General features: G+C 35.8%; 1 protein-coding gene across 1 annotated transcript; it reads left to right on the top strand.

The window, feature by feature from the left end:
• The first annotated feature begins 36,463 nt into the window (after positions 1 to 36,463).
• Positions 36,464 to 117,938, top strand: LOC138703379 (uncharacterized). The gene is made up of 3 exons (XM_069831204.1): positions 36,464 to 36,601; positions 104,567 to 104,936; positions 115,470 to 117,938. Exons 1-3 carry the CDS (start codon positions 36,583 to 36,585, stop codon positions 117,448 to 117,450), a joined length of 2,370 nt encoding a protein of 789 aa, XP_069687305.1. The 5' UTR covers positions 36,464 to 36,582; the 3' UTR covers positions 117,451 to 117,938.
• Positions 117,939 to 144,179: the final 26,241 nt, after the last annotated feature.

Genomic DNA, 144,179 nt, shown 5'->3' with positions numbered 1-144,179 from the left:
ATTGCGAGCAGACATATCTAAGTGCAATGCCTTTTGTCTCCAGCTTGATGAACCAACGGATATTAGTCATACCGCTCGAATTATTGCTTTTATACGAATGGATTTTAGTAATGTTACCTCAAAAGAAGAAATTCTTGGTATGATTCCTCTGAAAGAGAAAATGACAGGTCTGGATATATTCAACTCCTTCAAAAACTTTGTTGACTATTTCGTTTATATGACGTCATTTCATTTTCGACCAATGAGGTATAATGAAATTTTGAATTCCAACCAATCACAGTCAGACACCGCGATAATTTTTGCAGTTAGATTTATTGCTCTCAATTTATCGCATGGCCATTCTTTTGTTTAGTCCGTGTCGCCAACTGTTTACACGTAAATCTATGAGCATGAAATCATTAATATGCTTCTACACGGTTAAACTTTTCTTTCAACTTTACGCATTCAAGCAATGAAAGCTATATTGATATTTAACATTAATTAATATATTTACGCAGTGAAGACGACGTTTAAAACAGCGCACCATGTAGACACAAAATCTTCATGCATCTTAATTGAAGAAATATACCAATTAAAGATTCTGTTAAAATACATGGCATGTCCATACACACAGATATAAAGAAGATGATAGAACTAAATTGGAATCCATATTTAAACAGAATCCGTTACATGTTCTCGAAACAGCTCACTAGAAACTTAAACCTGATTCAAAAAATATGGAACATAAATTTATTTATACTCTCTAAAGTTTGGTACATCGCACAAATAATACCTCTGCCGGAAGATGTAGCTCAACGCATTTAATTGGGAATTACTTATTACCTGTGGACAGGACATATTTATAAAATTGCTAAATCTCAACTGTGGAAACGGACAGAACAAGGTGGATGCGGTCTCATTGTAGTTAATAATAAAAGCAAAGCTTTACTCATTAAAACACTACTGCAAAGGAAAATTAAATATAAAAATGCCATTACATCTGAATTAATAGATTTTACTTTGCAACATCCCATATTCCGAAGGATAAAAATGTGCCTGAATAAAATACTAGAGCGGCTTCTCAACGATCCTGAGTCTATGACCACAAAGGAAATATAGGCCTATAAGTCATTATTAGCTGTTAAAGAAACCATTCCCTCCATTATGACCAAATACCCGAATATGAAGTGGAAAAGAATATGGAAAATCTTCACACTACCAAATATTTCAACTGATTGGAAAACAAGTGCATATAAAGTAGTAAATGATATTGTTCCCACAGAAGCAAAAAAGTACCACCATAACATCACGCACTCACCTCTATGTCAACACTGTGGCAGTTTTGATACTCTTCACCATCGATTAACAACTTGCCGACCTGTAGTATGGTCGTGGTTGTGTCGAAAACTAACAAATGCCTCTCACACGGACAACCCGAACGACGTTCGAAGGATGGTACTTCAACTGGAAATGCCCACCCACAGCAATAACTTCGCACTAACATGGATAATTATGGGATACTTACACTACATGACCAGTGACAACAATCCAATGATAGCTGGACTACAAAAGCTACTAATGAAAGCTGAAAGGAAACTGAGAAGAAAAGGACGTAACAATTTGTTAATAATTGAAACTAAGAAAAACGTTCTCAGTATATGAAAATAAAACTCAGTAATTTGTATAAAAAGATATGGCGATTATGTGAATAATTTACGTTATTAATTGTACTCTGTTAATATATAGGCCTATGAATATACATATATAATTTAAATTGCTACCAAATTAACTGTAGGTATAGTTTCCAAAAGTTATTTTGTAAATAGTGATGGAAACCTCCAAAAATAATTTAAGATCGAATATACAGGGTGGCACACGAAATGTCACACCATTTAATTATCACATAAAATTTTTAATATTGTTGTTTCGATGTTTCTAACTGCGCTAGTGGATGCCAAAATTCATAGAAAATCCGATAGGTAGCATCACAGTTTGGATGTAACCATAGCTACGAGCACAAACATCAATTTGTGAAATGGCGGACAACGGGCAATTGACTGTTGAACACAAGGTGAAAGTTATTCTGTGTCGTGAGTAAACAAAACGTTCGATTATGGGCTAGGGAACCTCCTCGCATGCTGCATGAAAAAGAAATGTTTGGGGCAAAAGTTTCTGTATGGGCCACAATTTCGATTCACGGAATCATCGGTCCAATTGTCTTCGATGAAACTGTCAACCAAGTTCGATACAAAACCATGTTGGAAAGCAGTTTTATCCCCCATCTCATGGAAAAAGGTCTCACTATGGAAACTCAGTGGTTCATGCAGGATGGAGTCTGTCCACATACTGCAAACACCGTTGTGGATTACCTGCACGAAAAGTTTGATCTTCGTGTGATGTCATATCGACATGGATGCGGCAAAATGTGGTCGCCTCATAGGCCGGACATTAATCCGTGCGATTTCTTTTTATGGGGATCCCTAAAAGAGAAAGTGTACCAAACGAGGCCAGAAAATGTGGTGAAGCTCAGAGCCCTTCTAGTGGAGTTGTGCCGTGCGCTATCTGAAGACTTGTGTCGAAAAGTGGTGACGAATGTAAGGGTTCGTTTGCAAGAGGTTGTGAGGCAAAACGGCGGTCATATGGAACATGTTCTGCATTAGAGATACAATTCCAAATCCTAATTATTATTTCTGTGTAATTTTGTAAAGCTTTAACACAAATCAATAGGTGTTACGTGTAAAATAAATGGTATGACATTTCGTGTGCCAATCTGTATTTCAGTATTACAGTATTTTGTTTCATATGTTCATGTATTGTCAAAATAAATGTCATAGTTCGGCAGATTTAAAAAAAAAAAATTGAACGTACGTTTTAAACTTGATTCTTTCAATTTTTTCCTAGATTGAATGCATACGCCCATGGAAAATTGAACTGTGTAGATGTAGCTTTAGTTCATTTAAACTACAGCGAGAATGCGTTTGTCGAGCTATGGAAAATGCTTTTCTATAGCACGGAGTAACGGTCGAAATAAGACATAGTTGACTTGGTCCCACTCTCACAGGTAACTAACCAAATTTTAGTCTATCAAATTTGTATTACGTGACTGAAATTAAACAATTAATAGAAAGTCAGATGTTCAAATTTATGTAACATAAGCGCATATCAAAACCAAAGACCTTCTATATTATATACAATGTCTTTGATCAAACTGCCTTCACTATAGCGTAATATAATACGTGTTTTAATTACCTATACAGAGATGACTTCATTGTTTAGCAACGTATTATATCTCGCTGTAGTGTGAATACATAAGCATTGCTTTAAAGCTGTTTCCACACAATATTACATGGTTCTTAGTTCTCGGTGTAATTTGTAATGTAACGAAGAAGTACCAAATAAAGTGTGAAATTCTACTTCCACATCTTCATCTTCTAATACCATGTCCATTGTAGGCTATTTGAAAAAATTACATTCCGTCATTCAGATTTGATAACTGCGTTTTCAACAATTCTTCATTTAAGTAATGTATTAATCAGGTTATTTGTAATTATATTATAAAGTGTTTAAATTAAATTAAGATGTCAGCATATAATGAAAAAGTATTTGTTATAATAATATAACAAAAGTGCAGTACATATAATTAACATTGTTAAACTTGTATTTAGCTTTTCGCATTTAGTATTACTGAATAATATCGAATTTCTTTATTGCAGCAATCGATATTCTATCTATCTCAACTTCACAATGTCTAAATAGGTTAAGTATTCGTAAATATACAATTATTAACTATTCGTGAACGAATTTTAGGGATATATTATTTATATTTTATTCACGAAATAGTCCTAATAAATGTCACACGAGGTCTGAAATTACTACAGATAAAATTAAATTGCTTCTTTTTAAGTTAGTGTCCATTACAAAGGACGGAGCAAAATGTATGAATCGTCGTATTAAAGATTCCGATGCTTTATGCGGGAAAGATGATGACTTTCCAGATTATTAAGTTATCATTGTGTCATTCATCAACAGGTACTGGCAGCAAACGCTTAAACAGAAAGAGTGTGATGGAAATAACCTTCAAAATTGTTATTTTCATCCGATGATGGTCTCTTCAAAGGCGCCTGTTCAGGATGCAACTGGGTGAAAACAATACAGATTTAATATCACATACGGATGTAAGATAGCTCAGCCGGATTAAGTTCCTCCAAAGATTCCGTGACTTATTGAGTGAAATTGAGACATTGTTGGAAGAAATAGGAGATGATTACCGAAAGTTAGAGGTTGTGGCATGGCTTTGAGACTCGGCATTTCTGACAGATTATACAGGCAAACTAAGTACTCTGAATTTAGAAATCCAAGGAAGAGAGAAGACTGTGAGTGACATGATTGGTCTGATTTCTGCTTATCAAAACCAGTTTGAAATGATGATAACTGACCTTCAACAAAACAATTTCGAGCATTTCCAAAACTTGCAAGATCACAAAAACACATATTCTGATTTTGAAATTGAAAACAAGAAATTTGTTGATGAAATTGGTCAAGTTATTCAGGACTTTGAATCTAGATTCAGCGATTTCAAAAAAATCGAAGATATTATTCAATATGTTTTCTCCCCATTCAGAAAATACTTAGACAGAAAGAACATCGCAGTGAAAATCTATATGATCTTCTCCATGGTTAATGTTCTCTTGAAAATGTGATATGTTCTTAAAGACAAGGTCATCAGAAGAAGAATTTTGGAAAGATGTTTCCCGAGACAAATAGAGCAATATTAGAAAATGCAGTGAAATGTTACATTCTTGCTTCGGATCAACATATTTATGTGAATCTCCACTTTCATACTTGAAACAAATGAAGACAAAACATCGTTCCAGTTAAATGGATCTGCATCTGGAAAGTTCCTTGGGACTGGTCTTGTCACAGTATACGCCTGATTTTGAAAGCCTGGTACATGAAACCACAATTTTCTCTTTAACAAGGTAAAGTAACTTGAAAAAGTGTGTTATTTTGTATTGCCGGCAATATTTCGACATTGTATACAATTTTGTATTTGTGGTACTGAGATGGTGTGAATATATATAGTAGCTCGCGGCCTTAACGAGAGAACGTAGATCACACCATAAAACAAGCTGGCCACGCCTGAAATATACAGAATTAATAAAAAGGTTAAATTATGAACAAAATGATTATGGCATATATTTTTAGATGCTAAGTATGGCAAATGCCTGTTATTATTCGGTTGAGAAGCTTCTGTCATCTAGTCTGCTATCAAACATTCTGAAAGTTACAATTTATGAAACAGTTATATTACCGGTTGTTCTTTATGGTTGTGAAACTTGCACTCTCACTTTGAGAGAGGAAGAGAGATTAAGAGTGTTTGAGAATAAGGAACTTAGGAAAATATTTGGGGCTAAGAGGGATGAAGTTACGGGAGAATGACAAAGTTTACAACACAGAACTGCATGCATTGTATTCTTCACCTGTCATAATTGAGGAGTTAACTTTGAAAACGTGTTTTATCACATTTTTTTTTTAATTTGAGATATTGGTACCAATGGTTTCTTTGTCATCAATTACGTTTTGCTGAATATTATTTACTCAACAAAAAGCATTTTATCCCATTTAAAAACACTAAAAAATATGAGGGTTTCGAGCAAAACAGGTTTTGTCTTCTCCCTGTTTTTAGATCAAAGAGTGTTTTGTTCAACTGACCAATAAGAGCGCTTCTTTTCACAAACAAATGAGTATACGCCCCAGTCAAGTGGCGTGATCAGTGTTATCAGTATCTGATTGTTTGTGGTTAGCTCCGTAATGAAGAAGTGTTACTCAAGAATTTAATTAAATTCTAGTAATTAATAGTCAATTGATCACTGTGTTGTATTGTGATTTTGTGTGAAAATGGAAGAAGCAGGGGTAGTGTGAATGTTGGTGAAAGTAGCAGTGAGAGTAGGAAAAAAAAAAGTCAAAGTTCTTCAAAGTCCAAAGCAAGAGTATTAAGGTAGTCTTAGCATAGGGAAACTGTACTTTTTTATCCATGTACACAATAAGAAAAGGTTTCCTTGTATTAAATTTAAACCTACACATTTAAAACATTTCAGTGAACAGTATTATAAAAAAAACCTTATAAAACAAGACGGGATAACATCATCGGCAACTTGATGCAGACTTACTCAGTAAAAAGAGGTACGTATACCTAGGCCTGTTGATTTGAGTAAAAAGAAATGCCAGGCGCTCAGCACCTTTTTAATGTTTGTTAATAATCGTAAGGTTTCCATTTGTAAAATTTTTTTCTCTCAGTAACTAAGATCGGTAGATGAAAGATGTAAATGTCCGTACCTGTGGAGTAACGGTCACCGAGTCTGGCCACGAAACCAGGTGGTCCGGGTTCGAATCCCGGTCGGCACAAGTTACCTGATTGAGGTTTTTTCCGGGGTTTACCCTCAACCCAATACGAGCAAATGCTGAGTAACTTTCGGTGTTGGACCCCGGACTCATTTCACCGGCATTATCACCTTCGTATCATTCAGACGCTAAATAACCTAGATGTTGCGAATCAAGCTTTCAGGTGTAACTCCCTGTAAAGTTGATTTGAATAATTTCGAGGGAAAAATTGTTCCGGGGCGGGTATCGAGTTCCCGGATAGCTCAGTTGGTAGAGCGTTGGTAAGTTAAATCAATGGTCCCGGGTTCGATACCCGCCCCGGAACAATTTTTCCCTCGAAATTATTCAACCTAGATGTTGATACAGCGTCGTAAAATAGCCCAATAAAACAAAATAAAAAAGATGTAAATTGCACATTTAAGTCAAATTTATTTTGTAACATCTTCCCATGAAGACTACTTTTCACTTACAAACTTGATATCTTTTCAAGTTAATAACTTTTCATGAAGATGTCATTTAACATTTCAATATTAAACAATTTTGTGTTTGAGAAAAACACATTTTGCCCAGAGCCTTCCCATTCAAATCTCGTTTTGTACAAAACCTCTTCATTGAAACCATGTTTTGTCCTTTCAGTTCATTCAGAATACGTTTTTTCCAAATTCTAATTCAAAATTTAAGAGATTTGATTTAAAAAATATTTTTAAATTTGATGTTTAACATTTTATAAGTGTGTTCGTAAGATGGTTTAGTAATTTTTGTGAAAGTAGTTTGCAGAACAATGGAAATACGCGCTTTTTGCCTACTCTGAAAAATAGCATTAGCCTACTGTGACAAAACAAGTTTGAAAGTTACTTCTTCAAATTAGGAATATTAAATCCAGAAGTTTGATATGGAGAGGTCATGTGGCACGTATGGACGAACCCAGAAATGCACATAGTGTGTTAGTTGGGAAGCCGGAGCGAAAAAGACTTTGGAGAGGCCGAGACGTAGATGGCAGGATAGTATTAAAATGAATTTGATAGAGGTGGGATATGATGGTAGAGACTGGATTAATCGTGCACAAGATAGGACCGATAGCGATCTTATGTGATGGCGGCAATGAACCTCCCGGATTTCTTAAATTAATTAAAGTTGTAACAATAACAAACGAATAAAGAAAATTAAATATTACGGTTGAGAAATTGTTGCGGGTTGGAATTTGAACTCCTGTCTCGAATATTCAGTATCCATCCCTACAGATGGCTTCTCTATTAAGTATAAATTTTATTAATAATGAAGAAATACCAATCACAGTTTTTAAATGCGGACTGTAAGAGAGTAATACATTTTAAACTGCTCCTTTCTGGCATCTAGAGCAAGCTGTGTTCACATTTCCTTACAAGAATTTCCACAACTCTCTTCCTGGAACGAAATACCGTGATAAAATTCTAAGGTGAACTATAGTGACAGAACACACCATAAACCAATTAACACTAGGTAAAGTATAAATTAAGACAAAACTAATAAAATACTCCAAAAATAACAGACAGGAACTTCCAGTACTTGGAACATCTTTCTCACTAACTTGCGACTTCTTCTTTCTTGTTGTATACTCAAGACCACTATCTCTCAGCGACTTTCGTGACAGATCTTTCACTTATTAATATTAATTTGTCTGGATCACTTTTTTTTTTTTAGATTTATTTAGCCGGTCAATATCTACCGTAGAAACCGTCACTGTCTTGCAGTCGTCCATTTTATGTAATAGATCAACCGAAACTTGATACACAGAATTCAAGTACCCAGTATTCGTAAAGAGATCAAACTCCCGTGCAATAACTCCCGATACGATGTAAACAACTGGATACGCTAGAAGTGACTAGTGACATAGACCGTTGTTCTAACCAAGAAATTCATGGTTGTACCTCTTGTAGAAGCGCCTCTGGTACAGATATTGGAAAATAATTTTTGTGACAGCTGTGTAAGACTATGCAGAGCATTATTGTATTAAAAATTCGATTTTGAAAAATTGTAACATAGATCGATATTCAGCCCAACGCTTCAATTATTATTCAGTAATGGGTACAAGTTATATATTTTTGAAAACCGGAATAAATGAGCTTCCAGATGTGGTAAACACTTTATTTACTAAATTTTGAAAAAAAGTTTTGACATTTATAGATCGATGAATACATTAACCGATAGCCAAAACCAAATATACATTTTAATGCATTTGACATTATTCTACGTTTTCTCCGCTTGGCTTTCGACAGTACGCAGATACTTAACATCTCAGACGATTCAAAAGTAGGTCCTACTTTCTGGTATCATCGAAAGGGCCATGCTCCAAAAACTGAAGACTGCTTATTCTACAAACTCATCTGCCTATGCAAACAAATAGATACTAGCTAGCGAAACGCGAAAGACTTAGCACAATGGACAACCCTTCAAGTTACGAGAAAATGATTTTAAGAATGGAAAATATACAGAAATTAGTCCTTAAACGCTTGATAAATTATTTCTGATTACATGATTGGAAACTGGAATTTTTTTCGGAATTGTGAAGTACGTACCTGACTTGTTATCCTGAGGAGCAAAGGAGCAATTTTGAAGGGTTTGTTTTATCTTGTTGAGCTACCTTAATCATACTTCAATGTAATTTTTTCTAAACAAAATATGATTTTTTTATTCCCTTGCTTTGACGAGCCTGCTAATTAGTGTGTGTTCCTGCTTCTTTTAACTTTGTTACATTTTGTGAAGTTTAAACACTAAATTAAAAATTACGGTATTACTGAGATTTTATCTGCATGTAAAATGAGTAAAGTTTATAAAGAGTGAAAGCATTTCGCTGATAGTCATTTGAAAGACGAATCCTGAGCATAGCGTAACTGGAATAATTCTCTACCATATCATTCCCTTGGGCTTACATTTTTTTAGAAATAATTAATTTTTAGAAAGTGGTGACGACTTTTTGATTCTCATTTTAGTATCGAAATGTCATTGAATTCTACAGCCATAAATAAGCGTGCTAAAAAAATTCCGTGCCTAAAACTACTTTTATCCTTGACCATAACGAAAAACCTGCCTTTACTAAATACGTTTGCGTTTGTAATGTAGGCTTTTATTCAACATTACTTTATTCCACTAGTGAGATAAAGACTTTACCTCACAGTTTAAACTTTATCTCACAGTTCATTAGTATTTTCCTAGTACCCGGGCACACTTTTCTATTCAACTATTACTCAAGAAGTTAATATATTAGTTACTAGATGTAACTACCTCTACTTCTTTATTACCATTTCTTAAATATACATAAATAATTCGTAGTATAACTGAAGTATTGTAGCAAATTTAGATGTAAATGTAACGCATGCGCAGTAGCTACCAACCACTTCCAATGTAACTGTCGCTATCGGTCAAGATATACCGGGAGTATTATACCAGGTGGCCTATCTGCGTAGTTTTACTAACGATTATGGAAAACCCATTAAACGGAATTTTCTTAATTACAGGGACAATGCCTTCATGAAATCAATGTGATGGCGATTGTAGCTGGTTTAGATCCATGGCTAAATATACTGAAAGAAATTTGCACCTTGTAATTATTATTATTATTACTATTATTACTATTTTTATTAATGCTACTAATTAATATCACTTTCAAACCACTGTCGGTAAAGCCCACGAGCTGCAACTGCATTTTTCCGTGTTTCACCATAGAGCAGAACAATGTCGGTGTACTCCTCATTCGTAAACGCACCAGATACACCGCTGTTATCATAATTAGTAACAAAACAAGAACGGAGTAAATTGAGAGGGTTCATAATCCTGTTACTAGTTGTACTCGAAGTTGCAACCACTAGGTCACCGCGTACCCATTGCACATTTCAGCGAGTGCTGAGTCAAACGTTTGCATTTGTTTTGGTATCCGCACCCTAAGCCTCTGAACTAGGCATATGTTAGTATTTTCTGTAAGAAGGGAAGTCTAGTCCAACAAAAGACGGCCACCAGTTAGCTATACCACACTAGCGTTGTAATGAACAATGCTGTACATATGAAAATAGCCGAATTTTAAGTTAGGTGATCACTTAAACCAGTGGTCGTCAGCACTCGCTGAAATGTGCAAAGGGTACGCGGTGCTATCCCGTGTGCATTGTCGTGCAACAGGGAGAGATAGAGAGCATACCCGCTAGCAGCTACGGAGTGCACCCTAGTGCACTGCGTTTTCCGCGGGTAGGAGAGACTAGTCCCAGCGCGCTCTGTGCTGACGACCCCTGACTTAATACTTACACTGCAAGAAACTCCTTTCGAAGTCGCAAAAAAGTAGTAGATGCATAAGAATAACATGAAATGTCACTGATGGTTTTGCATGACGAAATCGTCGGAAATATCTCACAGTGGATAGCAATTCCGTCTTTTAATTTCAAGTAAGGATCTATTAATTCTTGATAAAATTATTATATGTCATGTACTGTATATCATTCAGGGGTAAATTCAGTAAGAAACAAAGCATTCAGCTGACGCTTCCATACGCTGGTATTCATGGTGTTGTGGAAGAGAAGGCCTGATGGCCCTAACTACACCAGAATAAATAAATAAATAAATAAATAAATAAATAAATAAATAAATAAATAAATAAATAAATAAATAGACGATTCTTTGTAATAATTATTTTAAGAAGCTCTTACTATTAAACTATTACAGAAAGGAAACGATACATTTTGTTGAAGATTTGAAATATTATTTACTGCACTTCAATGTAATTGTTGACAGTGAGATGAAATTTGGCGAGGTGAGGCGTCATATTCGTCATTTTATTACTTGACATTCGTCTTATATTTAGTATAAACCTCTGAACACTAGCAAACAGATAATCAACCCAACCGGTAATCGAACCCACCTTGAGCGCACCTCCGATTTTAAATTTAGTTCAACAAAATATTCAATTAACATGATGGAATTTCCGATACTTGCATAATCTTACTTCATGAGTTACGTAACATTGATATGAATAGGTCTATTTCACTACATGGAGAGACAATATGCCTGTTTTAATACAGTCAACGGGGGTAACATTGGCCCATTAAGAATAATTTTGGCCCAACAGAGATTACATTATTTTAATTGTTTTATCTTTCACAAAATACTACAGTGACTCTGTGAATATTCATAGTCACTGTAGGAAGCAGAGAACAAATGATGCGCTCTGGTGATCTGGCTCTGAAACCAAACATTTGAAAATTTGAGCGCGATATTGGTGGTTTTGTTGATCAAATTATGAAGATTGTTAAAGATGAATGTTATTATTATAGCGTGTTTATGTTATTTAATTAAGATAATAAGTAAACATTGTAACATATCAAATATAAATATAATATTAGTTGTTCTGATGAAATTTATACTTATTGCCTTAATTAAATAACATAAACATACAAACGACTCATAAAATAGTCATCACTCATTAGGCTCTCATCTAGTTTGTTGTTCTGTGTGGCTTTCTGCTGCCTACCGGATGTATCTCGTATACAATGGTGTTTCCCACTAGCATCAAATCAGAAAATTCCATTGAAACATTTAGCGCTTCTGGTGATCGGGCAACAAAACAATGGCCTGCACAATCTCTCAGTTTCACACCTCTGATATAGACCATAGACCAGTCATGTCAACTGATGCCCATAGGAGCAAGCGCCCGCTTCAGAGCTCAGGAGAGCCTGAGCGCTTTACAGAGGAAAGGAAAGAGACAGACGATAGAGGTATTATATGCCGCTTGGTCGAGCTGTATACAGGGATGGCCAGCACTGATTCAATGGATAAAGGAAGAGAACGCATTAAAACTGTATCCATGTTTATTTTGAGATTTGTCTCATGAGAATGTAAGTTTTAATTTTAATGCTCATTTTTCATAAATTTGCTTTTTTTTTTTATTCAAAAGGAATATCTTCTCAACTTTTTTTTTTATAGAAAAGTGAAATTTTCAGATATAGACCTATTTATTTAGTAGTCTTAAGGCTCATTCACAAGGAAAATTAAACATAACGTAAGCGTTAACTTAACGTTACAGTAAAATCAAGAAGTCATACCATCATTCACGATGGGAACATAAACATAACAGCAAACATACTTGGTAACCATGGAAACATAACAACAACGCCATTTCCTTATATTCTGTCGTATACTTCAGCGCTCCACGATTGTGTTCTGTTTGCAAATCACGTAAGCGTAAGCATGAAAGTTTGGAGTTTGCAAACTTTCATGTTAACGTCTTACGGTAATGTTTATGTCAATGTTTATGTGAATCATTGTGAATGATCCCATTTGGTAGCCTGGGCGCAAACTTCTGTGTTTATGTTACGCTTATGTTCAATTTTCATTGTGAATGGGCCTTTACAGGTAGTCAAAAATGTTCCCCTAAATATAATATACCGTAAATACGTATTACTGAAGATAGTGTATTACAAATTTTGAAAATATTCGCATGGAAAATGTTTGTAAGGAAATAAATTAAAAAAGCAACTACTCTTACATCATAAGCAAAAGATATGTACTCATGTGTTGTAAAAATGTCAGCTCTATAGCTTCAGCAGATTTCGACAAAATAATTTAATATTCTGATGATAGGCAGTTGCTCACCAATATCACCTTAAAAGCATAATGCGATAGGAGTTTTGTTATGGAATATTAGTTACAATTAAAACATATACGCTACCTAGGTAACTTTGCTTTGTATTGTAATATTATTTTGATTAGTTCATTGATTACTTTTATAAGGCTAAAAATACCATCAATATCAATTTCAACTTACCATGTCATATTCAGCCTCTTACTTTGCGATATCACTTTCTTTATGAATGATGTGTTTCATCCATTTAGTACAGTATAGTTGTACTACTACGGAATATATGTGAATATTCCTTCATAACTCTTTATAATGTTATTGACGTTTAAAACACAACTACAATATTAAGAAATTCGTGTTAGTACTTTTGTTTTAAAGACAATATAGAGAATATCAAACAGAAATAAGCCATATAAAAATAACGACATAAAATTTCACGTTCCGTTTGAATTTTGTGCACCACTTTTTTTTTAATCCAACAGGCTGCTTATTCCTCCTTCAATACCCAGCGCTTGATGGCCGCGCACGACGTCAAGGTCAGAAAAATGCGCTTGCTTTGACATCACTGCAATAGACAATAAATACAGACATTGTACCGCAACTGTTTTCCCTGCCGCTTGCCGACACGCGACGCTCTGATTGGTTCACGTGACCTCGCGCGCTTCTCTGGATCCAAAGTCCGCTAGAATAGCATAAGAAAATCATTAAATTCAATTAAATAGCAGTTTTCTTTATTAGTTTGAAGGCAGTAGAATGCCATAGTGTTGTGCATATGGATGTTACACAAGGCAAGAGAAAGGATACCTCAAGGTAGTGATGAAATAAACTGCTCTTTTGTGATCACTGTTCGACCTGTGATTGCTTATTTATGATCACGGTGATCTTAGACAGCGAAACAGTGATTGAACTGCGAACTTGAGGTGAACAATGAACAGTCCGTTCTTCCCCGCTCATCACATCATCCATCGGTCTGTTTAAGTAAAGTGGAGACGTATTCATTTTCATCGTATATCAATCATTTATCATGTTAGTCACCCTCGGATGCGGCACTTCGGTGCTGTTACAAAGATTATACCACTATTAAGTTATTATATGTGTCAAGATAATATTTTTTACTGAGTCAAGATGTTAAATGAAAAGTGAGAATTTTATTAATCTATTTTGTGATTTATCTACATTGAAAATAATATTTCAGTAAACGGAGGGACGTTATAAGATGCTATATGCGTCAAGGACGTCCATTTTAAATAAACCAACCAACCCCGCTCATCAGAGCGTCTCACTGCGATGTTTCAATGCGCTTGATAGAAGTATTTCGTACATGGTAGGAGAAGGCGAGAAATGTTGAGGTTATCCGTTTGTACTTCATAGAAGTCAAGTGTAAGCACAGTACTGAGTTGTAACTATAGACATTTCATCATTTTAAAAATAGATTAAAAATTTGAAAGTCAGAATTTAACACAAGAAAATTCTTATCATACATATTCCGAAGAATTTATTTGTTTATTTATTCATTCATTCAATTCAGTGTTACAGACAAACTGAACATTTGTCATCTGGGTACTGAATATAATGATTGTCCATTTGATCTTGTCAAGTATTTCTGAGTGAAATATTATATAGGCATAAAAACGGAAAATAGTAATTTTGACATAATTTACACATCACTCAGAAGATGAATGAAACATTGTTATTTTTTAAATCATTGTCATGTTTGATAAAATTGTGTTATTATTGTAGTTTTAGTAGTTGAATAGTGTAGACACTTCACTGCTTAAAATAATGGAGTCAATTAAGCAATGTAAAATCCTGCCATATTTTCGGCTGTCGGCTGACAATTGTTTATTTTCTGGCTGTAAGAAATTGAAATCTGCCAGGATCAGCTTGAAATCTATTGAAGTGGCTACATTGAATCGGGCGCTCACAATCAGTGAGCTCAGTATAGAGCTCACTGCTCACAGTTCGCCGGCGTAACTGTTCCCAATTTTGTCACTAGGTAGCATAAGCACAGCAGTGCAGCGCACACAGTGACTAAAGAACCGGAACTATCTCAGCTGGTGAGCAGTTTAGTCTTCAAACTGTGATCACTGTTTAAAGAGCTGGAGCTCAGTATAGAGTGAAGAGGACTTAATATAAGAGAGGGGATCATCCCTATCCTTTTCCCTGTTAACCGCTGCTAACTCTTCTAACCAGCACAACGAGCGCTATCTTCGTTTTTTACCAATATTCCGTCACTGAATTCAGACTCGAAGACATGGAAAATGAAAATGCATGCTTCGGGTTTAAGTTATCAGTCCTGACAAGGTAGGCGGATGAAGACACAAGAGGGAAGACATTTTGAATTTGTTTGTTGAGTTGTGCATTTACTCAAAATGCTATCACATGTTAAATGCGAATATTTCGAATGCAAGAATCGGAAGGACAGCTACCCGAAGAAATTGCCAATGTTTCTTCAAAATACCGGGAGATAGTGAAAGATAAAAGATAAAAGATGAGTTTTCATTTACAATGTTTTAATATTATCAATTAAACTAATTTGATGAAGTGTAGATTTTCCTAGCCACGTGCATCACGATGAATTGCATGAATTACCGGATACTAATGTTTAAATTACATATACATCCCTACACTCCCTAGTTTATTATTTAAATGTTAAAAAATGTTATGTTTTTATTTAACGACGCTCGCAACTGCAGAGGTTATATCAGCGTCGCCGGATGTGCCGGAATTTTGTCCCGCAGGAGTTCTTTTACATGCCAGTAAATCTACTGACATGAGCCTGTCGCATTTAAGCACACTTAAATGCCATCGACCTGGCCCGGGATCGAACCCGCAACCTTGGGCATAGAAGGCCAGCGCTATACCAACTTGCCAACCAGGTCGACTTATTTAAATGTATTATATATATTTTAATTTCTGTAATATGTATTCCTCTATATTAACAATACCCGCTACCACGTGGGAGATATTTTTCAAGAGAAGGATCTATTGTAGTTTTTCCTTTTACTGAAACTCCGGTACCTCGCCGCACACGACACTGAAGTTAGATTTAAATGGTTTGTTACAATTTTAGAGGTTATTTACCGGTACTGAAGTAATTTTTTTCTCTCGTGTGTGGTGCGGCAAAGTACCGAATGATACATCACACACGCCATGATCACATGCACGCCATTTCGTATCATTTTATAAAATCACTCGGATAAGGTAGATGATCGAAGAGAACAGATGCAGTAAGCCACGGTAGTGCACCGTTTTACTACAAATTTTCGGCATATGAAAAGTCTAACAATAATAATTTTTTATTAGGCCTGCATTTAAATTTGTTTGATTCACATCGTATTTTTACAAATGAATAGCTAATAATAATAAGCAGGAAAACGTTGCATACGACATTATTTCTGTTCCTCTGAATTGTAATTTGGAGCTTGCAACTTTTTCCGCTTTGCTATTAAAACATTGTCGTACATTATGAGTGTTTTCCTCCAAAAATGCGTTACAAATGGAGTAATAATTAGTGTTTTACCTTTAAAATCATTGGAGCAGTTTCTTTTTATTTTCTAGCTTATCCGAGTGATTTTACAAAGTACCACAAAATGATATCCCTGTGCTCATCACTTATATTTATATTTTATTCTCTTTTTGATTTCAGATGCAAGGCATGGCTAGAATCAATGGGCAGAGAAGACAATGGTGAATCTGCCCAAGAAATTGCACAACTACTTTTGGGTGTGTGCAGACCATTTTGAACATAAGTACTTCACAAATACCCTCCTCACACATCTGAATAGAGAACGCATACCTTGCAAAGTTCAGGCTATCTCCATCGGTCAAGGTAAATTATTTAATCGAATGCTTTTTAGGTAACATAGCTTACTTCTAAAACCAAGTCCAAATTTTCCGGAATATTGAAATCTGTGTATAACAATTTTTGATTTGCTTCTACATTTTGTATATAACAAATGCATAAAAATTGTTACCTGAGGTATAAAAATAATAAGTTCTTTTGCTCTTTTGTGCAATTTCCTGAAATGCAGTTACAAGATTTCTAAAGTAAGCCGGTGATATGCAATTTCAATGCTTCACAACTATACTCATAAATTCTGTCATAATTGGAGATTCTGTAATTGTTATTTATAGGAAAAGATAAGTCGTTCTATATTGGGCTTAGTAGACCCCATAACTGCAACCTCTATTCGTGGTGTTATAGGCCTGCTTATTCTTACTGTTAGTTTATAACTATATATTTTCTGTTGTTTCGTTTTATACAGAATCTGCAGGGCCAAGTCACATGGAGTGGGAAGAGGCGGCTGCTCAATCCACTCCAAGAGCTCTGGAGACGACCACAGCAAGGATGATAGTAACACCGAAGAGGAGAAAGATTCGCAGTGTTCGAATACAATTTCATCGTTTGAGAGGAAGAGTTCTAAGACTACGCAGAAAGAACGCACTTCTCTTGCCTGTATAAGAGTAAGATTCCTGGGACATTATATCTGCAATGCTTGGGAATAGTGGCATAATTCAGTTTCCACATACATTTTTTATTAATTTATTGACAACTTACGGAACATCTGTTCGCTTGGAAAAAGAGACACAGGTATTTCTCCTATTACGATAATTCATACAGAAGAAAATCAAATTGACATACACCAGTGTGAAGACAGTTTTTCTCCTTCTCCTGTAAAATTAATATTTTTGATTTGTGCCACTTTTCCCGAGCACTACATACATGAACTGGTAAGAAATTGCATCTCTTCAGGTGCAAAGGAATCGGTGGTCACCGGGAATGAAAACAAAGGCCTTTAACATTTATTACAGAGTCCAAGTTCCTATAGGATGTAAGGAAGTTATTACATTTCCCTTCGAAGTCTGCATTGCTTTGAGTGTTGCAAACGTATACCACTTATGTTTTTAGTGATAAACTATTTGACTTACTAAGGAATGTCTTTAGTAAGATGACTGATAAACTACCTATGTTGCCTAATGTGGGATGAAATGTCTTTAAAAGCAAACTTGTGCTACAATAGTAATGAATACATCGTAGATGGCTTCAAGAGGTATTCTAGCAATTATTCATCAGATAGAATTGCCAACCAAGGTCTTGTGTTTGTGGTTAGAGGTACTTCCAGTAATCACAAACAAGTTCTGGGCTATTTCTTAGCACATACAAGCACCCCTGGTAATATATTAGTTGAACTCATTGTCAAAGCAATAGAGAAGCTGAATAGCATTGGTTTAAAAATAGTACCGGTAGCTACTGTTTGTGATCAGGGCTCTAACAATCAAAAAGCATATTTATTGGGAGTTACTAAAGATCAGCCCTCCTTTACAATAAATGACAGGAAAATTGTGGCTTTTTTGACACTCCACACTTCATTAAAAGTACATGAAACAAGTTCGAAAAGTATTCTGCGAATTTACTTAAATGTGTTGAAGATATAACACATAAGTTTGATAATAACTTTGGAAACCTGATTTCTAAACCTGATGTAGTACAGATTCAGAATGAAGTTTGTTTTGATTTTCTTGCACCCACTTGTAATTCTGATTATAATAGATATTTCGTTTCATTGTTCACATGAGTGCTGATTCATGCAAGATTATGGAGAATGAATGAAAAACTGTCAATTGATGACAACAAGAAGGAAGAAAAGAAAATGAAAAAAGTCCTCCATCAATAAACTGGAGTCTCATATAATACAATTTCATATTATATTTATGTTATTTTATGTTAGCAGTTTATTGATGCAAGATGGTTCTTGCTTTCTTATTTTTTTTACATCAGAAGACTTATCTTCATTCAGTTTTCTGAGTCTAGCATTGATTTAACATTATAGTGAGAAAAAATAATCTTTGCAGTCATAGTTACAGTACGAAAGAAAATCAAAATTAACACTAATATGAATCAAGCCCATTAAATTGCTCTATTACATCATTCTGTGACAGCAGATTTTCTAAGCTATTATGAAACATTTTGGTCATCAACGTTACACATTTTAATAAATTCGTCGATGGCAACTGAGGACCTTCAGTTACTTTTTCATACTCCTTGAACATAAATGCTATGCCCTCTTGTATTTTTCTTTGTCTGCAAGAGCTGCACGACAATTAACAAACTGTTTAGCGTCTCATATCTTCTTAGCAATATAATCAGCAATATATAATAATAAATTTGCATAAACGAGCTCATTATCAAATCAGAAAAATTAAAAGATTCCCTCACCAGCTATTAACCTCTTTCACAATTTCATTTGCTCATAGAACATAACATTATTTTGAGCACCAATGCCCGATTACTGTACTGGATATCATTGCAGAAAGAGTTATCTGGCTTGTTCTACCATCCTTATATCTAATTTTGCAAACGTAAATCTCTAAATAATCTTAATTAATACTCCAAATTAAGAGCGAAGGCATTTCAGTGTACATTTTTTTTACAACTACCTACAGTAATTGCTCCATTTAAGTAATAAATCCAACCAGATGTGGATGGCACATTCATCATTTATTATATTTATGACTTTGACAGTACTGAAAATTTAACATTTCATTCCAGGTGGGTATATGCATAGACGTTTCTTTCACAGCCACACATACTGTCTTCCTGTCTCGAAAACAGTACTTCCATTCAGTGAATCAAATGTCTTGTCCATGTTTCCTACAAATTCTGCTCCTGCATGTACTGCCAGTGTTGGCAGACAAGAAATGTCTGCAGCTACTGAATGGCTTAAGTCTGTGCTGCGGTCCTTACTGTCATCAGTCTCAATATACTTGCATACACATGTTTATCATTAATTCTTGTTAACTGAAACTGGTTATCTTTATCAAATTTGTATACTATAGACCTATATGTTTCCATTTTGCTATTTTAGTCTTGAAATATTATGTTATACTTTTTAAACATATTTCGAGTACATTTTAAGAGATGGTTTGTGTAAAAAAAATTCCACAATTATCTGACCATTTGCTGAATAAAATAGCTGATCTGACTTTACCCCAAGCAAGATGTAAGCTTTATGATTATTAAGCCTATGCTCATATACAGTTGCTATTACCTTAAGGCCAACGTTTTGTAATGTCTGAATTGCATTGAAAATAAGGTCTACTAGATGTGTATCAGGAGTACCGGAATTTGTTACAAAGTAATTCTGTACCTGCCATAATCACTCACACAAGCACCTGATTTGCAGTTTTTCAAATCTTATCCTTATTATTATTGTTAAAAGTTAAACTGATATTTAGTGGTATGTCATTGCATATGTGACAGCACAGCTCACCTGTCAGTCATTTTGTGACAGGCATAGTTTAGCTCATCTAATATTTTCTCACACAATCAGCATCATTTGTGTATTTATCAAAATTATGTAGAAGAATGGCTTTACAAGGAAATTTCAACGACTTTCTGAAAATTCTGTTGTACTTGGACTTTGTAAGTAAATATTAAAGGTTTTACATTTCAATTCTTGTCTCATTGTGCACAGGGCTAATTCTGTCTTCAGTTCTTTTTGTAGCTTGTTTTTCCTTTCCATACTCTAGCGATACAGTTGGATGCGAAGACTTCGAATTTTCCTCTTTTTTGGTGTTACTGTCTTTCCGGAAGAGAATGACGGTGAATGTTGTTCAACTACATCTGTCTGAATTCTAAGTGGAGAAACTTCTGGGGCAATGTTAAGCTTCTTCATCTTAGTAGGTGTTCCCCTTAGCACTGATGGTGTATCAGAATAAAAATTTCGCATGAAGATTTGAAGAGCTGTGTGCCTTTGGACTTTACATGTCCTTATGAAACTGGATGCTGAAAAGTGATCCTGGTAATATGCTATTGTGTGATGCTGATTGTGGCTAAGGTTGTATGTCAAACACAGGAGCCATCTTCTCGACACATTAAACAAAACCTGTGAAAGGTACTATATATCCTAGTTAACATTTCATATAATTTAAACACAATGACGGTTACACTAGCGGATAGAATATTTCAAAAGTAAATAACAAATCATACCATAAATTAAGTAAATTCAGTTGTAGATGCTAGATATCGGTGGGATGAATTCTTTAATCAGTGTAACTTATTAAAAGTGTTCAGTAACATATAAAATTTAATGTTGTTAACTAATGCTGAGTTTTTTTACAATAATCCCATAAACTCTCTTGCTCTCCAATATTCCCATACACAGTCTAGAATTTAATGTAGAAAATTACGAACAAACTGGCATAATGTTATTAAGTGTTAATCTTAAAAAAAAAAAGTATGTGCCATCAATGTTATCATAAGGCTTAACACGTTGTAACCGCTTATTTTAAACATGAATATTTATTTGTGTGAGACAATAAGAATACAACAGTGCAGACTCCGATTTCTACTGAGGATGACTTGTAATTATTTTCTTCATAACACAATAATAACTCTAATGATAAATCTAGACGTTTAAGAAAATAAAATAAACTGACTTTAAATATTTTTTCATGAAATCTCTGATTTCCAACAAACTTCAGTATACGTATGATTTTTTGTACAGAATCCTGTGATGTTAATTATATTATTGTACTGATAGTGAACTTAGGATCATGAATCTTTTCTGTATTGCAATAAAAAGTAGAAGTTAATTGTAACAAAATATCTTGTATGTTTATGAAAAATAATATTGTTACCTAAACACATTTAATGCATTCTAACCACAACAGATATGGTTGGTCATGTCTAATTCATTTCATATTTTACAGCCCTTTTCCTACCTTCACTTCCTGGCATATCACGTTCTGAAAATGGCGATGGTGTTGGCTCAAGATCTTTATTCCAACAACAACAAAAATAGTTTTAATAGGAATGGTTACATTTCAAACATTGATGTAAATAGTAATATAACGTAGAGAATTTGTAACTAATTCACGTGAAAGTGTAGAGAATTTGTAAGTAATTATCGGCGGAAGTCTAGAAATTGTAAATAATAATACTGCTATAGAGGGAAGGTGAAGAGAAATCTTTTGAAATTCCCGCAATTTTTTTGCTTGCTTGTGGCGCTCCTCTGGTAGTTGTGAGAAGCTTCTTGACAGATTATACTTAATCCGACTTATGAACCCCTCTCATATTATATAGTCCTCTTGGTTATTTAGTAAGTCTATGATTCTTACTCCGTCCACGGTACTGGCAACATTCGCGCAGAAACATTGGGATTTCCCGGTCTCTGATCGGGTCAAACATCCTAATAGAACTAATATTTAACCCTTGCGGTGAATTTCGATTAAATCCGGAGGGTCCAATTAATCAAATCCACTCTCCACATCTCCACGCTTGAGCCCCCTGGCATCTAATACGATGCGAAAGAGACAGTGGTGTGCGGAAAGCAACGGGAACTTACCGCATTTATACTTCCCAAAAAAACTGCAAACATGAGCAAAGGAAGCCTTTATTAGAAAAAGGAGCATCTATTGCGGACCTCTGGAAAAACAACTAAGGAAGAGACTTGTGAAGTGCTTTGTGTGGAGTGTGGCATTCTATGGGGAAGAAACATGAACATTACGATGAAATTAAGAAAAATCTGTTTACATTCACATAGCAGATCTTGGAGGTGCAGCAACGTTGTTTAATTTTAAGATCTGTTCATCTGTATTTTTCATCCAGATGCACATGTACCCCCACCATTGTTATTAGTAGAGTGATAACTTATGTGTGAACAGCCTTATAATGTGGAATGGAATCCATTGCTGTCGTCCACATCTGTGGAGTAACGGTCAGCGCGTCTGGCCGCGAAACCAGGTGGCCCGGGTTCGAATCCCGGTCGGGGCAAGTTACCTGGTTGAGGTTTTTTCCGGGGTTTTCCCTCAACCCAATAGGAGCAAATGCTGGGTAACTTTCGGTGCTGGACCCCGGACTCATTTCACCGGCATTATCACCTTCATTTCATCCAGACGCTAAATAACCTAGATACAGCGTCGTAAAATAACCCAATTATATATATCCATTGCTGTCGAGTAAAGGCTGATCCACAATAAACCGGGAACGAAAACCAGAATGAGAACGAAAAGTGAAGAACGTGAAAGTGAAGATTTTTGATTCACAATAAACCGAGACCGAAAACGGCTTTGCATGTCGATATGCATGTCAGTTGTATATGTGAAGTCGATATTACGCATTCTGATGTTATTTGTGTATACTTGGCCAATGGTGTTCTTTGATGAGTATAAGCCAGCCACACAAATAGGTTTACCAACTTCGAAATTTAAGACACGATATATTTAAGAATTGAATTCACATGGTAGTCTGCCTACTCGTAGCATATATTGAAAGTGATTCTATTGGATTTGTGTTAGTTACAAGCAATAAACGGACAAGATATCATATCAGATCTCCTTGCTACAAAATAAACGACGACCAAATAGCTTTCTGATGGCAACAGAATGAATCTAATAGGCTGTGATCGGAAACGAGAACGGCAAAGTTAAAACTTGGCCAAGTCTCCTTTCCCGTTCCCGGGCTCCGACAAGCTTCTCGTTAATTGTGAATGCTGACATTTAAATACATTTGTTTTAATTTTTTTCCGTTCTCGATTTCATTATCGTTTCCGTTCCCGGTTTATTGTGAACCAGCCTTAATGGTTAGCTTGTCTGACCGTGAAATGAGCGGAACCAGGTTCAAATCCTGATTGGGGTTTTTTGCCTTCACTAGTTTCAACTCATGTACCATCCTAATAGTTTCAGGTCGACAGGAGATCACAGTACACGTTGTTCCAGGATTCGCTACAGAGTTCATCTGTCTGGGGGAGCTGCACAAATCATAGGGAGCTGTCAGGTTTCTACAGTGGACTACAGCAGACCGGGAAATGTAGCTCCCTCGAATAGATGGCGCCTTGGTGAGTCACGGAATTTGTGGTGTCGCGATCTTTGGGTCGAAGGATGCAGCAGAATGCAAGCACGTGAATTGCGAATGGATGTTATCGATCTGAGGAGGTGGCATATTAACAGGGAAATGAAGTGGCGTTGCTGTTCACGTGGACTTCATCAGCACTGGATGTCATACCCGAATCGGTAAAATGACACCAAGCAGTAAATCACATGCTTCAAGAGCAGTGTTAAGGACTTCAAAATCATACCAATATAAGGAGGTTGCACAATAAGTCTAAGGCTGCGGTGTTTGTCTACAGGCCCTCCTCCGGACAAAAAAAAGTGGAATGGAAAGTTGTATTATTTATTCCACAATAAAATTGGGACATCTGACATGGGTAGAATAAATAAGGGCATTGTTCCCTATTGCATTCTGACCAGCAAAATTTCCTTACTGCTTGAAACCAATAGCCATCTATCACAAACATCCACACTCTCAGTCTAACAAAAGTTTGGTATGTAGTCGGAAGTTCCTTGTAATTTTTCTGAGTGACTTACTGAACATATGACGAAGGCAGTAGCTAGTTCCTCTTGAAACGATGCAACAGTTAAACTCTTTTGAAAAGTGGTGCAAAAATAACGTTTCTTAACGTTTCGTGGTGGGAAAACATCCCTTACTTTAAAAGAAATCGCCAAAATTGTGTCAATATACTAATATTTCTGCTTTTAGTATATTAGGTGTACGACCAGACAAGAAAAAAAAATCAGATATTGCAGAAGAACTCAAAATGATATCAATAACAGGCTATATTAATCAGCACAGCATAATATGAACAGAATGAACAGGACCAGGGTACCTTAAAAATAATAATGAACCATGATATCAGCCCTAACTCAAAGATGGTAAAAATGCTTAAGAAATGGAGAAGAAATAATGAATTTCAATAATATGTTGTATATGATATCATGACTAAACTCCTTTATTATTATTTTTTTCATTTTTTTATGGTCAAGTTTGCCCCAGTTTACGGTATAGAAAATAGTTCATTTCAGAGAAAATAGAGAGGGAGTATGCCACACAATTTGGCCTATAAGGCAGGCATGTTCAGCGCTGGCATTTCTAGCCTTTAAACGAAGTGCAACAGTGACGTAGAATACCTTTTAAGTGCATGACTGCAAGCGATTCTGAGATTCTATGTCACTGTTACGCCTCGTTTAAAGGCTAGAATTGACTGTGCTGAACATGCCTGCTCTTAGTTCTTCCCTAAAAAATCTTGTCCTCTCCCAAACAATAACTGAAATGAAACCCCTGCAATGAACAGATGAAGCAAACATAAGATTCTTTATATTGGTATGTTGAAGGTAAACAATTCTTATGATTGCTGTAAATAACTAATGTCTGCAGCCCCTCACTGTCAGTTTTCACAAAACAGTTTATATAAGTAGTAAACTGGTAGATAAAAACGAGAAGAAGCAACATTTCAGATTATTTTTTACTTTGTTATTTAATGACGGTTATCATCTACTGGATTATTTAGCGTCAATGGAGTTGGTGACGGTGAGACGAGGCTGAGGCCGTGACATTCGCCTTAAAGTGGGGGAAAACCAGGGAGAAAATCAGCTCAAGCAGGAATCGAACACAATTCCGAATCAGCAGGCAAAAGCATTACCGCCTAAACTATGCCGGTGGCTTCAAATGAATTGAAGTAATATTGAATGGGTAGAAAATATGTCCAGTAGATTACGAGAGAAAAAAGATAGACAGACCAGATTATATCTAGTGAAAAATATCAATTTGTGACATACATTTCAGCATAAATCTCGAAATGGAATTGCCATTGCATCACAGCCACAAGAAATACTTCATACCTAGTGTAGGCTATTGGAAATTAAAAACAAACAAAACAATGTGGGACTTGATAATCTGGTTATGATGTTATTAACACTTTTATATGAATATAATATATGGCAGCTTTACAGTTTAGTAGTATGTTCTGCAAGTTCGTAATTAAATCTTCTTCTCTGCAGAAAAACAACATTATGGTGATGTCTAAATTCCATTTGTGAAGAGATTTCCGCCAGATATGTGCAGTTAAGGTAGAAACACATTAACACGGCACGGCACAAAATGTGATTTCCTGTGCTGTCACGTTCTGCATTCAATGTGTGGTATTCGTTTTCTCATTTATTTACGTTGCTTAGAATCACACTGTTCCCACGCCACGTCCTCTCCAGTGCAGCACTCGTGCCATCATGTTTAGGTTTTCTGTTGCACCGGACATCGGTGGATGGTGGAGAGCACGTGCAGTTTCATTATGGAGTAATACATCATTGAAAAAGTAAGACTACATTAATTTTTGTATAATTTTAAGTCCTCTAATACAGAGACTTCATGAGAAACAAAGGATGGGAGGAAATAGGAAGAGATTTGAATATGAGCGGTGAATACTATAATTATGTCAATTTATCCAGTGTTAGTAACTAATTCATCGACTGAACTAAACTTATTATTATTATTATTATTATTATTATTATTATTATTATTATTGTAGCAGGTACATCAGTGCAGATGTGACCATATATATTAAAATGCATATTAACTATAAATATTAGTCTATTAATGACTACAAAAATAACTGTATTGTTAAACATGTATCTTAATTTTGTGATATACTTCGACGAACAACATTTAATAACAGAGCAAGCGCAAGGCAATGAAGACACACAGCAGCAATTGCAATTAGCTATCACATCCTTTATCTGCGCCATCAAGTTGCTATATACGTGTTTACACCACAGGATGACTCTTTACAAACTGCAGTTTAGTTGTATAATGGACATTATTCAAGAAGCCACTTCACGTAGGTATGGTAGTATGAAACTTGAGTGAAATATTAAAATAAAGAGTTGTTTAGTTTAGTCAACTGTCACAAGACAGGTATGAACCTCACAAGTGATACCAACATAGCACCTACTTATGAGGAAACTAGGCCAGAAGATAATGGGATAGGGTGGAGAGTTATTTTCCCCTTCCATTGCATACATCACCGACTAGCTACGAGGCGCATCCAGAAGTAAGTTTCCTGATTTTTTCCCCTTGAAAGTAAACGTAATTAGCCGTGTCAATTGCGCATGCGTAACAGATCTATGACGTATCAATCATATGCCAGCCGGACAGGTCCCACCTGGTGCCAGTAGCGTGGCAGCAGTGGTCCGAAATGGAAGCTCTTATTCCTTCTCCCGCCGCCTGCGAGGTTCGGTCGGTGATAAAGTTCTTTAATGCACAAAGAATTGCCCCAATTGAAATTCATCGACAGCTCTGTCAGGTCTATGGGCCGAACATCATGAGTAAGCAGATGGTGCGTCTCTGGTGTAGGCAGTTTTCCGAAAGTCGTCAAAGTGTCCATGATGAAGAGCGCAGTGGGCGACCGTCCCTCATCAATGATGATCGTGTTGAGCTGGTGCGGCAGTGCATCATGGAGAACCGTTGCTTCACGATTACGGAGCTGAGCAGCCATTTTCCGCAGATATCGCGATCCTTGTCGCATGAGATTGTCACTAAGCACCTGCTGTTCAAAAAAGTGTGTGCCAAGTGGGTGCAGGAAAACCTGACACCCGAACACAAAATCAACGTTTAGGAGCAGCACTAACATTTCTGCAACGGTATCACGATGACGGCAACGAGTTCCTCGACAGGATCGTCATGGGCGAAGAACTTGGATTTCGCACTTCACCCAGGAAACCAAGCAGCAGTCAATGCATTGGCGGCATAGTGAATCTCCGGTCAGGACGAAATTCAAACAGACGCTGTCGGTACGGAAAGTGATGTGCACGGTGTTCTGGGACAGGAAGGGCATTCTCCTCATTGACTTCCTTCCAAGAGGTGAAACAGTGAACGCTGACCGTTACTGTGAAACACTGCGAAAATTGCGACGTGCCATTCAAAACAAGAGGCGTGGAATGCTTACTGCAGGAGTTGTGCTCCTCCATGACAATGCTCGTCCACATACGGCTCAGCGCACAGCAGCTGTTTTGACGGAATTTGGCTGGGAGTTGTTTGATCATAACCCTACAGTCCTGATCTTACTCCCAGCGATTTTCATGTTTTCTTGCACCTCAAGAAATTCCTGTCCTCCGGTGAGCGTTTTAGCAACGACGAAGAGCTGAAGACGTCTGTCACACGCTGGTTCCATTCACAGGCGGCAGAGTTCTACGACAGAGGGATACAAAAGTTGATCCCACGAGACGACAAGTGTCTCAATTCTGATGGTGGCTATGTTGAAAAATAGCTGAAACATTGCTGTACCTGTTGCCAAAAATGTTTTCCTGAAAGTGTGTGTTCTTTTTTTTTAAATAGGGAAACTTACTTTCTGGATGCGCCTCGTACATATTACACTACTCAGACTTCAGATGCATACAAACATTTGTTCTTCCTCCGACATTTATCGTCAAGTGAGATATATTGCCTGATAATAGATGTACAGGAGTGGCAAAAAAAAACCGAACTGTCCCTTGTAGCTGATTTCAGAGCGTTGTTCACTCCAGAGCACGATAGACTGGTAACAAAGACTTCCGTGGTTCGAATCCTGCCTGGGGAGGAAACTTTTTTTTGTTCCTTAGTCAAAGTTATTCCCAATACTTTTCGATTGCTGGTAAAATTCATGTTCTGGTAAAAATAAGTTAATTAAGTAGTAAAATATCGCTGCAATCGAAAACTGCAACGTTTAGTTCGTAGCATACAGGGTGATTTAGACCACCCGTAACAGTAATTTATTTCGTAAACTAGTGCATTAAAATTTTCGAGAAAAAAATATTTATTACTAAACCACATGTGAACTTTCACTTGAGCTTAATTTCATCAATCAGCTATAACAGGAAGTAGGGTCAGTGGCGTATCACTTTAAAATTTCAAATGGGAGTCCGGGTCAAATAAGGTACCATTTGATAGAGCTCTTCAAAACAAACAACTTTAATAGGAAACGATTTTACTAATGCCTACTCTTTCAATGAGAAAACGTACAAAAAGATATTGCCATCAATATTGAGAAATGTTACAAGACGAAAATGTAAACAGGACAATTTATGTTGACATTTTATTGAAAAACTGGACAATTCCATTAATTTTTATAAATATTCAAACTGTCTGCCGTTCTGAGCAGCACAAACCTGTACTCTTCTTCTAACACGGTCAGCGACTCCTAAAACTTCGGCGTGGTCAAGTGACTGGCAGGCCTCCCGGATTAGCTGTTTTATGTCATCTCTTATTGTGGGACTATCTTGATAGACGATGTTTTTTAACCGTCCCCAAGAATAGAAATCCAAAGGATTCAAGTCAGGAGATAGTGCTGGACATGCCACAGAAACGCATCTCCCAATTCATCGCCCAACGAAGAGCTGATTGGCTGTATCACGTGCCACCAAACAGAAATGAGCTGGGCGGGCAACCATCCTGCCGAAGCCACATTACTACTCGTGTTGCCAGTGGTATGTCCTCCAAAATTTGGTTGAGGATGTTCTTCAGGATGTCAGCATACATGAAACTATTCAAAGCACCTTCAAAGAAATAAGGTCCGAAGATGCCACACCAGACACTGACACTCCACCTATGCTGGTTATCCACTTCTCTCAGTCAGAGAGGACTGACTTGACACCAGTAGTGACCATGATGTATATTGACATTACTATTGCTCTTGAATGTCGCTTTATCTGTGCGAAGAATACAGCGATGAAACCGACGGATTTTACCTGACAATTAATTCTATTTTTGGGGACTGTTAAAAAACATCGTCTATGAAGATTGTCCCACAATAAGAGAAGACATAAAACAGCGAATCTGGGAGACCTGCCAGTCACTTGACCACGCCGAAGTTTTACGAGTCTCTGACAGTGTTAGAAGAAGAGTACAGGTGCGTGCTGCTCATTACGGTAGACAGTTTGAATATAATTATATAAAAATTAATGGAATTGTCCAGCCTTTCAGTAAAATGTCAACATTAATTGTCTTGCTTACATTTTCGTCTTTTAACATTTCTTAATATTGATGGAATTAACTTTTTGTACGTTTTCTAATTGAAAGAGTAGGAATTGGTAAAAACGTTTCCTGTGAAAGTTGTTGTTTTGAAGAGCTCTATCAAATGTCACCCTATTTGACCCGGACTCCCATTTGAAATTTTAAAGTGATACGCCACTGACCCTACTTCCTGTTAGAGCTGATTATTGAAATCAAGCTCAAGGGAAAGTTCACATGTGGTTTGGTTATAAACATTTTTTTCGCGAAAATTTTGATGCACTAATTTCCGAAATAAATTACTTACGTGTGGTCCGAATCACCCATTTAATTATCGTACGTTTTCTCATTGAAGGAATAGGAATTAATAAAAACGTTTCGTATGAAAGTTGTTTGTTTTGAAGAGCTCTATCAAATGGTACCCTATTTGACTCTGATTCCCATTTGAAATTTGAAAGTGATACGCCACTGACCCTACTTCCTGTTATAGCTGATTCATGAAATTAAGGTCAAGTAAAAGTTCACATGTGGTTTAGTAATAAATACTTCTTCTCAAAAATTTTAATGCATTAGTTTGCGAAATAAATGACTGTTACGGGTGGTCTGAATCACCCTGTATAGGCCCAGGCCTATTTCACGTAATTTTCGTCTACAAGGCACTGGCTGAACTACGTGGCTTGCCATTAGTGCACGTTTATGACACACCCAGTGGAGCAGAGCGAATGGTCCTGACTTCAGTAAGGTAAGTGATCTTAAATTTCTTCAAAACTTTAAAATTTGAATATACCTTCCATTTTAAATTTTTAAAGAAGATTGCTGTCCTCAATAAAATGTGAAGTTACGATTTAGGATTGATGTAAAGATAAAAGAAATCAGATTTAAAAGTTACGATCTAACAGTTCTTCGCTGAATGATAGATAAGCTACGCTGTATTATTTCGGAGCAAAGTTAAAATCAATCGGTTATTCTAGTGGGATAATGAGAGAACTATTAGAAACATTACGTGCAAGTTACAATCCCAGCCTCTAGCCATAAACTGTGTCCTCTGTTATACAATACAATATTGAATTACAGATAAGTTTTTACACCATTATTAAAAAATTTTCGTGATACATAGTCAATATTTGGAGCTATAAACGTAAGTTATATATGGAATGTCTCTGTGAATACTTAGGTCTATTGTAAAAGTCTCAATTCCTTACACAGAAGTTAAACGTCGCTGACGGAATACGGCCTCTGACGTTCACTCACCTCCACATACTGTGTATAGAAATCCTCGTTTCTAAATCTAGAGCTCCGCTCAGCAGTTATTGGGGCTACTTTCCTCTGACTTGGGACTACGTTCCGCTGACAAGAGCTAAGCGCCTCTAACGACGGGTACGAAGGGGCCACGCGCCTTTCATGGAGGAGGCACGCGCCTCTGACGGCGGAATTATATACATCATAGTCTAGTTCTAGTATATAGTCACTAAGCTTGGGATGATTTTTTGCATTTCTCGCGATAGTTGCTAGTCGCTTGGAGCGCTGTGAGTACTAGGAACATTAAACTGTGCCACAACCATCGTGATCTAATACAGCCGTAAGGCAGACCATAGGACTCACTTAACCCAACCATATAAATTAGTTGGAATGCATAAAGAGTAACATATATTTCTCTAAAATGTAGTGTAATTGCATTAATAAAATTTAAAACAATGATTATGAGACACTTCCGACATAGGTAATTCACTAGCGAGTTGTTAAAATTATTTTGTTCAAATGTGTAATACCTGCCTTTATTTCGATTAAACATAGCGAAATTTTTGTACAGTCATTTATGCACGATTCAATAATTTTCAGTTGCACCGCACGGATATTTAGATATGTTGAAATTATAGGTTACGCTATGTTTACTACATTAACTTATATTCCTATATTCGCAATTATACATTATAATTAAACATAATGTCATGTATGATACCCTGCACATTCAATTTGTCTGTATTTTAATACCACAATTGAGTACTGAATTATTGTATTTATATACTACCTAAGAGACGATGTAACACAATCGTACGTACACGAATTTCATAGGAGTGGTATGGTAAATTTTCTGTCTACAATTAAGGAAGGTAGATGTGCTAAATTAAAATCACAATATAAAGTATTTTGTATTAAACCTCAAAATAGCTCCCATTCTAAACTTAAAATGCTGATGTGAACAGATTATCTTAACGTGTAAAATTCTCTTCACATTAAAATAACAGTTTTGTAATTATTTCTGCAACATATTATGCAACAAGAAGTAAATGGAACTTATGGACACATTACACTAAATAAAACTTAGCAATGATTCGCAATAAAGTTATAATATAATATTTCATTGAGCTTCATACACTGAAATAGAAAACCCGAACATACATTACGGCCTGGTCTGGATCGACTGTCCCGTATTTCGCATTGTTGTGAAAAGTTGTGTAAACTGTGAAATGTTCGTTATCGGTTGTAATAACTGTAAATGGCCTAAATACAATAATTTGAATAATAATATGGGACAAAGAGACGGTTTGTAGCACTATAAATTGTAAGAAAAAGAGGTCAGAGTTATCCTTCTTCTGAAAGATCCAGGAAGTTGAGTTTATAAAATATAACATAATATATACTTTATGAAAATAATATATAAACCTTATGTATTTCATATTTCAATAGTGGAAGGAAGGTGTTAATTTTCTCAAAAGAACAAGATATCGAAAGTGCAATACATTTTATCGTCTGCTAGGGATGGGTCTATGATGAGGCGATAGTAGCGATCCTGGTGGTTAGCAACTATCTATGGATGCATATTTAGTAAGTATTGAGCTTCGTGACTGTACATACTAGACTGTAGTTACATGTCTAAAGTCTGTGTGATGTATCTTGTCTCACTGTGAAAAGAGAGAGAAAAGAGATATGTCTTACTTCGTCTGTATTGTTATGGCGATGGGGGAATGGACCGATGCCGTTCATCCATCCAGTGGCGGAAGGAACCAGTTGATACATTCTGTAGCGCAAAATAAAATTACAAAATATCTCTCTTCGTACTGTGTAGTTCCGTCATTGAGCTTGTCTTTCAAGAAATTGAGTTCCGGTAGCCTGTACAATAACAAGGTTTTGAAAGGAATCCTGAAAATTTACAACCCTCCTATAATCTCCACCCTCATTTGAAGGGACTTGGTTTTATTGCTACTGAGACAAGATAAACCTTACCAGGTATAACGACGAGGATACGTGCGTATGTCTTGGAAGCTACGCGCCTCTGACCTTGACGTTACGTGCCTCTGGATCTACGGGTCAGGCATGTTTACACGGAGCTATGTAGCGCCTCTGGGCAATCGGTGCTTTCCCTTTCTCTAATTCTTTATGTTCTGCTTTCTTTAAAATTTGTTTCTTCTTCTTCCTTCAAATATTCTTGTTTCTTTTACTTCGTAATATGTTAATCTACTTTTTTCCTTTGCGGTACTTAAATTTTTCATCTCTCTTTTCTCCGTCGCTAATACTTAGTCCGTATAATTGCTTCTTCGACAATTTTAATTCTTATTCAATATTTTACATTTATTTTCATAATACGTTTTATACACTTGACTATAATCGTCACCGACACTGTCGTCGATATTTCTATATTATTTATTGTTCTGTCATTATTGTTTTCCGAAATTAAATCCTCAATTAATTCAGTTTTCTTATTAAAAGTAGGCTAATGCTCATCGTAAATATCCCTATTACACACGCCATCCTAGCAACAGTCATTTACAATCATGAGCGTTATTTCCATTATACGTCATTTGTTTCCTCTTTTTCCATTTCTTCTTTCTTTCTTATTTTCCCCTTATTTATTACTTTCAAGATTAATTGATATCAGGATTAGATAATATTGAGAAAAAAAAGCTGATGAAGCGTAATATTTTTTGGGCCACGAACTGATGCATATCTCATTCATACATTTATCATGCAACTATAGATACTTACGTCAAATGTTTTTTTTAGTTGGTTATTTAACGACGCTGTATCAACTACGAGGTTATTTAGCGTCGATGAGATTGGTGATAGCGAGATGGTATTTAGCGAGATGAGGCCGAGGATTCGCCATAGACTACCTGGCATTCACCTTACGGTTGGGGAAAACCTCGGAAAAAACCCAACCAAGTAATCAGCCCAAGCGGGGATCGAACCCGCGCCCGAGCGCAGCTTCAGACCGGCAGGCAAGCGCCTTAACCGACTGAGCCACGCCGGTGGCTGTCACATGTAATTAGAATAAAAATGTTTGGGGTTATACATACCTACTAGCCTATACATGGTTAGCAACCACATGTTTAGGAACGAAATCAATCGAACATACCAATTTTAGTAAGTAGCATGAATAGGTAGTATACAGCACTACGACTATTCGTCCTGGAAAAATCGTACCGCGACAATTCGTCCCAAAGTATTTGTCAAAAAGCGTTTTGGTACCGCTACAAGATTTGTACCGCGACAAATCGTTCCAAAGTATTTGTTCCAACATGTTTCTGTGGATAGGTTGTGCCAAATAAATCATAAGAGTTTTCACAAGTATTTATGAATGCACTGTTGAGTGAAATAAAACATTAAATAATATTTTTAGATTATATTTCCTGTTATGACGTGCCCCAGAGCTCGGATATATTGCTGAATTTTCCCATTCTCTTTGTAATCCAGGTAACGAGAAACAATATTCTTTCGATTCGACTATCGAATTGTTGGTGTGAACTCTTACTCTTGTTCGGGGTCCCACCTGTATCAAGACGAAGAATTTGTCTACTAATTTTCTGCCTCTTCGTTTTTGAGTTTTTGCAGGAACTCGTTTGAAAGAAGGATGCGACTTCCCAACTAGTATATTTAACCGGTGATGCCAACCTTCAACTGGATTGGGTAAATTTTCTTTACGAACTCTTTGCACCAAACGATTTATGGTTTTTTTTTTTTTACGTCTCACTTGACACTGCAAAAACATGACGATTCACTATTGAAGATTTTGCTACGTTGAATGACTGCGCTGACTCTTTGATCTCTGCTAAAACTTCGATTCCTTTGTACTTGCTCCAATCAGAAGCATGCGTATGATCATTTTTTAAAAACTTGATTGTGGTCCTACTTCTACATGAACTCTAGCAGAACATTCTCCTCTTCTTTGACATGTTCATTCTGTTTTCTCCCTTCCTTCTCTGTGCTCTGTGTACAAATAGCTTTTCTAAATTAATTTGGTTTCTCCTTTCTGAGATATAGTGAGACGTGAACGTCCCATGGTGTTTAAACTGTTTGTACAACGAATTTTGATCTTGTTTTATTTTTCGGCTGTTAAGCAACTGCTAAGGATTATTGCTAGACAGCTTTTTAATTATTAAACATTTCTTAAATATTAAAATTTCGCAATGGGACAATATATGGTGGTACGTCGTAGATTCGGAACAAAATATTCTTGGAACAATCTGTCGTTGGACGAATTATTATTCTTGAGACGAATTGTCGCGGTACAAATTAAGGCTGGTTCACAATAAACCGGAAACTAGAATCGGAACGAAAACGGTAAAATTGTTAAAATGTGTACATTTAAATATGAGCATTCACAATTAACGAAAAGCTTGCAGGGACCCGGGATCGGGAACGGAGTGTTGGCCAAGTTTCAACTTTGGCGTTAACGTTTCCGATCACAGCCCACTAGATTCATTCTATTGTCATCTAAAAGCTATTTTGTCGTCGTATAATTTGTAGCAAGAAGACCGTGACATAAGCTATGCATTATTTTGTTCTGTGCTGTGCACCATTGAGCAAGTTTTATTTGATGAGATTCTAATATTGAGTGTTGAGGAAAAGCCTTACGTTTAAGATAAACGGCGCGCCTCGTATAAAGATGAGAAAATGAAGGAGAATACGTGGCTTTCAATAGCTGCATCTTTGAACACCGATCGTAAGTGAATCATATTTTATTACTGTATTGGTTGTATTACACACTACATATTCATGCTTCAATTCAATAACTACTGTTGTGTTCATTTTTGTTCTATTACAAATGTTTCTTCTCTAATTATTTTACGTTATGGTAGACTTAGAATAAGTTGTATAATAAAGATGCGTAGGCATATTTATAGTACCGTACCTAATGAAATGTTTCAGTTGAAATTTCGAAGTTGGTTAACCTGTGTTTATGTTGGCTGCCTTGTACTCATGAGAGAACGCCATTAGTCAATTATACACAAATAACATCAGAATGCGTAATATCGACTTTACATATCGTTATTGACATACATATCGATATGCATAGTCGTCTACGTTCTCGGTTTATTGTGAATCAAAAATTTTCATATTCACATCCTCTCCTTCTCGCTTTCATTCTGGTTCTCGTTCCCGGTTTATTGTGAACCAGCCTTTATATTCTTGGGACGAATTGTCGCGGTACGTATTTCTCGGGCACATGTAACGGTACATATTTGTTATTACACTACGTATATTTTATCAAGTTTCCAAATCAAGACTTCTGAAGTTGAAGTATTTGTTGTACTTTCCTTGCTTGCCACATGTGTTGAAATGCGAGTTAGTGCAAGGTGCTGTTCGAAACAGATTTATTGAGATCCATCTATCAACATTTCTGTGTGAAGGAATCTCTGAGTAAGATGTCAAATCTGGACCCAGAAGGAGAGGGATCTGTGCCGGTTCCCCTCCCGTGTGGCAGCAGCCCCTTTCTCTTCTCGGCCTCCGTACTCTATAAAGCCAGCGCACTTCGGCGGGTCGCGACTACGTTGTGTATCTCTTGAATCGACAGGACGGCTGCACCATGTGGCGCATTCTCGCAGGTAAGAGCCTAACTACACTCCGCGCATGCCTAACTGCTCCTCCTGCTTCTGGTTTTCTTGTTATGCGTAACGGAAGTGTCCATTTATTAATTCCAATTACATGTCTACGTAACAAGATTAGACTATGGATAAACGACTATGGATGTTTCAAATTTAATTTTCTTAACTTGATATCATAATTAAGACCTGCAAGTGTTTACGTCTTTCAACAACAAATATTTAACTTGCTTATATTTTATTCTACATAAAAATGAAATAATAGTAGTACTACTTGACAAATAATATAATGTTAAATGCTTTCCTTTGAGAGACAGAATTCTCTTTAAACTGCTACTAAACTGACATTTTGTTTTATATAAATGTCAAGGCTAATGAAATTGTAGTATATCTATACGCCCATAAGGCGTATAATCTTAACACTGTTCAATTCCTTAAGTTTTGTAATTGTATAATAAGAGTTATATTTTACTGTCTAAAAAAGACTGCATAGTCTGATTCATGTGCTCTCACGAATAAAATAAAATATTAAAGTAAGAATAAAGGGTGCTATGCATAGACATTTCGCTAGCCCTCGCTACGAGCGTGCTAAACTAGCCCCGGCTATAGACTGATTACTTGTACAGGATTCATATCATATCACATCGCTAACACTGGTTTATGAATATGGAAAACGTTAGTTCGGTTTATGAATATGAAAAACGTTAGTTCGCTGATCATCCACCGGAAGCCCGCGCTAAGAATGTCTTAATGATTAAAAATTCTTCAAAAGCATACAGACAATTGGAAGTAGTTATGTAAAGGAGAATAAACTCACTGAAAGTAGAAAATGAGATTTTTAAGTTAAAAATTGTCCTTTTGTTTCAAAATTAATTCTCCAATATTTTGAAGCAGATTTTTTCTACAGATGTATCAGGAGATGGGTTGTGTCAATTTTGTATAACGTATAACTTTTCCTGCTTCCTGGTAACATTAACTAAAATATCACGATTTTGTGGGCTTTCTCATTTTTGCATAACTGCATCCAATTATTACAAAAGTATGTCTTATAGAAATCTCGACATTGCTAATTTTTAAATTTAAGGACAAATAGGAAGCTTACTTGCAATGTAACTTATGAAGCATATAGGCGATTGTAGCTGTGCGTTTCTTTTAAATGGGTTTATACAAATATGTATTCTGTACCATGTGAAATAATACTGAATCACTTTATTCTGTACAAACAACCGTGCATTACTTTTATAGAATAAACAGCTTTACGGAAGATAAACGCCCCCTCCTCCCAAACGTATAGGGGCCTTCATCAGGGAAGGTAGGGAAAGAAAATCCATCTTCTTGAATCCCTTATGTATATGTACTGTAGAGTAACTCCTCTTCCATAGCAATAGAGCCTATATGAGATGTAAAATATTGCATGTTTCTACATAATAATACACTATACAGTATAATTTAACATTTGGTACCAAATTTGATCTTAGCTATATTTTTCATCCTAATTCTTTACTTCATGCAATCTCTTCTCATGTATGAGTTTCATTATAAAATAAAAGATCTACCCTATGCAGTAAATTGTCCATCTCTCTATAACAAACTTGTTGTATATTCATCTATGGTAGTGCTACTGTCTAAACTCTCTGTCGACATTTCACTAAACTAAGTCTAAAACTATTTACTTTCTTGTACCTTTAAATTTCTGTTTTCTCACGCAACAAAACTTGCAACTTCAGTTAATTGTATCTTTCTGAATCTGAAATGAAAGGCGTAATATAATGATTTTGAAAGTTAATGGTGTGAAGAACAGCTTTCGAGTTTGTTTATTGTTTTATCTGAAGTGAAACTGCTTCGTGTAACACGAGAGCTAACGTGAAAGATGCACTAATATTAACGATGTTGTATTTACATCTGGTCCACACGCCCTTATTTAGTGACAGAGTTATAAAACTCAGTTTATACCATTGATATTGGCATTAAGTTATTCTTTACCCGAATATTTTCACAGATCTTAATATTGTGTTATAATTTTATGCAGTTACTTTGATCGTCAGCATTGTATGATTTTATAAAGTTATTTATATTTTCTTCCAGTTTTTCTCCCTCTCTAGATAATTCTACTTCTCCTCCTATATTTCTTGGCTTATTCTTATTGCATTGCGTTTATTCTGTCTTCAGGTAATTCTTTTACTTGAATGTTCTAAAAACATTTTCTTCATTCTTTTACTTCTTATTTTCCATTTCAATGCCATATTAATCATTGTTAGGCCAATTATTGTAAATACAGCAGTTTTCTCAATTTTTTTACTAAATCAATTAATTTTCATTCTTACTGCAACCATAAAATTCTCTCACTCCTCTCATATACTTGTATTTTGTATTTTTTTCAGTTGCGTATAACAACTTAATTTGTTTACATCTATAAATGGTTCTTACTTTTACATTAATATAGCTATATGGAAAATCGCTTTGATATTTTTATTAACCTAGCAAATTCACTGCAGTAGGTAACTTATACAGTTTGTAATTTAAGTTTTCACAATCTTATCCAGTTAGTTTTGAGGTTAGATGTTATATGAAAGCCACTTTGGTATTCACATTCATTTACACATGATTGTATTAGACAATTTATAAAATATGTAATTTAACTTTTCGTAAATTTTGTCCAAGTAAATGTTATAATGAATTTACAGGTTCATTATAATAATTTAATAATAATTCTTTTATTGCTAGAATGAAGATACATATTGTTTATATATAATCACTCTAGCACCCCTAGGGAGAGTACATACTTATGCTCAGGGGGAATTCCGCAAAATTTTAAAACAAATATTTCATTAATTAACAGAAAGTAACATAAATAGAAGTATAATCAACTCTCATACTTCATATACTCTTATCGATTAACACGCATATCTAAATATCTGATAATATGAGACATACCGTCGCTGAATTATGTCTGTATCAAAATAATACCACATTACCACCGACATTTCCTTTCCTGTGGAGGATACACGGTCAAAATATGAGCCGTTCAGAGCAGAAGTGGTATAAGTCAAAAATGGGTAATAAGGGTTAAAGTAAACATTCTGTAGGCCTATAATAGAGCGAAAAGTAGCAATTAATATTCAATTTATTTAAAATATTAGTAGTCAGTGGATATCAAGAAGGACATATTAATTGCTATTTTGTGCTGTATTTTACAGAATTTTTACTTTAAATCTCATTAACCAATATTGACGTACACCACTTTTGCTCTGAACGGCTCATATGATGCTTTCACTCTTCCTCTCTCAATACAGTGATTACGAATGTACTTGGGATTTTTCATGGACCATGAATGAACTAAGGAGAAATAAATATAAATAAAATTTCTACTTATTACTTATTGTTGATAGTATATCGAATCTGTTTTCGATATAAATTATTGTTTATTTATTATTTGTGGTAGAACATTTGATGTGATTGTCTTGAGATTCTGATTCAACTAGAAAACAGCTTTTCACATATTTATGTCTACTTTTTTTTTTAAATGAGAGAGAAAAAATAATCTTGTTACTTGGTACCGTTACATATGAAGAGTCTACTGCAAGAATGATGGATGTCACTTTCGTGTCAAAAATGAACCAAGACTGGCAATGCATAGCTTAAGGCATATAGAAGGTACATACAGAGTTATATGGCTTTAACACTGATAGTCATTGTCCAGTAATGATCGGAAAATCACAGTTAAGCTTTGAGCGCTAAGCATTTCAAACTTTCAATTCCTTCTCCTGCAAAATGTATTCCAAATGACATCTATCATTCTTGCAGTGGACTCTTCATATAAAAGATCTTTATTTCTTCCAAAAAGCACTTTAAACTTTCGACTTTTTTAATTATGAATGTCTTATTTTTGTGAAATAAAAGAGAAGAAAGTATCTTATTTATACCGTTACAAACGAAAAATCAACAATCTATTATCTTCAAAAGATATCTTGAACGTTCGAGATAATATCTCAAAATTAGTAATTGATTAGTAATCGATAATTTTATCCCCTTGTAGCTATAACAACACTTTCGACTTATTTTCGTCTTGCTTTTTGTAAAAATCGGAGAGAGAGAATATTGTTACTTGGGGCCCTTACAAATAAAAAGTCCACCTACTTTCTTACATCATTTTCTCGAAAGATGTATTTAACTTTCGAGACAAACTAGTACCTGAATATTTTACTCACACAAACATGCCAACATCTTTACTTCTTAAAACATAATGAATTAATGGACATGTTTTAAGCGTGTATGGTGAATGTTCACATGTCAACAAGGAACAGTGCTTATTACTTGAGAAGTCCTTGATCTGTATGCGAGTGTAGTTCCATAACGCACACTTTTCCTTTCTCGCTGGCGAGTAACAACGGTTAATGACCGTCCTTCCAGTGTTCTCTGCTATCTTCGTGACAGTTGCCAAGTAATTGTAACTGCAGAATGTTTATCTTGAATGTCAACAGTGAGTCTTGAAATGAGAACAACCTGTTATCGTCCAATCTGATACAGACAACCCTGGCAAATACATAATCATCGTAATCGATAGTCGTTTCTATGCTAATGCAAATTGTCTTTGTTAAAATTGACATTTACTTTCTTCTTATAATGTCAACAGACACAGGTAACTTTTTCTCGTTTTATTTTAGTTTTTGCAGAAATGTTCGCCAAGTTCTTTCATATTTAAATACAGTACATAATAAAATAATAACAGGAAAGAAAAACTGAAATTGAACAATGAACACCTCAAAAGTCCAAAAACAGATAAGATTGAAGTTATACATTTCTATGGCGCGCAGTAAAACGGACAGTTTTCAGTGAGCAAAAGCAAAGTTTGAAATGAGAATCAATATCATTATGATGGGCTAGAAGTCTGAAGCACTACATCATTATGGGATAGAATAACCATATGTCCTATATACGATCTGAAGAGTACATTTTTTGTATTCACATGGAGGTCATTATCTCTAATTGAGTTTCTTGCTGATATACATCTATTATGAGACAGAACAATTGTTCATGTACAGTAGTAGCAAAAAAAAAAAAAAAAAAAACGGACCGACCCTTGTAGCTGATTTCAGAGCCTTGTTCACTCCAGAACACAACAGACTGGTAACTAAGACTTTCATGTTCGAATCCTGCCTGGGAAGGAAACTTTTTGTTTTTGTTGATTATTCAAATTTTTCCCAATACTTTTCGATTTCTGGTAAAATTCATGTTCTAGGTATAATAAGTTAAGTAGTAAAATATTGCTACAATCAAAAAGTATTGGGGATAAATTTGAATAAGGAACAAGAAAAGGTTTCCTTCCCGGGCAGGATTCGAACCACGAAAGTCTTAGTTACCAGTCTATCATGCTCTGGAGTGAACAAGGCTCTGAAATCAGCTACAGGGGTCGGTCCGGTTTTTTTGCCACTACTGTACATCTTGAGTCTGATTAGAGTAATATGTTATGTCAGCCATGTATGCAATGGAGGAGGAAAGGAACTGGCCACCCTATCCCGATATCTCCTAGCTTACGTATCTCATGAGTGATGTCTTTTTAGTGTCACTTATGAGGTTCAAACCTGTCTTTGCAGAATTGACTACACAACAAAGGAGGTCGTAACACAAAACAACCAATTTCTGACTTAAGCCCTTTTTACTGCGCACTACAGATTTTTGCTAGATCTATTCTCTTTTATAAGTATAAAGTTCGAACAGTTAGAACAAAGTGAGACGTCAGCCGGGTTGAAAGTATTATGAAATAAGTTAAAATTGAATTGTCTTTTTGAAATGCAGAGGAGAGGGGAGGAATAGTGGACACATTAACTTTGGCAGCAAGAAGACTCGATTAACTAGAGACCAACCAACGTCTCTAAAGAGAATGCATTGGTTGTCAGATAACGAAGTATAATTACTGGCAGAAAACAACATTTATATTTAAACTTAGACGTATATTCCTTGCATTGGATCTGTTCTGTGTTGCCTCGCACAGTGGTATTGGGTAATTCTAATGATGTGATCAGGTTTTATCACAGTCTAGTATATACAGTCACGAAGCTTAATACTTACTAAATATGCAAACATAGACAGTTGAAATACGCATCCATAAATAATTGCTCACCACCAGGATCGCTACTATCGCCTCATCACACACTCTTTCTCTAGCAGACCATAAAATTAAATGTACTTTCGATTTCGTATTCTTTTGAAAAAATTAACACCTTCCTTCCAATACTGAAATATGAAATACATAAGGTTTATATATTATTTTCATAAAATATATATTATATTCTATAAACTCACCTTCCTGGATCTTTCGGAAGAAGGATAACTCTAACCTATTTTTTTTTACAACTTATAGTACTACAAACGTCTCTTTGTCCCATATTATAATTCAAATTATTCTATTTTAGCCATTTACAGTTCTTACAACCGATAACGAACATTTCACAGTTTACATAGTTTTTCACAAAAATGCGAAATACGGCACAGTCAATGCTTTTTCGATCAGGCCGTAATGTTTGTTCGGGTTTTCTATTTCAGTGTATGGAGCTCAGTGAAATATTATAACTTTATTGCTTATCATTGCTAAGCTTTATTTTGTGTAATGTGTCCATAAGTTCCGTTTACTTCTTGTTGCATAATATGGTGCAGAAATAATTACAAAACTGTGTTTTTACATGTTAACATAATCTGTTCGCGTCAACATTTCAAGTTTAGAATGGAAGCTATTTTGAGGTTTAATAAAAAATAATTTATATTATGATTTCAATTTAGCACATCTACCTTCCTTAATTTTAGACAAAACATTTACCATACCACTCCTATGAAATTAATGTACATACAGTTGTGTTACTTCGTCTCTTAAGTAGTAGATAAATACAATAATTCAGTACTCAATTGTAGTATTAAAATACAAATTGAATGTCCGGGGTATCATACATGACATTATGCTTAATTATAATGTATGATTGCGAATTTAGGAATATAAGTTAAATATAGTAAACATAACCTATAATTTTCGTACGAATGGGAAGGCATTGGAGATCACTAAATTTAGACAGAAAGGGGCAACTGGTACAGTAAACATAACCTATAATTTCAACATACCTAAATATCCGTGCGGTTGCAATTGAAAATTATTTAATCGTGCATAAATGAATGTACAAGAATTTCGCAATATTTGATCGAAATAAAGACAGGTATTACACATACGAACAACGTAATTTACACACCACAAATAATATTACATTTTAACTCGCAAGTGAATTATGTCTGAAGTGTCTCATAATCATTGTTTTAAATTTTATTAATGGAATTACACTACATTTTAGAGAAACGTATGTTACTGTTTATGCATTTCAACTAATTTATATGGTTGAAACTCCGCCCTTCGTGATCGGGTTAAGAGAGTCACATGGTCTGCCTTACGGCCTGTGTTAGATCACGATGGTTGTGGCACAGTCTATTGTTCCTAGTATTCACAGCGCTCCAAGCGGCTAGCATCTATCGCGACAAATGAAAAAAAAACACCCCAAGCTTCGTGACTGTATATAGTAGACTGTGGTTTTACCCTGTTTCTGAATTTATAGTCATGATCATCTTCTTGTTCTTCTGCAGGTGTAGGCTATTTTTCGTATTGGGCTCAGTGTTCCACAATCGATTATTATCCACTGTCTTTAGATGTTCACTGCATTCACTTTTCATGCTTATAAAGGATGAAGAACTAGTGAAAGACCTAGATTTAGCCTGTCTTCTGCACAGTAATGAAAATGGAGGAGTATTTTTAATTTAAATTATTTAATGACGCTGTATCAAATAATAGGTTATTTAATATTGATGAAATTGATGATAACGATATGGTATTCGGTGAAATGACATCGACGATTCACAACGGAATTATCTGACACTCATATTACCGTTTGAGAAAATCTCGGGAAAAGCCCAACAACATAATCAGCCCATGCGGGAAACAAAACCACGTCCGACCGCAACTACAGATCAACAAGCAAACTCGCTATGGTCTGAGCTACGCCTATGGCTGCGATGGCGATGATCTTAACATTTGTTTATTGATGGATTCAATATTTTATTTATTTTATTATATTATTTGAGTGTGTAGTTTATTGAGGACAATTCGATGATAATTCTGATGCACAAATCAATAAATTTAAACGGCTTTGCAATCTTGTCAATATTTCAAACGTAAGTAGATGTAGGCCTAATACTCACATATATATGTTAACAATTTTCATCGTGGATTCGTCGCAGTTCATTTTTGGTCACTAATAACTTATATCGACATAACACAATTACAAAACATTCTCTATGTTTTTGGATACCTCAAACATGTGGTGAAAGGGAATTTATTCATCGTTGCAGAACTACTTTCCTGGTTTCATGTTCAGGGACATTAAAGGCAAATGGAGTACCGGTATATTGGATTTAATTAGCAGCTTAGAAAGGATAACCTACTCTGCTGAGTCAATTATCGATACGCCAAACAACAAAACACGTGGACCTCTCACATCTTAAAATATTACTCTAATGACGAAAGTGCACGTCATTTTGAACTCTTTTAGAAATTAAATTATCATACATTCATAAAAAGAGAAGAGCACTATTGCAACTCAATGATGTGGTGACTTAGAATCTGCATAGTATTTTGTTGTTTAATTTGTAAATAACTTTTGTATACATGTAACTCTCATCTAAATCAAATTGTTGGATTCTTTGTAAGTTCATGCATATGTATATACACTTTTTGCTGGTTGAGTGGAAGAGAAGGCCTTACGGCCTTAATTGTGCCAGCTAAAATAAATCATTATTATTATTATTATTATTATTATTATTATTATTATTATTATTATTATATAAAGGAAGAAGAAACATGACTATGAGCTTTTTCACTAAGATTCTTTATTTGGAATATTGCATATTTTATGTACTCGTAATTCGAAAGCAGATGCATTTGTCAGCCGACACAGCAAGTGTGAAACTTACGCATTTAATACAAAAAAGTGTAGGCCTACATTTTTAATATAACGAATTATTATGCACATACATTCAAACAAGAACGAACTCACGAGGGTCTGAAATGATTTAGGCCATTAAGTTTTCCTTCGGATCTTGGTTCTTTGGCGACAGGGTGATATTGTAAGATGAGTACACTTTCATTACAATAATTAAGTAAGGGGTCTATCAGTAAAATTATAATGTTGACAATCATAAAATGAAGAAAACGCCGTAACATTCTGTGGGAAACATCTTGTAAGAATTCATATTATACAAATAACAGAATTTTGGAATAGAGTGAGCAGTCGTCTACCTAGAAAGGAATGTGATGTACAAATATGGAGATATAAAGTAAAATATAGGAAAGGAAACTGGAAATCTGAATGAAGTAAGAACACTAAATACTAAAATGCAGAAATATATAAACATTATATATGTTTATGAATTGTTTCGGTATTCACATTACTTTACTAACAAAACAAATGACAACAAAAAGTTCCGACTAGTGAATTTCTTTCCAATTCTATACAATTACACCACATCAGATCCAGAAATAAGAAAATGAGATCATTTTGGCGGCCTTTCCAGTAATGAAAAATTAAAAATAAAAAAAAACTATTATAATGCAACAAAACAAGAATGTTAAACCACTGCATAATAATAATAATAATAATAATAATAATAATAATAATACTAATAATAATAATAATAATAATAATAATAATAATAAATGCCAACATTTCATTAGAAGGGTTGAAAAGTGTAGTGAAGCACATTCCATAATCTCTCCTACTCAAATCCCATCCTTACCTTCCCGTGGTGCAACTTGGCCCTGGGAACAAGTCACAGCGGTATAACTATTCTATCAAAAATAGAGGAAATGCCATTTCAGCGCGCTGACCTGCCATTATATGCACAAGCTTCCCCTAAGTGGTGAAGACGAGTTATGGTCGGTAGAGTTGTGCGACAATTAATATTCCATACTGCAGATTACATAAAACTAATACAAATTATTCTGTCATGGGGATGAAATTATATAATGAGCTTCCCAGTCAATATTATAAGTTTCCAACCAATAGTTTAAAAACTAGATTTTATAATTCGCTTTTAATTAATCCTTTCTACTCGTAGATGAGTTTCTTAACATAAATTCATATGGAATTGATTTTTAAGAAATAAAGTTATTTAGATTTAGTTACAAATAATAAATTAAGAGTGAAGTGTTTCCATTAATTTTTAGAGTTTCAAAATGTTTTGTGTTTTCATTCTAATTAAACTTCACTGTTTTCAATTATATGTAGAAAGTGGATGCGGGATGACTTAAGGAAAAGTGAAGTTCTTTTGTATCAGAGTATATGGCACGTGCCGTGCCGTCCGTCTTTTGTGTATCTGGCGAGTACAGCAACGTACAAAACGAAGGAACCCCGGTCCATTCATAGCAACACTGCAACGCAACGTGTGCAGTTGTGTTATCCTGCTCAAGTATTTAGTACGCGCTGAATATGTTGTGCTGATCCATTCATAATGGCAAAACGTTAAATTCGCTCAGAAATACGAAATGCAATTAAGAAGTATGAGAGTGACATTTTATGTATTAACGAAGACAATATCGTGTGTAATGTATGTAAAATTGAAATAAAAACCAGAACAACTCAGGCTATAGAGAAACATTGCAACAGTACATCGCACAGGAAATGCGTTGAAATGAAATCTGAGGAACCATCATCATCATTTAGTTGTGCGGGTCTAACGATACGTGCAACATGATGCTCAGTACAAATATTCCTCTAAAGAAATTGAGTGATCCCCATTTTAGAGGTGTTCTTCAGAAATTCTCTCGATACAGAAACGTTTAAGCGGTAGGCGAAGACGATTCAGCTTCGACAACTTACGAGAATATATCGTCGTTTACTGCAACGCTGGCACTTGCATAAATGATGACGAGGACTGAACCTTGCGAGGTATGTACCACAGTACGTTATTTTTCTTTTCCTTGTGACTGTACGGAGATACAGTAGCATATTGACGTCGTCTGTTTACGTTTAAAACCTGTTCAGCCAGTGGTCTGAATAAATAAAGTGTGACATATAGTAAATGTGCATTTACAATCAACGATAAGTCATCCTGCATCCAGTGTCTAATTATATGTGTATTTTCAAATGAATGTTGTTTTTTTTTTCCTTTCTGTATTTGTTACGAGTCTATCACTGTATGTTAAATGGCTTAATAAATTGAATTGAATTGAATTGAATTGACAATCCTTTCTGCTAGGTCTTATGGACCCGTTAACCAACGGTAGTTGTGGTCCTTTCAACATTTTGGGTGTTGCGTGTAGGTCATAAAATCGCCATAACATAAAAATATGGTGCCTAGGTGCTTACATTAAAACAGTTAGCTATACTTTTTCCTACATCTATAATGGATAGCAAAAGAATTAGTGGCTTTATTGCCAAGAACTCAGCATTAGTTAACAACATTTCATTAGAAAGTACTACCAGGACAAAACGGTAAGAAATATAGAGTAATCTGATTTTTAAAGGTTCGTATATTTCCTCGATATCAACACAAAAATCCAGAACGAAAAATGAGTGTTGTGACTTGAATCCAGAATATTACAAGTTATAAATTATCACTAACATCACTACTCTTATTTTCTGTATGCTGCATGCAAGATAAATCAGAAATTTAAGTTGGGATTAATCATAAGGCATGACTTGTGCATTTGGAAAACACTATACCCCGCCCATATGTGTCGCTACAATAAAATTCCTTTCCTGATCGTATTATCCATATCATTAATTCATTGTGATATTGTGCTTGAGTTTTGGCACCACGACAGAGAAAATAGAAAGCTTTGTCCATATGTGAATAGCTTAATATGCTGCCAATCCTGACGCCGTTGTTTACTCCGGACAAACTACTGCAGCTGTAACTTCGCACTTTCCAATTTCATACGAGAATCGCTTCTTAGTAGGCTGTCTGACCAATCAGGGGTATTTCTTCACAGTATACTGAGTTTCATCAAGTTAAAAATACGTAATTACTTTCGTTTTAATAGCAGTATCTTAGAAATGTAACGCCGAATACTTGCATGCAAAGGGAGTTAAGTTTTATTTCCGGTCTTTTCACATACTCTCTCAAACGTCTCAAACGGTGTTCGTTTCCATTTCATGCATCCCTGAGGCAAGTTATATGCAACGTCCGACTAGCTTAAGGTAGATTTCTCTAAACATTCTTACCTCACTATTTAAGATTCTGTAACGTCCTCGACATTATTTTCAAAGCGGAAGTGCGTGAACTCAAGTCAATATTTTACATCGAAGTTCAAGAAATTACAATAACGGTGAACTGAAAAACACCAAATGAATTCTATCGTATGTTCAGATACAAAAAGTGTATTTAAACGTTTTCTCGAATCTGTGATAAAAATCAAGAACATAGTCGTAAATAAAACAGAATATATAATCTACTTATACATATATACATAGTGTTCTGCCAAATGACATGCCTTTCATTGCAGACTCAGCATTCTCCAATCTTTCCTATTTTCTGCCTTCCTCTTAGTCTCCGCATATGATCCATATATTTTAATGTCGTCTATCATCTGATATCTTCTTCTGCCCCGATTTATTTTCCCGTTTACCATTCCTTCTACTGTGTCCTCAGTAGACAGTATCTCTTCAGCCAGTAATCCAACCAATTCATTTTTCTCTTCCTGATCAGTTTCAGCATCATTCACTAAGTCTTTCCAACAGTTTCATTTCTTATTCTGCCTGTCCATTTCTCACGCTCCATCCTTCTCCATATTCATACATCAAGTTCTTCTAGTCGCTTCTCTTCATTTCGTCGTAATATCCATGTTTCTGCTTCATACAATGCCATATTCCACACGAGGCACTTCACTAGTATCCTCCTTAGTTTTTTGTTTTTCAGAGATCCGCAGGAGATACTCCTTTTTCTATTGAAAGCTTCCTTTGCCATTTCTATCCTCCTTTTGACTTCCTGGCAGCAGCTTTTGTCACTGCTTATAGTACACCCAGTATCGTAAGTTATAAACTTCATATATTCGAATATTTGGAGAAAACTCTTGATATCTTTCAACATCGATTAGCAATCTTGTTATAAATACTTTGTCGTTTTTTAGTACTGTACAGCAGAATAATGAACTTATGAATACCATTTCATCAAAGCAGCGATCGATTTCCGACACGGATGACAGATACTCATCTGCTGCTATAATCATCTCAGAGTGACTGTATGTTTACTTATTTCATGCTGAGCTCACTATCACGATGATTGATGACCTTGTATTATGATAGCCACAAAGCTAGAATATTAAAATAGTTGCTAATATCCCAAAATCACAAACATGATAGATTGCTCATTCCTATGTTAAAATCAGTAGCACTTTGAAGAGAACAACCTACAAGATCGCCACCCGTCCGCCGTGAACAAACACGAGATGGCAGTACGGTTGCTAATGCAATTCAAATGGGAGTTATGACGTGACTCCTTATCTAACAACTAGATGGCAGCATAGTAAATCTGACAAAAGTTGGCACCGTCAAATCCTATAAGGCCGAGCAATCTGGGTATATATGATCTAGGCTAATATCTAGTCCATGTAGCTTATTCATAAAAGCCAGAACTTCAAAAAATGCCGAACCATTAAGAATGTTGATTTTGGTGATACGGAAGATGAGAAGGAAGATCGTACAGTGCAAAATTTCAGGAGAGCGTTTTTCATACAATAGGCCTACTCAAATTTTAATTTCATTTTTCTCGGAAACTAATCTTACATGCTCGGTAGTATTTAACATGATGATACGCTCATTTATTAGTTACTTATTGGTAGTAATAACATGTTTTTCATTTTTGGTGGACTCTGATTTTGTACACATACACAGATGTCGTAACTTGAACAAAGAAATAAAAGGTGTAATAAGTGGTGGGTTGGCAACCATGATCGTGCGTAAACTGTTTTTCAATTGTCATGTCTTGAAAACAACCCTCGTTTTGCCGATATGCAGTTGATATGACAACAGGATGGAGCACAACCTCATTTTGGTGTAGGAGTGAGGAACTTCTTGAACCAGTAATTCCATTAATGGACTGGCCGTTGAGGCACAACAAAATGGCCACCCAGATCATGCGACCTGACAAAATGTGATTTTCGTTAAGGGGTATCCTGAAAAATAATGTTTTTGGTCAGAAACCGCAGGATCTGCATCGAACAGTCATTCGTAAAAATCGATGAAAATCGTGGTATGTTTTGACATCTGTAAAACAGTGTCTAAATGTTGTGAGTATATCGAGAAACAGGGCCTTAATTTTGAACAAAATCTGTAAAGGAATATGTAGTCAAATGTAAATCTAATGTAATTAAATATTAGGAAGTGTTTGGGGAAAGCGACTCTTAACCCAACCTGTATTTTTCCCTGTAAACTTCAAATGTGATATAGTTGCTATTTAACGTCTGCATCACTAAAATCCCTATGCATTTCTGTCGATAAAAGTAAAATTAAAAACAATTTTGTTAAAAAAATTTTACAATACATTTTACATTCCGAATCTTGTTTTTCACATCATTAAACAGTGTCATAATTAAGACCCGGTACTTACAACATATACGAGTATAAAACTCCATTAGAATGTATAGAAATTCGTATACTTTTTTAAATGTTGTTTAGAATTCCATAAGATATTGTAGAAAAGTAAGAAAATAATTTATTAATATTGCATGTTCTAACCAAGTAGGCTATTAAACTTTTTTTTAGAAAATGATAAAACACTGATGTTCATTATCACATTAAAACACATTACTTCACTTTCGTACAGCCTGAAAATATTTTTGTGGATTATAAGCTTCATATCAATTGTTAATACTTCTTTAATTCTACTGAAAATTATTTATGCGTTAAGTAAAACGTTCACATAAAAAAAATTTGATAAATTCAGCGGTATATTACAAAAAATAATAAAGGTATTATTTAAACGGTAAACACTCTTCCTTTCGTTAAATTATGTTTCGAAAGTATTAGTAGTAGATACTATAATTAACAACATTTTCAACTACAATGTCTAAATTCAACGTGAATGAGAAGTGACTAACAAATTTTTCTTGCAGCCCTCTAACAGGGAAAAGGTTATCTTACGTACGTTAAATCTATGACATAGACCTCCCAGTTTCACATCATTTCGGCGTAAATCATGCTAAGGAAGACCAACAAACTTGAATAGATTATTGTTGAAATCATCACAAGAAAAATTGTGAAACGCAAAGTCTCGTCTGTTCTTGATGTTTAAGATGTTACTGAATATTTTGTTGATCACAATGTAAAGTGTATACATACAAACTCGTATTTCCAGCTTAACAATACTGGAATGGAATAGGTTTAAGCCTAATAATTCATCGCGTCACCTTCACCACTACAATAATCACCGCCATTATCATCACATCTCTATCGTCATCTCTCTCCTTCCATATTAATCATGCTACGTAGATAAAAAATATCTTACCTGGGGTATTATTTTTGATTCCTGTAAATTCCTGTGAGATTTGTCGTAAATAGAATATTTATGAACATGTACCTACTAAGCAATTTAATTAACATTCTATCATTCCTCCTTTAGAGCTATAAAACCATCTTATCTAAGTTGAAATCTTTGAATCTTAAAGCAGTCATTAAGTAAACACAATTCATTGCACAAAATGTATTTATGGTATTAGTAACTAATTTAAGAACAGGAGCATATTACATATATTCATACTCAAGATTGCCAAAATAATTTTCTTTCATTAAAAGGGTTTTTGTGTATTTTTAATTATATGCAGGAAATCTGTAATAGCTTTAATGCACTTTCTGTTTCCAGTTCAAGGATTGTTAGAGACACAATGAAGGAGTTACCTCTGTAATATGTCAAGCAAACCATGCAAATTAATTATCCTATATCGTCTTTTGTTTCTGTGAGTGTTTTCTTCTATATTTTAATGTCAAGGTTTTAGTCATCTTTTAATGTAGGCGTTTAACAAGCTTGCCATTTCATAAACAGGTTAAGCAACAAGAAACGAAAGGCCACTTTTTAACCCAAGGCCGATTCCTTAGTTGAAAGAGGAAGTTAATAATCCAAATCTCGCCTCATGTTTGGGTTTTCGCTCAATTCGCAGTAACTCTAAATCTTATGAAGAACGCGTAGCGCCCGTAATATTAAAGATGGATTTATTCATTTAAGCTATTCATCGAGTTCTGTCCAATAGCAGGTCTTTCACTGCAAACCCAGCATTCTCTAATATTTCCTATTTTCAGTCTTCCTATTCCTCTCCGCTTACGATACATATATCTTAATGTCGTCTATCATCTGAGATCTTCTTCTGCCCCGAACTCTTCTCCTGTTCACTATTCCTTGCAGAGAATCATTCAGTAGGCAGTTTCTTCTCAACCAGTGACCCAGCCAATTCCTTTTTCTCTTCCTAATAAATTTCAGAACCAAATGAAGAATAGTCGCTTCTCTTCGCTTCGTTGTAATGTCCATGTTTCTGCCCCATACAATGGCAGTGCAATCTGGGTATATCAAATGGAGATAGCATTAAAAGCTTCCTTGGCCATTGCTATCTCCATTTGACTTTCTGGCAGCAACTCCTGTTACTGCTTATAGTACACCCAAAGTATTCGAGGCTGTCCACTTACTCTACTGTTTAATTTAGAATTCGCACGTTTACTTTATTTTTCTTCCGATAACCATGGTCTTCGTTTTGTTTGCATTTATATTTATCCCATACTGCTCACAGCTGACATGCAGCTGCAGTAACATATCGATGGGTTTTTAACATACGTAAAATATTCACGTTGTTTAAATAAGGTTTCAGATTAGAAGTAGGAAAAATAGTTTTAAATTCTAAGCATATAGGCCTAGATAGTTACAATAATAAAGGCGCGCTACAGTAGTCTTCGGTGTAGTGTTTAATATTGGCCTATACATTTTAACCAGCGAGTGAAATTACCCTGTTAAGAAGCTTTTTGGTAGTAAAGACAATTTGCTGAAATCAGGGGCTGAGCAAACAAGAGCGTAGCATGAAAGAAAACGTGCAAATGAACCGCCAAAAACGAAAAAGGGCAAAATGGAACGAGTACGAGAAAGCATGACAAGGCATTTTCTTACCTCTATTCTGCAGTTCAGTTACAAAGTGTGAACGAATTAGTGAATGTTCTTACACCACCAACAATCAATAATTGAGTGCAATGCCTGATCCAAATGGTTCATCAAAAATACTTTAAATGAAATATATCAATAAAATATTTGAAAAGCAATTCACAAACAATCAATTTGGTTTTGTGTACTTCATTTTTATACCTTATTTAACCATCATAAACCTATTATTTCATTTCTTCATTCAGAATAATATTGAGTACAAAAGTGTTAAATTTAGTCCTAACTTACCGTCGCTCATTGCAAGAACATTTAAAAGGATTATACACATTTATATTTCTGGTGCATGTTTCAATTTACTTCGAACCACAGAGATAATAAATTTATTTGAAGAATAACGAAGCAATGAAGAGAGTAAGAATGATAATCATGAGAAAACAATTACTTAATTAATCTGTCCTCTGATGAAGTATCCGAGAAGTAAACCATACTTCTGAGTGATAAGCGATAATTGACATTAATTATAGAATTGCAGGTAATTTCGAAACATCCACTTCATTATAAGCATAAAACGTATAAAAATGATTTTCAGTTGCGGTTGAACTCAATATTGTTTCGAATGGAATTCAGATGGTTAATTAACACTTCTGAATGCTGACAGCGCCTGTTAACTTTCTGGTTTACAGATAAGAGGATTGCCACAATATGAATCTTGAAATGTAGAATATTGTGCTATGATTAAGTCACGTTCCGTTTCATCTCTGAATGTGGAGCCATAATTTACTTCTTAGATCCGTAAGAAGGTATGCTCAAGGAACTTCTTAAGAGAAGGAACGAAAGAAAACTTTTGAGATAATCTAACTCATACAATGAAAAGCACACGAAATGTGTTGCCGCTCTGTAAGATCTGAATAAATACATATGAAGTAAATGGTGTAACATTAACCTCTAGTTACAAATGATCGTTTATTAATCAATGTCGTTATTTGTCACACTTACTCGATTCCTTGTAACTTTTCAGCAGACCGTGTAAAAGCACTCGAGTGTATCTAATACATCCATGAAAACTCTTTTACGAGCGAAACGACTTAATTTGAATTTATGACCGGATAATTTATGAACTGGGCTCATATTGGTGAAATGAATATAGGGTAAACCTTCGAGCAAGAGAGATGACGAGGACTCTAAATTATAAGGCTACCACCATGAGGCGAGTGTTTCTTCACCCTGACATGTAGCAGAGAAATAAAATTAACACAGAGCTAAATTCTTCTATAGTTTTGAAGCTTATTTCAGCGGTATTATAAATTAAGATTGTTAATTTTAAGAGTTTCATGACATTAGTATACCTATTGAACATTCACTTTCAATCATAACATTCGGTTTAACAGCGTTGTAATAATCGTGAGAGACGAAGTTGGCCTAGATTTAGCGCTTATGTGCATATGCTGTCACATGATCTCGTGACCCAATCAGCTTTACTCAATATTGCTGGACGTTGAAGTAGCCATACAAATGTAATTGTCTTCAGTTAAATTAATATTAATTGTTATTTATATAACGAAACTTGTAATTCCGCACGAGAAAACGATTGTATCGCCAAAGAGAAGGCAAAGAAAACATAAACAATCTATTTATACTCAGATTAAATCGATGCAGTTATACAAAACTTTACTCCAACCACAAGAAAGTTTCTGGGGAATGAGATGCAGAGGGGTAATGCTGTGAATGAATGTTGATGTCATAGATGTCATAAGGTCACACACGTGGGTACTAGTATCTCTATTGGCTAACTCTCACAGCACAAACGATAACACTGATACACACATATTTATACTACCCTAGTTACAAAATTAGATCACGGTTAATCTCCTGGTCTTTTAATCCCTCCATACAGGAAATACGATATGCAGGAGAGCGCATGGTTTTTTAAACTGACGTTATAACGAAATTCGCGGGTGCTCGTGTAAAGGGGGTTCAGTCAAATTGCAAAGTTTGTAAACTTCTCTCCTTTGGTACTGAACAAAACCCTTTTGTCACAAAATATGGAGCACTGTAACTGCATCATAGATGGAAGAATGACTCAATCCCCTTAACACAAGAGGAAAGTAATTGTGAATAGTTCAAATCTGTACTTATTCCAGTTTAGCCAAATCAACTTAACCCCCTTTACACGAGCACCCGCATTATCTATCTACGTCGCTCCAATAGATGACGCAATAGCAAGCACATTCCTTTCACGGTTGATTTGATTGGAGAATAGTAGGTCTCGCAAGCAGGGAGTACCAACGGAAAGAATGCGAATCAAATAATGCGATAAGGAAGAGCGGGCGACAGGAAATGTCACGAGATAACTTGAACGATATTCAAGTGTACAGTCGGAAGAGGAATGACATCGATAGAATGAGTCTTGCGTTCTGATAGTTACGTTACGATTTTAGTTTGTTCCATTGCATATGAATATGTGTCTTGTATCGCACGGTACTATTATTTCATTCGTAAACATATGTTGCGCGTTTAATTAGCTTCGAATTTTTCTCTTGCTACGTTCTTTATTTCCACAGCGATGTCCTTATCTGTTCATCTTCTTGGAAGAGACAGTACTTCCATCGGCCCGCAACTCTCGCTCCCTTGGCTTGCCTACATACACACGTCAAAACAGACAGCAACGCCACCGTTGCTTTTCGGTAATCGTTCCTTGCGCAAGCTATAGTTTAGTTCTGAGCAACGAAATAAAAAAGATTGACGATCAGCCAGTATAGTGGACTCGTTAAATTGCTCGTTGCTCCAATTCCCAATATGGAAAACTAGACTAGCCGCCTTTAAGTTGTCATATTGGGTGCAAATGCGGTAATAATTCTGTTTATGGACAGTGCATACATTTTATCTTTCCATGCTCGCATGTGGACAGCTGTGCTACACATTGCCGCTTCCGCACCACATCCGCGAGCGTGGAAAGAAAATGTATGCACTATATATATGTCACTTTCAATATAGTCTATTTGAAAAAATATACACTACTGTAATTTGTTTAGCTTTTCGTAAACATTAATGAAAGAACTATTACAAATTTACAATTGAAATTACCAATACATACATTACATACATACATACATACATACATACATACATACATACATACAAACATACATAGTGTTCTGTTCAATGAAAGGTCTTTCACTGCAAACTCAGCATTCTCCTATCTCTTATTTTCCGCCTTTCTATTAATCTCCTCATATGATCCATATATCTTAATGTTGTCTATCAACTTATATCAACTTTGTCTTTTAGCATTATTCTTTCTTCACCCACTCTTTCCAACACGCTTCATTTGTTATTCTGTCCGTCCACTTCACACACCCCATTCTTCTTCATATTCACATTTCAGATGCTTCGTTTCTCTTCATCTTCGTTGTATTATCCATGTTTCTGCCCCATACAATACCACACTCCACACAGAGCACTTCACTAGCATCTTCCTTAGTTTTCTTTTCAGAGGTCCGCATACGATGCTACTTTTTCTATTAAAAGTTCCTTTTCCCATTGTTATTCTCCTTTATATACATATAGTACATATAGTATGACTATGTTACAACAAGAATTACTAAAATTGGTAATTATTTTCAACCACACAATTAGAATATACGATGGATTCCGTTTTATATGGCACTTCATTTTTATTCAGTTCGTTGATATAAAGGATGTTGTAACGTTCGAAGGAGAATTTATAGAGGAAACAGATGTAGAAATCTTTGAGCTTAGTATGAATCAGTAGTTAATTTTCATTAGCCCTATGAATGTAGGATAACATATAATCACTCTGGTATGTGGGTCACTAATAATTCATAAAATAGTATTATGAAGTGGCTCTTTTATAGAGGAAGTAAAAGTGAAAACACCTGTTAAATTTTTATGACTGAATATTTTTAGGTTAAGTGAACGACGAAACCAGGCTTAGTAATCTGACAAACTGAAGATAAGTGGTCTTGATATCTCATGTTCCATACCTCATGCGTTATATCTGCAGTGCTCGGGAAAAGTGACATAAGTCAGTTTCCACAAACCTTTTTTGATAATTTATTGACAACTTACACTGGTTTATATCGATTTGATTTTTTTTCTGTATGAATTATTGTAATGGGAGAAATACTTATGTATTTTTTTCCAAGCGAGCAGATGTTCGGTAAATTGTCAATAAATTATCAAAAAAGGTTTGTGGAAACTGACTTGTGTCACTTTTCCCAAGCACTGCAGATATAAGTCTACGAAATTCGTACAAAATCACATTTTATGTTAAGCAAAATACTAATATAACTTAATTACTAATCTTAACGAAAATACTCGTCAATGTATGTAATATGAACGTTTAAATGCAATTCTGGAACATACAGTCCTTATGATGAAGTCTTAAAGTCGTTATTGCAGATCTAATTATGCGTACGTTCTTATTTTTTGACTACTGTTTCACTGAAAAGTCCGACGAGCTAATTATTCGACATGGATATTTTAAGAGATAGCTGTAGGAAGTGCTCATTCTTCGTAATAAAATCACCACTTATGAGAATATCTTGGAAATTATCATAAACATATAGGCCTAAACATTCTTCGTTTGTATTTTAACAATACCACCTTAAAATTAATTTTAGAACATTACACTATTTCAATCATTCTACAGGTCCGATAAAGCTGAGGGATCCATATGGATCATATGCGGAGACTAAAAGGAAGGAATAAAATAGAAAAGATTGGAGAATGCTGGGTTTGCAGTGGAAGACCTGCCCTTGAGCATAACACTATGAATGAATGAATCTGTTGATGATAAATATTTTCTTCTGTGTGCACCAGCACCATCATCATTGAAAGCCATGAAAGTCTTCGGTATAGATCTTGGCGTTTATTCCGTTCTTAAGAGTATCATACAAGATTTACGGTAACTCAGTCTAAACCGGGTCAGAGTTTAAATCGGGTCAATTTTAAAACCCTGTGTCCATATTCAAGGGTAAACCAGTTCAAGCAAGTGCTACCATATACTGGTCAGGAAGAGAACTTCCTGTACACGTTGAGTGCCATTGATGCTAGCTGGTGTGTGTATTCTTTGTGTTGACAATAAAAGAATAGAGAGAATATAAAGGTGAGTTAAGAGTATTTTATACATTTTAAATAATGCTTTACGGATCCTTTATTATTTTACAACAACTATTGCAGAGAATTTGTGCGATTAACTTTCAATATTAACTTTAAGCTTTTTAGAAGAGATTATGGCTATTAACGCCTTCATCGAAGCAGTATTCAGTACTACCAACCTCTAGCGCAAAAAGTTCTAAATTTGGGTTAAATAGGGTCAGTAATATCGGACAAATAGGATCAACATGTTTCAAATCACTCCACTGAAATTAACTATTTATTTTCAATTCTTTGTGACAGATGGTTAAATGTAAGAGGAAAACGTCAAATTCGTGGACTGAGAACGACGTGCAGAAGGCTATTAAAGCATTTCGCGAGGGAAGAAGCCAACGTTATGCTGCTGAGTTGTTAGGAGTTCCTCATTCATGTCTTCAACGACGTCTTCAAAGTGGCTAGGACAACCACTTGAAAAGTGAAGGCCGTCAAACTACGTTTACTCCAGAAAAAGAAAATGAACTTGTGTCTAGAATTTTGAAACTGTACGCATGTACGCATGTGGTTTTGGGCTACACTGCAACACAGTTCGTTGGTGCAGAAAAGAAAAGTGTTTGTTTGTGGAAGGTATAAAGTGTTAAATTAAATCAATTCAATATTAATTTTAACGTTCCGTGCAGGTATATAGAGGGAACAATTGTGACCCGATTTGCCCCGAGGTTCACTCAGCCTCCTATAAAATTGAGTACCGGTCTTTCCCGGGGGTAAAAGGCGGTCAGAGCGTGGTGCCGACCACACCACCTCATTCTAGTGCCGAGGTCATGGAAAGCATGGGGCTCTACCTCCATGCCCTCTAAGTGCCTTCATGGCATGTTACGGGGATACCTTTACCTTTACCTATACCTTTGCCCTAAACACTGACCCCATTTATCCTTATACAGAAGGGTAAAAAGGGTCACTGCAGTGAAATATTTCAGTTCATGTACAGACAGTTAGTTTAGAGTAAAAAAGAAACATTTTTGGGGAAGTAGTACTTACATATGGCTGTAACTAATGATATGTTATGAGTGTAATATGTTATGAAATTAACAATAAAATTAAGGATTTGTTACTTCTTGACCCCATTTACCCTTGGTTACCCTAGATATTGCAGCATTATATTTCTCAATATCAATTTGATACCCAGTAAGCTTATATACTTCAAGAAAATTCGCGTTCCATTGCTTAGAAACTCAAAATATCGGTCAGGGCGTAACATGTTCGCAACAAACAGGTCTTTGGCAGCCTCTACGTCCCACTGAATATACATCAATGGTTGCACAATGCGGGCGTTACTCTTGCTGTCAGTTGTATCACACTTAATTTCTCAACCAACACCAACACTAGAATTTCCTACAATATGCCTTATAACAGCAACAACAGCTAGATAATTAATATTTGTGTAATGCTATTACGTTTCCTTTAAACATTTTTATCCCCCATTTCGTTTCTGTTTGATATGATCTTCGAGAGCCTGCTTCTTTTCTAGGCTGCAGCTTGTCTCTGTCAAGTCATTGAGGTTATTCTGTAATGACTTAAGAGACACTAATAGCATGGGTTGAATGCTCGTCTCATAGATCTCGCTTCGGGTGCTGATTTAAATTGACCTATCACGAACTGAGGTTAAAGCACCTCGCTATAATACAAAAACCAATGCACGCTTCTTTAGTAGTCTATCTTCCAGGTAATCAACACAGTTTAATATACAACATGGTGAAGACGAAGATATACATAAAAAAGTTTTAAAATAAAAAATAAAATATTAAGATCTCTACCCAAAAAATGATATAAAATAATATACTTATGAATAAAATAGTACCGTATATTCAGCCACAAAAAATTGAAACACTACTAATAGGGTCCTTCACTGTGATGAAATGGCAGCGATTCTAGGGACAGAACAAGTGAAACTAGAGTTGTCAGCTATTAAAATCTGTAAAGATAATACAGAATTAATTACTTTCGTAATACAACATCATCGTCATCAACAACAACAACCACATGGATTAGACCTTTCGACCTGTTCCTGCCTTTTACAGGAACTGATCTCTCCATCTCTCCACTGGTCTTCCTCTGTCTCTTGTGTCCTGCGATGTATAATTTAGAATCTTCTTGGGGATGCGAATGTCTGGAATTCGCAGAATATAATATCTTTCCTGTTACTCCGTAATTTCTGCAATGCTTAGAAAAAGTGGCGTAAGTCAGTTTCCACATACATTTTTTATTAATTTATTGACAACTTACGGAACATCTGCTCGCTTGGGAAAAGAGACATAAGTATTTCTCCCATTACAATAATTCATACAGAAGAAAATCAAATCGACATAAACCAGTGTGAAGACAGTTTTTTTCCTTCTGTAAAATTAACATTTTTGACTTGTGCCACTTTTCCCGGGCACTACAGATTTTATAGTTTAAGTTGAATATATTCAGTTCCTCTCTAATATCTGCACTGTGCTGTTTATGTATTCATATATAGCCTACACCTCAATATCTCTGAGAAAACGCATTTCTGAGGTTTTAGTTTTTTTGTTTCTGTTTCTTTGTTAATGACCATTACTCAGAAGCTGTAACCGCCAATACTTTATCAAACTTTGATATCATTTTCGAAATATATTCTCATGAAAAAAATTGGTTTTAAGAAGCTTGACATTAATCCAAATAAAGAAAACAGATGTTATAATAAAACATCTGTACTGGACAAATACGAATTAACTACGTTTGATTCCTTATGAAGAGATACTCTCCAGACAGATTCATTCCTTTGCATCCCTGTTTGATAGAGCCAACATGTAGCTCCGAAATACTGAATATGTCTATCTAAATGAGGGGTTGGAAAGCAATAGTGGATTGTTAATGTTTAGGTGAGGAGTTTGGACTTTTTCCATTGCTGGTTGTCACAATCAAAAAATTAAGACAACGTTTCGAAGGGTGGTTCTCCCTTCGTCTTCAGGTGGAAGGAAGGAGAGAAGAGAAAAAACCTACTGTTGGGATCATTACGTACAGCTATTCTGTATGACTGTGTCTTAATTTTTTGACTGTAACAACCAGCAATGGAAAAAGTCCAAACTCCTCACCTAAACATGAATATGTCTACACATATCAAACGATGAAAATAACTAAAAATCCAGCAGACAAAGTGGAAGTGAATTATAGAATCCGTGTAGTTCGTGAAGCGTTTATGCTTTCAGTTAGGTATTACGGTATACAAAGGTTTTTAAGGAATTGGTTCTTATTTATAAGTTAAGGATTGTCAAGATGATTGGGAGTAAAATACATTTAGACCTAATTAAATTTATGTGTTGTATTATTGATGACTTTTTTCTTTACTTGTCAGTACAGGTATTTACAAATTAATTACTGTTTTATTTTCTGAATTGGTTTGTTATGATAAGAGAAAAAATAAATATAATTAATTCAACAAAGTAAATCTATCACTCTAGCGAACAACATAATATAAATCTTAACCTTTGCTAAGAATGTGACGTCAGAATTAATAGTATGACGTAACCGATTGCCATTGCTAAGCAACCGACGTCAGATTTTTAAGTTTTCGTAAAACTTTATTAATTTAACACCCGAGTATAAATGTTTTTTTAGTTGGTTATTTAACGACGCTGTATCATCTACGAGGTTATTTAGCGTCGATGGGATTGCTGATAGCGAGACGGTATTTAGCGAGATGAGGCTGAGGATTCGCCATAGATTACCTGGCATTCACCTTACGGTTAGGGAAAACCTCGGAAAAACCCAAACAGGTAATCAGCCCAAGCGGGGATCGAACCCGCGTCCGATCGCAACTTCAGACCGGCTGGCAAGGGCCTTAACCGACTGAGCCACGCCAGTGGCCTATAAACATTTTACCATAAAAATAAACTTAATATAATAATATAATAAAACACAATTAATATTCGAAATCTGAAATGGTGTATATTTGAAGAGTTCAAAAGAAAATGCAGTCCTCCATCAAATGATCCAGAAGATTTGAGCCATTGGTTTTATTTCTGTGTACGTTCTGATAGTTCTTCGATCTCCTGATTATTTGAAAAACTTACGAAACTAATCACGGAGAAATTTAAAATCGTTTCCAAAACAAATACACTCTCAACAGTAGACCTATCAGTAGAAAATATGGACTGGGCAACACGTAAGATACATGTAGTGTACGGTGTTCGGCAAAAAACTCGATCTCCTTTCTGTCTGTTCGCGAGATTACAATATTAGCAGATTTATTTTCATTTAAAAACTACTTAAATATACCATTTTACAGTAAAAATTACATAGGCCTATTTGTATACAATAATATGAATTTGTTATAATTTGCTTCCGAGGAACATCCGCTACAAATTTGAATGCAAAATAAAAAATTGAAACTCAACCATAAATTTTAAAAAGTGACAACATGGTTATGCAAAATAATTATAAATACCAAATAACGAGCATTTCAAATGTTAAAAACAGTTGCAAAGAAAAGAAAATTATAATCTTGTTAGATATTCCATATCCGTCATATTCTCTGCATTATAAACAGAACAAGATTAGCTCAGTCTAAACTGTGTTTATGTGTGTCAGTATTAAAAGTCAAAGAAAGTTCGTTTATGTAATTGCTTCAGCGTCTGACGGCAATCTACCTACTTACAAAGTGCAACACGAGCTCTTTTCTATATGCAAATCTTTGTTGCTCCAGTTAGTACAATTTCTGCAACATTATATTATTATCACTTGTTAGTTACCTCTCGGTTACGAGTTGCTCTAATTAACTGTGTGCTGTGTAACAGTTACGTTAATTTCGTTCAGTACGCGCTATCATGCCATTAGATGTAATGAACGAGCAACACATTACACCATGTTGTTAATTATGATGTTTCTAACAAAATGAAGATGAAATAATTATTTTATTCTATCCACCCATCCAACTACCTACGCACTCGTCAATGGTACACACTTCAAAACATCCATATATATATATATATATATATACAGGCTGATTCACGAGTATTTTCCGTCCCTTACGGAGCTGATTTCCGAAGACATTCTGAGCAAAAAAGTCATATCCTAAACATGTGTCCTAATTCAATATTTTCAAAGTCACATTAATTTCAAGATGATAGTAAAATACCTTTTTTCTTTAGTTTTAAGGTTTAAAAAATATTACAAATAGAGAATGAACTATTCAGAAATCCCATTTCTTTAATTGGCTAGTATTCTGAAGCCAAAAATCTCTTTTTAATTGTTTTGCACAGATCCTATTTTTCAATTTTTAACTAAAAACACATAATTCTTACGCACTTAACTTATACAAAAAATCACTACAATTCATACGACTTTAGGAACTTGATTCCTTACAGATTAATTATGCATCCTAATGTACAATCTTAAAGAATTACCAAAGTGGCGTGACACATTTTTAGCTTTAGAATACTAGCTAATTATTAAAGAAATGATACTCCTGAACAGTGTATTCTCTATCTGTAATATTCTTTTACCCTTAAAACTCAAGAATAATGGTATTTTACAAATACAAAGTGTAATTCTGAAAATATTGAGGTTAGGACAAATGTTTATATGACATTTTTTGCTCAGAATGTCTTCGGAAATAAGCTCCATAAGGGACGGTAAATCCTCGTGAATCAGCCTGTATACATACACCTACCTACAAAGCTAACGACCCACCTATTAAAGGCGCAAGTACTACTACGTGCTTCCTTTGTTTCCTATTTGGCAACATATTCTATATTTTTTCTTCACCGTTTTATAGATTCTCATGTTACATTCTATCCATTTTCATTTCACTTTGTTCCTGCTTTCTCTTCCGTAGAATGCTCTCTTCCATCCTCGTGAATGTTTTGAATTTTATTTTAACTTGTAATTTCTTCCTCAAACGATCATTTTTCATTTCCTTACGGTTTCTGTTCTTTCGATGATAATATCCAGCCTTCTATTCTCAATGAGCAGATTAATTCCAGAGTGGAAAAAGCAAGCAAATCCACCCCCGTCACAAGTCGCCGCACCCAACGAGATGATACAAATTAATTCCATTCGAGCTTTACCAATCTTATTAAGCACACAGAAGATGCCTTTCTTGAAAATAACGAAACCTCGTTTATTGGGGCTTCTTTTATTTTCACTTAACTGTACCTGGCATCGGAAAGAGTTCTTATGTACCCCTCCAAAAAGGCTCGATTTTCTTGGGAATTACTGCTGTGAGTCGCCTTGCACTCTGACTATGAGATCACTCACTACTGGTATGTCACCTCGCGCCACAGTTCAGCTGTCGTGTGACTCCTAACGCACATGTCATTCAAATTCGTTATCAGAGATCGGAAACAACCCTGTACAATCATGTTTTACGGGACTTCTCGGCCTAAGACTACGGTTACGTTATGAAATTGGAATATAATTTAAGGGAGGAGGCACTATGGCCTAGGACTGGGACATGTTGCGATCTATTGCGTTAATTCTCAAAGTAGGCGCATTCCCAAATCCACACCGACTGGCTACACTAAGACTCGCAGCGTAGGGTATGTTTCGAGCTGGCAACTTCCCTCGTTCCTAGGCCAGTCCCCTCCGTGTGTCACCAGTCGGCGAACGGGAATGCTATGGAATGATGTAGATACCTAATATGGGAAAACCGGAGAATCCCGAGATAAACCCCAAGTTCGACCTTGTCCGCCAAAAGTGTCACTATTAATTTTTCAATGAAAAATCCCAGACCTGATCAGGACTCGAACCTTATCCGTCTGCGTCACAGGCTGGAGAGAGTTACGTTAAGTTCAACTCCTATAAAGCTAGATCGACAAGAAGTCGTGGTTTACTAAGCAGCATCAAATTTGCTCTAAACTACTAACTAGGAGATAAACCGTGAAAGGAATGTGCTTACTATTGCGTCATCTATTGGAGCGAAGTCGACAGATAATATTAGAGTTATAACGTCAGTTTAAAAATCATGCGCTCTCCTCCATATGTTATTTTCTGTATGGAGGGATTAAAAGACCAAGAGATTAACAGTGATCTAATTTTGTAACTAGGTAGTATAAAAATGTGTTATGGTTTGTGCTTTGAGAGATAGCCAATAGAGATATGAGTAACCACGTGTGTGATCTTATGACATCAACATTCATTCACAGCATCACCCCGCTTCCCTTCATTTCCTGGATACTTTCTCGTGGTTGGAGTACAGTACTACAGCCCAAGATGAAAAACGAATAGAGGAAGCACAAATGCATATTATGAAATCTATAATTGAAAAGGCAAGAAGAGGTAGAGTTTGAATTCCTCCGTGGCCTGGTGTGTCAGCATGCTGGCTTCCAACATCACATTGTTGGCAAGGAACACTATCAAAAAGAGATGCTAGAAAATTAACAATGGAAAGAGAGGGGAAATAGAAATGAAGATAACTGGGAGAGACAAATATAGCGAACAAATCCTAAAATGTGTAAAGACCATGTGTTGAGAATGCCCCGTCGTAGATTCTCACAGCAAGCGTTGCTGTACAAACCAAAGATAAAAGAAACATAGGATGACCCGACATAGATTCTGACAAAATCATTTTACAGAAATAGTCTGGGATATGGAGAAGAATAGAGCGTGTGAAATGGACAGAATAAGAAACGAAGCTGTGTTGGAAAGAGTGGGTGAAGAAAGCATAATGCTGAAACTGATCAGGAAGAGAAAAAGGAATTGATAGGGCCACTGGCTGAGAAGAAACTGCCTACCGAAGGGTTCACTGGAAGGAATGGTAAACGGTAGAAGAGTTCGGGGCAGAATAAGATATCAAATAAACGACATTAAAATACTACATGGATCATATGCCGAGACAAAGAGGAAGGCAGAAAATTGGAAAGACTGGAGAATGCTGGGTTTACAGTGAAAGACTTGCCCTTGGGCAAAACACTATGAATGAATGAGTCTCGGAACTGGTTCATGGTCCATAGCTTGCATAGGAATAAGACCTACTGTATACATCTCACATTCAAGACACGAGATAGAAATTATACAACGAAATAAAAAAAAAACCCACTCTCACTTGTTACTTATTGCAACATTTGACGACATCGTAACAACTGCAAAGTTTTTGTATTGCCTGTGAGGAAATACGAGTAACAGGATGACAGTCAACAGCAGTCAGAATTTCACCGAGGTATGAAGTTCCATACTGAACGTCGCATTTCAATGACAAAGAACACGGCAGTAACAAAACAATAGTTGGCTGAAACAGAAGTACTGGTTTCGGCAATATATACCTGTTTTCAGTGTTTTATATTCCGCAAAGTTCGTATAATACTTTAAATTTGTTTTCAGGTAATTTCTGTGCAAGCTTGCGAGAATATTTCGCACTGTTTTGAACTACTTCACAGTTAATTTAAAAATATTTTATTTTATTTAGAAATAAAATAATGGAAAATGATGACGAATGTGTCAAGAATTTTTTATTTATATACGAAGATTATTTTCATGCGAATGGATTAGTGAATCGCCAGAATGCGAGATTTTGCAGTTCCAGTTTACCAGACGATATCATGCAACAGCCTCTCTATTGCCCAAAATGCAATTCGTCATCTTTTATATTCGGTTGAAACTATTGCACATTTCAACTCGTTAATGCTTATATTAAACTGTTAGATACTGTTTTACTTGCATTTTATATGCAAACAATTTGAGTTATTCTTTCAAAATCCTTATGACGGATGTTGGATGTAATCTCAGTTCTTATGATCGTCTTCGGTATCTTTTTCTGGCTCTGGCTGACTGATTGCCGTACAGCTTCAATACTTTCTTGTATCCTCGCCGTCCTAGGTCTTCCTGAATTTTATTTGTTCATGTTAATAACGGTTCTATTCCACTGAATTTCTTTATTATACTCAGTATGTATTTGACGTTGGTGCTGATCGAGAATCAATGTTATTACCGTACCGTAGTTTTGTCTCTACTACTGATTTTATTTCTAAATAAAATAATACAATTTCAATTCTCTGTAGCGTAATTAAAACCACTGTTACTACTCATTCCGTTTCTCAACAAAAAAATTGTAATTCTCTGTAGATAGCTCAAACCATTGAAAAATTATGATCATAGAATCTTACAACAATAATTACCTGAAAGCAAAAGAAAAAATAATATTTTAGAAACTTCGCGAAATATAAAACACTAAAAACATATATATATTTTACTGGAGTTCCACCAATACTTAGAAAAAATTATCCCACAGCTGTTTTGATGATCATAAATTATACAGAATCTGAGTGCCATTAAATGTTATTTTAATTTAATCCCTTTATGGGGAATGAAGTGCATAAGGTGGCAATGTTGTTAGTAGAAGAAGATATGAAGGGTTCAGAACCATAATGGGGCAAGCGCCATTTACTAAAACCGTAGAAAACAAGGGTTAAAATGAAGTTATCACTATATGGAAACATACAGCGAATAACATAAAGTATACACATTCAAACTAAATGACATGTCAATCTTCATTAAACTATGGTATTCACTTAACTTTAACCGTTGCTTTCTCTGTTTTCTCACTATGGCACTGAACCCTTCATATGATACTATGAGGACATGATACTGACTGGAGTTAAATGACAGCATTGAGCAGTATGGGATGAAGATAAATGCAAACAAGACGAAGACCATGGTTATCTGAAGAAAAATAAAGAAAGTAAACATGCGAATTCTAAATGAGGCAGTAGAGCAAGCAGCTTCAAATACTTGGGTGTACTATAAGCAGTAACATGAGCTGCTACCAGGAATTAAAAAAGGGGACAGAAATGACAAAGAAAGTATTTAATAGAACAAAGAGCATCTTCTGCTGATCTCAGAAAAAACTAAGAAAGAGACACGTGAAGTGCTTTGTGTTGAGTGTGACATTATATGGGACAGAAGCATAGACATTACAATAAAAGGGAGGAGAAATGCCTAGAAACATATGAAATGTGGATATGGAGAAGTGCGAAGTGGACAGACGGAATAAGAAATGAAGCTGTGCTCGAAAGAGTTGGTGAAGAAATTGTAATGCTAAAACTAATTATGGAGAGAAAAAGAAATTGGCTGGGTCACTGGTTGAGAAAAAACTGCCTACTGAAGAATGCACTGCAAGGAATGGTGAACGGGAAAAAATGTTCACTCTAGTGAGAAACTGTCAGTTGAATGAAACTGGCATTAGGCTATAATTTCACTATCTAATTTCGTTTAATGGAGTAAGATTTCAAGCACTGTTACTTGAAGATTTTATTGAATCATGATTCTCAACATACAAGATATTAAAATTCATGTCCAAATTAAAATTAATTTCTTAAGAATACTGTAAAAAACTGGATTTGAAATGCAAATTAAATCTTCTCATTTCTTCAATTTCTTCTAAGTTACAGTTACTATGGTAACGAATTTCTTTATCAACGCAAGGAAATTAGGTAGCCCCTTCTTCCTGAATTTCACGGTTACCTAAATATTTCCATACATTATTTAGACCCAAATTCAATGCGTTTATCAGATATAATTTCGGGACTATCCCAGAAAAGTTTTGTAAGTGACCCTACGACCTCAACGAACTAAAAGATAACATTTTCCGAAATAGTAAATGTATTATTTCATATACTTACGAAATAATTATGTTCATGGTATAGGTTAAAAATTTTGCTTGTTGAAAAAAAGCGGACGTATTCAGTATATGAAATGAATCCAATACACCTAATGAATTCGCTAAGACAAAAGTGATTTTTAATTTGTGAAATCATGATTTAAAAAATAACGTTGTAGAAATATTCGAACACACATATCTATCCAAAGTCATGTGTTGACAACAACTTCTTAACATGAAGGTAGAAGTACGTCTGTTAAGCTGTATGCTAATTAACACAGTAGGAATTCCATAACTGAAAGGGAACTGCATAACTGTGCACCACAAGAACGACTGGACTAAATTACAACCAGTAAAAAGTCGCAGTTTGGTCAAGGATAACCAGGCAGTTTGCAACATTACATCAGGATACAGGCCACATTACATTAGAGCCAAGTAACGCCATCTAGAGAAATCGTGGACAAGCAACTTAATATATGAGAGTAAATAAATCCATTGATCCTGAAATGACGGTCGGGATTTACTTCCAAACGTATCACTTTACTTGCTTCAAGTAAAATTCCCGTATTTTCTTCTTCTTCTTCGTTATTATTATTATTATTATTATTATTATTATTATTATTATTATTACTATTCTTATTATTATTATCTGGTTATATGTGTCAATCCATCTGGAGAAGTCCAAGTATATTTATGTATATCCTTATGGGGGAATGTTGTACTTTTGACAATTAAATTTTTTGATGTGGCAAAGTTGACTAACCTAACTCCATTATCATTACTAGTTATGTGTAGGCTCTCTTTTCCAATATTCGATTTAAAAATATCCTCCCGTCCTACTTTAGCATTGAAATCCTCCAATAAAATTTTCATATGATTATCTAGGTAACTGATCAAAAATATGTTCCAATTCCTCATAGAAGCTATCCTTTATATATAAACTACGATATCGCACCATCTACCCTTAAGTACTAAATACGATAACCCATCAGTGATAAATTCGACCTTTTTTTTACCTTTAGGGAGGCCGAGACGTAGATGGGAAGATAATATTAAAATGGACTTGAGAGAGGTGGGATATGATAGAGAATGGATTAATCTTGCTCAGGATAGGGACCAATGGCGGGCTTATATGAGGGCGGCAATGAACCTCCGGGTTCCTTAAAAGTCAGTAAGTAAGAATTATTATTATATTATTATTTATCTTTACTGTTATTATTAATTTCTTGTTATTATTCGTTTATTACTATTATGTTATTATTGCTACTGCTCCTGAAAATTTTTGTTTAGATTTCTCTACCACAGTACAAAAAGATACGAAAGACCTTTGTTACATCGTGAATACGGTAGAGGTTCTCCGCTTAAGACAAGCACCGGGAAACGAGATAAGGAACATACACAGATATAACTCCACTGCCGCATTCTCTACAAGTTGCACCACTGTAATTTCTAAACACTATAAAAAAGGCAAAAAAAAAAATGAAATTATTCGGCAAAGTTGTGCCGCATTTCTACTAACGTTGTGTGGTCCTACATTTGTTTACATTAGTATGCGTTTGTCGATACAGGAAGACAAATGGAGTGAATGTTGTAGCCTACCTACGGATTGTTTTGCGTGTCGTGCACCTCCGGCTGTGCTTCCCGCAGATATAGATCATGTCATGCTCCGCGGGTTCTGCAACGCATTTCAGTTTTCAATATCTGGAATGAAAGTGACAGTCGGTCCCTGTTCCTCAGCAGAGCTGCTGCATGCTGTACTACTGCACTCGGATGACATAATCGGTCACTGACTTAAGATTCGCATCCGCGTAAAACCTTGCGTCGGTACCGCATGCAATCCGGTTAAATAACACAGCAACAGTTGCTTTATTATGATATATTGTAATGGGTATTACGTATTACCTAAATTATTATCACTCATCCGTAAAATTGTATACAAATAAATGAGCTGAATCCGGCGACGTGAAGAACATGGAGCACCTTTCTCTTTCATGAAGTAACAGTGCATGAGGGGGCGTCTAATCCACGACAATCCACTTCTCGCCTCATATTTCTCACCTATCAAACCGGTTTCTCGTTCATAAGCCGAACCTTTCCTTTGTCCTTAGTATCTGCTAATAATGTTAACTGTCACTATGCAGGATTCATTCTCTTCCTCATCGCTCAAACTCAGCTTCTCCCAGGAATTATGGATCGAATCTAGAAATTAAACTTCCTATTTAAAACGTAGGGACAGAATAAAATTAATGTGGACATCTAATAAGAATACATTCACACAAAAAGTTCCTCACAAGACACAATTATCAGTAGTCTGACACAGAATTAGTCACAACCTCGTCAGGCGCAAAACTACTGTCTTCGCGCTACGAGTTGGCGCGGGGAGTAGATAGGCGGGACGGGGGAACTTTACGCTACACTCTGACCTGAAAACTTCAGTCCACTTACTTGGCTACAAGTGAACGGAGTCAGATATAAAAGATTCCGCATGTTCGGTGTTGTCGCTATGACTATCATTATCACATTTTTCAAAATTGCTGGAGTATGATCTGTCCATGATAATCGTCTGTTTATGTTCCAGCCGTGTATATTAATTCGAATCTCTCAACAAAGCCATTACCCCCACCGCCCCCATCCTGATGGACAACAATGAGTGTTCTGGACACATTTATGGTTGTCAAAACTCCCGTACCATTTTTATCGTGCCAGCACTTGGGAAACGTCAAAATGGTAGGCCTATCTATCCGCATCTCGTCCAGATACAAAATCGGTTTTTCCACTTTCCTAAGCTTTCTTATTTGCTGTAGATATCTTCACATATTCTAATTTACATTTTTCATTTTTTTTTTTTTTTTTTTTTTTTTTTTTTTTTTTGCTGCACACTTCTTCCACCTGAAATCCTTTTTCTTCAGCATTCGTCTTAATGTTGTCTTTCATTTCAAATCAATTTTCTCTTGTAAAAGTGTAGAAGTTTGTTGCAGCTTGGTACTATTTTTTTTTTACTTGTTATTTAACAACACTGTAATAACTACTAGCTTCTTCAGTGCTCATTGAATTTATGATGGCGAGATGGTATTTGGCGAAATGAAACCAAGGATTCGCCCTAGATTACCTGACATTCGCCTTCCGCTTGGGAAAACCTCGGAAAAACCCAACCAGGTAGCCAGCGCAAGTGGGAATCGAACTTACTCCCGAGCGCAACTGCAGATCAGCAAGCAAACGCGCTACCTCCTGAGCTACACCGGTGGCACTCTTCCTTTTTCAAATAAAAATTCTCAATTATATCTTTTTTTGTCAATCTCCCGTCGAAGTCATCTACATTTACGTTTCGGTAGTCTGGACGTTTCCGTTTTTTTTCTCCCTCAGGTTTCGACAACGTACTTTCTTCTGTGCAGTCTTTCATCTCATTCCTTATATGCTGTATTGTTCCTGTGGACAGTTTAAAGTACTTTCCTACCTTTCCTGTAGGTTTCGTAAGAGGAATGCAAAGGCACTGCTGTTCTTTTTCTTCATCACAGAATTATTTTGCACTTCTAATAATATTGCTTTCTTCGCTATAGATTGTCAATCCTTGTTTCCTCTTTGTCGACATATTTACAATAAACAACAAACTGCTATAAACCTAAATAACAGTATACAATAACATAAATTTTATTAACTATATTATTATCAACACTATTAACACGAAAAGCAAAGGATAACTAAAGCAATACAAAAATTTTCGGTATACTGAAAACAATTGTCCTGTTGAAACTAATAAAACACTACAATAAAAACCCCAGTATTATTTTCACAAAGTCGCAAAGACTCATAGACACGTGTAGTAGATGTTTGTGAAACAGGAATATTGCAGTGAACAGCGCGGTGCGCATGCGCGACTGTTTCGCCTCCGCCCCGTCTAAATACTTCAGGCGACTTCTCCTGGCGTGACAACAGTAGTCAAATTCGTTAGACGAAATGGGACACTTCTCAGACAAAATCGGTCACTCTGATCGGACACAAACTGATCACTTTCGGCAAAGAAAATCAGTCATTCTTCTCAGATACAAAATTGGTACCTCTCATCAGACACAAATTCGGCCGCTCTCGGCAGACACAAAATCGATCAGTATCGTTACACACAAAATCGGCCTCTCTTGTCAGACACTAAATCAGTCATTTTCGTCAGACACAAAGTAGGCCTCTTTCGTCAGACACTAAATCGGTCCTTTTCGTCAGACACAAATTCGGCCTCTCTCATCAGGCACTAAATCGGTCATTTTCGTCAGACACAAATTCGGCCTCTCTCGTCAGACACTAAATCGGTAATTTTCGTCAGACACAAAGTCGGCCTCTCTCGTCTGACACAACACCAGTCATTCTCGTCAGACAAAAAGTCGGCCTTTCTCGTCAGACACAGAGTCGGCCTTTATCGTCAGACACAAAGTCGGCCTTTCTCGTCGGACACAGAGTCGGCCTCTCTCGTCAGACACAGAGTCAGCCTCTCTCGTCAGACACAGAGTCGGCCTCTCTCGTCAGACATATAGTCGGCCTCTCTCGTCAGACATATAGTCGGCCTCTCTCGTCAGACATATAGTCGGCCTCTCTCGTCAGACACAAAGTCGGCCTCTCTCGTCAAACATAGTCGACCTCTCTCGTCGGACACACAGTCGGCCTCTCTCGTCAGACAAATTCGCCCTCTCTCGTCAGACACGAAGTCGGACTCTCTCGTCAGACATACCAGTTATTCTCGTCAGATATAAAGTCGGCCTCTCTCATCAGTCACAATGTCGGCCTCTTTCGTCAGCCACAAATTCGGCCCCTCTCGTCAGACACAAAGTCGGTCTCTCTCGTCAGACACAACACCGGTTATTCTCGTCAGACATAACACCGGTTATTCTCGTTATCCACGAAGTCGACCTTTCCTGTCAGACACAAAATCGGCAACTCTTGTTAAAGTGAATCTCTCTCGTCACACAGAAAATCAGTCACTCTCGTCACACAAATTCGGTCACTATTGCCGAGATCTAGAATGCATGGAAACTCTACCTTTCTGCCTCTGTGACTTGTAGACGACCAGTTAATCTAATGATGGACAAACTACCTCCTTGGTAGTTCTTTAAATCGAACTTCAAGGTAGGCCTAATCTTTTGGCGAGTGATAGTCTTCGCTACTATAAATATTTCAGCTAACAGAAGAGGATACGCTTTTAGAGTCACAAATTGTTATGATACTCTTCGAGATGAAAGTAAACGATGTCGAAAATTATTGCTTTATGGCTGCAAAACTTGTGATCTACTAAGTTTTAAATCGATATAGATACTTCAATGTCAGGTTCAGGACTCGCAAAATATATTCGTTATTTTTCCCTCTTTTACGGTATTATTGTAGGATTAAACTTACAACTGTAATTTATTTATGTACTTCTTTCTCGTTTATTTATAATAATGTGAGCACTGAGGGATTACTTATTTCTTAATGCTGTGCCTTATTTGAGTAATACTATCTAAACATGATTCACTTATCGGAAATCACAGGATTTTCACCGACTAGGTGAAGAATATGGCACATCCATTTTAGTTTTTATAAGCTAACTTGAAAGTAGGCGCTCTCTAATAATGTACCTTCTTTTCTGACAGAAGAAACGCGTGACTTAAGTGGTTAAAGATTCCTATATCATATTATTTTCTCCAAATCTACTTAGTCCATTTGAATGCAAACACATAAAAGGATATGTTGAGATAGTTGTGCTTATGATAAGATACCGCATTAAGGAAAGAATCATATAATAATCACGTCTGTAAGTTACGTAGGGCGTGGGTTCGATCCCCTCTTGAACTGATTACCTCGTTGGGTTTTCTCCGAGGTTTTCCTCAACCGTAAGGCGGATGTCAGGTAATCTATGACGATTCCTCGGTCTCATCTCGTCAAATATCATCTCACTATCACCAATACCATCGACGCTAAATAATCTAATAATCGATACAGCGTCATTAAATAACAAAGCAAATAAAAATAGTAGGCCTAAGACATAGCAAGCTGGAACAAAAATAATGGGATAAAAGAGATGGGTTTTGAATTCGAAGTACTTTCATTAGGCCTACTACATATTTAGTTACAGTATCATCAACTAGATAGCGGGAAATAACATTTTCTTTGACAATAACTCGGAAAACTCCGAGTATTTCATAATTTGACTTCAATGCAATTAGTTCTGTATTCATCCGAAATATTACTACCAAAAGCTGTGATTCCAAAAGTGTATTTCGTCTTTGTGAGGGTCAAGTAGTTGATAGGTTCATGCTGTGCAAAAAAAATAAATAAATAAACAACTAAAGATAATACAAATTGAGGTGGAGTATGAACACGTCGCATATTGTATGTGTTTGCCGATGAAGTACTTTTTAAAGATACTTGTATTCCTATTCTTGATCATTGGCCTCATAGTATAAACAAAGTTTTGTTTTTACCGCCTTCACGTATGTTGGTCCTTTCATCTTTTCTTCGGTCTACCCACATCTTTCCTTCCTCTTGATAATATGCACTCTTTTGTAACTTTCGAAGCTTTCTTTCTGTCACTATTTCTGCATGTTCTTCTATCTTTTCGTATTATTTCTCATTTCTTTTATCATATTGAATACACCAAGTTCTTCTCTAAGCTCTCCATATCGTTTTTGGTCTCAACGCATAATTCCTGCTACTAATCTCAGAAATCTAATTGCAGGTGCTACAATTCTGTCGTTTGACATTTTGAAAGATCAAACTTTCGCATCCATGCAACAGTGTTGGGGTAACCACCGCTTTATAGAACTCCAGTGTCATTTGTAGTTTGCATTTTTAAAATATCGTTTTATGACGACGCTTAAATACCGACACTTCGTAAATTTTTAGTTATGTCATAATATTTAATACAAGAAATATTTAAACACAGATAATGAACCGTATTATTATGTTCTAATAGTTTATTGCTGTTAATAATTTTTCCCTTCTTTTAGTTAAGAATTAGGTTAAAAAAGAATCATAAACTTCCATCATTTGACCTAACTCAATAACAATATTCTAAGTACTTAAGAGGGGGGGGGGGTGAAACATACGAAGTAGGACTTGTTTTAAGCAGCACGTACGGTCAGAAGACCCGTGCATTGGATTTAAGAGACAATTCTGATAATATAGTACATTTGTATGTATAATATTGCTCAATAAATCCATCTATCTGCTAAAGCAGGTATGCTCAATCTCTGACTCCCGATTACGTTCTGTAATCACAACCTTCGAATGTAGAGCGTGCTGTTCCTCGTTCGAAGCTCGACGAATGACTGCGGAAGGCAGTTCAAGTACTTAGTAAACGTACGAACAGTGCGGGACAATGACACAGTCAAAACCTTCTGTAAGCAAACGATCATTCCGTACATTGTGGGAGGAAAATTATTTTTGTTGTGAAAACGTAAACTGTTTACAATGTTGTAAGGTATTGTCAGGAATAATACTGAGCAACATAAAACATTATACGCTCTGGCATCCAGAACATGCCGAAGTGACAGAGAAGCTGTTTACCACCACCACCACTACTACTACAATTATTGTTATTGTGGTGATTTTATTCCAACAGAAATACATGTTATGATAAAATAATTTTTCAGGGGTGCAACGTGCACTACAGTTTCAAGAATTGAAAGCACTTCATGAAAGGCCAAACATTGAAGAGAGTCGAACAATTCAGAGTCTATGTTTAGGAGCAAGTTGTGTAGTATGTTGGGAATTAGCTAAGGCACTAAAAACCCTTCACGGATGGTGAACCTGTAAAGAAATCTATGTGCCTGAACAAAATATAGTTAATTACATCTCTGTACTGTGAATTCACATCACATAGATTTAATGATTTTAGACGTATGGAAAGTGATATTAATCTTTTTGTTAATCATTTCATAGGAATTTAGTACAATCTGTGAGAGTGCAGTTCCAGGACGAGTTAATTGATTTACAAAGTCTCGTAGAATTCAGAACTAAACGCGGAGAATATGACTTGCCAAGCATAGAAGTATTCAAAAATGAATAAAACGCAATATCTCAAGATGAGCTTATTAGCTGTCACTCAAAATACAGTATGTGTGCAAACAATTACTTTCAAAAATGAAGGTTGCTAAATCCAAAAATTCAAACATAGATCCCGATTAACAGATAAGAATCTTTTCTGCATTGCAATAAATTCGTTGGAAATAGATTTCCGATTACTTGCAGAAAAGAATAGCCCTATACATGCTCAATGTGGAATATGAAAATAACATTATCTATGATATAATAGTATCATAACTATATAAAATATAATAAATAATGTAATAACTGAATATTTCCTTTATCAAATTCAGTTTATTATCCGTATTTGTAAGACAGTGAGAGCGATGCCACGGGCGGTGCTGCAATGTAGTTGCGGAGCCCAGTCCGTACACAGTGTGTGTTATGCAGTGCAGCATCATCCGTGTAATCGGCGCTTTTACAATTTTGAGCATACCTGTGCTAAAGACATTGGGATAAATCTTCTCAAATGAGTTTGGAGTGAACTATAAGCTATGACACAGGCACATCTCACATTGACAGTTCATGACTAATTTTTCATAAAATACTTCTATTATTAATTGAAAGGAATGCAAATATGACGGATCAGTTTCGGGCGATCACTATCATCCGAGGAGCAAATTAAAAGCTATGGAGATAACTGAGGAAGACGAACATTTTCGCACATTTTGCTCCATGTCTTAAATTGGCTATGAAGTGGTTTCAATGTTCTTTTTTGCTCAGAATTTAAACTAGTTTAAACCTGCAACAATACGATTATCTCTGCGATATCTACTTATCCCCTCGAGTGCACAATTATCAAAATTAATACGTGAAGAATATTGTAATTTACCCTGACGAAGAGGAAAACATATTACGCTTTTATATTGTAACTGAAAACATAGCTCTCGACTTTTACGCCTCCTATGGATGAGAATTTGTTGCAATAAAGCTTTCACTTAGTAGAACTTTGAATTTCTTCTGTATTCTACTTTGCGCTAGAAAAACTCATGACTTATGCGAGATTCGAACTCAAGAAACTGACGAAGGCATCTTGCCCGTTGTGTACACTGCAACTGATCTGAATCTTACTAAGATTACTACATGATCACCAGGCTAAAGACTGAAGGAAGCAAAGTTTAAGGCTGGTTACACACTACAGCGAGACCTACTGTCCGTTACTCAGGAGAAGACGAGCGGTAAGAATGTGACCTTCTTGACTATCGCTGTTGATTATTATAAACATCGCTCAGATAAGCATCCCAGTAGCCAGGTTATTACTCGTGCAGGAAACATGAGTAACAATGCGTATGGAAATTAAAGCTAAGTTGAACAGAAGGAGACCTAGGGCCGTTTTCATACACATTCTTAGCGCGGGCTTTCGGTGGATGATCAGCGAACTAAGGTTTTTCGTATTCATAAACCAGTGTCAGCGATATAATATGATATGAATCCTGTTTAGCTGCTCGTAGCCCGGGCTAGCGAAATGTCTATGAATAGCACCCCTAATGTTTCCGCTTACTGCAGTACAAATATTGTACGTGTTGTCGTACGTTATCTGTTCACATCCCTTCCTCCTCAGTCCGCTCTCGTCTTCTCCTGAGTCACCGACAGTATGAACTATGTAATGTGTGGACACGGCTTAGCTTAGCCTAACGTCTTCACACTATTGCGAGAAATATGTTGCTACACAATGGAGACATCTCTGTACAGATAATTAAAACACGAGTAGGCAGTTTGATCAAAGACTTTGTATATAATACTATACAAGGTCTTTGGATTTGATATGAGCTGATAGAAATAAAGTTACACAAATTTGAACATCTAACTTTATATTAATTGATAAATTTCATTCACGTAATATAAATTTTATAGGCTACAATTAGGTTAGGTTATCTGTGGGAGCGGGAAATACGTAGCTATGTTTTCAAAAAATCGCTAGCCGACCAGTGTCACCTATGCCTTATTTCGAGCGTTACTCCGTGCTAAAGGAAAGCATTTTCCATAGCTTGACAAACATATCATTACATATTTCTCGCTGAAGTGTGTGTAACGGGCCTTATAGCCTGGAGATTTGCAGCTGCATTCATTGAACTTATTTCGCTCAAACACGTGACAATGACGGAAATTGTTTTTCTTATTATATTTGAGACAGGACGGTAGCTGTAAAATCGTGTTAATGTGTTAATTACAGTCTTGCGGCTATATTAAATAATGTCCCGGTTATCTAAGTTAAGCTGATGGAAAATGACACCCGATTGCTCAGAACTACAGTAGTTTACGTGTTTTAAAATCTGTTGTACGAGATTTATCTTAGCTCTAATTATTTTACCTATTAAGAAGTGTAATCCTCGAGAGTAACGTGATCTTCTCCCTTTCATGTCGAGTGGACATTTGTGTTAATTCTTTTGTATCGGAGTTGAAATGAAACAAGGGCAATAGATCACCAGCAAACTGAATGCTATAAATATATTTTTATTAATTTCCTATTTTAATATCAATATTTCATAATATACAATATTATTCATATTGATATAATTTTTGCTATTTGTTCATTTCTGTTGGTTTCATGGCTAATTTTAAATCCGATAAATATTTATTTCCTTTTTAATTATTCCCTTAATTTTGTTGTTCAATTTCCCCAATAATTGAAGGGTTCAGAATCACAATGGGCCAAGTGCCATATATTAAAAACATAGAAAACAACAACAAATTCCACAATTTGGGACATCTGGCCGAAATCTACGGCTGACCACTAGGATCCAGAATACAAAGCAGAGGCTAAATGAAAAATACAATATGATTGCGGAGAGAATACGGAACAATGATAAATTTAAAAATAAAGTACAATTTGATTTCGGACAAACATGAGATGAAAATACATTGAAGAGTAATGAAATGAAGTGAAAAAAAATTACATAGTATTATACAAGTGATTGTGTAAAATGGATAATGAATCTCTGAATACCATTAGACAAATTTTGTTAATGTCCTCATTAGAATATTTAAGAGAAAGGAGAATGGTTTTGGTTAACTTAAATGAAGTTCCCCTAGCGCCAAAAAGAAGTCCTTTCACTTCCCATGTATTAATATTCATTTTGTATCTCTCACTGAAGTGAGGAATACATGGGTTGTAAATATACTTCTTTTCATCGTTAACGTCATTGGCTTGTTGATCATCCTTCTAAAATTAAAGCTAAAATTTAGTGAGAACCATATTTAATGAAACGTATAGCAATTAATATAAAGTATGCACATTAAAACTAAATGATATGTCAATCTACACTAAACCACGGTATTCACTTAACTTCAACCCTTACTTTTTCCGTTTTTAATAAATGGCGCTTGGCCCAGTATGGCTCTGAACCCTTAATTCTATTATATTAAAATACTCTGAAGTAACATAATGAAAGTAGATAAAATATTTTACAGTACTAGCGCAAAAATAATAATTCATGTGCTAAGATTTACTGATATGTATAACTAGACGCTAAGATTAGCGACAGCACACAAACGAGACAGAGAGAAGAATGTCGCTGCTCTAGTTATGATAATCAGGACTTGCTACACATTAGAAACCCTTCACTGCATTATTTAAGACTGATTTTTGAGAAAGTGAAGCCGTGAAAGTGACGAAGCAGAATAGTTCGAAATGACCAGGTCTTTAACGTCATTTTTGTTTTAGAAGCAACTGAACAACATTATCGAGAGTTGACGAGTTCTGACGATAAAAAGGCCTATTTTATGAATCAGGAAATAAGAAGCCAAGCATTGAATCGAGATTTTAATGTAGTTGTAATGTCTGCATTTCGTAACGGTTGAGATTAAACTATAACTACTAAAGTATAGATTAAATAGTACTGATAGTTTTTAATGCACTGTCAATTAAGTATCAGAGAGAAAGCAACTGGTCAGTCTATCCCATTATTTCCTGGCTTAGTTTCCTCGTGAATGATGTCTTATTGGTGTCACGAGATTAAAACTTGTCTTCGGACAGCTGACTAAACAATAACAACAATAATGCATAACCGAATATCCATCTATAAGGTGTATCTGTACTTGGAAAACCAAAAATTCCATTTCTCAATGTCTTCTACAGTATCTTGAAAAAACTAGCTTCACCTGAGAATACTATTAGTTATTTTTAAAGTGTTCAGTACTGTTTCTTCCCCTGTTTTCCTTTCTCTTTCATTTTTTCTTTTCTTCCTATTTTCAACCACCTAACCAAAGCTACTAACATACCCACCCACTAATATTTTCTCTCTCTTAATTTAAGCATGTCTTCAATTTATTACTTCATTCTTCAATTCTTTTTTCCTTCAAAAATGTCTTTGGTTCTTTCTGTAAACGCTTATTTTGTTTTTCCTTTATTATATTATTTACTCTGTTCTTCCTACAGATCTGTAATTTATTGTATAATTTATAATTCATTATTATTAATTCTTTCTTGAGTACCGTAATTTAGTTTTGATTCTCTTTTCTTCTCACTCATTATCAATATCTTGTTATTATTTTCTCTTTATTTTTCTGATAGTTTCTTTGTATAATCGCTGTCTTTTCCTCAATGACTATCTTCGCAAATTCTCACTTTATATCCTTAAAACTTACTTTCTCTCCCTATTCATCTCCGTTTCTGTAATTATTTCTCCATTATTTCCTTTCATTAATTCACACTTTCTTCTTTATCTCTCGTTATAAAATTATTTCTCTCTCCATTTCCTTTCTCATGTCTTCCTTTTCACTATTATTTTCTTATTTTTTTTAATTTCTGTACTTTGAATTCTTGCTTTTTCTTCTAAATTTCTTATTACTTCTTTCCCCCCTTTTAAGAGCTTCACTCATGTTAGAGTTCCATAGTAGGTATAGAAATGACGGGACTCTTGTAACACAGTCTACTATATACAGTCATGAAGCTTGAGTTTTGAGGGTGCTAGAAACAATAGACTGTGACGGTACTATTTTGCATTGCCTGTAATGAGGCGATATTAGCGATCCTAGTGGTGAGCAACTATCTAATGTTTGCATATTTACTACGTATTGGCTTCGCGACTGTATATACTAGACTGTGCTTGTAATATGGAGTGAGGATGACGTCGGGCATTCACGTTTTACAATACTGAATATCACAGAAAATAGGCATACACGCTCGAAGTGGAATCTAACAGATGAAAGAATCCACTACGAAAAATCAAAACTACAAAGTCCGCCAAAAAATGTATACATTCTTTAAGGAACGAAAACTATTTATTATGTGTTTGTTTTACATTTAAATACTGATCACACATGTAGTACTGTCTTCAGTTAAGCACATAGTTATTTTAGATGTTCAAAATGTTCGCCGTTCGCCGACGAAGCAGAAATTGTAGCTGTACTCGCTCTTTCCTATCTTCCTTTGTAAATATCACAAATCGTTCCATTCGCCTGAAACTATTCAATAATCCACACCTGTGGAGTAACGGTCAGCGCGTCTGGCCGCGAAATCAGGTGGCCCGGGTTCGATTCCCGGTCGGGGCAAGTTGCCTGGTTGAGGTTTTTTCCGGGGTTTTCCCTCAACCCAATATGAGCAAATGCTGGATAGCTTTCGGTGCTGGTCCCTGGACTCATTTCACCGGCATTATCACCTTCATCTCATTCAGACGCTAAATAACCTCAGCTGTTGATAAGGCGTCGTAAAATAACCTAATAAAATAATAAAATAAAAACTTGTCAATAATGCGTTTAATTGTTAGGAAGGTTCGGGGTTCTGTTTCATACTCCCGCCTCCACTGACGCTGCACTTCAACGACATTATCAAACCTCATAAACCTCTTCAGAATACATTTTCAGGATTTTTTTTTATCCAACACCATGTATCGCTGCTTGAACGCAAGCGTGCTCCAGCCATTTTGTTTTCTCACTATCGTGATGAAAGTACCGTCGTCTGTGGAGCGAAAGACCATACTACAATATACTCGTAATTCAAATCAATTGACAATATCAATATCCCGAAACAGTCTGAGAAAGAGTGTAGGCCTATACATTTTTTTGGCGGACTCTTGTATTAATAGTTAAATATACCATATTTAATCCAGATTACTGAAAACACGAGGAGGATCTCAAAAGTAATGCACACTTTGCATGCGCTCCCTACTTCATGGTTCTGTGTGGTTCTTGTTTATCGGTCTAGTAGTGAGAGTTATTCCGAACACGTTTGAGCAAGTTCAGCCAAATTGTGTAAATACTTCCTTGTGTAGAAATTATTCAAACAGACAACGAAAATCAGTCAGATTAGGTCACTGTCTTAGATTAAAGATCCTTCATTGAAATTGAAAATTGTATGAATTGCTTTGAAAAGTGTGTAGTGACTAAAGGTAGGAATTTATACAACATGAGGAAATTAGGTTAGTTTTGCTCAGGCTGTCGTTACGTCATTAATGACGTGAAGCCTGAGGTATGGTCAGGTTATAACTGAAATATGTTTTCTATCGCAACAATTGAATGGGGATATGTTCTTGTGCGTAGGGTTCAGCGTTGTGCTCCGCCTATTGGTTTGATTACATTGCACTGCGATTCGTTGATTGATTAACCACATAAAGCTACAGTCTCTCCCAAACAAGTACCTGCATTGTTAGCTATGTTCACTCTCTCTTTCAACAATGAACACTCCATGCATACCTAACCCTGTAATGGTCTTGACGTTTCCGTGCTATAGGAGACAAACAATGCGCTGGAAGACTCAAATCATCTACGAACTTCACTGCAGAGGTTGTTTTTTCAATATTGGTACATCAGTCACTGCAGATTACTACAAGTTTTTGCGTAAGAAAATATTGCACCCAAAATGTCGCCAGAACCGACCACGGCTATTGGAGTCAGTTATGCTGCTGCTTCACGATAATGCGTGACTGTATATCACCGAGCCAGTGAGGGGAGTAATGACCGATTACAAGAGGAAAATACTCCCTCACCCAGCCTACAGTCCGGACATCGAGTCCACCTGACTGATTTTTTTTTCCAAACTGAAAAATTCACTTGGAAGTCAAGTTTCAGAACCTTAAATAATTTAAATACAGCTATGACTCGACGCATCCGAGAAATAAACTTCAAAGAAGAATTAAACGGCATCCAACAGCTACCACGACATTGGCATGCAGTCAAAACTCTCCAAGGAGAAGGGATTGAAAAAAATAAAATGTGTGCCAATTAAGTAAGTATGTGCATTACTTCTGGGTTTACCCTCGTAATTTTATAACGTGACTGCAATTCCTGTTTTCCTCAGGGAACGAGGACAGAAGTCAAGACCGCACTTGAATTGAGACATAATTACATTTATATAAAGAATTCGAGTCTGCAGCAATAAACCGTAGAGTACAGACGTAAGCGTCAAAAGCGTTGACGAGTATAGAGGCAAACTGGTAGCAAAAGTGAAATTATCATAAGAGAAAAATAGAAGAGTGGATGCAAAAGGAGATAGCAGAAGTTGGAAAAGCAAGTTTGACTAATAAATATCACCACCGTATCATATTAAAGTATTCATTTTTGTTAATATGGGAAACTACAGACGTTTCTGTCGTATTAATTCTACAGCAATGCTATCACATATTACAGTTTGATTGTTTCAAAGTAATTGGGGACAAAGATTGTAGTCATGACTTGTATGTACACCAAAAAAATTCCTGTGAACAAGACTCAGTGGTTACATAAGTTTAAAAGTAGGCCGGTGCAGAAAAGTAATATAAATTTTACAAGACCACAGAATGCTACAACGTCGAAAAATGTAAGAATTGGTCAATATTCGTCGTAACTTTCAGAGATGGAATTACTCTAAATTCTTATGCCAACAGAGCTTATTATAAAAAGACTGAAAAAACATCTTAACGAATAGATTATATTATGGTTTATTTAACGACGCTCGCAACAGCAGAAATTAAATCAGCGTCGCCGGTGGGCCGAAATTTTGTCCCGCAGGAGTTCTTTTACATGCCAGTAAATCTACTGACATGAGCCTGTCGCATTTAAACACACTTAAAATGTCATCGACCTGGGCCGGGATCGAACCCGCAACCTCGAGCACAGAAGGCCAGCGCTATACCAAGTACGCTACCGAGGCCGACTTTAACGAATAGGTCAAGACAATTTTGTTCAACAAATTATCATTTTCCTCTTTCCATTAATCTTAATCTTACTTACAAATGGCTGTTAAGGAACCCGGAGGTTCATTGCCGCCCTCACATAAGCCCGCCATCGACCCCTATCCTGTGCAAAATTAATCCAGTCTCTATCATAATATCCCACCTACCTCAAATACATTTTAATATTATCCTCCCATCTACGTCTCGGCCTCCCCAAAGGTCTTTTCCCCTCCGGCCTCGCAACTAGCACTCCATATGCATTTCTAGATTGCCCATACGTGCTACATGCCCTGCCCATCTCAAATGTCTGGATTTAATGTTCCTAATTATGTCAGGTGAAGAATACAATGCGTGCAGTTCTGTGTTGTGTAACTTTCTCCATTCTTAGTCTTAATGTTAGTGGGAAAAAAAAATTCTTGCATCTCAAAACGAAAATTATCGATTTGACTAGACTAACGACAAGGTATGAAAAAATACTTCTAAAGATACACAACTCGTCCTGGAACGCCGTGTGTTATGGGTTTACTACCAAAATTTGTTTCTCTTTATACATCACTTAGGATACGTACTGCAATCCAATACAGGCCCTAAATGAAAATAAGTTCCTCGGTCAGTCAGTCAGTAGATATTATAGCCTTTCAGTACCTTACAATATTTCCAATTCATAATTTTCTAATAAACCAAATAATTCCTTACTTATTCAGTTTGTACCGTTATTATAGACCAGTTCATTCACATAGCCTACCTACATTATTGTTGCATTAAGCTGTACCAATGATTAATAATATCTTAATTTCATAGTGCGTTAAATGATTGGTAATTGAAGGATTTTCTTTAAGTAGAGTAAATTACTGTCGGGTATAAACATGCCTGTGTAATAAGAGGGAAAGGTGTCTGAGAACTTCAACAACCGCAACCTTGCTCAGAAATGCAGCAAGAAACTGCATTCACTTGTCTCTATTGCATCCTTCAAGTAACGACTAGAGAGCGAAGTTGTTCTTTCACGTCTCGGATCGGACTGAATTGTCAATAAACAAACAATTTCTTTGTTTCGTTCCATCATGGAGAAGGTTGGTGGCGCTCCTCAATACGTGCTACAGTGTCACGATTCGTTACGTTTGCGCAACGTTTTGCCATATTATTGTTCACAATAAGATACGTGACCAGAGTCTTCCACCATTATTTACTTCATCTTGCTCACATAAGTTATCAATTGAATACTCTAAGGACCAGGTGTATAAATAATTGTCAGATTAACACACCAAATCAATAAGTACTTGTACTTCACTGCGAATTTTGCGTTGCATAAATATCAAGTTAAGGTTATTTTGTTTTAACTTTAAGTTAAATATAACTGATGGATTTTCTGTAGTTAGTCGTATTGTTAACTGAAGTTTACAGAAATATTTCCAAAAGATAAGATTCTTCTTAAAAGTAAAATGGTGAATAAAGTCTATTTCATTATAATTAGGCAGACTTTTGTTACATTTTAGCTTCCGATTCTGGTACATTTTTAAAATAAACACTTTTAATTAATATTTTTATAATGAGAGTTAAATTCCAAATTCTTGATATATTTATTTCCTGGTTTCTGATTATTCTGATATCTCATCTGATGACGTATTACATTTCGTCATGCTCCTCCTTTGTTTTTAATAAATATTAATGACCTTTTAATGATAGACTTTAAAGAATATGAAGGTGATTTATATTCGTATGCTGATGGTACTGTTTTACTTTTTAGTGGAAAAACTTGGATTGATGCTTATTATGATGCAAATTGTGCCTTAAAATTAAAAACAAATGGTTCGATTTAAATTTACTTGTAATTAATAAAGATGAAACAATATCTATCCCATTTTCTTTAAATAATAAAGGTAAACCAATTTCATCTACACCAAAAATTAAAATGCATAATTTGAATTGTTCCGATATACATTGCAACTGTTCAGTTATTAATGAGGTTAAATACTTAGGTATAATTATTGATAATCATTTAAAATGGAATAATCATATTCATTATATTTGTAATAAATTACGTAAAACATTATATTACTTTGCTGTTCTAAGAAATATTTTCCCAATTAACTGTTTACGTATAATTTATTTAGCATTATTTCAATCTATATTTATGTATGGTATTATAGGTTAGGGTGGAACTTATAAATCCAACCTATATCGTTAATTTTACTACAGAAAAAAAGTATTAAAAATTTGTTTAAAAAAACAGAAAAATTACTCAACTGAATTGTTGTTTAAACATTTCAAAGTTTTCAACATTAAGCAAAATTTATTACAGTATTTTATTTTATTAAAATATTTTCACAGAAATCTTAATAATTTTGAAAGGTATGTACATAAATATAGAACTAAAAATATGAATTCTCTGCGTTTGTCTGAACCCAAATGTAAAACCACTGCAGCTTTTTATCATAGCACGAGTCAAGGTCCCAGATTATTAAACAAATTTTACTCTAAAATTATTTTAACCACGAATTCTTTCCAAATTAATAAAAAATTAAAATTTGTATTGAATTTATAGTTTGGGTTTAAACATATTAAGAACTTTTTAATCTGTATTCACTCTCAAATTTAATTTTATTTTTGTCTGTATTGGTATCCCTCCTGAGCACGAGCCTTATTCATAGGCTAGTTTATCTTTCATTGTATTAACTTGTATTAATTTCAAACTTACTGGCAATAAAATAAATAAATAAAGAATAAATAAATAAATAAATAAATAAATAAATAAATAAATAAATAAATTTTCCACAAGCGAACTCGATTACAAACAATTTAAAATAAAATTATTGTTGCCTAAAATTGTAGTGGAAGAACTTTAACTAATGTAGCCACTTCCTCTGTCTGTTACAACCATAAAAGAACGAAATTATGCTCTAAACCCAATGTTCATTATCCTCTTCTCACGCATTGAGACTCTAGTTCAATAGGTGATGGTTTTATTTTCTTATTGGCGAAACCTCTGGAAATCAATGGGCTTTACACATGAATTTCACTCATGTTTCGCGATGTTGTCACATATTTTACTGACAATATCAGTTAGAACTAAATATAGTTTAAATATTTTGTAATTGGTTGTTTTACGGCGCTTTTTCAACTGCTAAGGTTATATAGCGTCTGAATGAGATGAAGGTCATAATGCCAACGAAATGCATACAGGGTCCAAAGCCGAAAGTTACCCAGCTTTGCTTTTAATGGGCTGAGGGAAAACTCAAGAAAAAACCTCAACCAGGTAATTTGTCCCAACCAGGATTTGAACCGGGCCATCTCGTTTCTCAGTCAGGTGTGCTAACTGTTACTTCTCATATTCGTAAGTTAGTTTCACACATGTGTAGAAACTAACCTCGAGTTATTTACTAAATTTCAGTTAAAATAACTTACAGTTAGTGAATCTGAAACATAAGGGCCAAGTTATTAATAGGCTTTGTATTCCAGTTACCTAAACACTGAAGTTAAAGTCACTTTGGGTATATTGTACGCCGAACACAGCTAATGCAACGGATGAGGATATAAACAAACAGGTCGTAGCTGCGTGTTCGTAGAGTACAGTCAACTCCCGACATTCTGAAGCTATGCTAGTAAACACATGCTTGAGCCGTGATGTTCATTTTCGTCGTGATCTTTGCAATGAATAGTAACGTGCATTTGTAAGTTACGGAACTTGAACATATACGGATGTCACTTGAAATGATTTTATATTGCAAGAAACTGTTTTGATAGCACATGACATTATTGTGCATGATATAGTACAAAATATTCATATTGTCTGATATTTTTTCGTGTTTCATTAGGATATTGCATATGTCGCTCATCACTAAAACCCCACTAACTTTCTATATATTTTTCTAGGATTCTCTAAAATGTAGATTATATAATTTGTTAATTGGGATGTTGGCATTGAACATCATGGTAGGCTACACAAATCCATGCTAAACGTCGAGTTAATATCTTCATAATTTTCAGATTTTGATGGTACTGGTTCTTTCGGATTACGTTCAACACACTTTCTGTGCCTTTTGGTATTGCAGTCCCTTTCAGTGCACTGTTTTGGCACTTTAACGTCTATTTTACACAATTTATTTGTAATGTTGTCTATACGGACAGTGAAAATATTAGTTAAAATATCCTTAACTATGCTCTGCAATATTACACACTTGAGCGTCTTACCCAAGGCATTTTATCTCTGCAACGAATCTTCAATCAGCCACAAAGATGTAGTTATTAATATAATACGACTAGTAAGAGCACATTATAATTGCGTCCCAGTTTGACTTTCTGGAGGAAGAGGGCAGAGGATGCGTAACTAGTTCGTATACGAATGTATCTGTACCTACGCTGTGACATCACATATACTTCGAATCGGCCAACATCATTCCAGTTTATAGGTAGCTGGAATACGGAGCCAGCCACCGGCGTGGCTCAGTCGGTTAAGGCGCTTGCCTGCCGGTCTGAAGTTGCGTTCGGGCGCGGGTTCTATCCCCGCTTGGGCTGATTACCTGGTTGGGTTTTTTCCGAGGTTTTCCCCAACCGTAATGTGAATGCAAGGTAATCTATGGCGAATCCTCGGTCTCATCTCGCCAAATATCATCTCGCTATCACCAATCTCATCGACGCTAAATAACCTAGTAGTTGATACAGCGTCGTTAAATAACCAAATAAAATATAAAAAAAAAAATACGGAGCCTAGTTATTAACATTAGCTTCGGAGTCAAAGGCATAATAATTTTAGAGCAAGATGAAACAATAGGAGATCAAAAATAAAATGTAGAAAGCGGAAGCCAAATTTCTGAATGAAATAAAATACGCAGAGAAAAATGAACGGTAGGAGGCCTGGCTCATTATCGGAATAAATGAGGGCGGAATAAACTCTCTACTGTAAAGTCACAACAGCAGGGACACATTTGAGTTACGATTTCGGAATAAATAGCAAACATAAGAGGAAAAAGTTTCATTTCCCACAACAATGTATTACAAATACATTGAAATGCATGTTATAAATTCAGTTCACACATATGAATGTATACAATACAATTATTATAGTAAAAAAATTGTTACGAAACAATTACGTCTTGCCGAGGGAAAGTAGTGGAAACATATGCTCCTAGCGTCGTACAGTTATTTTTGTATCATTGCACTACCTGGAACATGCCTCATAAAAATTACCTGGCTGTGCATTTTTTTATCTTGTGTTGAAATGCGCTGCTCTGGTAATTATAACCTTGTATTAATGTTGTACATGCCAACTAACAAAAGCAGATAACCTTATAAGGCGAGATCAATAGAAGGAAGCTAGACGGAAGTTTATACACGCTGTTGAACGAAAGTAATAGACTATATTAGTAATTTATAATAAAACAAATGCAGTGCTCTGTTTAGTGTAAAGAAGCGGAACGCGAGTAAAAGGAGTAGAGCGTTCACATAGCAGAAATATAATTTTATAAATTATGAAAACTAACATATTTTCGAGTAAAATTGCTGCTGCCTAGCTGCTTTCTTATAAATTGAGCATCAACTTTTCATTAACTACTTTTATAAATTAGCACTTTCCTTTTTAATGATATTCATTTATAATAAGAATTATTGACTTGAGCCAAAGCAATTTTTCACCCTTTATTTTTTATTGTGAATATACAGGCTGTTTCCGGGCTGGTGTTACAAACTTTCAAGGATGATGGCGAAGGGCACATGTATCAATTTGAGATAAGGAACCCTGGTCCGTAAATGACCGAGTCGAAAGTTACAAGCAAAAATAGTTGTGTGGAAATGAAATAATTTTATTCCTCTGTACACCTCATTTGTGTATATTTTACTGTACATCTTACACATACTGTATTCATCTGGCGTTGTTTACGTTGTCTACCTACAGTATTCCTTTCAGTGTATTGTCTGAGTGGTGGGGACAGGAAACTACACTAAAGCAATGCAGATGGCGTAATATGTAACGGACATGATCGCTCCTGATATGTACGTCTGTAGACAGCAGTGTATGTGTACAAGTTGCAGTGTCCAGTCGATCAGTCCTAGTGAAATAGAGTACAAGAGAGCGGAATATATAGACATGATTTTCGAATACGGACGAGCCAATGGGAGCAGTAGACAAGTTCACAGATTGTATCGATTTAATTACCCACGTAGGAGACATCCGGCCCATACTATCTTTCCACGACTGTTCCAAAGGTTAAGGGAAAGAGGGCACGTGGTGCCAAATTACAATTTCATTTCCACACTACTATTTCTGCTTTTAACTTTTGACTCAGTCATTTCCGGACCAGGGTTCCTTATCTCAAATTGATGCTTGTGCCCTTCCCAATCATCCCTGAAAGTTAGTAACACCAGCCCAGAAACAGCCTGTAATTAATATATATAGTAAAATATTCCCTTCTCTGTGCTGCTCAAATACTCACACTTTTATACTCTTCTCCAACCAGGAGATTAACCGTGAAAGGAATGTGCTTACTATTGCGTCATCTATTGGAGCGAAGTAGATAGATAATATTACCGTTATAACGTCAGTTTAAAAAACATGCGCTCTCCTGCATAAGTTATTTCCTGTATGGAGGGATTGAAAGAACAGGAGATTAACCGTGATCTATTTTTGTAACTAGGGTAGTATAATTATGTGTTTATCAATGTTATTGTTTGTGCTTCGAGAGTTAACCAATGGAGGTGAGTGTATCCACGTCTGTGACCTTATGACATCAACATTCATTCGCAGCATTACCCGGTGCGTCTCATTCCCCTGAGGCTTTCTCCTGGTTAGAGTACAGTAATGTATTTTTATTTTACAATGAAATCCCGATTATTCAAAGAAACAATATGTTCTTGCGCTAGACCTATGATTTAAGAGGCGCTTAAAGAAATTCAGACAGAATTTAAGGAAATTATAGGCTGAAACGTTTATACTTAAATTAAGCTTATAATACAGTGTGTAGGCGCTTTCTTTAACACTGTAGTATATTTTATTTGATATTCATTTAAATACAGAGTGTCCCAAAAGCCACCATACATAAGAAATATTGGTTCAAATAAAAATGTTACATAATATTCTCAATATAATCAACCCGATCTCCAAATTTCACAGCACTTAATTTTTACCTCTAAGGTCACGTTAAGTCGTAGGTGTACAGGAAGGGAATTTGGGACTCGCAGCATCAGCAAATCCACATTGTCGACGCCTATAATGCGAGCATGGACATGTTTCAGCGTTTGCATCGGAACTAGTTGGAGCGCATTCATTGACCTGTGCCTGGGTCTCGAAGACCGCTACATTGAGCACATTGTGATATTTATAATTTTAACTGGCATTCCCTATTTATGAAGACTTTTGGGACACACTGTACATAACCCATATATCTTATATTACCATAACTAATGCTTGCACAATTGAATGTTTAACACTTGTAGGAATTGGTATATGATAACTCAAGTATATAACATACTGTAGTTCATACAAGCAAGAGAATCATTACCTCTAACAAATACTAGACCAATATAAGAATTAAATTAAATTATTCCTTGTAGTGCTAATTTAGTGCAATGTAGCAGGCCATGGATTACGTAGGAAAGTGACATCAGTCTTCCGTTTCCATTGTATCATGAGTGAAGTCATAATTCAAACATGTCAAAAAGTTGCAGTTCGAGTATAGATACGTAATGTCAAAATAGGCAGGTGAGAAGATTTTAATGGGCCTAGCTTATTCATTGGATAGAGAACAAACAACAAAAAATGCTGTCAAAAATAATCTACAGAACCGTAGTTTCCAATAAACTCTGTAAGATGCAAAACTATGTTTGAAATCAAGAGTAAAACTCCAGTTATACTACAACCACAGTCTAGTATATACAGTCACGAAGCTTAAGTTGTTGAGAAGGCTAGGAGCAATAGACTGTGTCGGTACTATTTCGCATTGTCTGTAATGAGGCGACAGTAGCGATCCTAGTGGTTAGCAACTATCCATGGATGCATATTCCCTACGTATTGAGTTTCTTGACTGTATATACTAGACTTTGCTACAATTCATTTCTCTTCATTTATGATTTTCTATTCAATAACCGCATACTCGTATACGCATTTTATGTGGGAAGTTGACGTAATCATTTTGAAACGTTCTCTCGTTAGCTGTGTGACAAACAATTCGAAGACAAGAATAACAACTGAATTTGTCCACTAATGAAGATTTTTAATGACGATGCTTGTTATCGACGACATGTATAATCGTAATAATGAAGTCCTAAACAATTAGAAACATATCAGAAAACGTATTCTACTTCGGTGAAAAGAGACTACGGAGAAAGTCCTATAAACAATAGATTCCTGACCTTCATATCTACCTCCATATTCAAGACGAAACAATAGACTATTCAGGAAGAAAATGTTTCGCACAAAGCGCACGATCTGTACGTACGCATTATGTTCAACAGCAGAGCTGTTTACTGCGTTGTGATTATTTAGATCACACCGGTTTCAATTCTATTAAATGCGTTTCTAGATTACTTAACACTATTTTCACTTTTGTTCACAAGCCATAAAATCGAACTTCACAAGTTCATTAAGACTAAAGTAGGCCTGGGAATGAAATTAATAAGACCGTTCTCATTTTGAAAGTAAGGAACAATAAAAATACAAGGAAAGTAAAGTTATTTCACACGAAACTGAAACCTCATGTTCTGCAACTGTATTAAAGGCAACAATAAATCTTGAACCACCTTAATTAGAGACTAATTCACATACATAGTTCATTATATATTGTTCAGCAACTTACGATATCGTCCGTCCCCCGTCGTCACGTCATTGGATTCTGAAAAAAAAGAGACAGTGATTAGTTTAATTATAATAACCATTTTCATTATTATAATCATTAACTAAGAAAAAATTCATAGCTGTGTCCATAAATTCAGTGTCTTTAGTAAATAAATCTACAAAGTAATATTAATATTTATATAATTCTTAAAATGAATTCAGTTTCAAAATTATGTAATGATACGCTTTATCTCAGATGTAAATCAGAAGGCGTGGTGCAAAAGATTCCTAAGGAGAGAGTATGTATGCAGAAAACAATAATAAGACATTTCGACAATAATTTATATCCGTATCTCTGCCCTCCATCTCAGTCTCTGTCGCTTCTGCCTTCCGTCACAGTCTAGTATATACAGTCACGAAGCTTGAGTTGTGAGTGTGTTTGAAACAATAGACTGTGCTGGTATTATTTCACATTGTCTGTAATGAAGAGATATTAGCGATCCTAGTGGTTAGCAACTATCTATGGATGCATATTTACTACGTATTGAGCTTCGTGACTGTATATACTAGACTGTGCTTCCGTTTCCAGTCTCCGTCGCCTCTGCCTCCAGTCTCCATCGTCTGTCTCTCCTGTCGTTTCTGTCTCTGCCTCCCGACTTCGTCGTCTCTGCTTCCCGTCTCAGTAGTCTGCCTCTGTCTGCATCATCTTAACGATTCCATTAAAATTTACTCTCATAGCTTACAAGTGTCAATGCCAACAAATCCGTACACTGGAAATAAGAAATCGTTAATGTTACGATCACTTTGTCTTAATTAAGAGTACCGTTACAAATAAAAACCGGCCACTGCTATTACCATAACCAACTCAATCGACTGCCTTGGAAATGTATCAGCCTTATAACAAGACTGCTCTGTGTTTACAAGGTCATATACAAATAAATACTAATATTGAAGACATTTTTTATAATAGTAGAGTAAAATTATGTTTACCGGCAAGAATGTCCACAGCAAATTAGCCGCAATTTAGCTCTGCGCAAAAGGTAGGCCAACAATAGCAAGCTCGAATTCTGTCTGAAGAATTGGTACATACGTTTCATTTGTGAAACAGAACTTTATATATAACATGTAGCTATTAAGCTACGTCACCAGTGGCGCCACCATAACTGCGCAGGCATCCCTACCACCAGAGGTCTGCATCGGACGTTTTTGCTCGAGGGCCAAGTAGTTCATAGCACATGCATGATGGGTAAAATTGTCACGAGCGATAAATCCTCGAACGGTATAAGCCGAGCGTTAGACATTCGTTCTTGTTACAGTGATGAACTGTGTATTAACATCATAGATGTTTATCATTTAAAAACTTTGCAGTGTTTAACAAACCTCTCCATAGTACAACTACAAAACTTGCTTTAAAATGTAATATAAATGTTGTAGGTAAATGTTTCCCCCCCCCCCCAGACAGGAGTGATTTTGTTTTTGCCACATCTGAAAGATGTTATTGGATGTGAATGTAATTATTATAAACTGAGAACACAATCACGATAATGCAAGAGCTGTATCAAGTTTTCTAGTAATAATAATAATAATAATAATAATAATAATAATAATAATAATAATAATCTAATAAGTAGTGTATCAATCTTTGCGTCTGCAACAGTTGTACAGCATGATTATTCGTTTTATTATATTTTCTGTGACGTTATCTCTGTATTAATATTATTATTAATCTACTGCTTTATCAATAATATTTTGTAAAACGTTTCTACATTGTCGCAGTACCCTATATATATATATATATATATATATATATATATATATATATATAGGCGGAACACTATGTATGGACCTATAATATTATATATGTGGTAAATCAAATATTGAATAATTATTAATTAGCAATAATAACTGTATATCGAAGTTTTTCATACTACCCTATTTTATTTATAACTTCATGTTCCTGTTTTGGTACGTTCCATTGACTGTTCCATTAAAAGTTTGACATAAACGCAGAAAATAAAGCCTTATATCTACCGTGTGAGCAAAACATATGTGTATCTTATCTGTCGCCTTCCATACAACATAAGACATGTAGGTGAGATGACTTTGTACTGTGCTTCTATTTATTACGAGCGTATCACGACCGATCGTATCTCACTCGAGGGTGCGACACTCGACCGAGTTCAAGCGAGCGATTTAACTCCAATGCAGCACTCTGCCTATCACCCTCTTTACGTAACCCCAAAATTGATAGATCCGGTTGACTGGTGTGATAATGTCAAGTCGAACATTATTGGAACTGGTGAGAAAGACGGGAAAAAAGAGAAACATTTCTGATAAAATGCATCTTCTCATCTTCGTGTCAACACACTTGTGTCTTCTTTTTTTGTAGACCAAAAGTTAAAAAATGACGATTTTGACATGCGAGCGTAATTGAAAAATGTATTATTAAACCGCACAGTTCCTCAAATAAAGAATAATGCAATCATTTTCTTTTCTTGAAGCTAACATTGGATTTATATACATTTCCCTCTTCCCACCTCCCCTTTTTTTTAATGACAGAGCAAAGAGAAGCAAAGTTTCGTTCGATAAAATTCTTTCAACTGAAAAAAAAAAAAAAAAAAAAAAATTATTTTAGAGGCCTGAGTTCAGAGGAAGAATTCCTCATGACGTAGTCAACAAGGCGCAGGAACATCTCTCACTACAAAATTAAAGCAGCACAATAACACAATCCCATTCCTATGGTTAGAAGATACAGTTTAACTTCTCTAGCCGAATTCAAATCTGAATTAAACCAAAGTCGAATGGAATTATAACTCAGGATTATATTCGAGCTTGGAAATTTTGTTGTACCCATCTTGCTGTTGCCTCCAGACAATTTATTAAAATCTTTCGTAATATTACATAAGTATACTAGTAAATTGCTCAGGAAATGATTATGTACTGGTGTGTTCATTCAATTAGTCTTGTACCTCTCTCCGGCTGGATGAAACTGGATAGCCCGTCACTTTAAGTTTTATGTAAAAATTGAAATCAGGTTTCGAAGAAACATTCCCCTTTACTTTGCACGCTTTACCTTCGGCTGACCTCTCTAATCTGATGAAGGAATTAGAAAGAAAGTAATGTCTTCCCGTTCAAATCCCCGGCGAAAGGCGATTTCAATTGGAACATTCGTAATAACGGTTAAAATTACGCTTTAGATATTTTGTTATCTGTTTACTTGGACAGGACGCGAGGTTTTGCGTATACGTTATATTCTGTTAATTACAGCAGACTAATCAGGATCTCGTGACATTTACTTATAACAAACGTCGTTGAACTTCTTTGAAATTAGTGTTTCTATTGAGCGTTCGGAGTTTAGAAAAATACCATTGGGTATATAGTCGTCCTCTTAGCGAACATACATATCTCTTTACATTATGACTAGAATAAGTTATGTACGTATTTTCTAAAGTATATAAAATAACAGAAGGAAACCTAAATATTGTAACTAACCATTTCTTCAAGTACAGACGCTTTATATTGCTTATAAATATACATATTAGTTTATGATGCATTTCAATAACCGATTAAATGAATAGATTTAGTTCTGTTATTTTATGCACGTTAGAAAATACGTAAATAAATTATTTAAGTTTTATTACATATTCAATTATATTATTTTAAACTCCGAACGCACTGTAACAATGAACACTTAAGATTTAAAATCGATAATAAATGTAGCCTATACCAGGACACTTCATCCGAGTACTGGAAAATATTTACAATAACACTAAAATCTGTATGAAGCAACCATCTGGTTCAGTGATAGAGAAAACAATTAACATATGTGTAAGAAAAGGATGTGGGCCCTCCCCTCTGTTACTTAATTTATGTATTGATAATGTTCTCCGGAAATGGAGACAACAATTAAGTATTTTAAACTTTCAATATAATTAGGATAAATATAATTTTATCTTGTCACTCATGTGCAGATGATGAAGTAATTATTGTCGATAACGAAGATGCATTACAGAAGGGAATTAATATATTAAATAAAATAGGAAGATATACTGTATAACATGTTAATAGCTGTAAATAATATTAGATCAATGGCATTTATAGGGGATAGGCTACACAAGTGAAAACAAACTACTGAGCTCATTGCAGGTTTCCTGTTTGTAGCGATAGCAGCGACCTCATCTCCAATCGGTAATAATAAGTTGGTGAAATGTTAAATGTTATGTTTTATTTAACGACATTCGCAACTGCCGAGGTTATATCAGCGTCACGGTGTACCGGAATTTTGTCCCGCAGGAGTTCTTTTACATGCCAGTAAATCTACTGACATGAGTCTGTCGCATTTAAGCACAGTTAAATGCCATCGACCTGGCCCGGGATCGAACCCGTTACCTCGTGCATAGAAGGCCAGCGCTATACCAACTCACCAACCAGGTCGACTGAAGAAGTTGGTGCACCTATAGAAGAACAAATAGTTATAGTTAGCAACTTAGGTTGCAAGACATCCTACTTAGGAGAAAAGTTAGAACGTTTCAACCAGATGTGTGGGACAACAAAAAGGACGTTGAAAATTAAGGCAAGAAAGAGACAATTATACAGTTATATAAAACTATGATCTCATCAATATGCTTATATGGGAGTGAATGTTGGGTTCTAACGTTCTAAGCAAAAGTAAATTGCAAGCAACTGAGATGAGATTTCTTAGATCAGTAATGGGGGTTAGAAGATTAGAAATAATTGAAAATGAAACAATTAGACAAGAACTGGAGGTATCTGGTATAATTGAAAGAGCAGACAACTACAGACAAATATGGCTAGACCACGTACAGTGTACCTAATGCCAGCTGAGAGATTATTTAGACTAGACTGAAAGGACACAGAAAATAGGCCAACCTAACAAAGGATGGAAAGAGCAATTTGTAGTCACAGCAGACTGAAATCCAATGCCTGAAGAAGAAGAAGAAGAAGAAGAAGAAGAAGAAGAAGAAGAAGAAGAAGAAGAAGAAGAAGAAGAAGGACTCCCGTCAGGAAGGGAAAATGCATCTGATTTTCACTGAAATTGGATACTAAATCCTTTGCTTATAATTTTCTTACGTTTTATAAAATATGGTTTTGTGTCCTGTTAATTGCCTTATTTATTGAACATAACTTAAAAAGTTGTGATCGTTTTAAGTCAAGGTTACAATGTGGACTTACATACGTTTCCTTTCACTGAAGTTAATACAACCCACTGTGACACTAACAATTACGAGAAGAAAAGAACATTCATTAAGTAAAGTGTTATTGTGCAGTTACTAGGAAATCGTGGAATGCACAAAAAATTTTTCAAATATGATGGTTAACGAATACCTATATCAACAATTTTTCTCTAAGAATAATAGGCCTACGTTAAACTCCAATTTATGAAAAATGCATAGTTCGTTGTCTTCTTATTTGCGGAAGTGTTTTTACACCGGAAACAACTGGAGATGAAAGCAATGGGCTAAAGTATTTGCACACAGAATGTGTTAGCACAAGCAGTTTCACTGCTAACAGAAACAAAAACGTTTACTCTAGCAGAACCAGTCCTTTTAAACCAATATTTGTAGTGTGTCTGAATTAACTCACTGCAAGGCGTTTATGTATTACAAGGGATTACATGCACAAGGAACTCAAATAGGTACCCTGTTACTGCAAAGAGAAATTCAATGAAAATATTCTGATAGACGTGTGTTGACAAAACAACGCAATTATTATATCACCACAATCATTCGTATTCAAACATTACATACGTAAAATTGCGTTGTCTTTATTCTGTGGAGGATATGAATAAACAAAATACATTTATAACTGGTAGGACCTCTAAGTCGTAATCTCCATGAGGCAAAGTCAATATTTAAACTTACGTAAGACAAATGCAAGACAAGGAAGGAATAGAAATCTTGTGATTAAAAATTAGAGTTTTCGAATTTTATGTTGAGAGTGTTAAGACTTAACATTTTTTACATTTCCGAACTACATTTACTTACACGTTCCAACAACATGGCCATCATGAAAGATTTTGTTACTCTAAACTGAACACTTCTATACCTTACTTACTTATTTACTTACTGGCTTTTAAGGAACCCGGAGGTTCATTGCCGCCCTCACATAAGCCCGCCATTGGTCCCTATCCTGAGAAAGATTAATCCAGTCTCTACCATCATATCCCACCTCCCTCAAATCCATTTTAATATTATCTTCCCACCTACGTCTCTGCCTCCCCAAAGGTCTTTTTCCCTCCGGCCTCCCAACTAACACCCTATATGCATTTCTGGAATCGCCCATACTTGCTACATGTCCTGCCCATCTCAAACGTCTGGATTTTATGTTCCTAATTATGTCAGGTGAAGTATACAATGCGTGCAGCTCTGCGTTGTGTAACTTTCTCCATTCTCCTGTAACTTCATTCCTCTTAGCCCCAAATATTTTCCTAAGAACCTTATTCTCAAATACCCTTAATCTCTGTTCCTCTCTCAAAGTGAGAGTCCAAGTTTCACAACCATACAGAAACACTTCTATACCTAAATGAAATAATTTAATATGGAAGTGTTCAATTCCCGCTTGGGTTGACTACCTGGTTGGGTGTTTTCCCAGGATTTTCCAACTATACTGCGTTCCATAATGCCTAACTGGCGACGTAAACATTACCGGCAGAGGAAGGGAGAGGGATACTTGCAATCAACCAATGGCAGAAGTCACATTCCAGGCTTTCTTGTAGTTGGGCGGCCTGAAACTTTCTATCGCCTCCCAACTTCAAGGTAAGCATGGAACGTGACCTCTGCCATTGGTTGATTAGCAAGCATCCTTCTCCCTTCCTTTGCCGTCATTATTTACATCGCCTGTCAGACATTATGGAACGCAGTAGACCTATTGGTGAATGTTGGGCAATCGCATGACGAATCCTCGGCCTCATCTCCCCAAACAGCACCTCGCTATCACCAATTTCATCGACGATAAATAACCTAGCAGTTCTTACAATGTCAATTAATAACCGACTTCAACTTCTAATTTTGATCACTATTGGCCTTAGCTCTGTCAGGTTAAATATTTTTTTTTGTACTCGCTATACCTTGGCTATACATAAAAGTTATTCCCTATAATCCCAAACACATCAGACTTCATTTATAAATTGTATGGTTTTTGTACAGTAGTGGCAAAAAAACCGGACCGACCCTTGTATCTGATATAAAAGAATCCTGTGCTGTGTATTGTGTCAAACTGTGGTAATTTCAATATGGATAGTGAAGCCAGAGATATGTACTGCTATTTAATGCAAAAATACGCAGTTATCTTTGCCGAATAGAGGTAGAAATGTAATATTTATGCCAGATGAAAATAAAACTCTGAAAGGTTTTTCATCTGTAAGTTTGAGGCAATGAAGGAAACAAAAGACGGTAAGAATCGAACAAATGCAATAAATTTCATTGTTACAATTAATTATACAAGATGGATGTGTTTTGTGACTAGCAAAATCTCAATCTGACTCTGAAATCAGTTTTTTTGCCACTACTGTACATAAAGGTACGTCACTACTTTCGCGGCCCTGCAGTACAAAATGCTGCGCAACGTTCGTACTGTGACGTGTGAACAAGAGTGCAATTCGAAAAGTAATGGCTACCCGAACCAGCTGTTAGCAAGTTTTTCATACTGGTCAGCGCTCTAAAATAGCGACGTGTGTACAGGGTTTTCAGGGTAGCAGCCGCATTATTTTTAATATCGGTTTTGTTGAAACTTTGAAAGAGTTTGTAAACACTATCGCCACCAAAATGTGGCAGTAATACTTAAAAAAAATCATGTTTTATTTAATGACGCTCGCTACTGCCGAAGTTGTATCAGCGTCGCTGGTGTGCCGGAATTTTGTCCCACAGGAATTCTTTTACATGCCACTAAACCTAGTGACATGAGCCTGTCGCATTTAAGCACACTTAAATGTCATCGACCTGTGCCGAAATCGAACCCGCAACTTCGGGCACAGAAGGCCAGAGCTATACCAACAGCGCCACTCAGGGTGACAGTAATACTTTATATCAATGCATCCAAATCGAGGGGCCGTGGCCGGCTGGGGTAGGCAGAGCAGTTAAATGGGGGCCACGAACAAAATAATAATAATAATAATAATAATAATAATAATAATAATAATAATAATAATGTAATATATATTATATTTATTATTATTATTAACTTATTATCATCATCATCATCATCATCATTATAATCATAATGTTTAAAAGTTCTCTATGTAATTTTAAACATCTCAATTAAGCCATTTTCCTTTCAAATTTATACCAAATTTCACATTAATATGTTCTATGATGATCAATTGAATGCCAATTTGTTCTGTTTATGAATCAGAATACTGAAAGAAAATAGAAATGTTCTTGAAAGTACATTAAACTAGAACACACTGGAGCACACGTACAAAGCATATTAATGTTAATCTGGCACAGGTAATACGTTTCAAAGAGGATTTCTCTACCACGTGATGCAGGTACGCAGAGACCCAAGAGCAGGTGAATATACACAGTGGGTGCGTTCACGAAGGATCCCGAAACGAATTCGGAATGCTCGCATGCAGTGAAAGTGGCGAGAAATTCCGCTCAAACACAAGAACGAAATTTAAATAGCACCTCTGAGTTGGCCTTATTTAGTAATACAGTTCTCGTTTGTCCGTGGAAAAGTGAAACCGGTCAATCCCCGCCCTCCATCCACTGCAGGTTGAGTCATCTCGAAGAATTCCTTCTAATTGCATGGCTTATTACCTTGAAACGCCTCACTCACATGGAATCGTATTTTCAGCCTCGAACTATGCAACCAAGCTGTTAAGTTTGCCTTTGAAAATTTGAAAGTGTGGTTTGTTATTCACTGCAACAATATATGAAATGAAAAATTATGTAAAACAAAAACGTAATACACCATCATATTAACATATTGAAATAATAAGGCTGTCAATGTTATATTAGGTGTATTTTCTACAGACAGAAAATAAAATGTCTTTAAAATAGTGCAATCTTTCTTTAACAAAGAAAATGATGTCTTTAGCAGATAGTTGTGTTTCGAAGTCCAAGGAGTGGCGTTCAACCACCCAAATGCTGAGGACTAACTTACCCTGATGATAAGTATGAGTTCGAAGGAAAGACACTGCGTTAACTCACCCCAACTCTGAGACGTACTCAAGTTGAAGGCGCACGCAGCGCACTGTTAGTATAACGGCATATATTTCTCAGACCTATTGATGATACTCGACATGAACGAAAACGTTAATCCGAAATAGTAATATGCGTTACAAGAGCGGTATGTTGAAGTTTTCATGTTCGAGGAAAAGTTTGAAAAAGCGAAACGTAGTTGAGCTTTTTTAATTTCCGAGAATTGAAAGAAAACATACCGCTCGTGTATCGTGCATTATTTTGTGCGAAGATCGTTTATTACATACTTGAAAGAGGAATTTCTAATTAGTTGCAATGAAATCTCCATCTTTGTTTCTGTTCAATTACGGCAAATTTGCAAAACAAAAATATCTATCTTCAACATTGTTGCTTTAAAATGTTTTCTGTGTTTACTATACTCCAGCAGGCCGTGATATACGTCTGTCTTTTTTTCCCCCAGTCTATAAATGCGAACTTAAAACAAACGGTAAGGTTATGTAATGATTTATTTTTCATTTTAATATTTTAACAATATTATTTATATAACATATTGCAGTAATAACATCGGCAAGTTGTAGAGTTTACTTAATTTTTGAAAATATTTAAAAACAATAATTAACATTGCAATTTAGGTGAAATTGCATTGGTAAGTTTCCAATTTATAATTATTACTATATTGAACGTCTCTAAAAATAATATGTTAAAAGCCTAAAGCAGTAAAATCAACATGTCACTTAAGCGGTAAGAAGAGGGAAATTGTTATGTGTGTTAGGTTGGGAATACTGAATGTGGAATTTTAGACTTTCCGCGGATTGGTTTTGTGCGGAAACCAAGCAAATACGCACGATCTCGCACAAAAATATGTAAAATTCTATTAAAGATAAGTTATTAACGAAAGTAAAAACTTATAGCGTAATTAAAATCATTTAACATATTGGATCGACAAAGTCAATCAAACTGTGTTTATAATGTCAAATGATAAACATTCTTACAATTTTTGTGTGTCCACAGCGTGTCTACTAGTTACAAGTCTCGTGGAGGCGCATCACGATGGCACGGATCATCATCATCACGAGGACGAGCATAAGCACAAACACGAAGGTGAACACAAGGCCCTCATTCTTCTGGAGATCGAGCCCAACGTGAACAGCACCCCTAGCAAAGACAAGCGCTCACCTCAACACGGGTCTAGTCAAGCTGTGTTCGGGGCGTCACCTGGGCAGTTCATTGTGCGTACCACCAGCGGCAACGAGCCGCAGCCCGAGGTGCCACCCGAGTACCTCAGCCTGCTGCAACAGCTGGTGTCGCAACAGCAGCAGGATGGTGGCGCAGAGGGGCAGCCACCCTCGCAACCGGTCATCCAGCAACTGCTAGTGGCCAGGTATATAAGAAATCAGAGACTTAAGCACTATCTGGTCGGCATTAGCCGTCTCTTGGTTATGCATACAAGGTTTGCTAGTGCAAACCCATCTCAGGGCGAAGTATTTAATAAAGATAAGAATTGCTTTCTTGAGAAGGGATATGCAACTGGGAAACGTACGATGCAAGTTGAAATAAGTTTCAATATTACATTGAAATAATCCAAAATCATCAGATCGAAACCTTCTACCATTTGAATATGTTTAGTGAAATAGTTTCTATTTAAAAAATACTGAACAAAATTTGTTGGCTACTAGTAACAAATATGACACAAAACGAACTCTCAAAATAGCTTAAAACTTTCGTTTGCGGATCTTGTTGTCAGACTCTTGAAGACACACGTTCTTGACAGGATTCGTCATCCTTGATCACTTATCAACAGCTATACCTATGAACGAAGTTTCCATTTCCACCACAAACCTATATTCTTTCGGAATACATTAATCATTGCTAATTGCACATGGTTCGTAGACGTGCCAATAGATGGCAGTAACCCAATGTACCAACAAAGTCGACAGTCGCGCAATGACTTCGCAGTTAAAGCGATTATAAGTACCATCGACTAAAAGCGTCAACAGGCTACCGTGCAAAGGGGTTTAACCTTCATCCCAAACATGTCTTAGGTCCGGTTTCAACGAACTTAACTGAGTAGTTAATCTGGAATAACATTTTTTGGTTTAATCATGACTGTAACGTCACAATTTAAATTCCTAGTAGCTACTCTGGAGATTTGTAGTGAAACTGACTAATTAGTCATTAAATATGCTATCTTGTGCAGGAAAAAATAGTGTTATCACAGAGATGTATTGTGCGGGGAGAGAAACAAAAACAAATTTCCTTCTTTTTTTTTTTTTGGAAAGAAAAAAAAAAGAAGCAATTTCAATATTGTGTAAATGTAAATATATATATATATATATATATATATATATATATATATATTACATATATGGTTTATTTAACGACGCTTGCAACTGCCGAGGTTATAGCAGCGTCGCCAGTGTGCCGGAATTTTGTCCCGCAAGGAGTTCTTTTACATGGCAGTAAATCTACTGACATGAGCTTGTCGCATTTAAGCACACTTAAAATGCAATCGACCTGGTTCGGGATCGAATCCGCAACCTCGGGCATAGAAGGCCAGCGCCATACCACCTGCACCAACCAAACCGACTCTAAACTTTTGTTCGTCGTACTTCTAGGAAATCATAATATTCGAGAAAATATCTCACGTTCCCTTCCACTCTGTAAATGTGATTTGATTGCTGTGATACTCTTATTTTCTAGGTGTGGTCTTGATGTACAACATTCCTGTTATGGAGAAGACGTTTACAAATAAGGATTTGCGAAATAATATTAGATAGAGTAGTAAACAATAATTTTAACAAATGCGTGGAAGTAATCGCATAAAACGCCGACGCCATAACCTTATTCCAAACAAACACTTTCCAAATCCCACCTATAAATGTTATATATATATTTTTTTTAAATTCTCTTCTTCTTTACTACGAAGTACTCTCATCCTCGTTAGCCTAATCTTTAACAATGGTCCATTCGATCAAAGAGTCACGAATTCAAACCCGGCCGAGGGTAACGAAATATCAGCATGACTTCCTTCGAAAGATAGCACCTGTTATAGCTTATACGAAAAGTAACTATCCTTAAATGAAAGGCGCCAGGACAAATTTGTTGACATATCTCCGCCAAGTTAAAATTAAATTAAGAAGACAGCCTAATGAGCACGTATGAATGAGTAGGTGCATGTGGATCAGTGGCGACTCGTGATATTTTTTGTATGCAGGATATGAGATTGACGATTGATGACCAAGACAGAAACTAATAATAATAATAATAATAATAATAATAATAATAATAATAATAATAATAATAATAATAATAATGCATGCAAAATCAATACAAGTAGGCCTATGTTAGTCTTTGTCTCACCATTCTGAAGCAGTGAAGTTCGATTCTCCTCCCCTTCTTAGTTACGAAGTATCTCCTAAGCCATTGTACTGCCCGATATTTGCCGATGTTCTGTCGTACGTTCGCGCAATTAATTTCTTGCCACAGTTGAATCCTTGTAAACGATCAAATGCAACTTCAGATATTCTTTCGGCTGTTCTGTCATCTGAAAGTCCTGTTAATTCTTGTATTTATTATAGCTTATTTTATTTATTTCTGTGTAATTTTGTTTTTGTTCATTTTATTTTTATATCATATCATTTTAAATTATTTACTATTTCGTTTATTCTATTCTTTTAAAATAGCCCAATGAACTGCATGTAAGGAGGCTAAAGGGTACTTGAAAATATCTTATTACAGTCTCTGACAGGGTCTCCATCGCCCAGAAAGAATAGTCGTAGTATTAGGATACGCGGTCATACCCTCAAACGCGGTTAAACTCAAGCCATACACCGCCCTCCGCACCCTCCTCTGTCCGCTAACTTCACTCCATTTGCAGCAAGATATTCGAATGGTTCCTCTTATATTATTTCTGAGCTGTGCAGTGGCGACAATTCACGACAGAAAGTGGAAGCTTAAAGGAAATTACTATATCAGGACGCATTGAAAATCAAAATCTGTAATTATTGTGTTTTCTATCTTCAGAGGCACGAAATTAAACTATAGGATCATCCTCATATCCTTCATGGAGGAATCGCCACTGCTGTGAATTTGTCTTGCAGTATAAATCCTAACATTACCACTGTTACAAATGAAAGAGAATTATTTTATTTTTTTTATTTATTTATTTATTTATTTATTTATTTATTTATTTATTTTTATTTATCTATTTATTTTTTTTTGCAGCGGAGTTCTAATCATTCACATAACAGTGACAACGTTATAAAGAGATTAAGAAGTTTAAACTTAAATGCCTCCAGTGCTCCTTCATAGCTTGCACACCAGATTCTATGTTTCGAACCGAAAAACACCTATTAGCCTACCCATATTTTATCGTCAGTCCTGTTATGCATACATAAGTGTTTCATAACTATCGTAACTATTAACACGTGACGCAACGTTCACAGAAAAATGCTATTTTTAAATGACAGTACGCTGGCGTGGTGTAGGCCTACTCAGCAGCTAATGCGTAGTTTATAACATCGCATGAAAGTCCTGGTGGATAGTCGGAATTCCTCAGAGAACATGAGTATGTTCGCTATAGACTTATGTGATGAGATCCTGTGTTCTACCTGTTAATATCCGTTGGTTAAGTGAAATGCAGAAAAACTGGATATAGCATGGTAGAGAGTGATGCACTAAGAGAAAAGCATAAATCAAAGAAAAGAAAAATAGGCATTGAAAGAAATAGGAATAAAACAAATAGCAAATGCAAAGAAATAAGGGTAAGAAATAAAGAGAGAAATGCAATAGAAGAAGTAAAAGAATAAGGAGGAACGAAATACAGAAAAGGAAGAGAGAAGGAAAATGGAAAGGAGGAAAGAAATAGTGAATCAAACAGGAATTAGCAAAAGAAAGAGGGGTCAGTCAAAGAAAAGAAAAATTACTAGAAAAGACTAGCAAAAATAAATAAATACTGGTAAAAAAGAAAGAGAGACTGGTAAAGAGAAAGGAATTGGTAAATATATAGAGGAACTGGAAAGAAAAATGAACTAGGAAAAAGAAAGAGGAACTAGCAACAAACAAGAGAAACAAAACAGAGTCGAAACATCGAAACAGGGTCGAAACAACAAACCAGGATCGAAACAACAAAGCGGAGTGGAAACAATAAAATGTGGTCGAAATAACAAAACAAAGTCGAAACAACAAAACCGGATCAAAACAACAAAACAGGGTCGAAACAACAAGAGCCGAAACAACAAAGCAGATTCGAAACAACAAAGGAGGTTCGAAACAACAAAGCAGAGTCGAGACAACAAAACAGAGTCTAAATATGAAATTTGACTGTAAATATCAAAATAAGTGCGAAATAACAAAAGAAAGACGAAATAAGAGAATGAGAAAATATAAAGAGAAAGACGAAAGGAGAATTAATAAAAGAGGGAAGAAATAAGTAAATGAAAAGAAAATAAAATAAAGAGGAAATAACAGCAGAAATAATTATGAAAATGTAAATAAAGAGAGATAGTGGAAGTGTTAAAAGAGAATGGAAATATCAAAACGTGAAAATAATGAAATAGATAATAACAGGTAATAGGTAAAAAGGGATTGACAGAAGGAAACAGATTTAAATAACTAAAATTGCTATAAAGAGCACTTAGAATAAGTAGGATAATAAAAGAAGAAAAGATGTGACAATAATAAAGAAATGGATGAGTATAGAAGAAAACAAACAGAAAAATTAAAGAGGAAAATTGAAAACAAGATACAAATATACAGGGAAGATAGAAAGAACAAAATAATATCACAAATACCTGGAACTGGTTTAGAAACGAATATTAACTAAAGCGTAACCAGTAAGACATAGACTACTCCCACCAGGGGCTTTGCAGCAAAACAAGTCCTGTTTTCAGTCTCTTGGCCAACCTCTTCTGTGTTCATCGCAATCTCTCTTCATCTCATGCTTTTAATATATCAAATTATTCTAATTCAACGGTACAACACCCTCGATATGATTGGGCGCTTCCTTATAATTAACAAACCAGTACCTATTAAATAACTAACGTAGTGATTTCTTTTCCGTCTTCATGATAACATGCTTGAAATTCCTTGTAGCGCTCTATTAAGAGCCACTTGTGGGATAATTGAAATACGATTATAATAAAATCTGTTGAGTGGTTTTTCAGGTCCGCATCAGCCTGCTTTTGTTTAAGGCAACTTTCATTTATTACTGCAGTCGTTCAAACTGTCGTCACTAGGTCGGTCCTTCTACTTTCTTTATTTATTGGCAGAAGGATTGCATCACTTCAGGTTTCCTTTACGGAAACCGGAACCTCTCAGAGAAATTGTCATTATTTAAGAATGCTGTCATCCGCACGAGGGCATCCAGTTTTCAAAATAATATATCAAGTATTGTCGAGAGGAAATGCTGCAACACAAGTTATATTTATCTGCGTCTTTTGAAACAAATAATGTAGTTTAGTATGAAGTCACCGAGTGGAATACGCAATTTGTGTATTCTCAACCATTATTTTACTAATGCCTAGACACAAAAACTACCTACTGTATGTCGAATTATGTAGTCTTCCTGTACCCAGTATCCATTCGATTAATTGAACGTGGCTTAACTAATCAATCTCAAAAACAGGAGATCGAAGACACTGTCTGACATAGAGTAGGTCTAGTCTTTCCCAAATATGGGTACTCATTCCGAAATCCGTCGTCAAGGGCAGAAATTTCAAATGCTTACTTTAACAAGATTATAAGCCACAGATGAATGTTATTACCAGGCTTCGATCCTGGGCACAGAAACGCATGCAGTTCAGAACGCACGGATGATAGTGTTATGCTGGTCGAGTGGAGTGGGAGATGGAACGCACCGTTACTTCGTGTCTCAACAAGTAAACAGTCCGTCACAGTACGGCACAAAATATATTTCACCCTGTACAGATGCAGTATATACAGTACATTCCTGGTGTAGACAATAAATGTCTACCATTAAAGTATTAACGTGAGTTGTAACCTTCAATCAGGTGTCCCTACGCCGAAGCCTGTTTACACATACCGCAGCACAATGGTAATGCACATTACGGACCAACTTGTGCTGTTGCAGTCACCCTTCCACACGGGTCATGACGTCATTTATACTCCGTGCACTCTAAACCTCATACAGGTTCATAGACAGGTGCTATTCATAGACATTTCGCTAGCCCGCGCTACGAGCGTGCTAAACTAGCCGCGGCTATCGACTGGTTACTTGAATAGGATTCATATCATGTCATATTGCTAACACTGGTTTATAAATACGAAAAACGTTAGTTCGCTGATCATCCACCTGAAGCCCGGGCTAAGAATGTCTATGAATACGGCCCCAAGTGTCCCTAGGCCGAAGCTTGGTTATTACTTATTAGTAGTTAGACTTTGAACCATCATTTGTGATTATGCCCAATGATGCCATCTATGCCCTTGCTACGGGCATGAGGATGCTGAATTTTCGTATAAAATTAGCCGTTTCTGCATTGACTCTCTCAATGATATCTCGGCATCAAAAAGTAGCTATGAAGATGTGCGAATACTCTAATTTATAATTGCGAATTCTGAAATAATAATGTGATAATAGATATGTAAAGACCCAGAAACAAAATTTGGGTCACCTGACTTTTCCAAGTTCCAGTTATAACATACTGCGGATTGGAGATCTTAAGAAAAGAAAGGCACAAGAAAACTAGAGAGAGACAGAGAGACAGAAAAGCTCCTTTTTAACCAGATAGCCAGCTCAATTTGAAGTAGTGGATTCTTACGCTATACAGAGTGGGAGTGAAATAACGCTGCAGATTTACAGAGCTAGTAGCACATGTTATACGCAAGAAAAAGTGTAATACCATATTGGTCTAAGTCCGTAGTTTTCTCAGAAAAAAAAAAGTTTATTCCCCAAATATTTAACACCATCTTATTAGGTAACTATTGCGACTCTGATAATGAATTTTGTCCAAATCGATAGAAAATCTAATAAAGAATAATTTATACCTCTGGCATATTTCAATAACGTGGACGGTTTTCGTGTATATTTAATTTAAAACCACTAATTTCAAGCCACTGAAAGATGCAACCAGATTGCAACGTTGTCGCCAAGTACGGAGGCACAAGGTAGTTCACGTACGGAGACCGACCGAGTTCGTTGACCTCTTACATCTGTATTACGAGAAGAAACAGGAGTATGTTAGCGGTGATGTTGCCAGACTGCTAAAATTTGCAACTTAATTTTTAATTAACCATGCATTTAATCACGAAATGTAATGTACAGTGGGGTTTTACTATTATTTAAGTGTACTCTATCGCCTCTTTCAATCTGTAGGATTATTTCACTTCCACCTTGTATATATTCAACGGCGTAAAGTTATTTTTAACTGTGTGATATACTCCTCCCACCATGAGAATGAAGAATCAGTTGGCCTACATTTAGTCTATAGCCTACTAGAGCTACATTTCATATTTTTCTTTAGTTAATATAATTTGATATTAAATTACAGGTACAAAGCACTGTCTTAAGCTGACGTCTACTCAAAGTGATCTAAAACTTTAAATTAAAATACATTCTAGATAACTAGTAATACTGATTACTAGTACATCATAGTTTCGAAGATTATCTATAGGCCTAGGTTAAACACATGCATTGGAGATAAGAATGTTCTGTGTGGATATATGGTCTGTTTTAATGCCTTCCTTTTACAACCGGCAATGAGCCAAGTGTCATGGATGAAAGGCACATGTGCCCTTCATGTAAAACATAGAATCGTATAGGGTGCATAAAAGAAAAGTTTCCATGATTTAGCCTATGTACCTTATCGCAAAGGTAGGAGTATTTCAGTAAATATGATAGTGCCAAAAATTGTATCACTGCAGAAAGAAATTTCATTTCTACCCAATATCTAATAAATAAAATTATTAACACACATCACGTTTTATAAATTTACATCGGTTCTAATTTTATCGCATATATTTCGACTTTGGATGGTAAGAAATTAAGAGAGATTCTAAAATTGTATTTCACCTGAAATTAGAAATAAAACATGCATACTATTGGATCAAAAGATGAAGATGTGCAAAATAAGTAAGATATTTCTTCTATTAGATATTAAAACTAATACCTATCTGGATTGATAGAAAATTTAAGTGTAACGATGACAGAATTCCTAAAGAAATTTTGAAATATAAGACTCATTCTAATTAAATAAAACTACAATTTTTAATATTGTGGACGGAAAATGTTTCCCACAACACATTATAAAATAGCTCGAAGTATCCATTACAACATACAAGTATGTAAGGCTGCAAACAATACTTCGAAAGTTTGTCTGTTATCACAGAAATTTTTCAACGTACAAATTAAGAGAGGCCGCTAAATTATGATAGATTAATTTTAATAATAATTTTAGAATAAGACAAGAAATACTATATGCTTATTATCAAGTGATATTTAAGAACATGGATTATAAATTACAAAATAAAAATTCGTATTAACTTACGTAAAATTATACAATAATTTAAACGTAAAAATGTGTCAAATAATACTAAAACAACTGCATTCAATGTAAAAAATCCCTGCTGAATCAAAAATTGTGATTAACGGTTCTATTATTGCACAAGTTCATGCGTTTCGTTATTTAGGCTGCACAGTAAGTAGCTTACCCAGAATGAGGATGATATAGATGGGAAAATTGATAAATTTAAAATAATGTGTGGCACCATCAGAAGGACTCTCCTACAAAACATTGAAAGATAAATTTTAAAAAGTGATGGCTCTACCAACTTTTATATATGGCGATGAGAAATGGCCATAAAACGAACTGATAGAGGGAAACTTGAAACAGCAGAGACAAATTCTTAATAGCAACAATGAGTTATATTCCGATAAAAACAACTGATATAAGAAAATAATTAAATATATTATTTGATGTAACAGACAAAATACAAGCACATAATAAACAATGGAAAGATCATATTAACAGAATGGAAAATATAGTAGACCCCAAATAAAGTACCAACATATAAACCAGAACGGATAAGAGCAATAGGAAGATCCAGAAGAAGATTAGAAGACTGCTCTCCATTTTCCTGGTGTGGGAACAACCCAATAGGTCTAAACCATGTAACTGATGAAGATAATAATGATGATGATAATAATAATTATGATAGTGGTGATGAAACCTCGTTCTAGAAGACATCGGTCACCTTCGTAAAAATAATAATAATAATAATAATAATAATAATAATAATAATAATAGTAGTAGTAATAATAATAATAATAATAAATTTATTTATTTTATTTATTTATTTATATTTATTTGCTGGACAACATCCATTGGCCACTAAAAATCTAGCACAGTGATACAATTAATACATTAAAATGAACAACTATGGTACAAATTAAATAATTGAGTTAACAAGAAAATTAATATCATAGATTACAATGATTAATTTACAAGAATTAATACTATAAAATTTTAGGGAAAGGAGTTGATTCTTACAAAATTATTACCAATTTGTGTACAAGCATTATGCAAATAATATTAGCAAAGACATTGCCATATTCTAATACGTCTATACATTGAATGGATCGAAATCGCCTACATGTAAGTTAGCATTTTTAACACATCTGGAAACCGGAGAGAAAGATTTAGAATTTCTAATATAGAAGAGTTTGCGATGTCTCATGTGCTTCATAAGAATACGAAGGCTAACGCTGTTTAAGAAAGATTGACAATTAATGTCACCTTTAAGGACCTTACATAAGAATAAGTAATCGAGATCATGATGTCTTGCACACTCGTACAAGCTTCTACATTTAAAGTGTTCGCATTTTTTATCATAGTTATACCCAGAGTTATTAGGCAGAAATCTGTACGAACATAAAGAAATACATTTTCTTTGAACATTTTCCAGTTTTGCCGAATCAGTACTAGTAATAGAGTTACAAACTACAGATGCATAATAATAATAATAATAATAATAATAATAATAATAATAATAATAATAATAATAATAATAATAATAATAATAATAATAATATCAATCGCTACTCTCTACATCTACAGGATGGGTCTCTCTGCTCCGAGTTTTGTACATCCTCTTTTGTGAGTAAAGTAAGATATTCATAAATGGTAATGGCTATCAGTGCAGAGCAAAGTAACTGCTTCATAAGACATGAAATAAATATAATCTAAGGATAAGGTACAAAATCTGTTCCTAACGAAGAGAAATAAATTTCTGCTTTCCCACCAGAAATCGAAATCCAGGTTCCCTGTATTTGCAGCTATACAAAAACGTTAGCACTTGAGTAAAAGCAGAAAATAACGAAGATTACAGTGTACCAGTGGTCGGCTAAGATGACGTTATATAAAATATAGCCCACAAAAAAGATTACGCTGTTATCCCTTAAGGTAATTTAATCTTATAATCAACAAATTTGGATCAACTACGAAACACAGCAACGTGGAAGGTGAGAGGAGGAAAGTGAAGTCGCGAAACACCTTCACTACTACAAGTTTTTGCGTGCTCAAGTACGGACAATGAACATACCCAAACTAAGGAGAAGCTCAATTAGGCTATGTTTATGTCAGTATATATTTGTTCATTTGTATTTTTTTTTATGATTTGATTTATTTTTTCTGTTACTTTATACACAATTTAAACATTAAGATGAATGTGTAATTAAATCATTAAAATTAGGAGTCAAGCTGTATGCAGTGAATTTTAACTGAGAAAAGAAATGATCTTCTGTCATACGCGAAATTCTTTTTGATTTTACAACTGCTCCTGTCGTGTCTACCTGAACATTGCGTAACTTAGAATGAACAACTAATGACTGAGGGGTGGGAGGGAGGGAGATCATGCTTCCAATTAGTTTATTCTAAAACACAACATAATTTGTTCACAGGAACCCAGATCCTTCAGCAGTGCAATTCACGAGCACGCCCGGCCAGGCCCCACCCCGCAGACCGCCTCCGTCGCCGCAGGCTCAGCTGCAACAGCTGTACTTCAACAGCCAGTTTCAGCAGCAGATTCCGGTACGACCACGGATCCTGCGACCTCGCCCGAGGCCTGCCTCGCCCAGCCCGGACGATTTCTCCGCCCTCACAACTTCTTCCCAGGTTCACAGCGTCCACGAAGCCCGCCTCAGGGCATCCCTTGCTGGAAGTGATCCCAACCTGGCTGTCCAGGCACTGACCCAGCAACAGGCGTTCCCTACTACTGCCTCCCCAGACACTTCTGCCCTTTACGAGCAACAACTCACGCAGCTGGCGACAGCAGCGCAGGAGCAGCTGATCCAGCTCCAGGCGGTGCCACAGCAACAGCAGCAGCAGGCACAGCAGCAAACAGCGTACTCCATCAGTCCGCAGGTTAGATACGTGCAACAGCCCCAGCAGCAACCCACTCAGAGGGCTGTGTCGTACTCCAGGCAAGCAGCTCCTTCCCAACAACTAATTTCTGAACGCTCAAAGCCTTCTCGTCGTCCGTCTCCGGCTCCAGAACAATACCTGCGTGAGACTACTCAGCCTCTTCCTCAGCAGACATTGGTACAAGCGCCCCAGCGCCAACAAACATCCGACCCTTCAATTTATTTGAGTTCTGAATCAGGTCGACAGTCTCCAACCACTAGTCAGGACGACTACATCATATCCCAGCTCCTGGGTCAACAAGACCGTGGTCTATTCCCAGGCGCATCTCCCACAGCTGCTTCTGTAGCCGAAGAAGTCATTAAGTCTACAACTGCATTGCCTCCCACAGCATCAAGATCATCCATCTACGTCACACAGACGTCAAACGTGAAGAACGCCCAGAATCAAAATAAAATTACGATTGATGAAGTTGGGGCACCCCAAGTAGAATCTGGTACTCCTTTACCTGTTGTTCACCTTCCAACACCTGATGGTCAACGACCTCTAACACAGAGCGAATTTAAAGCACTCATTGACGCTGGGTTTAATATCTCACCTGTACCAGCAGACAGCCCACAAGAGAGCGCAATCATACAAACTGTAGCTCCCGAGTACTATCGGCCAACAACAAAGAAGCAACGATCATACGTCACACCGGCACCTCCACCACGTAATCAAGTATATCAGTCGAGACAGAAGCAACTACAACAAAAGGAGCAAAATCAGGCTGTCGAGTCTCCAGAAGTTCAAGCTGCTCAACAAAGAGGTCAGGTAAGTAGATTCCAGATACAGCAGACGAAACCACAACAAGTAGAGGAAGAACTAGTGCAATATGTTCGTCGACCAGTTCCTGCAGAAGCACAAACTATCCGACAACCTACTCAGGTCACCAGGCTGGAATATGTAACACAAAAACCAGAATCAGAACCAGAAGAAGAAACGATTCAATTCATCCGATTACCTACAACTCCCGAAGTTCAAGATGCTCGTCAGAGGGCTCAGTTTACTGGATATAATACAGATGCAGGCAGAGCACAACAACCGACGCAATTTCATAGGTTCCAGGAGGAAAGACAGAGCTTGCCTCAAGTACAGAGTACGCGATACCAACCTCAAACAACAGAAAATGAAGAACAGAAGTATCAAACAGAGACTTTAACCTTGCAACAAACACCAGCGTACCGAGATGAAGAAGAGTCTGTGGCTCAGAACATACAGAGATTTCACCAGCCTATTATTGTAGCTGAACTGCCAACGACGACACCCGTACCAAGCCCTACTCCTCGTCGACGAAGACCACGTCCAAGTCACAGCCGTATCGTGTATCGTGCACACACCACTCCTGACGATCAAGAACAAAAGCAAGAGCCACCCACGCAATTCCTCATATCTTACGACAGCGTACCAGAGGCAACAAATTACGGCACAAGAAATAGCAGGGTAAGAGGACGTCGACCATCTCCATCTGATGAGTCTTAAAATTGCCACCTATGAACTTACAGATATCATTTCATCATCATTGCCAATAACTAGCCAGGCATTGTCCGGTATCATCAGCAAATTCACTCGACATTATTCTGGAAGTGATTTAACGATTGTCATTATCATTATATATAAAATTTGTTTATAAATTGATTTAAGTACCTTAGTGATCGGAAGACATGGTTGTAAATATCTCAAGGGACATTGTACCTAACTTGTTGATATTTTGATGATTATTAATGGGATGGCCAATATCTACCTTTAGCCAGGGGATGTAATTGACCACTGATAATTACAATTTTTCATGTTCTAATTACGTTTAATATTTATATATGAATTAAATTTCATTACATAAAGCAAGGTCGGTGATATTCCTTGTTGACTGAAGGTTGTAATATTGACCATAGAATAAATGTATATAGAATTATTTCGCTCTTGTTATGAAATATAAAACGTCAATAAAGTTTCGACGTTTGCATGTATAACTTTGAACATCTTTCCAACATTTCTGCTACAACAAAGAAAACCACTAAGTCATAATTACAAATATGAAATATTTGATCATAAAAAAATAGAAATATTCAATTGCCTAAATCCAATAGCCTACACATTGTAGAAAAGTGAAAAGAATCACACTTTAATTAAAAATTATGAAAGTTTCCGTGTATAGCCTAAGTAAGTTTTGCCCAGTAGGACAGGCAGATTCGGTTTCAGTGCGGTATTACCCTAAACAGTGTGTGAGCAGTAAGAACCACGTCAAGCGAACTAGTAAGTGCTAAGAACTGTGTTATACGAGCTAACCTTAGAGAATAAGGTCATTAGTTTCCTTTAGGATGCAATTTTTCGAAATCCTCTGAATATGAAAGCAGAAAATCTGTAACGAGTCATATCTACCAACTTTGCTCCGTTGGGTTTGTATACACATATAAAATGCAATTAAACATTCCTCTTAATTATGTTGCATTCGGTGTGTAGGCCTATGCTCAGATCAGATATAATCAAGATTCCTCTTAGCGCTCTCTGTAAATAAAGATGTGTATTATTGAACGACGTGCTAAATACTAAGAAGAAACTAATTACACAAAAAAAAAAGAAGGATCTCGAAGCTATGATGACCAGTTGCTGTTAAAGGTAAGTACTCAAGTACTTAATCTTCTGTCATTGTAGATGTTCTTTCCAAAAAAAAAAAAAAAAATTAAAGACAATCTTACGCTTATCTCTCATAACAAGGTTAGGCCAAAACGTTAAACATATGCAAAAGACTATTTAAAACGTGTGCTGATTGGTTCTTTTATTAAGTTTAAACTTTGTCACTTACTGATTTCTAAGAAAACTTTTACGAAATAATACTTAAAATTTATCAATGTACCAACAACTAGGAACACAAAATGCTTATTATATATTTTAGTTTTGTAATTTATATCAATAATCATTAATTTATTTCAGAGCACACCATAAATTTCAGCTTTTCGAACTACAATTTCATCTTGTAATGGACACGCAAAAGTTACATCTCAAATTCAAAGTTGTATAAAAGTCAATATCTTAGATTCCAATCTCCTTTAAAATTCTAGTCTGTCGTATGTCAATGAACGTCTTGTGTTTTTCTAGTAACTATATGTATATTTTTAATTTATTAGGACAATTAGGAAACACTATTACCACAGTCTAGTATATAGTGACGAAGCTCAATACGTAGTAAATATGCATGCACAGATAGTTAGTTGCTAACCACTAGGATCGCTACTATCGCCTCATTACAGACAATGCGAAATAGTACCTGCACAGTCTATTGTTTCTAGTACCCTCATAAACTCAAGCTTCATGACTAATATATACTAGACTGTGCTACTACATTAGAAAAATATAAGGTTATTCTAAAGTAAGTTCCCAGTTTGACATGGCTTTGTCTTATGTACATATCAACAGTTTGGTTCCATTATGCCATTATGCGTGTTTTTATATGCATTTCGTTCCTATGGTAACTGCGTCACGCTTGTATAAACAATTTATTGTTGTTATATAAATATTTAAAGAAAATAATCTGCCCTCAATGAGGGTGACGATAAAGATCCGGAATAAAAGCACTACAGAATAATTTAGAAAGACAGGAATTGTTTAGTAAAAAATTCAGAGAAATGCAAACCCAACACAATCATCAATGGCCAAAATATAAATGGTAATATAATATTTGGATTGAATCCTTAAGAATATCCAACAATTTTTTTTGAATCAAAAAATCGGAGTCCGAGTGCTTTTAAAATTTCACATGTGAATTTAGGGAGTGTGCCACGTGCACCAAACAAAAGACCAGAAACACTCCACTGACTAGTGGGAATGTTATATTTCTCACTTAGATAAGGGATGCAGGACTCATAAATGGGTTTCTTCTCCTCATCAACGTGTTGTGCCTGCAGGGCATCCCTCTCGAACCGGATTGTAGGATCAAGGACTAATCCCTTAGATTGAGTCCTGTGGATGGCTACAATATCTGCTCTTCTGTTCGAATCTAAGGATGAAACGCAGTGGATCTCCTCGTATACTTTCCATCCACGACGCTTGAGGACATCAGCAATACCGGTCCTGGCCTTATGGTGTCGATTGTTGCGCAACAGCTTCGTTTTTCGACAGAATCCCAACAGCAATAATTTTTACAATGGTTTTTCCTTTGCGAATTCGTATTGCTCAGTGCTAATACGAAATCATACTACGAATGCAATAGACAACACCTCAATACATATAGATGATTTGAACGTTACTTGAACCCTGGTCATTTTATAAGTTGGTGAACAAATTTGAGAAAACTGGTACAATCGATAAAAGCAATTTGGGTAGACCAAAATTGGGATATTTCTTAATAGACCTACTTGTGAGCAATTGAAATAATCCATATCGGATGTAACTGGAAACATTCCTAGGAATGCACTTAACAATGCCGTTTATGACATGGAAGAACGACTATTTCTTATTTAACAACACGGTGGTGGTCATAGGTATAACTTTCTTTTTGTTACTTGTTTCTTCTCGTTATAACGAAAAAAAAATGGTGTTTTTATTTTTGCAGAATCTAAAAATTTGGCCATTTGAAACTGGGCACTTATATTAGAATAATATTATATAACACTGGGCATAGAATTTTATAACAAAGCACCAGTTTAAAGCAATATTCAATATCATTATTTTTTATTTAGTGCATTTTACGATGCTTTATCAAATAATAAAATTATCTAGCGTTTGAGTGAGATGAAGATGACAATGGCAGCGAAATGAATATAGGGTCCAGGTCCGAAATTTACTCAGAATTTGCTATTAATGGGTTGAGAGAAACCCAGGAAAAAACTTCAACTAGGTAATTTGCCCCAACCAGGATTTGAACCCGGACCCGCTCGTTTTAGAGTCATATGCTAACCGTTACTTCACAATCATTATTCAGCAACAAAAATACAACAGAAGTAACTCAATGACGCAATACGCAAACATAGAGGACCTTGAATCTATATCTGCATGGACCAGGAGGTTCGAACTGACTCTCAATGCAGAAAAATCACAAAAATCCTTATGCGACATAAAAATTAATTGTACAATATTACCACAGTCTAGTATATACAGTAGCGAAGCTCAATACGTAGTAAATATGCATCCATAGATAGTTCCTAAATACTAGGATCGCTAATATCGCTTCATTACAGACAACGCGAAATAGTACCGGCACAGTCTATCGTTCCTAGCACCCTCACAACTCAAGCTTCGTGACTGTATATACTAGATTGTGATATTACTACAGCTTTTTCAGTCAAATTACACGACACAATAATCACTTTTGTTCTGTGTTAAAAATCTTGGAGTTTACTTCACTACGCGTTTAAATTGGAACACCCTAGTTACTCATATTATCAAGAAAGTGTTTTTCATACTTAATTCTTTAAAGAATATTCGAAAATTTCTCCTGCTACCACTAAAAAAATACTAGTGGAAAAACAATGAATTCCCTAATTTGATTATTGTGATTTTCTATCAACAAACCACAGTGTCAACCATTCGCATATATTACGTTTTCATAACTCTTGTGTTCGCTTAGTCTGCGATGTCCGTCGCGCTGACCACATTATCCCATCCTTCCAAACTCTAAACTGGCTTTGGCATAATGAACGTAGAAATTTTATTCCTTTGTCCTCCCTTTCCAAGTCCTTCACACCTCCACACCTATCAGAATCTCCACACACTCACGCAAAACAGCCGCATACTAGCCACACCAACACTTAAAATATCAACGTACAGTATTAATCACCATTTACTATCTTGCTATCGCGCTTGTGGAATGCCCTACCCAGTGACATCAGACACTGTCCGAATTTAACAGTTTTGAAAAACAAAATTAGTAGCCTAAACGTTTTCTTACTCAGTAGAATGCAAAGAAGTAAACTGAATATTTTAACTTTATAGTGTTTCGAAGTAGTTCCTGTTTTGTTCCTCTTGAAATTTGTACAATGAGTTTACTTATTTTTAAATGTTTAGTCATTTCTTTTAAACATTAAATGTTAATACATTATAATATTACCTATTGTGATATTTTGTAATTGTATTCCCCCATCTTTTTTGTGTGTGTTTTTTTTATTTTAATTCTTTCTCTTATTTATTTCTCTCCGTATTTGTTTGTTTGTTTGTTTGTTTTTGTATTTGTATTTCTGGTAGTGTGGTACAGAAGGTCTGATGGCCTTAACTCCGCCAGATGAAATGCGTAAATAGATAAATGAATAGTGTAAATAATAATAATAATAATAATAATAATAATAATAATAATAATAATAATAATATCTGAAACTAGAATATTCCAAAATTTATTCATTATAGCTATGCTACAAAAAATATTTAATGCAATAAAAATTATATACTGTAGGTCTGCACACTGCCGAAAATTTATTACAACTGTGTATTATATAAATATTGGTTACTGAACAACGCTGTATCAACAGCGAAGTCGTCTGTGTCGATAGAATTAGTGATAGCGAGATGGTATTTGGCAATAATGAGTCCGAAAATTCACCATGTAATGCCTCACATTCGCCTTACAGTTGCGAAAATCTCAGAAAAAAATCCAACCAGGTAATCAGCCGAAGATTGATTCAAACTACCCGAGGTCAGTTTTGGATCACTATCCAAAATTCAAATATGTTTTACAAGTAAAATAACAATAATAAGATAACATTATTTTTATTTTTACAAATTGCTTCTAACGTATTATCAGACAGACTTTCGTCAGAAATGCTATTTGATTATCAGTTTGCTAAAGCGACTATTGTACAGTTTCTCCAATAATTGCAACTTCACATTATTTAATTTAACCCTTCGGCGGGCGCGTCTTTTCTGGTAACACGACGTGGCGCGCGGAGCACACTGTGCGCCACAAATTTTTCATTAAAAACGGCCTTTTCTATAATGACTGAATATTTTAAGAGCGTTTTTATACACTTCATTATTAATATAGTTATTATTACTATTATTATTATTATTATTATGGTTGAAGTTCGATCTACGGCATAAGCCTACTCCCGAGTTAACATTGTTGGACAAGCCAGTGGTCGGTCCAAGTGACACAAGGATTTTCTCCAGCAGCTCCGGTTCCCCTTCGACATCCCAACAAATGTCCATCATCTCATCTCTTCGCACGTGTACAGTAGACCAGACTCATAGGGTACACCTTGGGCAAGGTCTCTGTCGGTAAATTGGTCTACACAGCCGGGTTTATTGCGTGAATGACGAACATTCAAGTACTCGCCATTAACAAAAAGAAAAAAGAATAAATCTCACTCCCTTAGATGAGAATTGTCTTCTTCTAATCAAATCAAAGACAATGTAAATTAACAGAGAGCAAATTACTTTATATCAATGCTCCATTTTTTTAATGAATCACAGGCCTATAGGTAAGTAACAATGTTGCCAGATTTTAACGAAAGAAAATCCTTCAGAGGGGTTGAAAAATCCCCCAAAATTAGAGAAAAAAAACCCTCTTGGGGTGGTATGGTCTATACTCCAAAATACACATTTTAAAAACGAATTAAAATAATAAATTAGAACAAGACAATGTTAATAATAAATAGCCTATCACAGTGCAACAGACCACTCACCCTCAGATCCGCATATTATTGATGAGCCTGTTCACATTCTTCTCCTCCCTCTTCTTCAGCAACCAGCAGCCCAGCTATTTTGTTGTCTCTTGAATCCTTGTTGTAGGCTACATATTATTTTCATTGAACAGTTTCAACATTTCGTCGGTGATTGGATAGTTGTAACACTTTCTGTTCATGTTGCTCATGTGAAGTTTCACCCGCACTAGAGACGACACTGTTTTTGCTGATAGTTTATTTCTTTTCTTCGTTTTTATATCGCTAAGCATTGAAACTATGCGCTCTACGGCTGCATTAGAATGGGGCAAAGAAAGGCAAATTTTGGCTAGTTTTCCTAAATTATTTAACAAAAATTCAGAATTGAAATTGTGACATTCTTCTATTCGTTTCCAAAATTCTAGTACAGGAAAATTTAGATGAGCAGTTTTCTCTTCAGAAGAAAAGTAATTGGGTAAAAGACTCCATTCATTTAATACTGATTCTTGGTTTAGTTTTGATTTATATTTATCAACTAGTGAAGTAAGTGTGATACTAGACCTTTCAACAATATTACTGACACCTAGATTTTGTATCTAGAAAAGTCAAATTACTTATAACATCTTGTTAAAGGGGCAATCTTTTCAAAGACTCTTTGAAAGCTTCTTGATAGAACTCCAAACATCGTAATCTGAACTTTTATTTTGTAATCAGATGGCTTTCTTTTAAAAACACTGGTAATTCTGGGGACATTTTTCAACTGTAATGAATTTTTTATGCGAGGGCGTCGAGCTGTGCTTTCTGATTCACTCTTGCCGGCCAATAGTTCCTTTTTGCAACATAAACATTTATAGGGATCATTAGATTTAGCCAACCAACCTTTAAAATGAGATTCCTCCAACCATGATTCAACGAATATAGTTTCCGCCAAGATTTCTCACTTTTAGTTAACTTTCCTGATTGCACGTTTTTTTTTTTCGGCGTGGACGGTCCTTCTTCAGGATCACTCATTGTACCAATAAAATAAACACCCGCTTATACCAATAAAATAAACACACGGTTAAAACTAAGAAAATAAACAGACACTTTAAAAACATCAACTTAAAACTATGGTCATAATGTACTGTACAATATGTACATTTATCGCGGCTGTTAACACAAGAACTGAAACTAGTCTATTCCTAACGTACTCATGTTCTCAACAATCTGCTGTCTACTGAAATACTGAATCGATTTGAATATAAAGCGGGAAGACGTAATCGACAATATAAATGGCTGCCAACAAGCAATAAAATTAAATCTCATTGGCCGTTTCTATATGAATCACTCAACTCTTTGAATTAAAATTATATGTTATAACAATCCAATATTGAGAAACCAAATATTAAACATGTAATAGAGTTTTCAGTGTTAAATCACTTTTATGTGTTTTTAATAAAAATTAAAAAACTTATTTCATATCTGAAAAATAAAAATATTTTGAAAAATATTTAAATAAAAATATAGAAAAATTGGAAAGTGTGAAAATCCCTAAATTTTGTGTCATTCTGTCAAAAAATTCCGGAATCCCTTTTCGACCAAAAAATCCCTACGCCGAGGGATAAATCCCTCAACCTGACAACACTGCTAAGTAACTTGTGAGCTTTAAGTCTCTTTACCACGCTTGTCTTTCTCAGGCGCCACTCAGACTTGGCTTGGTTTTTCTAAGGTTCTGAACGTCATTCGTGAATCCAATAATGAGAGATCGGCCATTCTGCTTCAGTACTCACAGACAGGGGCGTATTTAGGCCTAGACAGCTGCCGAGGGCGGCAGATTTGAGGGGGCGGTTTTTAAGCTATTAGTGTTATTTTTTATATTTTTTAAATCTTACTCATAACTCTTTAAAAGAGTACATGAACTTAAACGCACAATGACAAGGATGTGAATAACACTGGCAACAATCAGTTCAAATTTAATCAACGGTCTGCCAACGGAAAAAGGACAGTTTTTCAATAATAATGTCACAATGCGATCATAGCACTTTTTCAATGTTACGCCTTCTCACCGTAAAAGTCTCACGTGATAACATTAAAGGACTTACTGATATTATATTACGATACATTAGAAAGGCAAATCTCATTGCTCGCAATCATAAGCTTTTTAATGAAAGACACAGCTAACTCTGTCATAAGAGTAGCCAGTATAGGGTTGCCAGGTTTAACTATAGCCAAACCCGGAGATTTACGAAGTCTATAAAATTAATTGTTACTATTACTATTATTGGTCATATTATTGTTATTAATAGTCTATTATTATTATACCTATTATAATTAATTACATTTCATTTTATATTGCAAGTTAAAGGATCGGTTCAAAATTCAACAATGTCGGATTTGATTTGATGAATAAATTAATATTTGAAATCCTGATAAAAATTACCGTTTTCAACAAGTTTATTTAATTTTAATGCCAGATTTGCAGAATTTAGAAATTTATTTCTCCGCCAAATAAAACCCAATTATAGTGAATTTTTTAGGCCTGGCATAGAAAAATATTCTCTCTTAAATACAAAGGCTATTAATTAATTTTTTCAGAACCTCACATAAAAAAGTTGTAAAATTGTTAAAAATTCAGCAATAATTAAATCTTTACTGTATTAAGAATAGACGTAGGTCTACCTCAAAATGTATATTTCATGAAGCTCCTTGCAGATTCCGGAAGCCTCTTTTCCAAAGCTATTTATGTGGAATTCCTTACAGCTTACACTCAAGTTCATTTTAATACAAATTTTCGCTTTCAACTAGTTCTGTTGACATTCTGTTCCTATCATCTGTATATTAACCATTCATGACACTAAACACATATGCGCGTTACTTACTGGAATTTCTAGCACATGTCGCATTGTTATTAATATATTAGGAGCCGTAGCTTTTTCGAAAAAAGATACCCAAAGTTTGCAACAGTGATTTTTATTTTTGTCTTGCATCAGTGTTGTTATCACTCACTGCCTTTAAAATTGACCATTTATTATAGAGTTCATTTCCCTCGACCTCGAAATTAATTTGCAATTTCTTTGCTACGTGAACTGTCATTAAATGAGAACAGATATAACTGAAAATATGTTATTGTCACTCTAATCGTACCACTTTGCTAAATACTGTAACAATCTCTCATACACAGTGGTGAACGCTTTCATTACAGTGTCTTTTTTGACCTCTGTGTGTCTCTGAATTTTCAAACGACATAATCACTTCAGAACCGAAAAATGAGTCCTTTTTACGACTTTCCTCTCAAGTCTTTACTCCCAACATGATTTTGTGCACCTCGGTTGAAAGCGTATTTACACATTCTAAATTTTAATCGCCTGACAGAAAATTGAAAGCGTACAATCAACAAAATACAGAAAACATTCTGCCACTGACAATGAATATTCATTTACTTCATCTTCTTGGGAAACACAAATTCCCAATTACTTTTACCAAATAATATATTTTCAAAGCGCGCCACATTTTAACAAGGCGTTTAACAGCTAACACTGAAGGGACAATCATCGAACTGGAATATGACACAAAATCTAAAAATAGTCCTGTTGAGCAAATTCACGGAACTATGTAAGTTCTTCGCAATTTTTACTTGAATAGAAGTCGGAATGTATTTTCAAGACTAATGTCTCAGCATCATACTTAAGGATTTAAAACCAAATTTGACACAATTATTATGCAGTATGGGGCAACAACATATTAGCCTTTAGTATAACAGAATTTTTGTCTTTTATTTTTCTGAACACTGAACTGTACTATTTACCATAGTTAACAGATGCATTGTCGGCCAAATAAGCTACAATGTTGCTGTATGGATAAGCTTCAGGGCTTCTACCGCGTTGTCTTGGTGTTATTGGCTGACGTTTCGACCGCTGTGTTGTGGTCATCTTCAGAGCAGTTGTTGGATAAGGAAATAGTCTGCTCTGCTCTGCTCTGAAGATGGCCACAACACAGCGGTCGAAACGTCAGCCAATAACACCAAGACAACGCGGTGGAAGGCCTGGAGCTTATCCACACACCATGTACACCAGCCGCGGAAGCCTACGCGAACACTTAAGCTACAATGTTACTTAAACTAAATTCATTTTCTGCAACAGTTGATATAATTTTATTTGAAATGTCCTCAGCATTCTCATTACTGTCTTATAGAACTCTAGAATATCGCTACGTTTTCGATGTTTTACAGAAAAATGTGTCACCACAATGCGAAAGCATCTTGTTACCTTTAGCCTATTTGACGCATCTGAACCAATTGAGAATGGGGTATTTTTTAAGTCGTTCAGAGGCCTTTCCTGTGAGAATGGTAAACGAACGCTTGTAACTAGGACTTCACTTTTGGTTCGTACATAACTTATTCTTTCCGCTACTGAAAAGTCATTGAAAACACAACCACAGTAATCTGCACAAACGTGTGCACTGCTAGGGACGTAGAACCAAGAGACCCGGGTTCGATCCCCGGTGCCGGAGCGAATATTTCTCCTCAAATATTAATTGTCAATATAACAGATATTATTTGTTTGACAAATTAATAAATCTATAATATTCTCATAGCTAGCAGTGCATAAGTTTGTGCAGATTACTGTGCACTTAACTGCGGAATCCCGGCCAAACAAGTCACTCAGCCGAGTGCGCCCCTAGTATAATGGCAGTTGACATTGCACATATACGTCAACATATATGCCTAACTTGGAGTCAGGCCACAAAGGGAAACATTGAAGGAGGAAAATTCGATCCGGTGCTGTGGATTGAATTCGGCGTAGCTCAGTGGTCAGAGCGCTGGGTACATAGAAGCAAGTGACCCGGGTTCGATCCCCGGCGCCGGAGCGAATTTTTCTCCTCAAATATTAATTGTCAATATTACAGATATTATTCTGTATGACAAAGTAATAAATCTATAATATTCTGAATTTTAAAGCCTGACACATATTCATTTTTAAAGTTGGACAGTGAAATTTCATTACAACATTGCTAATTATTAACATTTCAAACGCAATTTCCCGGGTGAAGATTACTTATCGGCCGGAGATGGATTCATAAAACCGGGCACTCCGGGCGGCGCCCGCAGATCTGGAAACCCAAAGCCAGTGTCAACACTCGATAATGCCCATTCAGATTTACATTCAAAGAAAATACCGCCAGCCATTGTATCAGCCGGACACTCTGCAATTCAGTTTAATTTGAAACGGTAAAGAGTGCAGTTTTTTTTTGTACCTAGGTGATTTATATTTTAATATTCATTATAATGAGTGACAGTCGGAAAAAGCTAAGTGATTCTTAATACCGAAAACACCTCTGATTAAGGTTCTGGCTGATAGGCCTATGTAAATCTATTATCAGACAGTACATCTCACTTGACGATATTTGTCAGAGGAAGAACTGCATCTGAAATCTCATTAGTGTATTATGTAGCTAGTCAGCAATGTATGCAATGGAGGGGGGAAAAGAACTTGTCACCCTACCCCATTATCTTCTGACCTAGTTGCCTTATGAGTGATGCCTTGGTGGTGTCACTTGTGGGGTCCAGACCTGTCTTCGGACAGTTGACTAAACAACAATACCGGAAACTCCGAAAGATAAGGCAAAAAAATAGAGGAAATTGTGAGAAAAAGTGCAAAAATAGATGTGCTGTTTAAAAAACGAACACTGCCAGCTTGTTCCAGTTCGAGTTCAGACAATCAGAGTGTAATAATGTGGCGAACAGTAAGTACCGAAAATAGTGGAGTGTGTGGTTTATCTGAGTCAGGCATTTCCGATATTAGAAACGGTAATAATGCCGCGGAATCAATTATTTCAGTTGATCCAAATGACGCATATAGTAGGGCGAAATAAGGAGAGGAACTATTTTTCTCTGCCTAGAGGCACCAAGTAGCTAGATTCGCCCCTGCTGACAAAGTCAGAAAAGTATAAACCCCACGGCCCGGAGCCTTAAGTCCTCCACATGAACATCGGAAACCGATATTACTCATAGGATCTCATCCCTGCCTATTTTCAACTATTTCAGATTATAGATAAAACGAGGAAAACGTGAAGTATGTTAGTAAAATGAAAGAGGGAAACGAGTGTACCACAATAAAGGCCATTTAAAACATCTGCTTTGCCCTCTATAAATTGAACGACCTGGCTTGAGATCGAATCCATGCCGCCTGAATGGAAGGCCAGGGCGATAGAGCCAAGTCACAGACGCAGTAAATTTGGAAGGGAAACAGACTGGAAGACGACGTAATGCTCTAGGAAATGCGAGTCGGAGGACAGAGCAGAGGTCTTAACATGACCAAACAGCAGCAGGGCTGCCCCAGTGTTAGTCTTTAGTAAGCTATTAGGAATTAAATCCACAAACAGTAGGAAAGAGTCAACCTTCATTGTGAGTTTGCACACGAGACATAACTCTTGTACGAAGTCCATTTCATGGTTATGGTGTCATTAATAAACATCTCCAATGCAAATTTAAATCAATATCTAAATAGACTTCATATAACTTAATAAGTATTACATTTTTTTTTCAAAGTAAATGGAATTCTTAATTAATGATACCTAATTTTATGTAATGACATTGTCAGGTTACGAATGAGTAACTTGTGCAACCTATCACATCGTATTACTTATTTACTTACGGCATTTAAGGAACCCGGAGGTTTATTGCAATCTTCACATAAGCCATTAATCGGTCCCTATCCTGAACAAGATTAATCCAGTCTCTACTATCATATCCCACTTCCCTCAAATCCATTTGAATATTATCTTCCCATCTACGCCTTGGTCTCCCCAAAGACCTTTTTCCCTCCGGCTTCCCTACTAACACTCTATATGCATTTCTGGATTCGTCCATACGAGCTACATGCTCTGTTCATCTCAAACGTCTGGATTTAATGTTCCTAATTATGTTAGATGAATAATAAAATGCGTACAGTTCTGAGTTCTCTAACTTTCTTCATTCTCCTATAACTTCATCCCGCTTAGTCTCAAATATTTTCCTAAGCACTTTATTCTCAAACACCGTCAACTTCTTTTCCTCTCTATCACATCGTATTGCTAGGCAAAATATGTTTTGGAAGATAGGCTATTTATTTTTCTCAAACTCTGTCTTTGGCTCAAGTAATTGGCCAGAATTTAAACCTATTGCTTACAATGTAACACAGAATATACAAAGTATTAAAAAGGTATCCAATATTTCAGGAGTGCTAGTATGCATCAAAACAAGAAAATAATATCTAATAAACATGGGTCCTATAACACATACTTTCTGAGATCTGAACACTTGTTCATAGGAGTTGCACAATGTGACGCCCATTCATGGCAATGCATTCCTCTGCCCTACATTACAGCAGACTACCAGATAGTCATACCGTAGTTGACACCCCTGAAATAATGATACGCAAGGAATACTGAAAACAAAAGTCTGGTTGCGGATATGAGCGGGATTCAACAGAGATGGTGTTGTGAATTTTCGTAATCAGCATGTGTAGGCTGATGAAAATCCCCATGCAGTTGAAGAAACAAGGCATCAGCACCGATTCTCAATCACCTTATGGCCAAGCGTTCTTGGTGATAGATTAATGGGGTCATACGTGCTACCACAGAGATTAACTGGGGATCTTATCAGCGTATTAAAACAAATTTCAAAAAGTGCGCGATTCCTTACGTCGAAGGGCAGAGGAATGCATTGCCAAAAATGGACGTCATATTGAGCACCTTCTACGAATAAGTGTTCAGATCTCAGAAAGTATCTGTTGTAGGACCCATGTTTATTACACATTATTTTTTTTTTGTTTTGATGCGTATTAGCACCTGCTAAAATATTGGATACTTTTTTTAACACCCCATATATATTTACGACAGAGTGGAATACTGCACAATTCCAATAGAGCCTGTCATTATATTCGCTGATCGTAACAAATTACAGCCAAACATTATTGTATCAACCGCGCACTTCATTAACGAGGTCCGTTCATTTTCCATCCGGCTAACAGCGTAAGTTATCTTGTACCGCAGTCAACTCAATCGAGGTATATTTCGTAGAATTTCCATATAATTCAGCATTTCAATCAAGCCATTTCCATTAATTTTCAAATACACTATTGGGTTAAATAAATAATAATAATAATAATAATAATAATAATAATAATAATAATAATAATAATAATAATAATAATAATAATAATAATAATAATAGGGGGAGAGTTGGCAAAAACAAGATACTTATCGCGAAATAGCTAATATCTTCGAGATCACTGAAAGGAATAAGAAACAATATTATTGTTTATGAGTCCCATAAGGAATTTATTTTAATAAGTGATTTGGAAATTTGCTCTGTACCGCAATGTTCAAGAAGAAAATAATGTTTATTGAAAGTTGTGCAAGTGTCCCGTTTTGCCAAACTGGTTTGATAAAACGGGATAGTTACATAAATAAATTGAAATTGTTGTAATATTAATGAATAAGTCACAAACATTGCACACAAAACATGAGTATGTATGTATTTATTCACACTGCAATGGGTATATACCCGGTGGCAGTGGTAACTAATTACACTCAATAATGACAATAATAAACTTATTAATTAAAAATACAATTAATGATAATACTAATAATTAATACTAATAGTAATAGTAATAATAATAATAATAACAACAACAGGGAATATACTAAATTAAATGAAACGATCACTTAAAATAACATTTGAAATATTCTAATTTGTATCTTAAAACTAAGATCGAACTAAAACCCACGAGTATATGTTCATATCTGCACAAGTACCTTTCAACATTACACTCATTTCGCTGTCAACTCACTCACTGCACTGGAACTACGACACATTTCACTGATTCTATCCTGATTTCACTAACACTTCAAAAACATTTCACTGTTCAAATACTTTGCACTGCCACTATAACCTATACAGCTTCACTGACAGGAACACGTTTCACTTACACAGCACACTTCACTGACACGACATACTTCTTCACTGATACAACACACTTCACTGACACAACATAATTCTTCACTGATACAACACTTCAATAACAACATATCATTTACACCCTTTAAGTACTGTGTATAATTACCGTCTATTAGTAAGGTCCTTAAGCCTATTTTTAAATACATTTTTGGTTGTTGGTAAAGCCTTTAGTAAGTCTGCAGGTAAAGCATTCCAGTCCCTGATAGTACGATTGAGAAAAGAAAACTTTCCAGTGTCCGTCCTCTGCCTTCTTTCCCTCAATTTATATGAGTGGTCGTTCCTTGAAGAGTAATTTGGCGGCTACAACCTATTTTTTATTTCTTTCCAGGCAGGCTCACCTCTGTATGTTTTGAACAGTGCGCATAATCGAATTCGCGTTCTCCTGTCCGTGAGTGTGTCCCATTTTAATGGTGAATTTTTCCGACAACACTTAAGAGCCCGTTTTTTGAATCTTTTCCAGTGTCTTAATATGTTCTAATCTGTAAGGATCCCAACATGCAGCACCATATTCCATTACTGGACGTACTAGTGATTTATATGCAATCTCTTTGGATTTATCAGAACCTTTTCTTAGTATCCTCATCACAAAGTGTAACGCTCTCCATGCTTTTCCCGCTGTGTCTGTAACGTGTTCCCCCCCAGCCGAGATCGCTGCTAAATGTTATTCCGAGGTATTTACATTTGTTAACTTCCGGAATGGTTTCACCCCCTAACGTATACGATGCGACTATTTTATTTCTTTTCCTTGTAAAGCTGATGGCTTTGCTCTTTAGAGAATTTATTTTCATTTTGTTGGCTATTGCCCAATCATTTATTCTATTGAGGTCATTCTGGAGAAGAGTAGTATCTTCATGACTTTTTATTTCCCTGTATAACATACAATCATCCGCGAATAAGCGAACCCTAGATAAGATATTAACTGGCAGATCATTTACAAAAGCCAAGAATAGAAGAGGCCCCAAGACACTCCCCTGCGGGACCCCGGAAGTAATTTCAATTGGGTTCGATAATTCCTCCCCTACCCGTACTCTCTGAGTGCGACAAGTTAAAAATTCCTTGATCCACTGGAGCACTCTGAAGTCAATCCCCGTTGATTGTAGTTTAACCAACAATATATCGTGTGGGACTACATCGAATGCGCGTGAAAAGTCAATAATCACTGCATCTACTTGGCTATTGGAATCTATTCCGTCTTCTAAATCCTGACATACCGTTACTAATTGACTCTCACATGAATAGCCCCGCCGAAATCCATGCTGACAGTTATGTAACCAATTTGAGTCATCCCAATGCTGCCTTAGATAAGCTGAAATCAAGTGTTCCATCTGTTTGCAAACCACAGAGGTAAGGCTGACCGGTCTGTAATTTTTTGTATCTGAGCGAGACCCTGACTTATAGATTGGCACCACTATTGCATCTTTCCAATCTCGCGGGACAGTACCATTGTTAATTGATATTTCAAATATACGCACTAGATAGGGAATCATGGCTTCCCCTCCCAATTTTAGTACGTCTCCGGCGATACCATCAGGTCCTACTGATTTATGAGTTTTCAATTTAGAGATCCTTCTCCTTATGTCCCTAGGCTTGATAGAAAACTGACCCGTATTTTCCACAGAAGCTAAGTGTGGTACTATTGTCCTCATCCCAAAAACAGTGGCATAATAGGAATTTAATTTTTCTGCTTTTTCGCTGTCCTGTACGATAAATTCATTGCGGTCATTTTTTAGGGGGAGGCTCGAATAATTTTCCTTGCGTCGTCTCTTCACATATTTATAAAATTCCCCCCACCCGTTTTGTTCACCTTTGAAAAGTTTGTTTAGGTAATTTTCCTGCGCTATCTTCTTCGCATTAAGCAGTTCTTTCGATAGTTGTGTGAATTTTGTTTTGCAAGGCTTTCCTTGCGCTGTCTGTAGGATTTCCTTAGTTTTCTTTTCAGTTTCCGTATGTATTTATTATAATATTCCGGATCGGGATTGTTTGATAAGCGTTTAACCGGGATAAATTTCTGTATTCCTGTTAATATAATCTACTTGAACTCCGCCCAGCATTCTTCTACACTACTGCCCTTTACTACCCATGATGAGTACTTTTCTCTAAGATAATTTTGGAAGCCTTCTCTGTCCGCTTTGTTATATTGCAAGATATTTTTGTTCTTTTTACCGCTTTGCTTGTACTTAGCATTCCATAATATTTCAAGAATTACCGCGTCGTGGTCACTAATACCTGGAATCACTTCAATACCTGCGACTATTTCTGAGGGTCTTAAAAGAAATATGTCTAGTAACGAATCTCCCCTTGTCGCCCTGTCTGTTACTTGAATTAAGTTATGTTTCCAGATGAATGCGTTTACTAATGACTGGGCTTGACTCATCCCTCCCTCTATTGTACCCTGCCAGTTTACCTGAGGCAAGTTTAGGTCCCCTGCAACGATAACATACTGCCCGCGGATTTTTCTATTTTCCAACATATCTCTTATTTTATACAGTACGTTCAAGCCTTCTTTCGGGGCCCTGTATAAACCGATGATGTGTAATATGTTTCGCGAATAATCATCCTCTATGTCTACACCCAACATTTCGAACTCCGAGTCCTTAAAATTTTCAGCGCTTTGCAGGCACTCTTTTACACATATAAAAACCCCTCCCCCTGCTCCTACACGGTCGCGTCTGTATGTTACATAGTCGTTTCTAAATACTTCTGAGTCTGCTACTTCGCTGGAAAGCCATGTCAATTTGTACATTATATTGCTATTAATTATTATAAATATTATAATTGTTCAAACTGTGAAATGTTCATTTACATAAATCTCATTGAATTCATCACAATCTTCTGGATCTATGCCACTACACTCCTCGTGAGTCCACTCTTGGCATTGGGCACACCGGATTCACCCCTCTTCCGATTTTGAATTTGAATAGAGGTCGTTGCAATAAATAGATGCCTCAGCTTTGTCCTCGTTTTCCACCTCCTCAGAGCTGTTTAAGGGATCAGTGGTCCTAACGTTTCTTGAATTGTTTTCCGACTTTTTGTTTTCCACAGAAAACTTATTGCCACACTTAGGCCTACTGCTGATTTCTTACAGTGTAATTTATTTACCATTTTTCTTGCCCTTGCTTCTACAGCTACTGCAAGCTCATTCTTGTAAGGCCAACTGTAAGATCAATATTGCTGCCTTGCCTCGTCTTCAATCATTGTTTGTTGTTTCTACGTTATACCAAGCTTGGGGCCAGCCGCGTGTTATCTCGTTTTGTCAGACCACGAGTTAAAATTTAAAATATGAAGCACCGATAGTTACGCAGAAAGATATTGAATTTAACTGAATTAAATTGAAGACTTATAGAATTAATTCAAACACTTACCTATTGGCTGTTGAAATTCAATGCCTCGTTATGAACACCTTAAAATGAAGGAAATATTTTAGGAAACACGGCGTTTTCTAAATTCTGATCCACACAATACACACACGATGGAGTTCTCACCAAGTAATGGCTGCTTAGTGAAGGGCTTGCATATAGAAGGGAATACATGCCTCATTTGAGAGGTGGCAGCATTTTCCTACGAAATAAATTTTGTACCGGTATCCTGCTTTGCCGTACCATCTTGTTTTAGCCAATTCTTCCCTAATAATAATAATAATAATAATAATAATAATAATAATAATAATAATAATAATAATAATAATAATAATAATAATAATACTTACTGGCTTTTAAGGAACCCGGAGGTTCATTGCCGCCCTCACATAAGCCCGCCATTGGTCCCTATCCTGAGCAAGATTAATCCATTTTCTATCATCATATCACACCTCCCTCAAATCCATTTTAATATTATCCTCCCATCTGCGCCTCGGCCTACCTAAGGGTCTTTTTCCCTTCGGCCTCCCAACTAATACCACAGTCTACTATATACAGTCACGAAGCTTGAGTTTTGAGGGTGCTAGAAACAATAGACTGTGACGGTACTATCTTCCATTGTCTGTAATGAGGCGATATTAGCGATCCTAGTGGTGAAGAACTACCTAATGTTTGCATATTTACTACGTATTGAGCTTCGCGACTGTATATAGTAGACTGTGCTAATACTCTATATGCATTTCTGGATTCGCCCATATGTGCTACATGCCCTGCCCATCTCAAACGTCTGGATTTAATGTTCCTAATTATGTCAGGTGAAGAATACAATGCGTGCAATTCTGTGTTGTGCAACTTTCTCATTCTCCTGTAACTTGATCCCTCTTAGCCCGAAATATTTTCCTAAGCACCTTATTCTCAAACACCCTTAACCTATGTTCCTCTCTCAAAGTGAGAGTCCAAGTTTCACAACCATAAAGAACAACCGGTAATATAACTGTTTTATAAATTCTAACTTTCAGATTTTTTGACAGCAGACTGGATGATAAAAGCTTCTCAACCGAATAATAACAGGCATTTCCCGTATTTATTGTGTGTTTAATTTCCTCCCGAGTATCTATTATATTTGTTACTGTAATAATAATAATAATAATAATAATAATAATAATAATAATAATAATAATAATAATAATAATAATAATAATAATGACACTACATTTTGATATTTTTATTTTTCATAGCAATAATAATTATTATTCTTATTATTATAATTATAATGTTGTTTAAATTTATTATTATTCATTTTCAATTGAACTTCACTCGAAATAAGACTATTAAGAGAAGATGCAATGTAAATAAGTATTTGCTATTTAAGTGCCTATTTAACCGCCGACGCTGTTAATATCCTAAAAACTGTACATTTCTCTATTCCTGTAGTCATTTAATGTATGGTGTTCGCCTGTGGAAGTATGGTTCACAGGTTAAATTTGTTTTGTATTACAAAAACAATTATAAGACTAATTTCTGAATACACGAAATAAGATTATTGTAAATCACTTAAAAATAATTATTAACTATATTGTTTATTTTATGTCAATTTTTTTGAAGAGGAGAACTTAAATCCTTATACTACCACAACTGATAATCATGACCATAATACCATATTCATGACCATGATACAAGACGAAAACTTAACATTCCTCACATCGTTCAAGTAAAAAGACTATGGGTGCTATGCATAGCCATTTCGCTAGCCCGCGCTAAGAGCGTGCTAAACTAGCCCCGGCTATCGACTGATTACTTGTACAGGATTCATATCATATCATATTGGTAACACTGGTTTATGAATACGAAAAACGTTAGTTCGCTGATCATCCATCGGAAGCCCGCGCTAAGAATGTCTATGAATATGGCCCTATTTTAATAGGGTTAAATACTTCAACAGACTGCCTGAAATTGCTAACGTAGTTACTGTTCAACAATAACTGCTTACTTGTGGGACCACTTTATTGAAATTATGAATTTTTATCTGCTTAGTTATCTGAACTTAAATTTTAATCATAATTAATGTCTATTTTTGTCAATTGTTTTTATTTATTGTTAATTATATTGTAAAGTTCGTCTATGGTAGCAAATTTACTTAATAAATAAACGAATAAAGAATAAAGTAACGATATAGACAAAGGAAACTGAACTGCGTGGAGAAACCCAGCACGCGTTCTGTCGACCACAAATTTTAAACACCAGCCCTGAATCAAATGTCGAGGCCTTACAAAAATGACCATAATTCAAAGAAAAAGTAACAGTATTTTGCGAGTTTGCAGAAGTTATTTTGTCGACAAGAGTCGTGAAAAGAAAAGACAATGTATTGAATGTAATGTTCTTTTAATCAGAAGATAACACTATACATGAGTTACGAGAAAAATCTGTATGAAGAATTCAGAGCATTTCTTCTATTACCACTATCACTGCTGCCATCTCTGAACAGACAATTGAATTATGTCCTCCTGCCGGTAAGATTGGTGTTTCTATGCAGTAGACTCGACTTTCAACGTGTAATTTTTTTCTGAGTAAGAACAGTGGATGTTAAGCGCGTGAAAAAGCACATTTATTATGCATGTAACATTACAATCATGTAATTTAACGGTGATATTTAACTGCCCAGAATATTCAGGGTCGGAAATGTATTACGTTTGTTATGAACATACGCAAGGAAAATAACTTGAATTGAAATGATATTTTTTTTTCGTTTTAAGATAATTATAATATTCGAAAACTATCTGAATATAATATAAAAATTAGTGACTTGAAAATAATAGTACTTATTCAATATATGTGTTACGTATTTCAGCAAAATTTCAGCTCCTTTACCTTGTTGTCCATGGTACTACCGTTCACATTTACTTTTTTTGAAGTGCGGTTATGCAATATGCGGCAAAACAAACGACACTGAAATGTTATTTAATTGCGTTGGTACTGTATGTGTTCAAAATGTGTAAACCCACCACCACGTGCATAACGTTTCTAGAGATTATTGAACATGTTGATGCACAAAGGTTGCTGTAAGGACACAAAAAATGTTATCTTCTTGGCGTAATTCGGGAATATTTGTTGGTGGATCATCTGTCTTGAAAACTGATTCTTTCAACAAGCCCCATATGTAAGTATCTGGGGCCGTGAGAACCGGGAAGGAGGAAGGGTACTATAGGAATGGAGTTCCACAAGAAATTAGGTGATCTCCAAAGTTTCGTTGCAGAAGGGCAAGTGACTCCCCCGCGGTGTGGGCTGTACTCCATGTTGCTGCATCCATTGTCGTTGAAGGGGTAAGTTTCTGGCGCGACAAGAACGGCGCAAATTCCACAAGAATATGGTAATAATGAGGTCTCTGTAGAATACCTTGCTTATTATTTTTTGAATCTGTGCAGCATCTTCGACGAAATAAGGGCCCATATTCCATGACTGGACACGGCGCACAATGTCGTAACTCGTGCACTGTGCAGTGGTTTCTGTATAACGACATCAGGCCGTTCAAACCGTAAAAACGAGTTGTTTGTCGGTTGATGTAGCCATAAAGATAAATATATTGTCGCTGTCATCTAAAAACCATAATATGTTGCAGAAGAAATCTGTATCCTGATACGTCATGGACAATAGTCGGCTGCAATATTGTAATCGGGCTCACTCGCGGACTATCTGTTAGACGCTGAGCAACTTGAATGCGGTATGCAAATCCACCCAGCCCTTTAAACATCCGCAGAATAGACCTATCGCACAAACCAAGTTTCAGTGATTTTCGTCGTAGACTACGCTTTGAGGAATGTAACATAACACCTGTTGGAGAAGTCGTCCATGATTCTCGTTTGTGGTGACGGTTTTTGGGCGCCCTGTTGTCCCCTTTCGTTAACATAATACTGATATCGTATGACGGATCTTGTCAACCACAGCTAACATTGTTCTGTTATTTGGTGCCTCCTCATTAAATCGCTCCTCGTACTGTTCTTTAATGTGAAGCAAATTTGGCCCATCCTAACGTCCTACTCCGTATGATCGGAAATAATATTCCACGATAAACACCTTCTCCTCCGTTGTGAGACGCATACTGGCCTGCCTTCTCGTTTAGGGCTTCCGTGAACGTTTGTATAATAATCTTCCGAATTTTCTCTTTAATAAGTGGGGGTAAAATAGAACACTATTTACGTTAACTAAACATTTAATTGAGGGGATCAGAAGCAAAGAGGTATAAATGCTCTTGTTATTTGTGAGAAAATGTGGTTGAAAGTACTTAAGATTTCGTAAATTCCGTGAATTTTTTTATATCCATTTTAGTGCGTGGTGTGCTTAAAAGATGTATCCCTTTGTGATTTAAAGAGAATTAATGCTTTATCAACTTTGAGACAGTTGGGTTTAATAATAAGTATTTTGTCTATAATATAAAATTTTAGAAGTTTTAGCTTGTCCTGGATGCACTTTTTTCATTTAATTTCATTTATTATATTCCATAGATCTTACATGAACAATGAAGCTTTAAGATGTGGAACAAGTCAAAATTTTACAATATTACAATTACAATTTTTTTTACAAATTTTTACAATATTGTACAATTTTTACAGTTTTACAATTTTGTAATTTTTTACAATTTTTTACAATTTTCTACAATTTTTTACAATATTTTGACGAGATGTAGTTAGAAGTTAGAAATATCGCTTGTACTCCTTTGCTTCTAACCCCCTCAATTAACAAATTGTATAATAGAACACATTAAAGCAAACGAAACAATACTAGAATGATACCACATAAAATCTTGTGGCATAAATACTCTTGCATTCGTGCGCGCGTGCACACACACACATTACAAATTATACAATCTGTTAAACACATTATTAGACTAAAGTCGAAACAAAATCCACTTACAGAAGTGAGTATAACCATATCCAATAAAACCTAACAATTCACAAAAGCGACTCCTTCCCCATCTCACTTGCCGTCCAGATAGCGAAAACTCCAATATCACGTATAACGGCCGGGCCGAGTTTTAAATACTCCGATTTAGGTCCATGCTTAGTTTTTGCAGAGAAGAAGACCTCGAATTATCACAATACCACAGTACCAGCTTGATATGAACACCGCCATTAGACTTCCCGTGTGGGATTATCTAGTCCCCCATCGGGCGACGCTCTAGGTGGCGGCTAGAGGAAAGCCTGCCAGAAATGGCAGGTACCGGCCCCCGGAGCTGACCAAAACTAGCACAACGGGTGGATGTGACTCAACAGTCGAGGTGAAGACACATCTAGGGTAAATGCCCAAAAAGCATCTGCGAATTCAGGAGCAGAGAGGTGGCAGCCCCACCACTGAACTAGCTTTTCACAGCGGCCAGAGTGAACATTTTCATTACTGATCAGTTTCAAATCAGTAACCAGATACATGGGACCGGAACAGGAGTGGTCTCCTTATTCATGATGATGATTATGATGATGATGATGATGATGATGATAGTGGTGGTGGTGATGATGATGACGACGAATAAATACTTCGTTGCTAGGAAAACATGGATAGCAGTTGAGTAATAACTTCAGTGTCGTTTGTTATGCCGCATACCGTATATAACCCAGTTATACATAGTTCTTGTGTGTACGCAATTATGCACAGATCCCAGCCAAATTACAACTAATTATATACCTATTAATAAATTATGAATTTTTACATAATTGATTTGTGCGTAATTCACTCTTGTAAGTAGGCCAGTAATTTTTAAAATCTAGTTTCAATAAATTGTACATAATTACTTTTGTTTGCTTTGATATGCAATAAAACTTTCATTTCAACTTCACATGATTTGTCTTATGACATTTAATATATTTGAATCACAACTCACATTCCTCTAGGTCATCTGCGGGATACGGGAAACATATATAAGCCATGCGACAGTGATGGCCGCTGCCTTTGTACGTCAGAGACCTTAACGTTACGGCACTTTTATCGATAATCCAGACCTTTGAGGGCATGTAGCAATTATGGATGAATACAGAAATGTAGAAGAAAGTTAGTTGGAAGACAAGAGGCAAAAAATACCTTTGGATGCGCTGAGACATAAATGAGAGAATATAAAAATGGATTTGAGGCAGGTGGGATATGAAGCTAGGGACTGGATCAATCTTGCTCTGGACCGAAGGCGGGCTTATGTGAGGACGGCAATGAACCTCCGAGTTCTTCGAAAGCCATTTGTAAGTAAGTAAAAATATCTGTCGTCACAACAAAGACTGTCCGATTTAGAATGATTTGACGTAGTCTATGTGTAATAAGTAAATCTTGTGATCCGATCTACTTTATAGTTGGTTGCTGAGTACTGAAGTAACTCGGCCTACATTGGGTGTACGAGTTCGTATTCGTATTCTACGTGTTTCAAACATTGTACGCGGTTATCCTGGGTGATCTGTGAGGAAATTCACTATTCTTATATCGAATTTGTAAAAATTAAATAAAGTTAATGTATGAAGTATTCCCTACTAACGGAAATTGTCATATACACCAATAAGCAGTCGGAATAAATAAAACAGTCATTCCATCTCTCGGCAAATGAATAAACCTGACTTGCTAGAGCGTGTGACTATTCTTTGAATAGTGCGATATCAAGTCGACTTCTTACTAGACTAGCGAGGTAAAAACAAATACTTAAGCAAGGCAACTCATCGTACACAAGAATAAACGAACACATATACAGACCCTGTGGATTAGAGTTGGGCAACACGATTCCTTTTCAGAAGTCGATTCCGACGATTCAATCATACATTACGAATCGATTCCAACGATTCATTAACGATTCTTCCCAGTCTGCGATTCCAACTATTCTTTCGAATCGTCAACGAACGACTCACAGGACACTTTCTTTTGCAAACCACGGATAGAACAAAAACGTTCATCTCTCGCATCGATGACATAAGAGGAGAGACATTGGATTGTCTGTTTCTCCTTGGCTGGAGCCATTCATCATAACCTCCATTAGTCTACAAAGTTATCCAAGATAGTGTTTCTTAATTATAATTTATCAAATGAACCTTACTATCAAGTACATTTTTTTTCCATTACATCTCTATTTAACCACGTAAATTTCAGGTTCTTCTTCATTATTTTTCACATTTAACAAATGCAGTATTTTGATTCCACTCTCGCTCGGGAGCATTCGATACGGTTCGGAAATGTCAGCTGACAGGTTACTTCAAATATGTAAATAGAATCGTGGGTTACGATACCATATCGATTCGTTACGATTATTTTGAACGACGATTCGTTGATACCACGAATCGATTCTTAGGATTCTTTATTATTAGTCGTTCGAATGAACGATTCGTTCACGAATCGACCCAACTCTACTATGGATCCATGATCGAACCAATGGAGTTTAGTCTGGCATGTTACCACAGAAGAAGATTTCTGCTAGTACGTACTGCCATATCTGATAAAATTATTTCAATCGCAGATGATAGACTGTTTTGAGAGTTTTTAATGACATAGATACAAATGTGGCAAGAACACTACATAATTTATTTGAATGGTTTAGTGCTAATGTCTAAGTGTTAATCTGAGCAAAACTCAAACTTTTGTAATTAGTCTTTATAATAATGTTGGCAGTGATAAATATGCTGGACTTTTAGGTATATATCTCGATATCAAATTTACCTGGAAGGAACATACTTGAGCATTGTGCGTCAAATTGTCAAAGATTAGTTTTTGTACTCGTTAGTGAAAATCGTGCATAATATGCCACATTGTTTATATCAGAACCGTAAAATATTGCTGTGCCAAATAATACGTCATGACTTCTATTATGACGGCAAAACTTGTGCCATAAAGTTAACATTATGAAACGATTTGCCACGCTATAATATTTATTACATCACTGTTGTCATAGCAACCTCTTTCTTCATGGACCATGATAGGCCTATAAAACTGTTCATCATTACAAACCCGATGTTATTTCTTTATTAATTGTCTTACAATGCTGTCGCAAAAAACAAGTATGAAACATGTTTATAATGTTATACAGTTTTTGCACTAGTAAAAATTAGGAAACTCGCTTCGCTCGTTCCCTAAAAATTGACTCATGCTATAACGTGCGGTATAACATTATAAATTTGTTTCATAATATACTATTACTTATTAAGAAGATCAAAACAATTGGTTCTTAGCAGTGTCTTATTAAATGCCTATCATTGATTTTTTAGTCTCATTTGAACTCTGGACTTTTATTGTGGGCAAAAGACTTTTTTTTCTTCAGAAAAAAAGCTGTGCGTATTCTTA

The sequence above is a fragment of the Periplaneta americana genome, chromosome 7 (genome assembly GCF_040183065.1).
Source record: "Periplaneta americana isolate PAMFEO1 chromosome 7, P.americana_PAMFEO1_priV1, whole genome shotgun sequence".
Lineage (NCBI taxonomy): Eukaryota > Metazoa > Arthropoda > Insecta > Blattodea > Blattidae > Periplaneta > Periplaneta americana.
The sequence above is the reverse complement of the archived record's forward strand: the minus strand, read 5'-3'. Positions and strand labels throughout refer to the sequence as shown.

What these genes read in the sequence shown, in the direction of transcription:
- LOC138703379 (XM_069831204.1), top strand. An exon ending in CAGCAACTGCTAGTGGCCAG is followed by an intron (nt 104,937 to 115,469) that starts GTATATAAGAAA and finishes ATTTGTTCACAG; the next exon opens with GAACCCAGATCCTTCAGCAG.